The sequence below is a fragment of the Ahaetulla prasina genome, chromosome 2 (assembly GCF_028640845.1).
Source record: "Ahaetulla prasina isolate Xishuangbanna chromosome 2, ASM2864084v1, whole genome shotgun sequence".
NCBI classification, from domain to species: Eukaryota; Metazoa; Chordata; class Lepidosauria; order Squamata; family Colubridae; genus Ahaetulla; species Ahaetulla prasina.
Genome location: NC_080540.1, coordinates 259,964,653 through 260,106,149, shown reverse-complemented (window position 1 = coordinate 260,106,149; position 141,497 = coordinate 259,964,653). Strand labels below are relative to the sequence as shown.

Sequence of the window (141,497 nt, the reverse complement as noted above, 5' to 3'; positions counted from 1 at the left end):
GCTGCTGGCCGTGCCTGACTCCAGCAGTTCTACCCTCGCCTTCCTCGGGCCGCCTGGCAAGGCTCCTCGTGCCTCCACCCCATGGGCAGGGAATAATGAAGGGAGGGGGCGGACACGCGTGTTGGCAGTGACAGCCATCGAGAAACAGGTGAGGGCGGCGAGGGGCCGAACAGCGTTGGTGGGGGGAAGTGTGCAGAATGTCTCCAGACAAAAACTATATCGCAAACATAGTTTCAAGTTCATACCAAATACAAAACAAAAGCCAAGATCAGGGGTGTCCAAACTTGGTCTCTTTAAGACTTGTGGACTTCAAATCCCAGAGTTCCTCATCCAGCTTTGCTGGCTGAGGGACTCTGGGAGTTGAAGTCCACAAGTCTTAAAGGGACCAAGTTTGGACACCCCTGGCCAAGATGAATGAATATGAAACATTTTCCCCCCTTAAATGAAGATGATATCCACATATTGTTGCTTTTTAGTAGACTGACTGTATCCATCTGTATTGTAATGTCCCAGCAGGTAGTCACGCCCACCAGTCACATGACCACCAAGCCACACCCCAAAATAAGCCATGCCCACAGAACTGGTACGAAAAAATTTTAGACCCCCCTCCCCCCGTTCAATGGTATGGCCCGGGCCTTTGCTTATTTTTCTGTATTTGGCCCTCACCAAAAAAACTTTGGACACCCCTGATCTAAGTGATTCATAAGTAAGTCTTCCAAGATAAAGTACTTAACACTGTAGCAGGTTGCATGAAAACATTTGGCCACCCACTGAGCAATGATAGCTTGTAAAAAACTGCTTCCCAGACATGTTTAGAACTATCAAAACGTTGGCTAAAATTATTAAAGAGCAATTCCTTCTATGATTTTTGTCATTTTCAAGGCGGGGAAAATCATTCCATTAGGAACAACCATGCAGGACCTGGTCAGAAGCCTTTTTAGTGCATTAGCACTACCCTCATACTAATCAGATGTTCAACAAGATCCCACAAATGGGACATGAGAACAAACTATTCTCCAGCAGCACTTTATTTGGAGGCATATTGGAGCTTGGTATGAGGCATGACCAGAAGCCACAGATAGTATTATTGTCCACTACAGCAATGCTATATTATCAGCACTCAGTTAATATTGCTTATAAATATATAAAAGTACATTGACTTAGTAATGATCAACTTGTCTCATTGATTTCATTTAGTCCACAATCCAAATATTGTGCTGGATTTTATTGTATATTTAACATTTTGGGCATATGGGACATATGAACAAGGTGTACATCAGTCATTACAGTATGAACACTCAGAAAATGGAAACATAAAATTTCACTCACCCAACATATGTACATATTTGGATGTGTACAAAGGTTTCTTCTTTCTAGGTAGCAAAAGCCTTTCCATTAAGGTCTCAGAAGAAGGCAGCCCCTGGTCTGTGGTCAAAGGTTAGACAATGTAGGCCTTGATTAACACTTTGATGGGAGGCCATCAAGAAATCATAAGGCTAGCTTCAGAGTAAAAAAAACTAACAATTACTATCATCAAGAAAAATACATGGCTGTATCTATCTAGTCAGCATGAATTCTGTGAGTTGAAATCTATGCATTTTAAGAGTTTCCAAGGTTGAGAAACACTGGGTAAGTTAGAGTAATGAAAAGATGGACATCTTTGAACAACAAGAAAAAAAAAGAATGCCCCTCCCTTTCTTTTCTCTGGTGAATTTCTGTCTCCCACTTTGTCATAATAAAGTGCTCATATTCAGAACCTTTTGTCTTCTTTTAAGCCATAGTCAATGAGAGAGGTTTCAGTGGCTTTCAATGTTTATCGCGTTGGTTTTTCCCATCTTGATATTTTGTTTCTGCAAATTATATATCACACAAATTTTAGTATTTGATTTTTTTTATGGCCTGAACAACAGTATTTATTTATTTGTTTGTTTGTTTGTTTGTTTGTTTATTTGTTTGTTTATATTTCTATACCGCCCTTCTCCCGAAGGACTCAGGGTGGTTATTTCTCCTTTAGTCCATAAATTTCATCGGGGGTGGGAGTTGGGTGAGGTTCTCTGTAAGACAAATTGTCCACCTTTTGGTCCCCTGGTGGAGACTTTTGAAATTTAGAATGCATTTTATGCACATTTCGCATAACAACTGCTGTAAGGGAAATAGCCAACCAAGAAGTATTCATTTATAGCACGCAAATGGGTGGGAATGCTTCCTACCCTTCTTTCCTTTCTGAATAATATCTACCAGCAGTGAAATCCAAATTTTTTTACTACCGGTTCTGTGGGTGTGGCTTGGTGGGCATGGCAGGGGAAGGATACTACAAAATCCCCATTTCCACTCCACTCCAGGGAAAGGATACTGCAAAATCCCCATTCCCATCCCACTACTCAAAATTCCCGCTACCAGTTCTCCGAACTGCTCAAAATTTCCTCTACCGGTTCTCTAAAAGCTGTTGGATTTCACCCCTGATATCTAACCTGTTATGTATCTTTAAATATTTAGGCGGGAAACAAGCACGTTGCTGATTGGTTGAAGCCGCCGGTTAAACAGTATATAAAGGGTTGTTTTTCCCCAGCCAGGTTGCTGGGTTCACCATATATTAAAGAGCTGTTGTCACTATCCTGGTCTCCAGCCTCGTTACTTCCCGAACTTAACACTGGCGACGAGGGTGGGATCTCGAGGCTAAGGAGCACCAGAACCGAGCTGAAGCACGAAAGAACCGAACCCAGCAAACACAGGGCAGAAAAGCGGAGATGGCCAGTTACACTCCGCCCGCACCGTTTGACCCGGCTAGAGAGAAATGGGGAACGTATATGACCCGTTTCGAAAGCTTTCTAGAAGCCAACGAACTGCAAGGAGTTCCAGACAACCGCAAAAGGGCTTACTTCTTGAGCCACTGCGGTCCCGAGGTCATCGACATCGCGGAAGCCCTGGCAGAGCCAACGCCGATACAATCGGTATCGTGGCAAACTCTGCAAACCCTGTTAAAAAACCATTTCGCGCCAACGCCGTCCAAATCGTCGGCGTTTTGAATTTGGAGCGCCGACAGCTGAGGCGAATCCATCGGCGACTACATGGCCGCCCTGTGGAAAGCCTCCAAAGACTGTGGGTACCGAGACCTGGGCGAGGTGCTGCTGGAGCAACTCATCAGGGGTCCGAGACATGCGTTTGCGGGCGGCTGCTATCGAAAAGCAATCTGGCGCTGGCAAACGCCTGGACGAAGCCAGAGCGCATGAAATGTCCACCCAAGCGGCGGAGACACTGCAAAAGCCTCTCACACCGGCGAGCACAAAGTCAACCCGGTGCACCAAGAAGAGGTCCAAACCGAATCTGGCGGTGAGGATGAGGAAGGGTCTGCCGAACTGAGAAAGCAGGAAGAGGACCGGGACGAATCACGGAAGTTGCGGAGGTCAACACCAGCGCCAACGCTGCAAGTTCAAGGACGCAACATGTCGGCGGTGCGAGAAGAAAGGGCACCTAGCTCAAGTCTGTCGAGCTCCCCAACCTTCCCGCCGAAAATTCAAATCGGCCAATCAGAGCGCTGGATCGGCAAGGCGACCCGCGATTGGCTCAAACAAAAAGGCGGATTCAAACCAAACGACGGTGGTCATAGGCGCGCCTCAACCCGGTGGAGAAGAAGATCTTCACCAAACCCAAAATAGAAGGAGTACGGTGCCGACTGGAAGTGGACACGGGTCAGCGATCACCATCATGTCCTGGGACACTTTGGCGAAGTCACTGCCATCAGTCGCGGCGCCACCTGCAAACACAACGGCTACGAGTCCACGACTACCAGGGAATCGCATCCCTGTTCGAGGGACCACCTCCGTCCGAGTCGAGCACGGACCACACAAGAAGACCCTGCCCATCACGATCGTCAAGGGACCCTGCCTAGTTTGTTGGGACTAGACTGGTTTCGTGCACTGGGCATGGGAGTGACTGGCATCTACAGAAGTGACTGTAACCTGAAAGACATACTCATGAACGAGTTCAAGATGTCTTCAAGGACTGCCTGGGCAAGTACAAGGGGACCCCTATTTCCTTCAACTTAGACCCCAGGTAGCTCCCATTAGGTTAAAGGCAAGGAGAGTCCTTTGCCCTTAAACCTAAAATTGACAAGGAGCTAGATAAGCTCATAAATCAGGGATTTTGGTGCCCGTCGATCACGCAAAGTGGGAGACGCCAATCGTCACCCCAGTAAAACCAGATGGGTCAATTAGAATCTGCGCTGACTACAAGGCGACGCTAAACAAAGCCTTACAGAAAAGCGCTTACCCGGTTCCGTGGTGCAACACTTGCTGCACTCTTTGGGGCAAGGGCAAGTCTTTGCAAAGTTAGACTTGGCTCAAGCCTACCAACAACTGCCCGTGAGCGCCAACACAGCCGAAGCCCAAACGATTGTAACTCACAGGGGGGCCTTCAAGTGTACCCGATTACAATTTGGGGTGAGTGTGGCACCAGGGCTGTTCCAAAATTTGATGGAACGACTTCTGCAAGGGCTCCCAGGGGTAGTTCCCTACTTCGATGATGTATTGATATCAGCCGGAAACGTAGAGGAATTGGGGAGCGTTGAGAAAGTTCTGGGCATTTTCCGTCAGCCGGACTAAAGGTTAAAGTGAACAAATGCCAGATAGGGGTAGAATCCGTCGAATTCTTGGGCTACCGAATAGACAAGAAAGGAATTCACCCCACTGAGAGCAAGGTCAAGGCAATCAGAAAGGCTCCAGCGCCCAAAAACAAAACAGAGCTACAGGCATTCCTGGGGCTAGTGAATTTTTACGCGGTTTTTTTAAAAAACAAAGCGACCGTTGCTGAACCGCTGCATAAGCTTCTAGGGAAAAATACTGCTTGGTCTTGGGGAAAGTCGGAAAGTAGGGCTTTCGAAGCAGTAAAAAACCTGCTCTCGAGCGACAGCCTGCTCATCCAGTATCATAGCTCATTGCCATTAGTGCTGGTTTGCGATGCCTCCCCTTACGGGGTGGGGGCTGTGCTCAGCCACAGACTGCCAAACGGCACAGAAGCCCCTATAGCCTTCTACTCCAGAACGATGTCCTCCCCAGAGAGGAACTATAGCCAGTTAGATAAGGAAGCGCTAGCAATTGTGTCAGGGGTAAAAAAATTTCACGAATATGTTTTTGGGCGAGACTTTGAAATTGTGACTGACCACAGACTGCTGTTGGGAATACTGGCTGGCGACCGCCCAACGCCTGTGGCACTTTCGCCACGATTGACTCGATGGACTATTTTCTTAGCCGCTTATTCTTACAAGCTGCAGCATCGACCAGGAAAAGAAGTGGGGCATGCGGACGCGTTAAGCAGATGCCCACTACCAGGGGCGATCGAAGATCCCACTCCGGGGACGCCCATCCTGCTTATTGACTCTTTGGACTCTGGCCCAGTCACATCTAAGGAAGTGGCTCGGGCATCATACCGGGACATTATGTTAAGGACTGTACTCGGTTGGGTACAAAGAGGGTGGCCCGCTGCGCCGGGCGAACGGTTTAAGGAATTTGTAAAAAAACGTGATGAGCTCTCGGCTCAAGGGGGGTGCCTGTTATGGGGTGATCGTGTGGTAATCCCGGATAAATTAAGGGGAAAGGTATTGGACCTCCTCCACGAGGGTCACCCAGGGATCGTAAGGATGAAGGGGCTAGCAAGAAGCTATGTGTGGTGGCCACTCATGGACTCAGAGATTGCTGAGAGGGTAGGAAATGCCAGGCTTGCCAAGAGTCCAGACCTCTACCCCAACGGCCCCAGTCAGGGAATGGGAAAAACCCCAAGGGCCCTGGTCAAGAATCCACATTGATTTTGCTGGCCCTTTCCACGGCCAAACCTTCCTAGTGGTTGTCGACGCTTTCTCTAAATGGTTGGAGATCATACTCATGAAATCCATGACAGCCGAGGCAGTAATCGCAGCCCTGCGCCACCTATTCGCAACCCACGGGTTGCCTGACACGCTGGTATCCGACAACGGCCCGCAATTCACGGCAGCCCAGTTTGAGGAATACTTGGCAGAGGAGGGCATCCGACATGCCCTCTCTGCGCCTTTCCACCCTGCGTCGAATGGCCTTGCAGAGCGTTCCGTCCGGAGCGCTAAGGAGGCATTGTCCAGGCTCAAGCCAGGTGACTGGCAAACAAAGATAGATTTCTTTCTGGCCGTTCAGCATAGAACCCCAAGCACTGCTACAGGCAGAAGCCCAGCCGAATTATTGATGGGACGGAAACTCCGGTGCCCGCTTGACCGTTTGAATCCCCATTACACACCAGAGGGTTACAAGGGGGAACTAGAAAAAACGAGAGAAATGGGCATAGGCGACCGAGTGTGGGCCCGCAACTATGGGGACGGCCCAAGTTGGCTCGCAGGGCAAATCATAAAAGCAACCGTCGAAAGTCATACTTGGTCGAGTTACAAGACAACCGAGTATGGAGGCGCCACATAGATCAGATAAGGAAACGAATAGCTGAACAACCCGAGCTAAATGAGACAGATCATGACCACTCCTTATTTGAACCCACAGCTGACCATAACCCGGGGGAGGCGCAAGACTTAGCTGAGGTCCCGGAGGTCCAGCGACGCCATCAGGTTCCCGATGGAAACAGCAGGGAAAACTCCAAAAGTAATCCAAGGCCGGAGGGCCAAGAGAAAGAGACTGCCAGTAATCCAGGGCCCGATGGCCTAGAGAAAGAGCTGGGAGGAGAAAAAAGCCCCTCCGACCAGCTCAAAACACCACCCAGGACTGAACCGCGCAGGTCCGAAAGAATTAGGAGACGCCCAGGTTATTTGCGTGACTACGTCGAAAAATAACATGTAAATAATATGTAAATAGTGGTAAAGTGTTTTCTGGGAGGGGAGGAGTGTTATGTATCTTTAAATATTTAGGCGGGAAACAAGCACGTTGCTGATTGGTTGAAGCCGCCGGTTAAACAGTATATAAAGGGTTGTTTTTCCCCAGCCAGGTTGCTGGGTTCACCATATATTAAAGAGCTGTTGTCACTACCCTGGTCTCCAGCCTCGTTACTTCCCGAACTTAACATAACCCACTCCACAACTTATTTTTATCCCATTTAATGGGTGGAAGAAAAATGCTTCCAAGCCACACACTGAACTGCAGTCAGGTGCAGTGTTTTATGTTCTAGAAATATTTATCAGCTCATGTAGCACCTAATGGGATTCTTGGAAAGGAAATATTGGAAAACAGCACTTTGATTCATAGCAAAATACAGCTACTTTTTATTTCTTAAAAAAAATAATTATTTTAATATTTATGAGGAGTTGGGATCATGGTAGGCCCCAAAGGAGAGATCTACAAGTCCACAGATACTCATGATACCATCTTAGGGATTCTAAGGCTAGTTGGGTAGGAAAATCTGAATTCACGTTCTAGCTTACATGGCCATGATATTGGGTCTAATAATTATTTGAACATGGGGAATAAAATCATTGATCAAATGAGTCTTCTCTTTCAAAAAGAAAGGAAAGTGAATAGGAAAGCCACTCCAAAAAAATTCATTGCTTCTGTTATGAGAAAAATATTTTCTGATCCTTCTGAGTTGCCATCATCCTTTCTCTACTTCCCAAAATTTTAACTTATAGTTAAATGTGTAATTTTGCCTCTGAAAGGAACAATTGCATAAGTAGTTGACATTGATTTCAACAGTAATAAGCTGGATTTTGTCCTGATCAGTACTTAACATAATAACAGAGTTGAAAGGGACCTTGGAGGTCTTCTAGTCCAATCCCCTGCCCAGGCAGGAAACCCTACACCATTTCAGACAAATGGCTATCCAACATTTTCTTAAAAATTTCCAGTGTTGGAGCATTCACAACTTCTGCAGGCAAGTTGTTCCACTTATTGATTGTTCTGTCAGGAAATTTATCCTTAGTTCTAAGTTGCTTCTCTCCTTGATTAGTTTCCACCCATTGCTTCTTGTTCTACCCTCAGGTGCTTTGGAGAATAGTTTGACTGCCTCTTCTTTGTGGCAAACCCCTGAGATATTGGAACACTGCTATCATGTCTCCCCTAGTCCTTCTTTTCATTAAACTAGGCATACCGAGTTCCTGCAACCGTTCTTCATGTTTTAGCCTCCAGTCCCCTAATCATCTTTGTTGCTCTTCTCTGCACTCTTTCTAGAGTCTCAACATCTTTTTTACATCATGGCGACCAAAACTGAATGCAATATTCCAAGTGTGGCCTTACCAAGGCAATATAAAGTGGTATCAACACTTCACGTGATCTTGACTCTATCCCTCTGTTTATGCAGCCCAGAACTGTGTTGGCTTTTTTGGCAGCTGCTGCACACTGCTTGCTCATATCTAAATGATTGTCCACTAGGACTCCAAGATCCCTCTCACAGTTACTACTATTGAGCAAGGTACCACATATATGGTACCTGTGCATTTTGGGTTTTTTGCCTAAATGTAGAACCTTACTTTTTTCACTGTTGAATTTCATTTTGTTAGTAATGAAATTTACTTGTTATCAATGATTCATTTTAATGTCTATGGAGATTCTCAATCATTCAGGTCATGGTTGTCCAAAAGGTGCTTTTCAAAAGGCAATTGGACTGTCTTAGTTTTTCCCCCTAAAATGTTCCGCCTCTCATGAATCTTCTCTGAAAAAGAACTAAGTGAAACATCTTCAAGGGAAAGAAACAAGAAAATCCAGTTGCCTTTTGAAAAGCACCTTTGGGATTGATTTCAATCAACCTTAGTAACCCTTCTTGGGTACATTTCCAGTACAAATATGTTTCCAGATCTTGGATTTGATTTTACTGTATTTTTCTGTTTTTAATGTACCATTGCAGCCATTCTAATGCCATTTGATTTAGAGTGGTTAAAACAGAAAGGATAGAGAACTAGTCTGGTTAAGTGCACCTGCACAAAAGTTTGTCATACTGTACCTCTTACGGATAACTTTGGGGTAGGACCGTAGGGGGTATATACCGCAAGTAGAATATTAACTTGCCATATTAGGCAAAATTAATTTGCTTAATTAAGAAGCAAATTGTTTTTATAAATGACTAGGATGAACTCCTTTTGATACTGCTTTATAGTCATATAGAGGACTGTAAGTCTAAGCTAAAACCTATTTCCAAGAAAGTTGCTTAAATCTTATAACCTTTCTTCAACCTTAGATTTCAGAAGTAAAAATACTGTTACACTATCTGCAATTGCCAATGTTGGTGGTTCTAAACAAGTCATACCTTAATAGCTAAAGTAACACTACTAATATTTAATTGCAAGGGAGATGAATTTCTATAAAACATTATTGAAAGTGTTCAGTTTCTGCAGTTTATTTTATATCTGTTGATTTTTGTCATTGTTTACATATGCACACATATCAATAATGCAACCTTTACTGGAATTCATAATACATACTAGGTCAATATCTAAGTAAAGCTCTTTACAATGAACAGAAAGGACTCTTATTATAACAAACTATCTCATTTTATATTGGACATTTATTTGCAATTAATATGTAGAATATGACAAAATGACGGAAGGTATTAATAATACAATCTTTTTGCATAGCAACAGAAGTAACCCTCTTGCTTCTCTGTGTCTGGAAATATTAAAAAATAAAACTAGTATATGCTGTATTGATGGTCTATGCCTAGATTGGCATAAGTTTGCTTAGTCAGAGCATGGACTGGATTTCTGTGTGTTTGATTTGAACACAAACCCAGAATACCCTTTGGGGCAGAAACATTCTGGGTTGGGAGATAGCAAGGAAAATGCCAGGTAATTGGAAACAGCTAAGTGAAAAAAACAATGAAATGATCAGGGGAGGGCCAGGGGACTGACTGACAGAAGTACAACAGCATAGCTGGGGGGGGGGATAGGTTTCAGGGACATTAGTGGATGGGCTGGCCCACAAATTGTGTAGAGAAAGGGAGACAAGGCCAAGATGCAGCAACCTTTTGTTCTTGCCAGTAAGATGCTTCCATAGTTTTGGACAAAAAGCCTAACAACTCAAGTCCTACAAGTATTCTGTACCGCTGCTCTATTACCTACCTAGAATAGTCTGACTAACCTTCCAAGTATTTGCTTTGTGCACAAAACAAGCAAACACAGTTTCTGGTTTGTGTACGTCCATAAATATTACCAAGTACAAGGAAAAATGTCTGAATTTAGTGAAAACCACAGATTAAACAGTTTACATTGACGTGTTATACTCCTTTGTGTATAAACAAAAAAAATTGTTGTATCCAACAGATTTTGGATGCAAATTACTGAAAGTGCAAACAGTCCCATTTGCTTTGAACATTGACAATATAGTAAAATGAACAAAACCTCAGACAGGCTAAAAATAACCAGTTGAGATATTCCAATATTCCACATCAGCCCTTATGATAAGAGCCAGATCAGTAAAAATAGAATTCATTTACAATGGTAATGTAGTTTTATATGGACTTAAATTCTTACAACTAGATAGGCAATTGGAAAGAACTACAGAGCTCAAAGTGAGCTCTTGAGCAGGTGCAGAGTTGTCTTTTCCTTTCTCCATGTTTTCTGGTAAAGCCTTTGAACACATGACCTGCAGGCAAGTAAACACCCTGGAATCTTTTATTTTACTTTTAAGTTAGTGGAGCGCATTGTGTCGAAAGCCCAAACAGACTTAAGGCCATCCTAATTGTCCAAAGCTCCCTTCTCCTTCCTTTGAGACCTGCTCTCCGAGGACCGTAACTCAGTCTTCTTCAAAATCGGCCCTCGGCCTTAGAATCTGCTCTCGCCAACAGCCCGGCTCTCCTCCTTCTCTAGCTGGATGGCTGTTGCGATGACAGGCGTCTTAGTCTGGCAAGGGCAGAGCCAAAGTTCAGCACGATCCGCGGCCGCCCGTGGCGACAGTCGCTGCCGATGGCGAGCTTGCCGTCTGGGTTGTCCATCGGGGCACCGGCAGAGGCTGCGCTGGAGCCGCCGCGCCCAGGGCCGGTAGCTATGGAACAAGAGGCACACGTAGGGATTGACGGCGCTGTTGGTGGCTGCCATCATGTTGCTCAGGGTCGCCCGGGCTTCGTGGGTGGCGGCCTCGGGAGAGGCAAAAGCTAAGCCCAGCTCCAAAATAAAACGCGGGAAACCGCAGAGGGCAAAGAGCGCGGCGAGCGCCAAAGTCAGCTGCAGCGCCCTGACTCGGGCGCGGGGCAGGCTTCGGGGCTCCGAGGGCGAGCGGGAAGCGCACTTGGAGATCGGCAGAAGCCGCAGAAGAAGCGGCGGGCTGGGGCCGGCGACGCCAGGCAGCTCAAGGCGACAGGGTCCGGCGCCGCCTCCGGGGCCCTCCTGCGACGTCGCCTCCTCCTCCTCAGCTCCAGACGTGCCGAGGGTGGCGACGATGCGACTGCACGTCCTGACCAAGAGGCAGGCGGGAGCTACGAAGCCCGTGACGGCTTCGTACACGGCGTAGACCTGTCCGTGCCATCGGGGCAGCTGAGGGAAGACGCTGAGGCAGCGGCCTCCGGCTTGCGACGGGGCCAACCTGTAAACGAAGGCTTGAGGCAGGGCGAGCAGCAACGCCAAGAGCCAGCCCAGCGCAGCCAGGGCGCTCCGGGCGAGCACGAAAGGCGGCAGCGATTCCTGAGGGGGCGGAGGGCCCGCGGCTAAGCGCTGTCGCTCCAACGCGATAAGAACCAGCATGTGCGACGGCGCCAGCAGCCCCGAGCCTTGCAGAAAACGGAGCAAGCGGCAGGTGGCGTCTCCGGCCGGCCACCCCGCGTCTCCGGCTTCTGCAACGCGCTTGTCCTCTGCTGGAGGCAGCTGGGAGAGCAACGCCAGCCCGCAGCCGTAGAGATCGGCGATGGCCAAGTGAGCCAGGAGGAAATCCATCTTCCGCCGCCTCCTGAACCGACCTCCGCAGCAACACCCTCCGCAGCGGAGTCGGTACAACAACAAGCAGTTGCCCACCAACGCCAGCAGCATGATCGCGCCCGCCCCGATGGTCTGCGCAGGCTGTCCGGGCAAAGCCCAACCAGAGGGCAAAGAAAGATTCAAGTTCGCGGCGGGATGCTGAAGGCTGGATAAGTTGGCTCCCGGAGCTTGGCTGTCTGGCTCGAGCGCATCAGCCATGGCCGCCAAAACTGGGAACAAACTTTACTCTTGGAAAGCAGCCGCACGGATTGTGTGTGGATGGACGTGCCTCGGCAGCATATATAGGGGCTCTGCCTGTCACCTGGCACTCACCGTGGGTGGGCACTCCACGAGAGAGCGAGCCTTCGCGCCTGTGCTCTGCCCACCCCTCAGCCTCCCCCCTCCACCTCCAGTCGCAGTGTTTCACACCCACCTGAACTGAGCCCAGGTTTCTCCGCACACTTTGTGAAGCTGCCTTTCACATCTGAATGAAATCATCGCCTTAACCCTCCCTCCCTCTTTCCTCCACAGACTCCACGATGCTTGTTTGCTTGCTCGGTAGTGTATCTGCCAAAATATGGCCGTGCATCTGAAACCTGTTGAAGAGGATCTCTTTTTTTTTATTATTAGTGATTTGATTTGTATTAGAATCTGTTGAAGGTTTGCAAATGCCTTCACTAGAAACAGAATCACATATGTTTTCATAAGCTTACCAGTGGGGGGGGGGGAGCACCAATTGAGTAAAAAACAACAACCCATAGCTGTCTGGGATACAATTTGATTTTAAAAATTAGCAAGTTAAGTTTTTTTTCAATAGCACACACACATACATTGACCAGGTCCTAAGCTTTTGGATGAAAATGTTGAAAATCTATCCTGTCAAAATAAGCCCAGCTGAACTGAATGGAATTTACTTCTGAACAGCCATATATAAGAGTAAGCTGCTAATGTAACTTGAGCTTTGTAAAAGTAAAATCTATTGACACATTTCAAGATGTTGGCTCAAGTAGCACAAATCCTTGCTCACCGTTGGTTTTAATGTATATACCCTGGTCTGGCTTGAATGCAGGATGTCTGTCAAGCTGCTTTAGACTGGCTAGGCAAGAAATTGGTACAATAAGTTCCAAGGCTGTGAACGCTCTGATAATGAAGCTGTTACAAAAGAGTTCCAGTGGTTGCTATGTATCAAACACAAATCCAAATTATGGTAAAGTCAAGGCTGAAAATCTTGAATTTCTTTCTTCTGTTTATAGTGCAGCCATTCTTGGGTAGGAGGACAGTTTCTAACTATCTTACCTTGATAACAAGACTGGTTTGGTTCAGGTTGTGCTTGGAGTGGAGTGTAACCTTCTAAGAATTGGGTCTCATGTTTGTGATTCCATCCTCCCAGTAAAATTGACTCTTCTCAAGAGAAGAAACTTATGATTTCCCTTTTCTGAGGATTTAAGAAAATGGCTGAGTGCCATGGCCTCATTTCTTTACCATGGTTTTCCACGAAAGGTTCAAACCCTGCCAATGGTTTGGCTTTTAAGAAGTATATATTTTATTTTATAGGAACCTCAATGGTTGATAGTTGCTCATAATATTTTGACACCATTTTATGATTATTTATTGCTTGTGGGTTAGAATTTTGATTGCATTTTGTATTTTATTTGTTAATTGCCCAGAAGCATTTGGAATGCAGTGATACTTTTACTGTGAGAAGTATTTTTTATTAAAATAGTATGAACTCCTTTTTTTATTTCTCCAGATTCCATCTCATTTTTGTCTTTCAGCTTTGTAGAAAAAAGAAAACTCAGGCACACCAAAACTATAAAGCATTTTCATGAGGCAATAAACATGTCTGGCTTCAAATGTGTCACATTTTACATGTGTTCTCATGAAATGCATTTTGTGTGTTTAAATTTTGCTATTTCTTTGATGTCTTTTAAAAGACGTCTGAAAACCAATGATATTTAAAGGAAGTTCATTGTTTCTGGTGATAGCTGAACATGGCAATTTTTATGTATAATGTTAGAAAAGTTTACTAGCAATATTGACTCCCAGTTTTGTAGGTCTATTACATTACTATTATCTCCATTGACCATTTGCATATCTGGAAACAGTCCTCGCCAGCAATTGCCAGAAAAGGGAAGTAAAAAGATGGTTGCTGCTACTTCTTTCTCTTGTTCAGTTTTTAGAAGAGACTGAAATAGAGCATTAGTAAGGGTGACTGATCTACTGGGCCTTTAATTGGGGTACATAGTGGTGCATGGTTGTGATGCCAGTCTGGAATCAGTGAGTAGAACAAAAGCACAGAAAGGTAAGTTGGTTGTCCTAGTATTCCATTTAATAAAAATGACAAGATTAAAGAATTCTATGGCCCTTTTATGTCAGTCAAAGCTATCTTTCTATCCATAATTGATAAAGAACCTGTTTCCAAGTTTCAATCAATTCATAATGGCCCTATTGTCTTTGTAATATGAAATAAAAATTGTATCCCATTGAAAACATGTGTGTATTTTAATGACAAGTATGTATTTTAATAGCAAAGAATTGGTAGCAGTTTTCTCTTGGCAAACACTATTCACTGTTTTCTCTTGGCAAACACTATTCTCTTGGCAAACACTATTCACTTAAAAGCTGGAATAGAACCAGGGTAATGTTTTCTAGCTCTTCAGAATACGACTGTATCTGCTAGTCCACATTCTCCCAGTGGGATTAGCCTGGATGGTTCAATGTAACCAGAAATCTAATAGCAGGATACTATTTCAGAATGTTGGGTGGGACAGAATGACAAGGTTTGCTAGTACTGCTTTTCCAGTCCTTGCAAAAGCTGCTGAAAAATTTATGGGATGCCATTTTTGCCATAATTCTGCCTTGGCTTGATTATTATTTATTGTTTAGTTACAGTAATTTAATTGTAGGCTTTCATTATTTATTTATTTATTTATTTATTTATTTATTAGATTTCTAGACCGCCCTTCTCCTGAAGGACTCAGGGCGGTGTACAGCCTTATTATGAATGACTACAGACCAGTTGCTCTAACATCTGTAGTCATGAAAACCTTTGAAAGGCTAGTGCTTTCCTACCTGAAAACCATCACGAATCCGCTCTTAGACCCCTTGCAATTTGCATACCGAGCAAATAGATCAACAGATGATGCTGTTAATATGGCTCTGCACTACATCCTACAACATCTTGAGTCTCCAAAGACCTATGCAAGGGTCCTTTTTGTAGACTTTAGTTCAGCATTCAATACCATCATTCCAGACATTCTTCTAACTAAGCTAAACCTAATACAGGTACCGGAACAGACTTGTAAGTGGATCACAAGCTTCCTAACAAACAGGAAGCAGCAGGTGAAGCTAAGCAAGATCACATCAAATACCTGTACAATTAGCACAGGGGCCCCCCAAGGCTGTGTGCTCTCCCCACTTCTCTTCTCTCTGTATACCAATGACTGCATCTCCAATGATCCATCTGTTAAGCTACTGAAGTTCGCAGATGACACAACAGTGATTGGTCTCATTCGAGACAATGACGAATCCGCATATAGACGAGAGGTCGAATGACTAGCCTTGTGGTGCAACCAAAACAATCTGGAACTGAACACACTCAAAACCGTAGAAATGGTGGTAGACTTTAGGAAAAACCCTTCCATACTTCCACCTCTCACAATACTTGACAACACAGTATCAACAGTAGAAACCTTCAAATTTCTGGGTTCTATCATATCGCAAGATCTCAAATGGACAGCTAACATCAATAACATCATTAAAAAAGGACAACAAAGAATGTTCTTTCTGCGCCAACTCAGAAAGCTCAAACTGCCCAAGGAGCTGCTGATCCAATTCTACAGAGGAATTATTGAGTCTGTCATTTGCACCTCTATAACTGTCTGGTTCGGTTCTGCAACCCAACAAGAAAAACACAGACTTCAGAGGATAATTAGAACTGCAGAAAAAATAATTGCTACCAACTTGCCTTCCATTGAGGACCTGTATACTGCACGAATCAAGAAGAGGGCCGTGAAAATATTTGCAGATCCCTCGCATCCTGGACATAAACTGTTTCAACTCCTACCCTCAAAACGACGCTATAGAGCACTGCACACCAGAACAACTAGACACAAGAACAGTTTTTTCCCGAAGGCCATCACTCTGCTAAACAAATAATTCCCTCAACACTGTCAGACTATTTACTGAATCTGCACTACTACTAATCGTTTCATAGTTCCCATCACCAATCTCTTTCCACTTATGACTGTATGACTATAACTTGTTGCTGGCAATCCTTATGATTTATATTGATATATTGATCATCAATTGTGTTGTAAATGTTGTACCTTGATGAACGTATCTTTTCTTTTATGTACACTGAGAGCATATGCACCAAGACAAATTCCTTGTGTGTCCAATCACACTTGGCCAATAAAATTCTATTCTATTCTATTCTATTCTATTCTATTAAAACACATAGGTACACAATAAATTAAAATACATTTAAAATGAAATATTTAACCGGCCAATTTAAAACTAAAAACGGTCAAACGACCGATATAAAACCCTAAACTATAAAATTATAAATAGATTAAAACAGTTTAAAATTCAATTAAAACTAAGTTAAACTAAAATATCAAATTAAAATAATATTTAGGCTAGTCCCGCCCGATTGAATATCAGAGTCTTCAGTTCCCGCTTGAAGGTACGGAGATCGGGAAGTTGGTGTAACCCAGGAGGTAACTCATTCCATAGGGTCGGTGCTGCCACAGAGAAGGCTCTCCCCCTGGGAGTCACCAGCCGGCACTGTTTGGCTGATGGCACCCGGAGCAGGCCTGCTCTGTGGGAGCGCACAGGTCGTTGGGAGGCTATCAGTGGCAGAAGGCGGTCTCGTAAATAGCCCGGTCCTAAGCCATGGAGCGCTTTAAAGGTGAGCACTAACACCTTGAATTGCACCAGGAAGGCTACCGGCAGCCAGTGCAGGCCGCGCAGGATAGGTGTTATATGGGAGCAACATGATGCTCCCACAATTACCCGCGCAGCCGCATTCTGGACTAGCTGGAGCCTCCCGGTGCTCTTCAAGGGGAGCCCCATGTAGAGAGCATTGCAATAGTCCAGGCGAGAGGTAACGAGGGCGTGAGTGACCATGCGTAAGGAGTCCCGGTCAAGAAAGAGGTGCAACTGGCGCATCAGGCGAACCTGATAAAATGCTCCCCTGGCGACGGCCGTCAAATGTTCTTCTAAAGACAGCCGATCGTCCAGGAGAACGCCCAAGTTGCGCACCCTTCCCCTGGGGGTCAGAACTTCCCCCCCCCAGCGAAGGCGTAAGCTGACTGTACCGGGACGCCGGAACCCACAGCCACTCTGTCTTGGTAGGGTTGAGTTGGAGCCTGTTCCTCCCCATCCAGACCCGCACGGCCTCAAGACACCGGTCCATCACCTCGACAGCTTTGTTGGGGTGGTTCGGGGTGGAAATGTACAGCTGAGTATCATCAGCGTACAGATGATAATCCACCCCGAAACCACGGATAACCTCACCCAGCGGCTTCATATAGATGTTGAACAGGAGAGGCGAGAGAACCGATTCGTCTCTGCATCTCTTACTTTTCTCCTTGGTTTATTATGTATGTATTGTTTCTTATGTGTCTTTTTTGTAAAGCATCAAGAGTTTTTGGGATAATTATATAATGACACAGAGAGAAAGAAGGTAAGCTATAGAATAATACTGCAATATTAATTCACTTATATTTTCATTCCAAATCAAAGATTTCCTATACTTTTAACTTTCCTACAAGTATGCCCTCATTAAATGAAAGAAAATAAGCAGAAAATATTTTAAAAGTGATCCCAGGTTTTATTATATTAAGAAACCTAATCCAATAATAAATCAGTTTAGAAATTTAGGAAGTTTTGTTTAAATGAAATATTCCTTGGATTTAGAGCATTTTAGCTCATTGTTATATGTTTTGGTGGGGGTAGAGCAAAATAAATAATATAGGGACAAAACACTGATTAAGCATTCAATCCTTAAATCACTGAGTTAGATTCAAACTTAAAAATGAAATCAAATAGGACTTGCTAGATAATTGAACAAATTAAATAGAGCTATATTTAGTAACTATATTTTGAATCAACTTATTGTATATTTTTTGATGTAGAGGAAGTATCAGATAAAGTGAATAGGCTTGAATGTTTTGCATAATATGGGGTGGAAGATTGGCTGCTGAATGTGGTAAGAACAATATATGATGGAAGAAAAGTATGTTTGAGGAATAAATGGAATGCTTAGTAAATGATGATTCAACATTGAGTGTATATGTATTGCCCTTTATTTGACTTCATAAATATAATGCATAATGACTGGACCAGTCTCTTTCAGCCCAACCCACCTCACAGGGTTGTTGTGGGGAAAATAGGAGGCAGGAGGTGCATTGGCTATTTTGGCTGCCTTGAGTTATTTGTAAGAGTAATAAAAGGCGAAATACAAATAAAAATAATGAAAATTATGGTGACTTTAGAATACAGTTTGTGGTGGCCTGAATGTGATTATGATTTGCTAAGAATCCAAATGATTTATTAAATAAAATGTATGATGCAAAAACAAGAATGAAGAGGAAAACAAACATTAAAGATAAAAGTAGCTGTGTTTGACAGGATAAAAGGGAAAAATAGCAAGAAGTTTTAAGATATGCAAATGATGGTAGGAATTATATGCTTGTTAGAAAAAACGAAGAACAATTTTCTGCTAAATCATTTGTTGACTTTTCTATACGGTGTGACTGTTAAGTATGTCAACAAAAGCAAAATAAATGGAACGGGAATATGGTATTTAAGTATGTGTGGTAAAACCAGAAGAAATGGTTTTCGTGGCCAAGAACGAATGGGTGATTAATGAACATGACTGAATGCAATAGTGAGTGACTGATTCAGAAGAAGTGCTTAGAGGTGGTTTGACAATAAAGAATTACTGAATCAGAAAACTAGTATACAGAATGTGGTTAGATTGAAAAACCAAAAGTTGTAATAAGATGGAATTGATGAGATCATCAATAAGTGATAAGTTTAAAGAACAAAACAATTCAGAAGTGGTATAGGGAAGTGAGTATGGTTTGTAAGGACAGCAATGTATGGAGGGAAACAATGTACTAAATATGTAGATGTAAACTAGCTTGTGCTGCATTTCTTTTTCTTCTTTTTCTTTCATTTTTAACCCTTAATTTTTTAGGCTTTTTTACACTTTGCATTGTAACTACATATCCCAAACAGAATAAAGTAATGGGTATGTTGATGAGTAAATCTGACATATTGATATACTACATTATAAAATCTGATATACTGAAGCTCTACAAGCATTGCTTAATTTGGGCTTGCTGACAAGAATGCTTATTTGAAAATGAACCTTCTCTGCATTTTCCAGTGAATTGGAAACAAAAGCTGCATTTGTATAATCAACTCTTACTGCTCCCTAAAGAAACATACATTACTTTTTATACTTATACTATATTGCTTATCGCATTATGCTGCTGTTTCTATTTTAAATTAAATAACATATAATTATAGAATTACAAATGTGACAAGTTTGTTTATATATTAGTCTCAGACATTATAGAATACATGGTATAGCAAGTTGGTATATCAAGTATGCCAACTTGATATTGAGAAAGAACATAAGGTTCAGAATAGGAGATTAAAGCCAAATGCTGCAATAAACTGTTTCATGTTCTTCAAAAATGCTAGAAGTTCTAAGAGAGAATATTTTATTTCAACTAAGTCTCACAATGCACTAACACACAACAAGCTTTGGCCAATATAAAGATCGCAGTATTTTTCCATGTTTTAAAAAACCTGCGTATCCTTCAACCTCTTCGGGATCTGATGAGGCTGACCTGCCTCCCAAACTTCTCTTGTTCTAACTTTTATAAATGGGGTTTCAGGGTCCCTTTTTCGTACCAGGCTGTTCCTAACCATTTCTCCCTCTTATTCCTCCCGATCTGGCCAACCCCAGACCTTTGTGGCATTTTCCAAAAAAACTACCATTTTGCTTCTGGTTTTGCTTCTTTAATAAACCAGGCTAGGAAGAAAAAAAGTTATTAGGGGATTTGCAAACAAGAAAGATTCGGGTAAATTTCCTCCAAAGCAAAACAGGACAGAAAGAAACACTAATCAGCAGGCGAGGTTTTATCACATGATGCTTAAAGCGTCAGTAACATTCAGATGTGACGCACCAGCGGTGGGGGGAAACAACCCAACTCAGGGTCATCAACTTGCAGCGCCGGACTCGCAGCCAGATTTGAATGGCATCCCTTTCGACAGGCAAAATGGAACAGGTTGGTTTTCCTTTAAGTAAAAATCTTTTCTCTCTCTTTCTCTCTCCCCCTCCCCGTAAGAAGAACACGTGAAAGAGAAGAATGAATAGAAGGAAAGGGCTGAACGCAGCGCCTGCAGGGAGTTGTGGTCTTCTGGAGCGCGAAGGCTGCTGGGCGTTGTGGTTTTGCAACTATGGCTAATCTCAGGCTGGATGCGGCAAGAATATCCGCAGCGATCGCCACCTTGCGGGTGGTGACCGATCGTGTGATGGGAGTAAGCAGGATGTGGCGAGGCAGACCGAGGTAGGGGGATAAAACAAAAATATCCTGCTATTGTTTGGCCCCGTCACAGGAATTTTAAGTAATAGCTCTGTGTGACATCTTACTATCAGCCTTCCTTAGACTACTATTCTCCAAATCTTGGGATACTTCTCTATTGTCTTTGCTTGTCAGAGAGTCACAAAAGTTGATCACATGACCCCAAGGACACTGCAAATGTCATAATTATGAGTCGGTTGCCAAGCTTCTGAATTTTGATCACATGACCATGAGGATGGTCTAATGGTCATAAGTGTGAAAAATAGTTATAACTCACTTTTTAAAGTGCCGTTGTAACTTTGAACAGGCACTAAATGAATTGTTGTAAATTGAGGATTACCTTTATCCATTATCTAAAGCAAGGAATACTTTCAGGATAAATATACAGGTAGTTCTGAACATAATTTTGCTCATAAGTTCTGTTAATAAATTGCTGCAGTCATAAGTAAAGACCAGACCTGGTTTTTCAAGCATTTTTATGGCAGTCATTAAGCAAATTATGAGGACCTACTGTGAATCTATTTTCCTAAATGAAAAGAAATCTGAAAATCGGCAAAAAAACATTGCAGATCACAATCACTTAACTGTGAGATGCTGCAACTGGTTGTAAATGCGGGCCAGTTGCCAAGTGCCCAAAATGCAGTCATTTGACCACAGTGGGGGCAGTGCAATGTTTTACAACAGCCAGACATGATTTAAGGACCCTAAAGTACCCTTTCTGACGCATCATGATTTAAACAGTCATTAAATGACCAGTCATAAGTCAAGGACTACCTGTCTATCAAGAAGATATGTATAAGGATTGATTGTTTTATTTATTTATTTATTTATTTATTTTCTGTTTTAAAGCAGGATAGATTTTTTTAAAGTATTAAGTAGCAGATTCATTAAAAACTGCAGATACATACGAAAGTGTAAGTGAGCAATGTGCCAAGGTTCCAAGTAATGAACCCAAACCATTCAGCACTCTGAGACTTTCACCTTTCTCAAAGGTCGGTTTTATTGAGTACGTTATTTCGACACGAATGAAAATAAAACCAGCTCGAAATATTTCCCACGGTTTTAGCATAATTCAAGAAAAGATAATCCCCCATTGTCCAATTAGGTGTTCTGGCATCTTCTTGGTAACTCCCCTCAATCTTTGGCCAGCACCTGTTGAGATGACCTTGGTTCCCACAAGGTGGTCGGTTGGCGTCTGGGCTGACATTCCAGACTCCACACACACACACAGTGTGGCAATCTGGGAAATGAAGAGATGGCTGCATCAGGCCTGAACCGTTTCGAAATGGACACAATGCCCATTGCCTATTTGATGGAGAGAGTTAATAACGCTCCATAACCACAACCATAATCATTGGGAAAGTTCATAACTCTCCATAACCATAGCAGCGTGGTCAGAGCTAGTTTGGAACAACACTGGATCATAAAAGAGCCTGAAGGCCCCAGCAGAGAAGCTGCCAGCCATTAAAGATTCCTTTTTTCTCCCCCACTTCCTCCCCTTAGATTTCACATCTTTGTATTCTGAGCCTGCTGCAGCTGTTAATGCTGTGCCAGTAGCTTTACTTTCAGCCAGTTCCTTCATAGTACATCACATACCATTTTGCTTGTTTCTTGTTTTAAGAGGCTGTTTGGCAGTAGGAAGGCTGACTCACAGGAAGATTGAGGATTGGTAAATGCAAGCTAAATATCAAACAGGATTTTTTTTTTAGCCATTGGCAGTGGCTGATTGCTGCTCCCTGTAGTTGCAATCCTCTCAGTTATCTATAATGTGATTTATTGGTCTGTTTACCAACTATCATGGATAATCCTGCTTCTTTTTAGTTTCTTCTTTGCCAGATAAGGCATAGCTTCCCCCTTCTTCTGTTTGCCAATAAAATGTAAACCCTTTCATGTGTTTGTCCATAGGTATTTCTACTGCATCCAATTTATAATTGTAATTTTAGTTTGGAAAAAAATAGCAGTCCTTTTCAACTTTGAAGTTTTTTTCTGCAGGATGTGTTTTGTGAAGAACAAGGTTTACACTCATGTATAACAAAGCCATAATGCAGTTTGGCTTTGTTAAATTGACTCAGGTAACATCATTTGCAAACCATCACCTCTTTTATTACACAACACTATTAGTAATGATTTAACGTAGATTGACTGAAATAGAGGAGTATTTAAGAGGACAATCAGGCACCTACAAATTTATCTTTTTCAGTTTGGAATACAGTTTTTAGGATTATCTGCAAGAAAGCAGGACAAGTTATGGCAAACTCCACTCCAGTGGTGAAATCTGAACTGGTTTACTACCGGTTCAGTGGCTGTGCATGCGGTCTGCGCGCCAAACCCATGCTGTGCGTGCGCATGCACAGTGCACACCTTGCACCAAATGCGAGGTGTGTGTGCGCGCGCATGCAGTGCACGCCAAAAGGGAGGCATGGGAAGGCAGGTAAGTAGAACCGCATGTGCAAGGGGTGTGTGTGATCAGCAGTGGCATGCGATTGTCGGAGCCTTTTTTTATCTTTTAAAATATCTTTTATCTTTTTTATCTTTTACAACCTATTCAGCCAAAAGGTTGTAAAAAAAATGCTTTTAAAAGTTAAAAAAAGGCTCTGACGATCACGCGGCTCAGCTGTGATTGTCAGAGCCTTTTTTTTACCTTTTAAAAGCGAACAAGGTGGAAAGAAGAGGCGACCGGGCAACCGGGAGATTGAGTGGGCATGGCGGGGGTGGGGGGCAGGGATTTTTGCTACTGGTTCTCCGAACCACCCGCCGCCATCGCTACCGGATCTACTGATCCGGTCCGAACCGGGAACATTTCACCCCTGCTCCACTCCATAATAACAGTGTTGCACAGGGCCCCTTCCTTTACTTACTTGGGTTGTGATATTATTATACAATGGAGGTTGAGTAGATAGGCATTACACTTATCCAGATGCCACAAAAGCAATTCTTTTCTTGCTGGCAAAAAAAAAAGGTCAGATAGTCCAGCAGGTTTCTTTTTTGCCGGTAACTCAATTACCATCTAAGAACAGACTTGATCTGGCTAACTTGAGTTTCTGTACTAAAAGACAAAGAGAACTACATACCCTCTATGTCTATTTCCCTCTCTTGAACATGTAATTTAGACAAGTGAGGCTTTATCGTGATATATTTCTTAATAAACCTATTTTTTGCTTCAAATGCCACAACCGTTGATTAGCATTTATTGATAGTTGGACTAAGCCCATTCCTGAATTACAGAAAAAAGTGTTTTCAACAATTTATTTTTAATGGGGCCTGTTTTATTTATTTATTGTTTATATTTATATACCGCCCTATCTCCCAAAGGACTCAGGGCGGTTTACAGGCATTTAAAAAACAAAAAATACAATAAATACAATTCTAAAAACAATTAAAAAACTTATTCAAAAGCCTTAATTAAAAATATAAAAATTAAAATTAAAACCCAAGATAAAAACCACAAACTAAAATCTAACTCAGTCCTGCGCAGTTAAATAGATATGTTTTAAGCTCATGGAAGGTCCAAGGTCCAAAGCTGACGAAGTCCTGGGGCAGTTCATTCCAGAGGGTGGGAGCCCCACAGAGAAGGCCCTTCCCCTGGGCGTCGCCAGACGGCATTGCCCCACTGACGGCACCCTGAGGAGTGCCTCTGTGCGAGAGCGCACGGGTCGGTGAGAGGTATTCGGTAGCAGCAGGCGGTCCCGTAGATAACCCGGCCCTATGCCATGGAGCGCTTTAAAGGTGGTCACCAAAACCTTGAAGCGCACCCGGAAGGCCACAGGCAGCCAGTGCAGTCTGCGCAGGATGGGTGTTATACGGGAGCCACGAGGGGCTCCATCTATCACCCGCGCAGCCGCATTCTGGACTAACTGCAGCCTCCGGATGCCCTTCAAGGGGAGCCCCATGTAGAGAGCATTGCAGTAATCCAGGCGAGACGTCACGAGTGCGTGTGTGACCGTGCATAGGGCATCCCGGTCCAGAAAGGCGCAACTGGCGCATCAGGCGAACCTGGTAGAACGCTCTCCTGGAGACGGCCGTCAAATGATCTTCTAGAGACAGCCGCTCATCCAGGAGGACGCCTGTTGTGAACCCTCTCCATCGGGGCCACTGACTCGCCACCGATGGTCAGCCGCGGATTTAGCTGACTGTACCGGGATGCCGCATCCACAGCCACTCTGTCTTGGCGGGATTGAGCTTGAGCCTGTTTCTCCCCATCCAGACCCGCACGGCCTCCAGACACCGGGACAGCACTCGATAGCTTCGCTGGGGTGGTCCGTGTAGAAAAGTACAGCTGGGTGTCATCCGCATACAGCTGGTACTTCACACGAAACCACTGATGATCTCACCCAGCGGCTTCATGTAGATAAAGAACAGTAGGGCGAGAGGATCGACCCCGCGGCACCCCACAAGTGAGGCGCCCGGGCCGACCTCTGCCCCTGTCAACACCGATTGCGCATCGTCGGAGAGATAGGAGGAGAACCACCGATAAACGGTGCCTCCCACTCCCAATCCTCCAACCGCGCAGCAGGATACCATGGTCGATGGTATCGAAAGCCGCTGAGAGGTCTAATAGGACCAGGGCAGAGGAACAACCTCATCCCTGGCCCTCCAGAGATCATCCACCAACGCGACCAAAGCCGTCTCCGTGCTGTAACCGGGCCGGAAACCGGACTGGAACGGGTCTAGATAGACAGTTTCATCCAGGTGTAAGGGAAACTGATATGCCACCATACTCTCTACAACCTTCGCCGCGAAGCGAAGGTTGGAGACCGGACGATAATTACCTAAAACAGACGGGTCCAGGGTAGGCTTCTTAAGGAGGGCCTCACCACCGCCTCTTTCAAGGCGGCCGGAAGACGCCCACCAAAGAAGCGATCGAATCGCCTGAGCCAGCCTCGTGTCACCTCCCGAGTGGCCAGCACCAGCCAGGAGGGGCACGGGTCCAGTAAACACGTGGTGGCATTCAGCCTACCCAACAACCTGTCCATGTCCTCGGGAGCCACAGGGTCAAACTCATCCCAAACAATATCGCCAAGACCACCCTCGAGCATCTCTGTTGTAATTCTTTCAGTATCCTCTTAACAATGCTTGTGATTAGGAGCGTATCTTCTAACAAAACTTAAAGCTTATGATAAATAATACATTGTTAGGGCATTGAATTACTCTCAAATGGAGAACTTTATGCGGTAAGCTATCAATACCCTGTTCTTTCTGAGTTGATGGCCATTATATTTGGTCTGGTTCCACAGCCATCTGGCTACATTGAGCCTGTCTTTCTCTAGCATTCTTCCTTGCAAGCACTTTGGTTTCTCTCTGCCTTTTGATATACACCCTAGCAGCACTGTTTCATAGAAATTGTGTTATATGTGCTGGTGAGTGTTTGTTAAAGTTTCTTGCAGGAGATTTTTGGTTAGTGGGGACTGAATCCAGGTGGATTCCAGGTGCATATGCACCAAGACAAATTCCTTGTGTGTCCAATCACACTTGGCCAATAAAAAATTCTATTCTATTCTATTCTATTCTATTCTATTCTATTCTATTCTATTCTATTCTATTCTATTCTATTCTAACTTTGCTCACTTGGCGCAAAGGGGACATTTGAGAATTCTTCTTTAAATGACTGCATGTTGGCACTGAACTGGTTCAATAAGTTAATTACATTCAGGGATTCACCAGATGGATCAGAATGAGATACCTTAAAAAGATTTTATTTCATTAACCACCACCACTCTTGGATGAATAATGCTTATCTTATTTTCTTTCAATTCTGTTTCATGATAGATTTATGGACATATAAATCTTATCTGCAGAATTTGTGGCCATCTTTGCTTTTCAGCTAAAGACAGCTGACCAGTGTGACTGACTGCCAAAGACTCGATTCCTTTGTTTTTTGCAGATTTCACATGAGAAGGAAATTTGGGCCACCCTTGTGATTCCATCTTAAAGGACTGGTGGATGCTTTAAAGCGAATTCACTGATGATGGCATCCAATCCAATTTACTTTCCAATTTACTTGGAATTTACGTTCCAAGGGAACATCTCAATAGATAGGAAAGTTCTTCACTGCTTCCCTCTAGCCCAAAACGTTTTCTCAAAACCTGCTACAATATGTCGGGACACCCTCCAAGAAGATTTTCAGCAAGAACTGGAAGACTTTACGAGGAAAAAAAAGAGCAGATTTCTTATGGTGCACTGTTGGATTTTCCCCTTAGGTCAATTGTTTTTATTTTCGTGTTAATTTTTAATGTAATTCTTTTCTTGCCGTAGATAACCCGGCCCTATGCCATGGGCGCTTTAAAGGTGGTCACCAAAACCTTGAAGCGCACCCGAAGGCCACAGGCAGCCAGTGCAGTCTGCGCAGGATGGGTGTTATACGGGAGCCACGAGGGCTCCATCTATCACCCGCAGCCGCATTCTGACTAACTGCAGCCTCCGGATGCCCTTCAAGGGAGCCCCATGTAGAGAGCATTGCAGTAATCCAGGCGAGACGTCACGAGTGCGTGTGTGACCGTGCATAGGGCATCCCGTCCAGAAAGGCGCAACTGGCGTACCAGGCGAACCTGGTAGAACGCTCTCCTGGAGACGGCCGTCAAATGATCTTCTAGAGACAGCCGCTCATCCAGGAGGACGCCTGTTGTGAACCCTCTCCATCGGGGCCACTGACTCGCCACCGATGGTCAGCCGCGGATTTAGCTGACTGTACCGGGATGCCGCATCCACAGCCACTCTGTCTTGGCGGGATTGAGCTTGAGCCTGTTTCTCCCCATCCAGACCCGTCGGCCTCCAGACACCGGGACAGCACTCGATAGCTTCGTTGGGGTGGTCCGTGTAGAAAAGTACAGCTGGGTGTCATCCGCATACAGCTGGTACTTCACACGAAACCACTGATGATCTCACCCAGCGGCTTCATGTAGATGTTAAACAGTAGGGCGAGAGGATCGACCCCGCGGCACCCCACAAGTGAGGCGCCTCGGGGCCGACCTCTGCCCGACTGCGATCGGTCGGAGAGATAGGAGGAGAACCACCGATAAACGGTGCCTCCCACTCCCAATCCCTCCAACCGGCGCAGCAGGATACCATGGTCGATGGTATCGAAAGCCGCTGAGAGGTCTAATAGGACCAGGGCAGAGGAACAACCTCATCCCTGGCCCTCCAGAGATCATCCACCAACGCGACCAAAGCCGCTCCGTTGTAACCGGGCCGGAAACCGGACTGGAACGGGTCTAGATAGACAGTTTCATCCAGGTGTAAGGAAACTGATATGCCACCATATTTCTACAACCTTCGCCTTAAGGTTGGAGACCGGACGATAATTACCTAAAACAGCCGGGTCCAGGAAGGCTTCTTAAGGAGGGCCTCACCACCGCCTCTTTCAAGGCGGCCGGAAGACGCCCACCAAAGAAGCGATCGAATCGCCTGAGCCAGCCTCGTGTCACCTCCCGAGTGGCCAGCACCAGCCAGGAGGGGCACGGGTCCAGTAAACACGTGGTGGCATTCAGCCTACCCAACAACCTGTCCATGTCCTCGGGAGCCACAGGGCCTAACTCATCCCAAACAATATCGCCAAGACCACCCTCGAGCATCTCTGTTGTAATTCTTTCAGTATCCTCTTAACAATGCTTGTGATTAGGAGCGTATCTTCTAACAAAACTTAAAGCTTATGATAAATAATACATTGTTAGGGCATTGAATTACTCTCAAATGGAGAACTTTATGCGGTAAGCTATCAATACCCTGTTCTTTCTGAGTTGATGCCCATTATATTTGGTCTGGTTCCACAGCCATCTGGCTACATTGAGCCTGTCTTTCTCTAGCATTCTTCCTTGCGAGCACTTTGGTTTCTCTCTGCCTTTTGATATACACCCTAGCAGCACTGTTTCATAGAAATTGTGTTATATGTGTTGGTGAGTGTAGGTTAAAGTTTCTTGCAGGAGATTTTTGGTTAGTGGGGACTGAATCCAGGTGGATTCCAGGTGCATATGCACCAAGACAAATTCCTTTGTGTCCAATCACACTTGGCCAATAAAAAATTCTATTCTATTCTATTCTATTCTATTCTATTCTATTCTATTCTATTCTATTCTATTCTATTCTATTCTAACTTTGCTCACTTGGCGCAAAGGGGACATTTGAGAATTCTTCTTTAAATGACTGCATGTTGGCACTGAACTGGTTCAATAAGTTAATTACATTCAGGGATTCACCAGATGGATCAGAATGAGATACCTTAAAAAGATTTTATTTCATTAACCACCACCACTCTTGGATGAATAATGCTTATCTTATTTTCTTTCGGTTCTGTTTCGTGATAGATTTATGGACATATAAATCTTATCTGCAGAATTTGTGGCCATCTCTGCTTTTCAGCTAAAGACAGCTGACCAGTGTGACTGACTGCCAAAGACTCGATTCCTTTGTTTTTTGCAGATTTCACATGAGAAGGAAACTTGGGCCACCCTTGTGATTCCATCTTAAAGGACTGGTGGATCACATGTTTACAGGTCTACTTTAAAGCGAATTCACTGATGATGGCATCCAATCCACTTTCCAATTTACTTGGAATTTACGTTCCAAGGGAACATCTCAATAGATAGGAAAGTTCTTCACTGCTTCCCTCTAGCCCAAAACGTTTTCTCAAAACCTGCTACAATATGTCGGGACACCCTCCAAGAAGATTTTCAGCAAGAACTGGAAGACTTTACGAGGAAAAAAAAGAGCAGATTTCTTATGGTGCACTGTTGGATTTTCCCCTTAGGTCAATTGTTTTTATTTTCGTGTTAATTTTTAATGTAATTCTTTTTCTTGCAGAATATTAATGAAAACAATATGGTCAAACCATCTAAAATGAAGGAAGTGTCTGGTCCAATTTATGTTGGTAGAGAAGATGATATTAAAAAGCTCCAGAGAACAACAGCCACGGTCCACGAGAGACAAATTGTTATTTTCTACCATGGTGGACACTTTTATGCTCTGGATTGCCGCTGTTACCGTAAGAACTTTAAAATGATGTGCATTGAGGCATATAGAGGCTATATTTTAATATATCTATTAAAGTAGCTACATTCAGTGAGAACAAAGCAAGTCCCTTGCTGGGTTAATGCACATATTCTTTAGTCCTGTATTCTTCTTGGATAGCAAGATGCAGTTGGGAAGCTCATAAGCAGGGAATGCATGCTGTATCCCACACCTGTTTATGTTCCCCAGCCATTTGTACTCAGACCTATAGTAGCTCTGAAACTAGAAGTAGGGTACAACCACCATAACTAATAGCTCGGGTCTAATATATTTTTATCTTTTAATAGATGCAGGAGGTCCCTTACATCTTGGTGAAATAGAGGTAGGTAAACACAATACCCACTTAATATGATAGGTAATGCAGTAACAAATGCTTTCATATAAATGGAAGCATCAAAGAGTGGGGACATTGCAAATACAATTGACTAAATGATCAGAGACCATTTGTAGGTAGACAATATATGTGTCTATTTCTAATGTTTATAAGGTAATGAAAAATGTTTTTGTTTTTCCCTTGCGTCTGTAGGACATCAATGGACAACCATGCATTATTTGTCCTTGGCATAAGTATAAAATAACTTTGAATACAGGTGAAGGATTGTATCAAGCAATAAATCCCAAAGAACCATCTGCAGTACCCAAGTGGAAATCAAAAGGAGTAAAACAAAGGACTCACAAAATTACCGTGGACAACGGAAATGTTTATGTGACTCTTTCAGATTTACTGGAGTATAAAGAGTCCGACTACTATGCTGAAAAATACAAAGCAGAAAAAATTGCAGAAAAATAACATTTTTAAATAACATTTTACTTCATAGGAACTTGGATGAAAAAACTCTTGAATATAGGTAGACCTCTTACAATTACAATGGAGCTCAACATTTCTGGTGCTAAGTGAGACATTTGTTAAGTGAGTTTTGCCCCATTTTACAACCTTTCTTGTCACAGTTGTTAAGTGAATCACTGCAGTTGTGAGCTTAGTAACAGTTGTTAAGTGAATCTGGCTTCCCCATTGACTTTGCTTGTTAGAAGGTCGCAAAAAGTGATCTTATGACCCCGGGACACTGCAACCGTAAAAAATATGAACCAGTTGCCAAACATCTGTATGTATGTAAAACACGTGACCATGGGGATGTTGCTATGATCAACTGTTTGAAAAACAGTCATAAATCACTTTTTTCAGTGCTGTAACTTTGAAAGTCACTAAAGGAACTATGGCAAGTCAAGGACTACCTGTATAAATTCTAGTCTTATTATTGAAAAGTTTTTTTGTGATAAATTTGCTTAGTAACACTCCCTTAGTGATGGAGGTTTTTGTCCAATATCTGCAGGATCTTGGGAGAATTATTTCCAGAATATTTTCAAAACAAAATAATCCAGCTGGGACATCTTTTCAAATGTCCATACTCAAATCAAGGATCTCATTTCACAATTAAAATCCAGAATAGACCTGGAAGGAGATGTTATACACCCCCCCACCCCAAGATTCATTAAGGGGAACAAGGACTGGTGAGTTAGGGTTGGTTGTCCTATTTACTCCAATAAACATCTCAGCATGCTTTCTTTCTGAATGGAGCTATGTCATTGTTATCCAATCCTATGGAAACAAGAAACTAGTTTATGCTACCATTTTTGACCCATCAGCCAGCAAACTAAATAATAAATGTACTTACAACTATTGAACCAGGCTGCAAGTGAAGGCATCTTAGTTGAGGAGAAGGGACAGTTTAGAGTGGATTAATCAATTCTTAATCACCATATGGTCATCCACTTTTTAACTAAGAAATACTCTTTCCAGCCCAAAGCCTTTGGGCTAATTCCTAGGGAGAGGGTGTGAGAAAACCGAAGAAAATTTTAATAGATTTAAATTTTCTGAACCTATTTTACAAGTTTTTACTCTAAGCAGAAAGTGAAAAAGCCCTCAGTTCTCTTCTCACTACTGAGAGATGACACGATAATGATCTCCTCTGCACATAAAAAAGGTAGGACCAACTAATAAGGGGAGGTGATGAATGAGAGAAGACCTTTGCTTATTAACATGTAAATCAAAAAATAATTTCTGCCTCACCCTCTCTGACCAGGTACTGTCCCCAGATCATTGTCTTCAGCCATTCTATGGATCAGCACTCTTCATGCTCCTCTGTCTCACACACAGATCCGCCATGGTCATTTCAGCCCAAGAAGGAGGATCTAATTCTCAAAGTAATGTTGGAGTGCAGGAATTAAATGAAAAGAAGCAACATTTCTTCACAGTATTTGTGTGACACTATCATAATATATAATAATATAATAAGAAAATTAAGGAGAATGCTATCAAGTAGGTATACCCTTGCAAATACCTTGGGGCGGGGTTCCCCCCCCCCAGATTTTAGTATCCTGAGAACTTTTTGATAATTGGTAAGTGCTGTTCAGTGTAGCTCCTCAATTATTCTGAGTTTTGTTTTCCATTTAGAGAGAGCTCACTATATCCCCGAAAGGGATATTCAAGGTTGCTCCCAGCTTTTCTACAATGGCCAGATCTGTACTTTTAGAAAGCTTTGCATCCTTGAAACCATTCAATTTAAGCTTATTAGAAGTACTCTTCCAGTCCCATGATGTATTACAAATGCTGCTTTTTGTTTAGATATAGGCTTGGTCTTTGTGGGTACTAGAGCCTGGTACTATCATTTTAAACAATTGCAAATGCTAGCGTGTTTCCCAGTTAATTTGATGCCTGCCATTGATTCTTCAACCTGGTTTAAAAGGTTGAAAACTTTACTCTCTAACTCTTTTGTGTGGAAGTGTTTTTGAAAACAGAAGCATTTCTAAGTAGTGTATCTGAGACACTGATCTTCAAATTATTCTCTATATGGTTCCCAGTTTTGCAAGACTTGGGGTCTTTTCAAATGGATATGAGCTACCCTGGTACCTCTCTTCCATCACAGTCCTGAAATTTTGTTGACTCTTCATTCTGGCCAGGCTGGATGCATTGCCTTCTGCTTTTTTTTGAGGTTACAGAAATACTCCTAACACACTTAAGAGGGCATCAGGATGACAATACTAGCTCACCTGAAGCTTAAAAATTACAATGTATATTTTCCTCAAAACAGACTTTCCTTGCAATGGAATTCTTGTTTAACCCTTGTATGAAAAATGTATTTAAAAGCATTATCAGTGTAAATAAATGGAGATACCGTTTTTCCATGTTGTGTATTATGGATCTTTAAATAAAGAAATATTTTTATTGTGAGACTCTCATCCTTTATCTCGTACGCATGGTACTTATTGACTCTTGCTGTAATGGCTTGTAATACGTCAATTATTTTGCAGTATAGTTCCTCTTAGTAAGGGAGGTAGGCCACAAAAGTCTGCTTAATGCAAGTCAAACAGATTATTTGCATTAACCAGGAACTCTTTACAGGCCCTTCTAGGAAAATGAGCTTTTGAGGGATTAGAACACATGCACACAGTAGATCTGTAGGCTTTAGTAATCCTTTCTATCACTAGTATGGTAAACCTATGCAGATCAGTAGCTGAATTCCTGGGCAAACACATTTCCCTGCTGCTTGAAGCCGACATTTTGGAGACTTTTCTTGTTTTGAATCTCAGCTGTCTGGGAGGAAGTTATGAGAAGAAATCTTCCAGTATCCAGGACAGAATATATTTAATTTAATTATTTATTTATTTATTTATTTTGTCACAACAGTATATATAAGCATCACATAAAAAGATTATATAGTATATAGACATACATATGAGGTAATATAAGGAAGTATAAGCATATATATATATAAGAAGAGAAAAACAAAAACAAGCAAACAATAGGACAGGAACGGTAGGCACGTTTGTGCTCTTATGCACGCCCCTTGTAGTCCTCTTAGGAATGGGGTGAGGTCAATAGTAGAAAGTTTTTGGTTTTTGATATCCTAATCCAGACTTGCCCCTGCATTTGTTCAAGCTGACTCTCTTGAATCCTACTTCTTTTTCTCCAAAATACCTGTGTATGTGTTTTGTTGCTGTGTGTTTTTAACTGTAAATACCATTTTAAACAGACATTTTAGTGCTAATTTATATTTTGGTGGGTAGTAATTTGCTACTATGCCTCAGGTCTTTTAATGACTACCAAAATTAACTAGTTATTTCATAGTTATTTACGTACACCAAAGTAAACAGATGCTTTACTTTGAGCTTCGGTGCTAGATTTGTAACAAACTATTTACAGTACAAACTTTCCACTAAACAGTTCCCTGGGAGCACATTGGAGCCTTTTTGTAAGGATTTTCTGGTTGGTGTATGTACCATGCCCTATTTGCTGTCTAACCAACCAGTTGTTTACATGTGTTAAAACCCAGGCCAGGCTGGTTAGAGGAATCGACTGTGGCGCCAGCACTAAACATCTGGTGGATTTGGGAACAGACCCTGTAGGAAATGGAGTTCATGGGCCTGGTTAAAGGAGCTGTCACATGGTATCTGTAACGCTTAATCAGGACTGGGATTTTTGCAAACAAGACTTCTCTTTCTCCTCTTGCTGCAAACAGAGCCCTTTTCTTCTAATGGTCGGAATTTGTCTATTAGAAAGGTTGTGAGTAACAAAGACCTCTTTACACAGTAGCTTTGGCACAACTTGGCACTCACTGTTGCGTAGGAGGGGCTTTTTCAGAGGAACATGCCTTCCACACAGTATGTTGTTAGTTGTCTGGCAAATAAGATTTCTGAAGGGAGAGAATCCAAACCGAACCAAATGCCTGCTCTTTGGAATGGTAAGTTATGGAATTCTTTTTTTTAAAAAAAGTATAGTTGTTTTTTAAAATGAGCCTGTGAGGAAAATATATATGCATAGTAGAAGAGTTAAGAGGCAAAGAAAACTGAAATTGCGAACTTTCTGGACAAGAGTCAACTAAAAGAAACATCAGCATTTCCCAAATGGTTTTCCAATGATCAACTTGTTATAAATACTCCTCCTTCACCTTTTAACTTCAACTTGGTTTTTGTTTTCTGACCAATCCATAGATGTTATAAAAACATTTTAAAATCAATTTTCTTTGCCCAAGTAATGTGATTGTTTTTTTCAAGTTTTAATGTACCTTTTTATTTAATGATAATAATTTTCTCTCTTTTGAGATGAAATTTTTATGTGCGATGTGACGGGTCATTTATCCATAAATCAGGGTTGTTTTTTTTCCTCCATCAGGAAGCTTCTAAAGCAGTCGTGCCAGGGCTTACACAAGTTGCATTGACTTTATTATCAGCTTGGAAAAAGATGCTTCATTTGGACGTCTGCCTTTGCAAAATGTATCTTCCATATGCTTTGCACAGCTTCAAAGCATATAAAAACCTGGCATTTCGTGAATGGGAAATGAGAATCATGTTCATATATTTGTGTATTTAATAAAACAATGTGGATATAGGCTGAAAAGTCAAAGCTGGGCCTATTCTATGTAAAAAGAACTGTTATTGTTCGCTTTCTTGATCCACTGCTGCAAGTAGAGTATGGATGCTTCCACTATTTTGGGGTGCTTTAATAGGAAGTATTGAAGGGTCTTGTTGAAGATGGGAAGTTGCTTCAGGGGCTTTGTGAAATCCATTTTCATCCACATCTTCACTGCTGCTTTCCCTAGAAGTGTCTTCTGTTTCAGTGATGCCTTTTACTTTTGCCAGCAATTTGTTAATGGAGACTGCCTGTTCACATAGAAAGAGATACTTTTGTTTAATTAACTTTAGAGAATCTGACATAGTACATTTTTTTCCTAATTTAAGTAGAATGTGTTGCCCTATAGTTTTAGTACTGGCTGGACTGTATTAATTTTATTTATTAAATTTATATGCTGCTCATCTCCCCCATAAGGTGAATCTAGGCAAAATAATAAATCGCTGGAAAGGTAAAGCTATGACGGAAATAAGTAGGGGAGGTTGACATCTATATCTAGCTTGGTGGGGTGCCAGAGAACTGAAAACTGAACTGAAACTGTTCCCTCTTTTTTTTACTTATACCAGATTACCATCATCTGTGGTGACCATTTGGCTGTCACTTCCTTCTTTTTTCATTCACAGCTCAAAAAATGCATTTAAAAAATGCAGTAGCTTGATCAAGTTTAGAGGCATTATTGATGAGGATAATGGTGGTTTCACTTCCCCCATCCTCTTTTTTCTTCTTCAAGCCTACAAGGAGGAGGAATGAAAAAGTTGAATAGATGGAACAACTCTATTTTTGTGGTTGTTATAGCCTCCGCTTCTTTGTAGAATCAACAAGGAAATTTAGATACTAGGGGATTAGTCAAACCCAGGACTAGCTGAAATTCTGGATCAGATAAACCAATTTAGTTTAGGCTGTAATGCTGTTGTGTGAACATATTTTTTTGTTTTGTTCTGATGTTAGCTACCTTCAGTGTAATTGTTGAAAGACAGTTGATATAGGGTGCCGTCCGCCAAGCAATGTCGGCTGGCGGCCCCCAGGGGAAGGGCCTTCTCTGTTGGAGCTCCTACGCTCTGGAATGAACTTCCCCCCGGTTTACGTCAATTGCCTGATCTTCGGACCTTTCGGCGTGAACTGAAAACGCACCTATTTATTCAAGCGGGACTGGATTGAAATTTTATTGGGGTATTTATGTTTTAAGATTTTAAATGGTTTTAAAATTTCGGCCACATTATAATATTTCTTTTTAACTTCTTTTTAATGTTTATATATTGAATTTTTACTTGGCTGTACACCGCCCTGAGTCCTCCGGGAGAAGGGCGGTATAAAAATCGAAATAAATAAATAAATAAATAAATATATTATACAAATCAAATTAATGTTCTCTGCCGTTTTAATGACTGTAATATAAGTTGGTAATAATAATCTGCAAACAGTTCTATTCTTGGTCAGTTCTAGTGTTAAATCAATGAAATTTTTTCACCTAAGTTTTAACTCTTGATTTTAATTGACAGAGTTAAACAAGTTATCAGTATAAAGTTGTTACCTTCTTACAAAGGTCTAAATCCAATGCCTCTTGAATCCGTTGACCCTCATCTGGTGCCAATTTAGTGTTGAACTATAATTTTGACTAGTCTCATTTATAGGTTTGAGAAATAAATCATTTGTACTGCAACTTAACGTATGGCCCTGATTTTTTGCTCTTGACATTTCCTTCATCAAGCTAAGTCATTTGTAATCATGGTTTGTAGTATAATCATAACCTATAGATGGTTGTATTTGCCAAACACATTAGTCATAAAGCAAGGCTTACTATTCACAGTTCACTAAACACACCTGTTATAACCAAACCATTTTGTGGCTTAATGTGATGTTTGAACTTATTTTTTTTCTCATTGGTAAATGAGATATGAGGTCTATTGCTAAGATTCTATAATTATTGATTATAAGTTTACTTGTTAAGAATAAGATTTTATATGATTTTATATGAGAAAAGCTGGAGTAACGCTTGCTTATTAACCTACCAGAAAAATTAGTGCTGCATAAGAAGCACACATTAAGCTGGTAAGGGCAGCCTTTGCTGGGTAGGAAATGATATCATAAAAGAAGACTTTCTTGTCCTGAAGAGAGAAAACAGAAAAAAAAATCATTCATCCATTTTATTATATAGTGGGTGTGATCATTTCAATTTTAAATCTCAGAGTTTTCAGTAGAAGAATTAAGCTATTGTTCCTTAATAGTGTAAGAAACTGTTAGACAACATATGAAGCTGTTTTTTATACCAAGGGGGCTTCCATATTGAATTCCTGGTATTACTAATTAAAGGACATGGTACAGCTCTTTCATCTATTTTTTTTTCTTTCTAATAGAGAAAAAAGGATGGATAGAGCTAGGAGAAAATAGACTTGGACATAAGACAATGCAGTTAACTGATTCACTGGGAATCACTTTTTAGTGATTTAGCAAGTTGTTCAGCTTATATACCAAGTGAATTCAACCATTCAGTAGGCCATTAATTAGCAATCAGGGGTTTAGCATGCCACAGTCCTTGCTTAACAACTGTCCTGTTTAGTGACTCTTCTAAATTACGACCGCTCTGAAACTTGCACTTATGATTATTGCAGCACATCATTTCTGCAGTTCACAGCTGATTTCTGAGAAACAGAGTTAATTCTGTTTCATTTCTGCACTTCACAGTTGATTTCTAAAGAAACAGTTAATGGAGAAGCTGGTGATAAAATCACAAGTCACAGTTATCTGACGTCTTCCCTAATGACATAGATTATTTGCTTAATGATGTTAATTGCAGCATGGTATTTCATGGAACCAATATCTCACTTAACAATGGTGGTTGCTGGTCCCAATTGTCATTAAGCAAGGATTACCTGCATTGTGTGAATGTAGTGATCAGGTAACTAAGTTGGGGCAACATATCTGTCCCCCATATAATTTTGAGATGAAAGCAGAGTCTGTCATGGCAATCTAGGTCATAAAAGATGGTTTATAAATTGTATGGGTTGGGTTGACGCATGCTAACTTAAATCTATAGGGCTAAACTGTTGCTTAGCACTTTCAGAACAGAACTTATTTAAGAAGTTGTGATTCGATCAACGTCCAGGCGCCATTCCAGGGCCCGGCCACTCCTCCGCCTGCCGTGGCTGGAGTGCGTGGCGCTTCCCGGCTCAAGTTCTTCGCCTGCGGCCATGTGAGCTGGCCGGTTGGTTACGTGGTCCTCTGAAATCAAGCGCGTCGCTCGACTCCGCGGTGTTACTGCCAGCTCGGGCAGGAATCTCAGGCGGCAAGTGACCAATGTTGCATCTGTCATGATGTCTAGCAACATAAAAGACAGTCTTGAGCTTCAAGTGGCAGAATTGGAAATGCTTTTGTCTATGTTTCCTAATAAAGGAGAAATAACTCTTCAAGATGAAAATATTTTCCAGAATATTCAGAGGTACCTGAACAATACAACTGAAAATGTCCCGCCTAAAATTGAGTATTCAGTTGCTGTTCCTATAAATGAAATCAAGGCCATTGTAAATTTGCAGGTGGAATTGCCTCACAGTTACCCCTATGCGACACCACAGCTTTTTGCGAGATCAAATACACTAGACAGGCAACAACAGTTGCAGCTCAATAAAGACCTTAGGTCTTATATTGCTACTTTAGAGTCTGAAGAACTTTGTATATGTGCAGCTGTTCGGTGGTTACAGGATAACAGTACCTTCAGAGTACAAAATAGTGAAGTTTGTGAAAGAACGACAAGGAAAGAAATAGTCAAAGCACCATTTAAACGCATGTGGATTTACAGCCATCACATATACCGACAAGAACTGAGGAAAAAGATCTTTGAATATGCAAAGAAATTAAATCTGACTGCCTAGCTGGGAAGCCTGGGGTGATTTGTGTGGAGGGCACGAAAGAAAACTGTGAAGAGTTTTGGCATATTATTAGATATCCCAATTGGAAACACATTTCCTGCAAGCATCTTGAGACTGGAGAAGCAGAAGGAAATGGGGAAAGTTTCCGTCTCTTTCAGACCTTTGAAGATTTACAGTTTCAAGCTCATGGTGATTATGGATTAAGGAATGACTATCACATGGACCTTGGTCAATTCCTAGAATTTCTTAAGGTTCACCAAAGTGAACACATATTTCAGATCTTGTTTGGCATCGAAGGAAAAAGTCCTGACACTTAGCACAAGTTCACTCCCTCTCTGGTTCTTGACAAGGTTTTGAAATCTTCAAGCACCAAACAAGAACAAATGTGCTAGGACGACGGTTCTGGGTTATGTTTGTATGAAATCAAGAGGGAGGATTGGTGTGGTATTATAATGTATGATATAATAAAATAAAATCCAGTATTTAAAAAAAAAAAAAAGTTGTGAGGGATAGCTGAATTTACCTACTTTCATCCTATACAAAGGCTGTTTGGGAGTATTTGATGTTCTCAAAAGGCGTCGTGATAAGATATTTAGCTCTGTTAATTTTCTAGCAAGCTGTGGTTGTATGACTTTTGCAATTGAGTTTGAAGATTGTGATAGTGTAGTTAGCCCATTCATAATGATCGTTCCATGAGCTGAATAGAATGCCCTGGTGATAACTGACTCAGATTTCTGCATCCTACGATCTGTTTCCTGAAACAGAAATAAAAAAGCTTTTAGATGTAGAACAAAAATAGTCAATTTGTTGTATGAAAGATAGTTAACATTCATAGCCTATGTGTTGACTATATTTGCATACACACACACACACACACACACACACACACACACACCCTAATAGGGAGGATAAAGCTATAATAATAATAATAATAATAATAATAATAATAATAATAATAATAATAATAATAATAATAATAATAATAATAATAATTCCATTCAGAACAATAAAATTTGGTACTAAAATAGTCTGCTTATAAAGAAGTACTTTATATTTCTAATATTACATTCTAATTATTATATTCTAATATTACAACTCCAAAAAGCTTTATTCTATTTATAACGTCAGTTATTATTTCAATTGAATAGGATCACTATTTCTAGTAATCTTGTTGCCCTTTTTATGTAGCATTGCCACTGAAAAGCAGAATAAACTGTATTAAATAAGAGGATACAGACTAAGCATGAATTTATTTATTGTTCATCCACTAAATGCTGTCAAGATTATTAGTGCAGTTCACAACTGTATCCCATGTTCATCCACTGAAAACCAGGAGGGAAATGTCAGCACATTTTAGAAAAACAGATACACCAAATCTTGTTGCTTGGGAGGGAGTGGTCAATGCTAAAAAATTAAAAAACAAGCAGAAACCATCCATGGCAAATAGTTGGCAATAGAGTAGAGAGGGAAAAATGGAACTGGAAATGGATACAGTATGTGTGAAAAGGGCCATATTTGCGTGGAGCACACAGTGGCTTAAACTTTTACAACTAATTACCTGTTAACATTTTATTTCCCTTCTATACATAAATAATACACAGTTGGAAGCCTGGGGACAAATCTACACTTCCTGTTGTGCTAGTGCAGGGGTCGGCAACCTTAAACACTCAAAGAGCCACAAAGGTCCTAACCGGAAGCCCCCATTCAATTCTGGAGCTGACCAGAAATCCGGTTTCCCCACCATAGAGTCTCCTAGCGTGGCATCCTTTTCCTCTGCTGACCGGAAGTCCGGTACTCCCACCATAGAATAGAATAGAATAGAATAGAATTTTTTATTGGCCAAGTGTGATTGGACACACAAGGAATTTGTCTTGGTGCATATGCTCTCAGTGTACATAAAAGAAAAGATACGTTCATCAAGGTACAACATTTACAACACAATTGATGATCAATATATCAATATAAATCATAAGGATTGCCAGCAACAAGTTATAGTCATACAGTCATAAGTGGAAAGAGTCTCCTCCTAGCACAGCATCCTTTTTCCTCTGCCAACTGGAAGTTGGTTTCCCCACCTCCTCCTAGCGCGGCATCCTTTTTCCTCTACCTGTCCTAAGCGAAAGCCCTATCAACAACAGGGAGCCGCAGCAGAGGGATGACAGAGCCACCTGCGGCTCCAGAGCTGCAGGTTGCTGACCCCTGTGCTAGTGCAAACATGAGCCACTCATCTTTCTAGAGGACTGTAATATAGAACCTCTTCCTAAACTCACCCCTAGCCTGCATTGTGTCAAACGGTATCTTTTCCACTTCCTGACAGAAGAAGGGATAACAATTGGTTTATCCACTGCACTTGGCAGCATTGAAAGCAGAAGCCTCCACTCTCTGATAGGGTAATATATATTGTGGTAGGAACACCCCCCTTCCTGTTGGTCTTTGTCTTCCACAGCCATTTCATCTTGGGCCGCTGAACCTGGCTCAGAAGGAACCTTCTTAGGGTTTATTACACCAAACTGCTGAACCATTGACTTCTCTAAAGAGGACACGTTCACATAACCTGGCTCCATGTGTCATATCAGATCTAATTACGAATATAGCCTCTCACTTATGCTTTAAGGTTATACTTTGTCAGAGAAAAAACCTTTGCCTGGGTTTATTACTTATACTTGATTTTTAGAAACAGATAAGGGTCATGTGCACTCAGGACAACCTGATTTAAAGTAAAACTTCTTTTCTTGTCCTTTTCCAGGAGAGTGTCTTGACTCTGCTGCCTATATTGCTATACTTCTGCTTCAACAGCATAGTGGTTAGCCTGCTTGCATGTCTTGTCCTGCATGTGGGACTGATCTAGCTAGGTTTAGGCAGAGGAACTTGAGTTTGTTAAAAAAAAAACACCATCCAAAAGTTTTCATTTTGCTCATTTCTGCCCTCTTTGGGCCTCTTATCACAGGCTTGCCCTAAAATTCCTGGAAGACTACGTGATACCCTTATCATGATATTTGTACGAAGCCAGCAACTGAGTCAGAGTTAACTTCCCTTATCCTGGCTGTCACATATAAATTAGTTTGCATACTTAATTACCAGCCTTATCAGTTAGGGACAGAAGGACAAGGGCTATAATATTTTAGCAATGAATTCACTTCTGGGAGGGCCATACTCTAGCAGGGCTATGAATACTTTGTCCCTCATTGCCTATTGCTTGCTAACGATCATGGGCCTTTGTTTTCCAAAGGTGCATAAAGGCTATGCTAAATTGTGATTTAATCCTAAGAGCACAACTCTTTGCGCTGTACAGAATAAAAAGGTTGAAATTTACCACCTTGTGTTATAAATTGGCTACTTACCACCAGGGAAAAACAAATTCAGCATTTTTTTGAGGGGGAGAGGGCAGTTCATGACTTGGCCAACAGACTTGTGCAAGTCCCAGATTTGAAACTTGTCAACTTAACTTCCCCTCTCCAACTACCCACTTTTTTCACAGGACCTTTTTTTAAAAAGATTAGATTGCTAGTGGAATGTTGAAACCCTTATGTATTTAGTAATATGATTTATTTGATCTATTGTTTAAACCAGTGGTAAAATCCAAATTTTTTACCACCGGTTCTGTGGGTGTGGCTTGGTGGGCATGGTGTGGCTTGGTGAGCATGGCAGGGAAGGATACTGCAAAATCCCCATTCCCTCCCCACTCCTGGGGAAAGGATATTACAAAATCTCCATTCCCACCCCACTCTGGGGCCAGCCAGAGGTGGTATTTGCTGGTTCTCCGAACTACTTCAAATTTCTGCTACTGGTTCTCTGAACTGCTCAAAATTTCCACTACCGGTTCTCCAGAACCTGCTGGATTTTACCCCTGGTTTAAACTCAGGTATCAGTGTGGTGTTTATCCATTTGGGCTACTTGGGAGCTGAGGTGAATCCCTGCTCAGTGGTGGGTTGCCCCCAGTTCGCTCCGGTTCTGTAGAGCCAGTAGTAAAACTCTGCTGGCATTCGGAGAACCGGTAGTAATGGCTGGCTGGCCACGCCCCCGAACCGGTACTCCGATCATCAGAGGTTTGTGGTTTTTTTACTTTTAAAAGCCTCTTTTCTTCAGCCAAAAAAAGGCTTTTAAAAGGGAAAAAAATGCTCTGATGATCGCGTGGCTGAGCAGGGATCCTCAGAGGAGCCTGTTAAAAACTTTTTTTCTCTGGCCCACCCAATCCCCCCTCCTCACTTACTAATTAAGTAAGTTCCTTTCAGGCTCACTTTCCTTCCGCGTCTTTAATCAGTTACATTAGCTGCAACTGATTATGCCTTCCTGCAATCCATGTCTTCAGAGCCTTTGCTGGCTGAGGAACTCTGGGAGTTGAAGTCCACAAACCTGCTTGGAATCCATCTCCTCAGTCAGCAACTGCTTTGCTGGCTGAGGAACTCTGGGAGTTAAAGTCCACAAACCTTAAAGTTACTAAGGTTGGAGACCCCTGATCTAAAAAATATAAATAAAATAATAAAATATTTGTGCAGCTTTCTGAGATTTGGTGTGTTTCTGTAGTGTTTCACTCTAACTACACAAACACACAGAATCTCACAAAGCTGTATGTGGCATTTTGTATGTGTGAGTCGTGTTGTGTTGTGTTGTGTTGTGTGTGTAAAGTGTGAAAGTTGGTTTTTGAGCTTTTTATGGCTTTGTGAGGTTCCTGCTTGTTGCAGGGGCCCTTTTGGGTGAAGTGCAGTTGCTTTTACATTGTGTGTGAGTCAGTTGTGTTGTGTTGTTTGTGTGTGTGTAAAGTGTGAAAGTTGGTTTTTGAGCTTTTTGTGGCTTTGTGAGGTTCCTGCTTGTTGCAGGGGCCCTTTTGGGTGAAGTGCAGCTGCTTTTACATTGTGTGTGAGGTTTTTTTTAAAATTTGCATTTATATCCCGCCCTTCTCCGAAGACTCAGGGCGGCTTACACTGTGTTAAGCAATAGTCTTCATCCATTTGTATATTATATACAAAGTGAACTTATTGCCCCCAACAATCTGGGTTCTCATTTTACCTACCTTATAAAGGATGGAAGGCTGAGTCAACCTTGGGCCTGGTGGGACTTGAACCTGCAGTAATTGCAAGCAGCTGTGTTAATAACAGACAGACTTAGCAGTCTGAGCCACCAGACTGCTAACACCAGACTGCTAACACCAACACAGAGTTAGTTATGTTGTGTTGTGTTGTGTGGTGTGGTGTGTGTGTAAAGTGTGAAAGTTGGTTTTTGGTACCCCTTATTGTTTTGTATTCTTTGTTTATTATTTTTATTATTTATTGTTATTGGCCACGCCCACCCAGTCACATGACCGCCAAGCCACTCTCACCCAGTCACATGACCGCCAAGCCATGCCCCGTGTCACATGACCATCAAGCCACGCCCACAAAATAAGCCACGGCCACAGAACCAGTAGTAAAAAAATTTAGAACCCACCCCTGCTGCTGCTTCTGGTGGCAGCAAGTATGATGAAACCGGTCACCATTGAACTAATTAAAAAACAAAACAGAAGGGGGATACAGATGGTAGCTCAGGGGAAGAAAAATAATTAAGAAAAAAATTGTTCTGGCCCACTTTGAAATTGAGGATCTAATTAAATTATACCAAGTTGTATATCCAGTTGTCCAGAAAGGTGAGTGGCTCCTCAGATTGTGAATCTCGTAATGCATGTGAAACTGTTCAAAACGATTTGAAAGTACAGATACAAATCATATATTCACAAAAGTATAAATCATTTTGTCTCTAAATAAAAATATAATATAAACCATTAAAAAATTAAAGCAGCATATGCAAGCCAAGCATGTCTATTGAAATAATATTAATAATTCATATTCTAGTGATTTATAAATCAGTTCCACCTTTCAATAAATTTGATGAATGCACTGCCTGGAAGGTTTTCTTTTAAAAAAATCGGGAATATTTTTTAAAATAATTTTTGATTATTTTTTTAATACAGAATAAAATCTAACCAGAACTAATATTTAGAACGAAAAAGGGAAAAAATGAAAGAAAGAAAAAGAGCAAAGACAAAGGTGCAGAAATTTTTAAAAGGGAAAAAAATGCTCTGATGATCGCGTGGCTGAGCAGGGATCCTCAGAGGAGCCTGTTAAAAACTTTTTTTCTCTGGCCCACCCAATCCCCCCTCCTCACTTACTAATTTTGGGTGAAGTGCAGCTGCTTTTACATTGTGTGTGAGGTTTTTTTTTAAATTTGCATTTATATCCCGCCCTTCTCTGAAGACTCAGGGCGGCTTACACTGTGTTAAGCAATAGTCTTCATCCATTTGTATATTATATACAAAGTGAACTTATTGCCCCCAACAATCTGGGTTCTCATTTTACCTACCTTATAAAGGATGGAAGGCTGAGTCAACCTTGGGCCTGGTGGGACTTGAACCTGCAGTAATTGCAAGCAGCTGTGTTAATAACAGACAGACTTAGCAGTCTGAGCCACCAGACTGCTAACACCAGACTGCTAACACCAACACAGAGTTAGTTATGTTGTGTTGTGTTGTGTTGTGTGGTGTGGTGTGGTGTGTGTGTGTAAAGTGTGAAAGTTGGTTTTTGGTACCCCTTATTGTTTTGTATTCTTTGTTTATTATTTTTATTATTTATTGTTATTGGCCACGCCCACCCAGTCACATGACCGCCAAGCCACTCTCACCCAGTCACATGACCGCCAAGCCATGCCCCGTGTCACATGACCATCAAGCCACGCCCACAAAATAAGCCACGCCCACAGAACCAGTAGTAAAAAAATTTAGAACCCACCCCTGCTGCTGCTTCTGGTGGCAGCAAGTATGATGAAACCGGTCACCATTGAACTAATTAAAAAACAAAACAGAAGGGGGATACAGATGGTAGCTCAGGGGAAGAAAAATAATTAAGAAAAAAATTGTTCTGGCCCACTTTGAAATTGAGGATCTAATTAAATTATACCAAGTTGTATATCCAGTTGTCCAGAAAGGTGAGTGGCTCCTCAGATTGTGAATCTCGTAATGCATGTGAAACTGTTCAAAACGATTTGAAAGTACAGATACAAATCATATATTCATAAAAGTATAAATCATTTTGTCTCTAAATAAAAATATAATATAAACCATTAAAAAATTAAAGCAGCATATGCAAGCCAAGCATGTCTATTGAAATAATATTAATAATTCATATTCTAGTGATTTATAAATCAGTTCCACCTTTCAATAAATTTGATGAATGCACTGCCTGGAAGGTTTTCTTTTAAAAAAATCGGGAATATTTTTTAAAATAATTTTTGATTATTTTTTTAATACAGAATAAAATCTAACCAGAACTAATATTTAGAACAAAAAAGGGAAAAAATGAAAGAAAGAAAAAGAGCAAAGACAAAGGTGCAGAAATTTTTAAAAATGAAAAAAAATTATAAAGAAGTGACTTCCAATTTTCTTTTATAGCAATTATAAGCGTAATGCATAAACCTTTCACAAATATTTCGACTCAACCTTGCTTCGTATATGAGAGCTTGGGGAGCGGGGATTTTAATGATGTGTTGGCTACAATCCCAGCATTTTTGTGGATATGTGATAATACAGTCTCCCCCTGAGAAGTATGAGAAAGGGTTCTCGATCTGAAACTTAGAAATCTTGGATTGTGCTTCCCATCTTCTTGCCAATCTATGGGACTGATTATTTTCAAAATCCAACATTAGAAAGCTCCAAATAGTGGGATATTCCAACATGTAGAAAAATTGAGACCAGACTTTCCTTGTTAGTTAAGTTAAACCTTCTCCTTTCATTCAAAATGAGGGCCTTTAAAAAGGTAAAATATTAGAAAATGCTACTCTTCATCTTCCAAATTTCAGTCTATTGCTAGAGAATGTTTCAACACCAATGTGCTGTAAGTGGGCTATAGGAGTTTGTTGTAAAATAGTTAGTAATTTTTGTCTTCCAAAGGCTGTTCAAAGATCAAATATTGTTGCATAGAAAGGAATCTTTTATCCAATAATATCATTTGTTATTACAATATTTTCCTGTTTGATACTTTTTTAAAATAAAAGCAGGAATGAGATGCATGCTATTTAAAATGTATTTGGAAACTTTATTTATTTATGCCTTCAAGTCTTGGGCAAATTGCATGAAGTTTCAGAAATAGTTTGATTTGCCATATTCAGAAGTTGTTTCATTTGCCTTTAACATATATAAATGGTGGAATCAAGGCTATGTCAGGCCCCCACAAAATAAAGTCATCTTAGCAGTTTCCTCTATAAATCACTGAGAAGTTCTAAGGAGGAGCAATCTTCAGCCTCTTTCTCCCAATCAAACTATCTAAATTTTGTTGTCTCTTGATCCTCTGGAATGTAGCCTCTCTTTCATTGGAATCCAGGCTACATTCCAGCATAGGCTGACTATTCTATGACCAGAAGGGCTTGTTCAGTGACAGGAGGAGGAAGAGATGGTTTTTGTATAATCCCCCTCGCAGCACACTGCTTCTGAGGCTCACCCTAGTTTTGCAGACAGATGTCTGAGGAATCAAAGGAATCTGTAAGAGGAAGTTTTTGCAAAAGTCATATGTATATGGTATATCCAAAACAAAAGATTTGTAGTCTTCAGTTGAATCTCCTATTTTCAAGAAAACTAACACAATCTTTCTTCAAATGTTGACATGTTTATCTGATTGCATTACTTCAATTTTATTTTAGAAGTCATTGGGTAGGTATACCAGACAGGACTGGAGGTGCGAAAAGGTAGATAGCAGCAGAAGGTTATGAGTTTGTGCAATTCCTGATACTATCTAAGCTTGGTTGTTTGCTTGCAGACATTTCATTACCCACCTAAACAACTTTATTTTTATTGACATTTAGTGATCCTGTGGATCTTTGCAGCCCAGATCTGGTAGCTCCAAATTTACAAGGTCTCCTGCATTTGGGTTTTGGCAATGCTTTTATGATGGATAAACATTGTTATGATATTCTTTATATGGGAATAAATAGATCTATGTCCTTCCATTGTATGACTAACATCAACATTAGATAAACTTTACAAGTTAAAATAGATATTTTGACTAAAATGTTATCTACTTGTAACAATAGCTGTCACCCTTGCAATTGAGCAACTCCCTTCTTGTTACCTGCCTAACTATAGCTAACTGTGGGTTGTCCAAGTCAGTTTCTTGGTTTGAACAACATACTGAACCATAAATTGATCACAGAATTTGCAGAAGTTTAAGTCTAAAGTCAGGTTGGCTAGCTGGTGGCCCAATGTTGGTGGATCAATACAATATGCCTGTTATACTCACTATTGTATGCTGATCAAACATTATCATATTGTTTTATGAAAATGAAAGCAATTTCACAACTGTGTTGCACACTAAGAATAAATACTGTCATTTGCTAAAACATCATTCTCCAACTTGATTCCCTGCCACATACTTTTGCATAGATCTTCTCATCTTGAGCCAGCATGATCATTGCTTAGTGAAAATTGGTCAACAATTGCCAAGACTCATAATAAAAGGTTCACAATAAAAAACCCCACATCTATTCTGTTCTGTTAAAACAAAATAGTTGCAGCAACCATCCAAACCAACATGACTGATAAAAAATGTTGCAAGGAGATAGGGGAGAGTAAGGAGACAATTATCTACTTCCTTCCTTTCTATCTTTTCTGCAAGCTATTGCAATAAATTCAAGAACACCTTTATTCTAGTATAAATTAGTATATGTACATTTTTAGTATGACATAAAGGTACAACATAAATACCTGCATCACTGAATAATTAAAATATTCTTTTTGTTGCTTTTAATCATACTTATTTCTTATATGATACTGTAACTTATGGTTACTCATACTAAAGAAAATTAAACTAAATATGTCATACATAAGTATGCAGTATTGTAAATGTATTTAGTGAACTGAATATCTTTACTGTCATATGGTCAATTTTTCATTATAATGTAAGCTGAGACTTTGCAAAATGGAAAGTATATACAATGTAACAAAGCACCTTATGGAAATTTTTGAACATTCAGATAGTGAGGAAACGCAGTAATTAAGAAATATTACCTGGTTTGAACGTGTCAGCCTCAATAGATTTGGAAATTCGTCCCTAATCTCATCTACAATTTCCAAGATGGCTCTCTGTATAACCCCAGCTGAATTGAAATACAATAATTAAAATAAAATCCTGATCTTCAAAATTAGATTTCAGATATGAAGTGTTGCATGTTTGTGTTAAAAATGGGTTAAATAACGTATAATAGCAGGCTAAGGACTAAGTTGGAATCAATCAGTATTTGACTACTATAGTGGGGAACCCATGTTATTTTGCTACACTAGCATTGGAAACTAACATGCCCTTCATATTTTTAGTCCCCATTCATGAACACAGGACCCTACCAAATTTGAACCATATTCTGAACACTATGTGGTGACTATGCCCAGTGTCAATATTCCTTCCCTTTTTTTCTGCATTGTACAGTGGCTCAGTTACAGGAAAATCTATTCCCATGTTGTGGGGTTGGATTAGAAGGACCCCTCCAACTTTATGATTCTATGATTCTCTAGATCTCTCTTAAGAATCTTGACTAGCAGTAATTTGGAGAAATCAAAAACCTGTTGCCATCAAGAATAAGCTAAATGATGGTATGCCTTAAGGCTTAAGGGCAACTGCTTATATGTATAAACTTTATTTATAGTCAATTTTTAGCCAGCTTGATCAGATCTGCCTCGTTTCCAAAAGGTTAATAATTTGGCAGGACTATGGACCTTCATTACTAGCTTCCTTTACTATTAACTGAAATTGCGGGGGCAACTGGAGATTTCAGAAATTTCTGTGAGGAAAAATATGGGAACTTAGCCCATCTCTCACATATTTCGAAATGCATAGGCAGTTTACTGAAACTTCTCGTTCAATGACATTTCTCTTCAAGTTTGGTTATCTTAGCCAAATTCAACAAAGTTATGTATATGTGAATGCGTGTATTTGGTAGAAGCTGGATTTCTTTTAAATGTTTGAAAATTTAAGATGAAAATATTCTTAGACTTCATACCTTGTCCAGCAAATTTCCTGACAATCTCCCCACATATCCAGCCAATTGGCCTAAGAGCCATTTTTTTGATGCTTGCTACCACTACTTAAGTTAAAGGATGGTGTCTTCCAATCAAACGGATGGTTGAAGCCACAAATGACAGCATCCCATACATATGCATATCTCTACCTTCAAGGCAGGAGACCTTTATGAGAACATAATGTACCTCTCAAACATATACAGCCTGGGGCAATCAGTGTGTCTCATGTATACCAAAATAGCCTCATTTTAACAGATAGGACTTTCAAATAGTTCCAATATACTGGAATGAAGGAATGTACGAGATAAGCTGAAAACTGGGACAATCTCAGCAGATTTATAATCATTAGCAGACTCAAACCCAAAATTTAAAACCAATGGGGATGGGGTGGGCCCCACAAGATTTCTGGGTTATACATAATTCAGAACAAATAAAATGTTCCACATTTCATATTCTTGAATTTTAAAATGCAAGCCTCCATTTCTCAAGATTTCTCAAGATCAGGACTCAAGATTTCCTGATTTCCATCTCATTTCGTATAAAAGTATTTCGATTTTAAAATCCCCCAAAATATTTTTCATAATTAATTCTCTTTCCTAAATTTCTCCCTTGTATCCTCTAATTGTGATTGTCTTCACATGAGATTACAGACTCTCAAGTATTACATTATGTGCAGATTAGTTATTGTAATAAGTAATAATATTGTAATAAAAGTTTGAAATATATGTTAGTTTCAGAGAAATATATAGTTGAAAAGCTCATGATTCAGAGTTATAGACTAAACATCTTACATCTGAAGGGCAAATAAAAAAAGCAATATCTATGGAGATTCTCAATGTTACAAAAATAAAAACACTCATTATTAATGACTGGTATAGCACACTGCATTATACAATACACCAATACTATATCTGATTATTCTCATTTAGATGAAGTAATTTCAGCAAGCAAATAAAAGGGAAAAATCACTTTATTTTAATAATATCATCTTTTCACATGACAAAATATATTTGTACAGCTTTCCATGTCATGAAATACCACCTCAACATTTTATTTTTTAAAATCCATTGTGCATTGGCTTTATCAAATAAAAATACATCTAATAAATAATTTACATAGCAGTTTACTTTTGCCAGTTTTGGAATTTCAACATTTTATACTCTTCAGCAAATGTTGATTTATTAGGCACGTAGCGCTCCAGAAAATCAATAAAATTAATTGAAAATATTGGTATATTTTTAATTTTTTTAAAAAAGAGAGAAGTTACAGAATATAATGGAGAACAAAGATTTAAGTATTATTATGTCATTAAAACTGCTTTAAGATTTAAAGTATACATTTTGAACAGCTTAGTTGTGCTACTTAATCTACTATTACCCTTCATAGTAATATATGCATTATTTAAATATAAGCTGTTTTTGAATCGTTATGTAGTCAATTCAAAATATTTTAATACTATTTAAGTTGTCTTTCTTCTAAGACTTCAAATATATCATCTAATGTGCACCGAAGACATGTCAGATGGTCATCTAATTCCTGTTCCAAATAGCTAGTAATGAGGCATCCTATCCAGGTATCAAACACATTATATCCAATCCCAAAACCATCTGGCACTACTGGTCCAAATCCACCATGATTAACTGCTGGAGTGCTTAGTGTACTGGTTGAAATGTTAATGTGGTTTATGGTTTTATAGGCTGGATCTTTATAAATATCAGGAATAGTTCCACCTCTGCGCTGGACAAGGTACTTCAAAGCAAACAAGTGGCGATCAAATCCTTGACCTGGATAAAAAAAGAGGCAGATTCATTGAATATAAAGAGTGAGTAGGATATTTATACTATGAACACATTATAGGTATATTCAGATCATGATAAAATCAAGCACCATCTAACCATATATATATTCACTCTAAAAACTCATCAATACCAACAAACTCTGGACAGAACCAACATTTCTTGCATTAAAGTCAGAGTGTTTCATGTTTATTTGACTGTGGAATCTGATTAAGTTTTCTCCTTTCTGTAATTTCTGATTTCCAGTAGTTGTGCAAAAAACAACTCCTAATTTATAATATTAAAATATAAATATTATAACTCTCCAAAAAAAGATTGAATAGTTTGTATGCTTTTGTTTAAATTGTTGCATGAATTCCATCCATTGAACTTTATATAATTTGGGGTATGATTTAATGCGTGGTATATAAATCCAAATATTTGTAGCTTATACAATAAATTGCAGTTAAGCACTATATCATCAGTACAGCGACTCTTTCTGTTTTTAGCATCTTATGTTATTATTTTATCTATTTTTTCTCCCAAACTTCTTCCTCATTCTGTTCTCTATTTACTTTTTCATCTTCCCTGTTATATATTATTTTCATATATTTAAAATATTAAATAACTATTTTATAAATGACAATAAAAACAATCTGAAAACTTCATAATTTTTCATGGGATCCTAACTAGCAGTGACACACACACAGACACATATACAAACACTAGTGTGAATTTTGGCAAAAGGAATACAGGATGCTTATGCAAATATCTTTTTGTCCATTTTTGACCAAACATTCAAAAACCAACTATAAAAACGAATGGCAACATGAATTTTAGCTGCTTACCTGTAACTATGGTTCTTTGAGTGATCATCTGTCCAACAAATAAATGGGTTCTGTGCCTGCACCAAGCTCAACCAGAAATCTTCTGTAGGTGGGATTTCTGGCAGAAAGTGTATCCCTATTGTGCATGCTCCTAGAAGAAACTCCTGCATTCCCCTCAGTTCTCAAGAGATTGTCATTTCAGTTCAGAAATCAGGAATACCTACCAAGGCAGGTACCTGTAGCAAGGAAAATTGTGGCTCAGTAAATTGTGGCATGGATGACAAGACAAAGAACTATAGTTACAGTTAAGCAATCTATTCTTCATTATGGTCTCCGGGCACCACATATATGGATAATAAGTAAGAGAATCTTGAAGGCTGTGGGTCAAGTTCTAAGTTAAGAAAGTACAGAGGATAATGCTGCTCTGCCACAACTAGCATTTACTCTTGCCAAAAGCCTACTTGGTAGCATCTTACAAATGTCAACTGGTTGGACCAAATAATCTCTTTATAGAGGTCCAACCAAATCCCACAAAAAAGAACTCTATAAATTGATATTGGCATTTCTCATACCATAGAGAACCAGCAGATGGGATGAGATAAGCCAACCAATAATATAAAGCGATGATGGGTTTATACCAGATTGCATAATATTGTAAAGAAAAATTTAAAGGCAGAAAAGAATGGAACTCCTTGATGTTGCCTAAACAAAATGTCACAGATCACTGCACATCCTGTGAAAGAAGAATGGTCTTGGGATGGAGAGAAGATTGCAATAAGAGTGCATTAATAGCTTATTTAAAAGGTAATTCCAACTCACCTTTGGAAAAGAAAATTCAGTCCATTTGTAGTATCATCTGATCAAGATGTAATTACAGAAATGGAAGGAATCTGCTTTAAGAACATACAACTCATGAGTAAGCTACCATAAGCATTACAAAAAAACCTAATTTAAGGATATATGGATTTATGGTGGCCAATGGCTGAACGGCTTCCTTGTGAGTTAGGAGTGCATGATGAAAAGATTCCATCATGACACTGACTGTCAGGAAGGCATAAGATGAAATATTAGGCTGTTTCAGACATGTAAGAAGTGTTTAAAAAGTCATAATATGTTTACAAGAAATTCCATCACATCCTTTTAAGAAATCTTGTTTACGGAAGACTCTCAAAAATAAGATAACACAGGGATCATGCATCTTCCTATATTCAAAATTAAGAGAATATGCAACTGTAGGAGTTGAAGATAGAGACCCTGAAATAAATTCAATCAAGAAAGAAACAAAAGCCAGAGTATCTTTTTGTTGCTAGAATCTGAAAGCATTTTGGTGAAGTACATCAAAAGATAACAGTGATGATATTTAGAATTCAATAAGGGTAGGATTTCATTCCATCTCTAGAAAAAGACATTTTCTCTTGACTACAACAGCAATCACAGTGAACATTCAGAGCTATTGTAAATAATTTTATTGCAGATGTTTCCTTATCAACTGAACTTTGTGCACTGGAGTAGGATGGAGGCAGTTGGCTGAAAACTAATGACATTTGGGAGGGGGCTTTCATCACTATAGAAGAGATACTTCGCTTTAAAAAACAATGCACAAACCTTCTCAATGTTTGCTTCCAAAGACTAGTATGCTATACAACCAATATGGTTGATACCATGAATCAAAGTAAGCACTGAATGGCAGAAGCCAAATCTGAGAATGTTGACTATGGGTGAAAGATAAAAGAAAAATGGCTTAGTGATAAGTCTAGAGAGTTTATACTACCTGAAAATCCAACTGGATGCCAATATACAGTCAAATTGAATACGGGATCAGAAAAGCTTTGCTGTTTAAACCATGAGTCGCAGTCTATTTTCACTGAGTACATTGGACCTGTTTGTTTGTTTAACAATAGATGAGATGATGAAGCTATAAGCCAGAGATCAATGTAAATTTGAATTCCCAAGAGGTGTGCCATCAATCTGCATTTGCTGGAGAGCATCTGAAATTGGAGAGATGTGCTCTGCAGTGTAAAGCAAATACTTCTAGCAGTATGAGTGAAAGACTAGATGGAAGCAAACATCCTTATTATATCCATGATCTACAATGCAAATTAAGAATTGACAGGAAAGGAGAAAGTTGTTTTACAAACTCATTTGCCTAAATTTCAAACCTTGCATTTATCTGGATACAATAAAGATGTAGTATTAATTGTTTCTCTCTGGTTTTGCTATTCAGTAATAAAAATTAGTCTTAGATGGGATGGTAGAACAGGCTTGATTGGAACTGGAGTTTTTCCTACAAGAGAACAATCAGCATCGTTGTACTGGCAGGAAAGTGTGACAGACATCTTTGTGTGGTCCCTGCTGTTGGATAATTACAGTCACTCTAGTCAATAGTGAAATATCCAATGTAATATCCTGTAAGGCTTTAGAAAGTGAGGGAGCCTGAAATGAAAGAGAGGGTCATCTGATATAATCATTGTGTTAAAAGATACATCTTGGGGCACCCCAGTGCTTCTATATTGCTCTCACAATATGCCACCAAAGTCTGAGTGACCCTACTTTGTAGCACAGAGTACCAAGTGTGAAACTGAGAAATGGATGAAGAGTTAATTGGATCTATACCTATCCACTAGCAATTTTAAAAAATCCTTTGTAATCTGCTAACTGTCTGTGTCCTGGCAGAGTAGGCCTTCTAGTCAGTTTTGAACCTCCTGTGAAAATTCTGCGATAGCCAAGTACAGGTTCAAAGTTGAATGATCTTTATCAGGAATGTAGCGGTGCAGTCAAGACGTGCAGTACTTATCAATACTTCTTTGTTGTTCGGAAAGCTGCAAAGCCTCTTAGAGTAAAACGATACCTAGCTCCTTTTTGTGATATGCATTTTAAATAAGAGAGAAAAGAAGCTATTTTCTCCGAGAAAACTCAACATGCTTGATTGCTTGGAATCCAATTCTATTTCTTTGGAAGCTGGATTTGCTGCAAATCCTTAGCTAAATAGAAAAAGTCTGATAGAACTGGTATTGTCCTATGTACAGTATGTCAGCTTCAGATGAACAAACATTTCAGAGTGTCAGCCTGAAAATCTGGCTGTGTGACCAAGGGCTTTGAGCATAGGCAACATACCAAAGTAATAATCAATGGAGATTCTATGAAATAAATTTAATTCAGCTGGTACCACAAAATAAGACAGATGGGATTCTGGGGATTAGGCTCTCTGAATGCAACTGATAGCTATCTTGAACAGATGGCTGTGTTAGGGCAAAGATTGTTAGGTTTATACTGGGTGATTTGTTCAGATGACCACATCAGTTTATCCAAAAGGGCTACTTCAATCCTAGCGAGGTTCTGTACCGTTGGAATGATCTACAGTGGCAAGTGGAACTGGTAAAAAGGATCAGCCAATACTGAGGTACTTGGGCCTGTTTTATCCCTTAGCAAAGGTATTTTTTGTCAGCTTAGACACTAGCAGTTGGATTGATTTACTTATGTCAAGATAGAAAGGAAAAAGCACAGAAACAGTAACATTTGATTTGCTTCTCTCTGAAAAGAAATGGTTTGTATCAGTACAGCTTATTACTTCATTTAAATAATGATGTTCTTTCCATTTGCTCTTTTTCCCCCCAAATTCCAAAAGGGAAGGTGAGGAGGCAAAATTTCTTAGTTCTGGTTATGTTTACCCAATTAAGAATGCTTTGGGCCCCCAAAAGGGTATTGGTGGACCAATTTTTATTTACCTTTGGCCTAGGAGCATGAACTGTATGGATTCACTTCTTGCTAAAATCTCAGTTAAAGAAGGTTCCAGATGGAGTTTCAGTGCAAACGCAGAACACCTATGCCTTTTGCAGAGACCACAATAATGAAGAATTAGTATTATTGTGACATGATATATACAGGACAGAAAAGATATAAATGAAAAAGGAATATTGAATTAGGTTTTCAAGTTTAATTAATTAGTCAGTAAATAATATATTGTTTAAGAATTAGAGGTATTTCTGGTTCAACAATGGTAATTGGAACTGGAATTTCTGTCACTAAATAACTGTAAAGTGTTATGTTACAATTTTGGGGAATGTCAAATTTGTCAACTTTCAATTTCCAAACATTAGGGGTGCTCAAAATTGTGACATGCCTTGGGGATTGTAAAGATATTTTAGTTACTTTAATATAATTTGGAGGTGCTTGGTAAGTAACTACATAAGTATCATAACTTTTTAACATTTTGTTTCATTTGTTACATGACTATGCTGCTTAGTTATGGTAGTTCCAGGAATCCCTAGTTGCCCTTATTAAGTGAATCACTGTGGGTCATTTAAGTGAGGATCTCATGTGATTGCAACTTCAATTTCCTGTCCACTTTCCCATTAACTTTGCTGCAAATTGCAATTGTGTGATTCTGGGAAGCTACAATAGTCGGAATTGTAGACTACTTACCAAGTATCTGAATTGTGATCATGTGACATTGTAATAATAATAATAATAATAATAATAATAATAATAATAATAATAATAATAATAATAATAATAATAATAATAATAATATCAGAGTTGGAAGGGACCTTGGAGGTCTTCTAGTCCAACCCCCTGCCCAGGCATTTATAACTTCTGCAGGCAAGTTGTTCCACTGATTAATTGTTCTAACTGTCAGGAAATTTCTCCTTAGTTTTAGGTTGCTTCTCTTCTTGATTAGTTTCCACCCATTGCTTCTTGTTCTACCCTTAGGTGCTTTGGAGAATAGTTTGACTCCCTCTTCTTTGTGGCAACCCCTGAGATATTGGAACACTATCATGTCTCCCCTAGTCCTTCTTTTCATTAAACTAGGCATACCGAGTTCCTGCAACCGTTCTTCATATGTTTTAGCCTCCAGTCCCCTAATCATCTTTGTTGCTCTTCTCTGCACTCTTTCTAGAGTCTCATTGTGTGTCATCATTGTGTAGGGATGCCATAATGGCTGGAATTGTTAGGATCTTGTAAGTGCCACTTGTTCTGCACTGTCGTAAGTTTGAACGATCACTAAATGGGTGGTTAAGGTCTCTGTAAAACTGAATTACTATTGTGCATGTCAGATGTAATGTATAAAATAGTCACAAATCTTTTCCAAACTAAAATACCAATGGATCTTACAGATTTAGCATTGAATGTTACAGCAGAGTGACTTCATTTACTCTATTAGTAACATGCAGAAGGCTTTAACAATGCTGAGAATACATTATGTCTGGATACTGCTATTGCATGATAGAAAATAGAATGAAAAAATAAATATAATAATTGCCAAGGCAAGGTTTTTTCCAACCCAAATTTGTTTTGTTAAATTTGAAATCCTACTAAAATATAGTTTGTGAAAATGGACTTCATTAAGCAATGGCTTATAATTTACTCCCCAAAGTGAAGACATTTCTCATTCACACTGTTTAGGAGCTTGAATTTTGTGGTATATTTGATCACATTATATATATTTGTCTTCAATAATATTTATACTGAACTTTCATGGCTAGTCCTAATAACTAAGCTGAACCCAAGAAAAATTTCTGTACAGTTGATTAAAAACTGGTTCTCAAATAATTCTCCTTCAGTTTAAAAAAATACATTTTAAAAATCCAAGTCTGTTTTTCTAAGATGATGTTAATTAGAAATACCTGCTTGTAAAAAAAATAAATTATAACAATCATAAGCCAAAATTTCACAGAATTTTGGAAGATAAAGAATGTATATAAATATATAATTCTGGAGAATTTGGGATCATCTAGATATTACTGAGCTTATATGGTGCTTGTAAGTGACTTCCTTCCTTCTATTGTAGAATTCCCAGATAGAACTGTAATCCAGTGATTGCTTATTGCTGTTTTCCCCCCACAAAGTCTTTCTCTAATATAAACAATTTTTAATAAAAAATAATAATCACACATCCCTTTTCAAAATATTTTGTGCCCTAACTATCCTCCACTTGGACAGATGATATTCTCTCATTTAAATAGATGCTATTGGTAGTCTCAGTTTAACAACCACTCGATTGTTAAGTGAAGCAGCTGTTAAGTGATACCATAACTGTACTTATTATTTTATTTTGGCTTTTACTTTACAGACCTTTGAAGGTTGTAAATGCAAGAACTGGTTGTAAAGTCATTTCTTCATCACTGTTGTAGCTACAAAGAGTTGCTAAACAAGAACTATCTTTAGTAGATATTAGTTAATACAATTAAAAAGCAAAATAGCCCTCAAGTCAAGCTCAATTTTTGATGACACTATGGCAGTTTCTTGACTGATATGGAAAAAATATTCACAGTCATATTTAATTAGTGCTTGGATTAGGATCACCAGGAAATCCCAGCATGGTAGAAGTTGAAAAAAAAACTGAATAAGGCAATATCTAGCAATCCATTTTCATAGTGCCCAGAAGGAAACAAAAATATGTATCCTTTAACAGCTTGCAAAAATAGCATTTTTCTTCCAATAATTAAAAAACCCTATATAGTGTAGCAGTGGTATTGGATTAGAGATGGGGAGAGTAGGATTCAAATCCCCATTTAAATAGACTTGAGTTACTTAGAAGACAGACAGATATAAATGAAAGAATTAAAGTTTAAAAATGTTGCTACATTCTATATTTCTCTATAACTTCATACCAAAGCTATAATTATAACAAAGAACTAGTAAAATTATGTGAAAATTTCTAACTATCCTTTCCATAAAACCCCATTCTTTTCATATTCTATAAAGTTAAATGACACATGTTATTTGACAGTCTACATAAGCATCATTCCTAGACTTTATCACAAGACTTAGCTAAAATAAAATAGCAAAGTATTGAAAAGACCTAACCTAATGTAGCTTCCAACTGCAAGCGTCTATGGTACGTCGAACATTCTTCAATCATATGTCTCATATCTTGAATGCTATGCTTTCCTCTTTCAGCAATAAATGCATCTGTACACTTTTTAGTGTACACAGATGTTGGTCGAATTGTTTCAGTGCGACCATGTTTAAAAGCTGCAGTACTACATGCTTCATAAGAAGGAAGAAACTTTCCATACTGATGATAGACAGCCATTTGACAAGCAAGTTGAAACACAGCATCTGGACTCAAGTTTTTATTCATTATATACTCTTTCCCATATTTTTCATACCTAAATGATTTTACGTTAAACTTTTTCAATGCTTCATCAAATTTCGTACGTGCAGCATTTATTGCAGTTGTTATTGAATGATTCAGGTTAAATTCAAGCTTGTCAGAAGATGTAACAAATAAAGCTGGACTGGATTCTGGCAGAAGAGCTGGATGCTCTGTACTGTCTCTATAGACTTCATTAATGAAACGCAGAACTGCAACACCATCTCCCCAAGAGTGTTCAAAATTTATTCCCGCATTTCCATCACTAGTGACAATCAGACTAAAGGATTTGTCAAACCAGCGATTAAAACCATATCCATGAAGAAAACAATGAGTGAGTTCAATTTCATCTTGTGGGGAAGCATTATCTAAACAAAGACAGAAGACCGAACTGTCAATCTTCTTCAAGTTTTCTTCATTACCGGTTTGGACAAGTTGCTGCCTTACATTTGCCCAAGTATTTCTTTCTTCAGTTGTGAGGCATGGAAGTTCAAATCTAGGCAAGCGATCAGCATCAAATATTATTTGTGCTAAATTAGCTTGAATTTCAGATGGATGTAGAATGTTACCAAAAGGATCCAGTACTTCAAAAACGTAAAGATGACCATTTCTCATCACCAACAAATGTCTTGCAAATTCACTGGTAAATAATGTATCCTTACTTAAATTAGGTATCCTGGTACTATTGAAGAGAGATTTATACTGTGACATATCTAAAGGATAAGCATTCACTAAATATGCTCCATACCAGGATAGAGTAGATGGAAGAGCACGGATGAAGTGTTTGAATATTTTGCTTTGACCCCATTTGCGGTTTACATAATATATATCTGGTCGTAAATAGTCATTCTTCAAGGTGTTAAGAAACTTTAACGCTGAAACAACAAGATTGGTTGCTCTAACTACTTGATTATTGTATCCAGGTTTGGGATCAGGATTTAAAGAAATGAAAGGGTTGTAGTTGAAAACAACTGACTCTCTCGAAGAAAGATACATGTCATACCAGGGTCCTACAAAAATAAAAATAATTCAGTTAACAAAATACATTTAAATGTTAAATATATAAACTTGAAAGACTGCAGTTTGTATAGATGTATTCTGGAAAATCAAACAGGTCCCTTCAAATCTGCTTCGTTCTACATTTTCTTTAAATACCAGAAAAGCTGCATTTATTTTTGTAACTTTCTGTAAAATGTACTTCCTTTTTTAATATACAATTTAAAAAAAATCTCCAATATATGTGTCTGAATATGCTCTTAGTTATGATCTGTGAAATCAGAAATAAAGAAGTTAGGAATCTAGTGAATATATAATATTTAGGTTTTTTGTTGAGCCCTTCAGTTTGATTTTTTATAGCATTTAATTGATGTATAGCATATGACCCTCCAGCATCTCCTGAATATACATAACATAGCTTGTTAATCATAGTGCCAATACAGCACTCTATTTCCATTACTTTCACTGGATTAAATAAGTTCATTTATTCTTATAAACAATTAATATTCTAACGTCCTCGATTTCTCTGACATAACTGCATAAGAACTCTCCACACTGGAAACACCTTCGATTAAATTGATATATTATTTTTCTTTAATTGTATTTAAACATCTTGTAAAAAATGGATTAATTTCAAAGTAATGTCACTTTTAATCAATTAAATAAAAATGGCACAACTTCATATTTGTACAAGTTTCCTTAATCTGGCATTTAAATTAACATAATTTGTTACTCTAGTTAGTTCTACCCAAACAGTTCTACATGTCTCTATCACAATCTTCTAGCTTTGCACAATGGTGCTGGGCTGGCCGGCCACAGTATGAATGCTTGAGGCAATATTTCTCAGGGACAGGGCAGTGCTGGAGCTGAAGTAACCCCTGGGGGTGGTAACAGCTGGCTGAGCCCAATGGAGGTTATGGGCCTCTACTTCAGTCCTGATGCTGCCATTGCCAACTGGCACTAGTTGACCTTTGCCAGTTTACTCCTGCTGTTAACCTCGGTGTGCTTGGCCTGACTATATTGTTTGCAAGTAGCTGCTGGCCATGCCAGACCTTCTTCTCAAGGTTGTCTGCACCATTCTTTCTCCAAACTGCATGCCCTATTTTCACAATTTTTCAGAAATCTTCTAGTCTTCCCCAGGTCTCACAAAATCAAGTGCACTATTTGGAAAAGAAATGGGACCCATGATTTGGAGAATGAAGTCTTCCAAAGCCCTGTGAGAATGGGGTTTGTGCTGGTCTCCAAATAGGATGCCTGTTCTTGAAAGTCCTGGTGAAGGTTTCCAAAAGATAGTTAAGTATGGGTCATGGGAAGAAGGCCTGGTATGATCAGCAGTTGCCTCACATATAGTACAGTCAGACATCATTAACGAAGGTTAGCTGGGTGTAAGTGAGTTTGTGAAATGCAGGGTTGTGGGGGAACTATGGATTTGCACAATGGTGGTGGGGTGGCTGACTGTGATGTGGAGCTTGAAGCACCATTTCTCACTGGCAGTGGCAGCACTTGGGCTAAGAGGGTAGGGGGGAGGGACAGCTGGTTGATTCTGGTGAAGCCCGGTCTACACTTCAATCCCAGCTCCAATGCTGCCGTCAAGAAGTGCTGATGTGCAGGTTGCCCAAAGGAGCATAGATGGGCAGCTGATAGGTAGGTGGAAGGAACTACAGTGTCCCTGGAGTCACAAATACTGGTGTGCTGTCAAACACCCAAAATTTGATAAGATGACTGTAGGGCATTGCAATGGTTATAACTTCAGGCATGGATCTTAAATCCATTTTTAGATGTTGTAATTTTAAAGTGTCACTGAATGAACGGTCATATTTTGAGGCCTACCTGTTATGTGTTAGAGAATTACTTATTAAAACCGTGGTGGCGCATTGGTTAGAATGCAGTATTGCAGGCTAATTCACTTCACTTGCAGGAGTTTGATCCTCACTGGCTCAAGGTTGACTCAGTCTTCCATCTTTCCGAGGTCTGTAAAATGAGGATCTGGAGTGTTGGGGGCAATATGCTGACTCTGTAAACTGCTTAGAGAGGGCTATAAAGCACCACGAAGCAGTATATAAGTCTTATTGCTATTACTATGTGATGAAACCTTAAATATATTAACTATATTATTTTTAAAAAGTCAATTTGATATAGTGGTTAAGGCACCAGGTTAGAAATTGTGTGAATCTGACATCTACACCTGTTCTAGGCAGTAAACCAGGTGGGTGATCTTGGGCTAATAATTTCTCTCTCAGTTCTAGGAAGAAGGCAGTGGCAAACCTTTTCTGAAATCTCATCAAGATAACTGCGGGAACTAATCCAAACAATTACAGGGATCAAAACAGATACACACAGATAGATACACACACACACACACATACACACACAATCTCAAATATACCATTTCACACAAGTGTTGATTTATGGTCAGATATTCCATGGAATATCAAAGCAATGCACTGCCAACCCCAATGTACCTTATTTTATAGGATTTTATTGTGCAAACCAAACATACAACAATGCAGTTTAACTGAACTTAATTTGTTCTCCACAATTAAAAAATACTAATTAAAAATAATACAAAAATAAAAACAAATCCTAAACATGATTTCCTTCTCCAATACCCAGTTGAATGGGACAAATTATTTCATAGGGATATGGCAATTGTACTCTCTGCTAGTCTCATCCAAATATTAACCACCCCAGTCCTGTTTAACTTCTGATCCCAGAAAAGGCTAGTTAAGTATTACTACTTGCTGAGATACTTTAAGTAAAAACAATTGATTAAAATTTTTATGTTTTAACCATTTTAATTTTTATTCATTTCATATCTTTGTATTTGATTTTTGTTTTGCAAATTTTTCAAACTAATTAAATGAGATTTCTAAACAACACTGCACCCAGGTATTAGCCTAGAAATTCTTATAAGGTAAACAGTAAATAATTTAATTTGCTTTTGTAAAACAACAATTTGAAAATTAGGGATTTTCAGCTGTTTTTCATTTCTATAAAATTTCATACATGATTCTTCTTAGTTTGTAAATGAGATATAGAAAATAAGATGAACATCATAGCTTATGAACAGAACTTCAAAAGTAGTCTACCTCATATAACATATTAACAGAGGCATATTTTTATCATGTTATTTCATATTTGTTTGAATAAGAACTTAAATTTCCTGAGTTCATACATGAAAACATGTATGATTTCAGTGAATCCCCAATTCAGATGTGATTATATCCCATTCAAGATAATATTTTTCAGAGATAGTCTGTAGGAATTGCCTCCTTAGTACTGTAGTAGGTAGGATAATGATAAAAAATAGTCCATTCTTTTTCTGTGATCTCTTTCTCATGATCATCGAGGTTAATTAAATCATTTAGGAGCCCAATCAAGGTCCAAATTACTTGATTGGAGATGACCTTTAAATTACTCTAGGAAACAATCAAATTAGTGTGGGCCATGGAACTCCAATGAAACTGATTACCATCTTGTTTCCTTCATCATGAATGAACATGCCATTGCATAACTTACTTTTTAAGCTTTGGATAAAAAACTAGTTTCAAAACAGATACTATTCTTATAAAGCCAGATCATCAAAAACAAAATATATTTGCTCAATAAAAATAAATAGCAAATAAAACAAGCTTAAATAATGTTAAGTCTGACTCAAGAATAATCAAGAATATTAAAAACAAACCTGATATATAACTTGTATGACTATTAATCCGATCATGTTCAAGAAGATCATGATGTATGAGCTTCCCCTCTCCTTTTCCAAACTCTGTAGCAATTTTTACAGTATGTCTAGAAATTGCAAATGAATTAATTATGGTATTATTGCACTTCATTAGTCATTTATATTATAACTGATATTATTAGAACTACATTTATAATTTATTATTTAATTATAATAAAATATTCTTGATACATATATGTTAGTGGTGAGGAACTTTTCCAGATGCTGTGCACAATCATGTAGGAACAAACATATACCATGAAATTGCCCAGTTTTGTGAGATTTCAGTGTTTCTAGCTAACCTCAGAAGATTTTGGAAAAATTGTCTTCCACAAAACCAGTCCCTGGTGCCAAAAAAAGATTGGGGACCACTGTTTAAAGGCATCAGGCTAGAAATTGGGAGGCTTTGAATTGTAGCCCTGTCTTAGGCACAAAGCCAGCCGCTTAACCTTGGGCCTGTCAGTCACTCTCTGACCTAAGAAAGAGACAATGGCAAACCACTGCTAAAAAAAACTTCATGAATTTGTCCAGGCAGCTTCCAAGAATTAGATACAATTAAATAGAAGAAGGAAAAAACCACATTTACACACTTTAGGATATATGGTATTGCTGTGGATTAATATACATACACTCATGACAAAGATTTCACTGAAAGGGTAGCTTATAAAATTAAAAAAGTGGCACAGTGGAAAAATTAACTAATACTGCCTGTATTTTATATGTAACAATGTAATAATAGCTCAAAGGAACTTGGTTTATGTTCATGTGCAGAGTGTTACCTGATCACTTTGATTGGCTCCCCCCCCATTAGTCAAAGAAGCTAAAGTAAACAGGGCTAAAAAGAAAGAAAGGCTGTAAATTGGAATTTCTGGTCTTCCACTCTCCCTAGAAACTAGAATATAGAAACAGTATCAACAGTTAGTTGCTAAGATTGCTGAGGAGACCAATTAGTTTATCATTATGTTGTCTCTCCTGCTAGCTAGTGAAAAAAACCAAGTCGGAGCAATTGGGAAAGATGCAACAATACATTCTTGTTGATCATAAATGATAAGTCAGAGTTCTATAGAACTTTGACCTAGTGCTAAGTATGTATGAATATGGCTATTTAGTCCACTGATCTAATCAACAATTTTCTAGAATTCCAGACAATAACTTTGATCAATAAATCAGATATTGAAGGCTGAATCTGGGATTTTTGGGGGGAGGTGTATGGTGGGTGCAAAACAATAATTCAGCATTGCCCTATAATTCTTCCTCCGGGCATAATCAGCAAGAAAAAATTCACTAACAAAACAACGAGTTGACTATTTAGAGTACCAAATACAATCATTCACAGAGAAACAAGTATTTTGTATATTTTGATCTATTTATATTTTTAAAAATATAATTGTTATATCTGTTCTTTTATTTTATAATGTCTTTTCTTATACCTGTATTGTTTATCATTCAATAGTGGCTTCTGAGCAGCTAAGTATCTATTGATAGTGTCCTCCAGTTTAGGAATAGGCAATCTGAAAATAGATATCATTAACAAATTATAAATTGGCATTTTATTTCAGTTCTCTCATTCCATATATGAATTTAGCTGTTAGTTATTTACAGTTTTTTTTTCAAGGGCATAATATTATTTCCATCAAGGAGAATGGCAGCAATCCCTCACTCACAGATGATTACCTTAACCTAGCCTCCTGTCACCTATCTAGATGTTTTCACTAACTAGGATAGAGAGATATAGACTAGATGTAGCAGAGTAATCCATTCAGTACAACCATATGAAAGAGTAGCTGTTTTTTTCTACCAATGATTCCAAAACTGAAGCAGTATTTAATAACATGAGTCTTACAATTAACTTAATATTTGTGTTGTAATAGATCTTTGAAACAGTACAGAATTGTTATTTCATAAAATCTAACTTAATAAATGTTAGTATAAAATCAATATCCAGGTTTATATTTAAACAGAATAGATCTTAGATAAAATTACCTATGGAATCCTTACTGCACTTTGATCTTAGTTGTTTGCTTATAGATATTTTATTACCCAACTAGGTAACATCATTGGTGAAAGTAAGCAGGAGGTTTATTCCCTGTTTATATACTGTTTATATACAAAACTAGCCTGCCATTTTTAGGTGTGTGTTTTTCCCCCTTTGGTAGTTCCTTGACTAGGATATTTTTTTCTGCTTGATGTTTGTCTGGTGTTAATCCCTGCTTATCTGAATGTGGACTGCTGGAGACTTGTGTTCTGGTCTTTTTGTTTCCTTCTTAGCTTTAATTATCTTGTTTGAATACTGTGAAAATATGGTTGTCTCTATGTGTCTACTGATAACTTAATTCATTAGCATTTTTTAAATTTGGCTTGATCTAAGATGCTAACAGTTTCTCAGTTCAAACAGTGGTTGAATCTCTCCATGTGTTGTGAGACTGAAGAGTTTTCACTGTGTCTTCTGTCATTCATGAATGCAGTCTGCTAGTCTGCCCATTCATCTTACATAGTGGCTGTTCTTACATTGTATAATGTAGACGTCTCCTGTTGTTTATTTTCCCCTTGGGCAACTGGATCTTTTGGTTTGCTTAAGATATTTTGGAGGGCTTTAGTTGGTTTGTGTGCTGTGGGTATGCTGTGTAATTATAATAATCTGTTGGATGTTTCTGAGATCTTTTTGATCTTGTGCTAGTTGTGCTGTAGTGGGTTGAGTGGTCAGGCACTTTTTGATAAAGTTCCATAGGTATCCATTTTGTTGATAGATGTGGCCTGTTTCCTTTTTTTTGATATTCTAGGTTGCTGCAGTGTACTTATGCTCATCTGAAAAATGTTCTTACACAGCTCTCAGCAGACAAAGGATGAACCATGGTTATCATGGACAGAACACAATACGTACAGATAGCCAAAGAATTACTGGAGGACAAAGAAACCTACATCCCCATAAAAACTATGTTGCAGAAACTGGACAACCATTTAAATATGTGCCAGCAGTGTGCAGCAGCTGCCAAAAAAGCCAACACAATTCTAGGCTGCATAAACGATAGAATCAAGATCATCAAAGTGTTAATGCCACTTTATAATGCGTTGGTAAGGCCACACTTGGAATACTGTATCCAGTTTTGGTTGCCACGATTTAAAAAAGATGTGGAAACTATAAGAAAGAGTGCAGAGAAGAGCAGCAAAGATGATTAGGGGACTGGAGGCTAAAACATATGAAGAACGGTTGCAGGAACTGGGTATGTCTAATTTAACGAAAAGAAGGACTAGGGGTGATGTGATAGCAGTGTTCCAATATCTCAGGGGTTGCCACAAGAAGAGGGAGTCAAGCTACTCTCCAAAGCACGTGAGGGCAGGACAAGAAGCAATGGGTGGAAACTAATGAAGGACAGAAGCAACCTAGAACTAAGGAGAAATTTCCTGATAATTAGAACAATTAATCATCAGAACAACTTGCCTCCAGAAATTGTAAATGCTCCAACACTGGAAGTTTTAAGAAGATATTGGATAACCATTTGTCTGAAGTCGTGCAGGGTTTCCTGCCTAAGCAGGGGGTTGGACTAGAAGACCTCCACAGTCCCTTCCAACTTATTCTGTTTTCTGACCTAACCAAGAAGGGTCAAATCACAAAAGAACAATGATAGATGAAAAACAGGAAACAATACCCTAATCGAGGAACTAAGGAGAAAAGCATACCCCTACAAAACTGGCAAGGCAAACTACTCTATAACAGCAAGCAAATTCTATACTTAATCACACTGATGATATTGCCTATTTGAGTAATGAAATGTCTGTAAGCAAACAGCAAGGCTCAGAGAGTACAAGAACTTCATAGTTCAACCCTGCACTACATATGTTCTCTTCTATTAAATTAAAAATTTCCATATTTAATAATTTGTTCTTAAATGACTGTCTTCTAAAACTGTTTCAAACATTTATAAAAATTATTTCAGAAGTAACTTTTAATGATTTGAAGAATTTTCTATATAAATTCAACTTTTTATAATTAAAAAATCAAGCAAAAAGATCAAGCTTTCCTAACATTTATTATTTTGATCCCTTTCAGATAATTCATGTTTGAACCCACTTGGACTATTCCACTTTTATAGGATGGAATTTAACTATTCTACTTTTAGGAAAAATAGGAAGTTCTTCATAGAAAATATGAAAAATTTTAAATGTTTAAAATATTTAATTCCATAAAATAAATAATAGCAGATTAACTATTTTACCAAAGTATTCTGATTTTTTAATGTGTTTAAATTTTGCTTGATATTATTAGGTTAATCAGGTATCAATTTTTTTTATTACTAATTTTTAACTTGATTTTGCATTTTGTTATTAATTAGTCATTTTTGTCACTTTAAAAAAATGACATTTTAAAAAATGTCACTTTATAAAAAAACTTATTTTAAATGTAAATAGTAAATAAAATCTACTGTCACTCCCCACTTTCCCAGTGTTTTCTCGGTAATTTCTTATTTAGAGATGAACAAAAGAAATTCTGCCCATATAATCACATATATATTGCAATTTGCATACCGAGCAAATAGATCAACAGATGATGCTGTTAATATGGCTCTGCACTACATCTTACAACATCTTGAATCTCCAAAGACCTATGTAAGGGTGCTCTTTATAGACTTTAGTTCAGCATTCAATACCATCATTCCAGACACTCTTCTAACTAAGCTAAACCAACTACAAGTACCTGAACAGACTTGTAAGTGGATCACAAGCTTCCTAACAAACAGGAAGCAGCAGGTAAAGCTAAGCGGGATCACTTCAGATACCTGTACAATTAGCACAAGGGCCCTCCAAGGCTATGTGCTCTCCCCACTTCTCTTCTCTCTGTATACCAATGACTGCATCTCCAACGATCCATCTGTTAAACTACTGAAGTTCGCAGATGACACAACAGTGATCGGTTTCATTTGAGACAATGACGAATCCGCATATAGACGTGAGGTCGAACGACTAGCCCTGTGGTGTGACCATAACAATCTGGAACTGAACACACTAAAAACTGTAGAAATGGTGGTAGACTTTAGGAGAAACCCTTCCATACTTCCACCTCTCACGATACTTGACAATACAGTATCAACAGTAGAAACCTTCAAATTTCTAGGTTCTATCATATTGCAAGATCTAAAATGGACAGTTAACATCAAAAACATAATCAAAAAAGGACAACAAAGACTGTTCTTTCTGCGCCAACTCAGAAAGCTCAAACTACCCAAGGAGCTACTGATCCAGTTCTACAGAGGAATTATTGGGTCTGTCATTTGCACCTCTATAACGGTCTGGTTCGGTTCTGCAACCCAACAAGAAAGACACAGACTTCAGAGGATAATTAGAACTGCAGAAAAAATAATTACTACCAACCTGCCTTCCATTGAGGACCTATATACTGTCCGAATCAAGAAGAGAGCCGTGAAAATATTTACAGATCCCTCACATCCTGGACATAAAATGTTTCAACTCCTACCCTCAAAACGACACTACAGAGCATTGCACACCAGAACAACTAGACACAAGAACAATTTTTTCCAAAGGCCATCACTCTGCTAAACAAATAATTCCCTCAACACTGTCAAACTATTTACTAAATCTACACTACTATTAATCTTCTCATCGTTTTCAGCACCAATTTCTTTCCCCTTATGACTGTATGACTGTAACTTTTTGTTGCTATCATTAAGGGTTAAATTGCAACCTATGACCATCATTTGTGTTGTAAATATTGTATCTTTGATGTATTTTTTTCCTTTTCTTTTTTCTTTTTATGTACACTGAGAGCATATGCACCAAAACAAATTCCTTGTGCGTCCAATCACACTTGGCCAATAAAATTCAATTCAATTCAATTCAATTCAAATCTAATCTAATCTAATCTAATCTAATCTAATCTAATCTAATGGCTGTTTTCTTCTGAGTTCTTTATGGACAATGCTTTTGGGCTAAATCTGAGCTTCCTTTTCCTGTATTTGTAATTTTTCCAACTCAGCATGCAGTCATGGGTTGCAAGTATGCAGTCTCAAACCTAAAACCATTTTCAGCAGCCTTTTCCTAGGTCCTGTATTCTTTGTGGGTAAAAGCATATTCACTGCTACTTCCATCCCTATCAGTGAAATGGTGACAAGCAAAGCAAACCATCACATTTTCCAGCAGTCTGTATTTCACCAGGCATACAATATGTAACAGGCTGCATTGAAATTAATTGGTAAAATAGAACTTTCTTGCTTGGTCACTACAATGCCTATTAGCTCAGGTAACCTATCTGCATAGGTAGGTACACACACCTCAGGCAACATATCAGCACCTGGCATTCTCAGGTCATTTTTCTCACCCTGTTTCTCCTCAAAAAACAGCAGACCAAGTAGTACTGAGTAATTCCTCCTCCCAATAAATGCTTGCCTCATTGGACTCTTCAGGGAACTTCCTTGAAGAATATTTTTGTCTGGATTTATGAAAGATTTGACGAGGGCACCTGAACATGGGCATTTTTGCTTCAACAATATGACAGGGCAGAAAGAGATTGGGCTTTGTATGGGGATCTTCATAGGAGAGCTACATTAGAAAAAGGAGAAGCTATGGCAGGCCTCTGTCAAACCCCGAGCTCAGCTGCTCTGCTCCAACGGCAACCGGACGCTGTTTTTGAAAGAGGCCCAACGGCTTAAATAGTACTGTTTGGGTTACATTCACAAAGAGTGTGTGAGAAATGCGGCATCCAAGTGGTTTCCCCTATAACCGAGTGATCCAGCTAGACTGCAAGAATGGCGGGAAAGGGAGAAGGAAGGATGTTTTCGATGTACTCGAAGTCCGCTTACACCACACCACCCCCACGCAATTTCCATGAAAGCTGGTGAACGGCAGAGGAACCTGGGCAAGCTGGGCTGGAAATGCATAGTAGGAATGGTGCTTCGATGCACGAAATGATGGTCCTTGTCCTGCTCCGACACGATCCCCTCCGGCTGGCCCACGGTCCTCCAGTACTGGCGGCAGCTAACCGCGTACCGCAGCACCGAGGCGCCCCACGGGGCCTTCGCTCGGCGCATGTCAGGGCTACTCGGGCCGGAGGGGGAAGAGAAAGGGCGAAATGCTACCCCGACGCAACCGGCCTTCGGCGGCACGCGTTCCTCCGAATGGCGGCAAACGGCCGAAGGCTGCAGAGAAAGAAGGCCTCCGCCTGGTATCCAAGGCAACCGGAGAACGCGAGGAGCCGTTTTCGTTTCTGAGGGGGCAGCGCAGGCGACGAGCGAGGCTGCGGTGTCTGCCTTTCTAGCTGACCGCCGCGTTTGACCCCTGCACCTCATGCCTTTGAAGAAACGCTGGCTGGCCGAGCTTTATTGCTAAATTATTTATAGGGTACCTGACTGACGTGGGAAGAAGCATCGGACGTTTTTCCCTCCTCTCCGTGTCGTGGGAATAGCTGAGAATCCACATTGTCGCCGTCCCATTTACTGAGACAGCCAGCATCTTCCTATCTCTCCCCTAAAAGGGAACATGTATGGGATGGAGTTTTAAATATATTAAAACACGATCTGTAAATTAAAAATAACAAGAAAATAAAGTTTTGCATATGTATTCTTTTTTTAAAAAAAAATCCCGATAGAATTTCCTAAGGCTGTTTTTCTCTTTTCGGTAGACTACCGGTATCAATTTATTTTAAGACTTATCTTCTTAAATACACATGAATCTAAACACTACAGAAATATGCTGTATTTGGAAAAAAATCCAATTCAATTTTTCTTCCTTTTGAAACAATGGAAGTGGGACAGTGACTCTTTTCTATCTAAAGTATTTCACCTGCCATGAAGAAAAATGTTGCTGGAAGTCAGGCACCATGAATTATTATTATTACTATTAATAATAATCAGGCAGATTTTTAATGCTTCATCTTCCTAAGTAAAGTCACAGCAAAAAGTTGTTTCTATTATTCTAATTTATCTGATGGGATTACTGTGTAGTGTAGTCAATCTTAAAAGCCACTGGCACTGTGATTATTTTCTGGTGTGGAGGGATAGAGCCTAGCAATCACTTTCCCATTAAAATCTAATTAATGAAAAGCATCTTGCCCAATATAACTTCCCTAGCTTTCCATCAGTAATATTCATTTATACAAGTCATTCTTCAGGTCATCTGCAACAAATTATGTACACCATTCTGCAATAAGTAATTGCATTGTCAGAGGTATCAGATTTTGAATGAGATTTAAAATAAAATGAAGCAGCAGTGCCTGTGATTCAAACTTTGATATTTTGTGCCTTTCCATGATATTTTATGTTTCAAAATGATTTTTCTTTATTTCATAGTTAATAAACATGCTGCTAGTAGATTTGTTTTAGAATTATGTACAACTCTGTTCTTTGTAAGAGCTCTCAAGTTATTTTTACATTCAAACAAAGAAAATAAAAGATTGCTATTTCCTCCATAAGTTTGATTTTTATCATATAAAATCTGAAATAAATTTCTTTTAAAAATGCTTTGTGGTCCTTAAAGTTCTGTCTACTAATTTTGCTGTGACGAGAGAAACCTTGAGTTCCATTTTAACATCTTGCTTTATCAATGTAATATGAAAGAGATCACAATGGTGTTTGTTTAGCTCATAAATCTATATTCCAGGCTGGAATATTATCTCAAATTTGTTATCAGGCTACAGTGGGTGGTTAAGGTAATAGGTATTGCTATGACACTTATTTTTATAACTGAATTATCAGAATAAAATTAATGTGCATGTTAGGCTTTCATTTTATGTGCTGTTTTTGACTATAGCTTGACTCCCTTATTCAAGAGATCTGGGAATAAGCTACAGTGGATGGTTAAACATTTATAATAAAGACTAAGCTATAGGTAGTCCATGTTTAGCAACTAATTCATTTAGCAACTGTTCACAGCTTAACAGTGATGAAAAAGTAACTTTACAACCAGTTCTTGCATTTACAACTTGGTTTGTAAAGCAAGCTTGAAATAAGATAAGTATCGTCACACTTTTACTTACCGACCACTTAGTTCAACATCTGGTTAATTATAGTTGTTAAACTACTTATACAACAATAAAGGATATCAGGTTAGACAGATATATAGCAGTTAATATACATTACTAAGAAAAAACAATTTAAATAATTTGCATTGATTTATATTAGAAATTCATATAGTTTTGAGGAGACATGCATATTAATATTTTAATAAAACATACTGGCTTGCAACAAAAAATCTTAATTTTATTGATTTTAATGTCTTTTAGAAGACTAATAAGAGTTTATAATATTTTGGGACACTATGCAGTGTGTTTTTTAGTGCTAAATTCTAACTGCATATCTTTGTTGGTTCTGTCTGTACAATACATACAAACAAGCATGAAGCTTAAGGCTGTGGGTTTTTTTTTTAACTTTGCGGAGCATTTTCTTGTCTAAGAAATTACAGATCCCATTATGGTGAACAAAGATGACCAAGTTTACTTATATAACATTCCCTGCCTGCAACATCAACTAGAACGGGCATGTCACATTGTTAGCAGGAGACCGTTGGGAGCCTAAGCCTCCTTAGAGCTTTGACAGTTGCCCAATAGCAGCTGACAAAATTTATCAGCCTGGAATTGGCACAGTTAATTCCCAACTCCAATTGGGTTAAACAGAAAGAAAAAATAAAAGGACCTAAATACTGAAATAGCAAATAAAGATATATTTCTTTGGCTGTCTTAATTGACAGGGGATATGAAGTATAATAATGATAGCTCTCCTGCAGGTTTTTGGCTCCATTTGAGGATATTTGTATGTGTGCCCAAATTTTCCAGAATTTGTTTTTACAAAATTGGGACAAAAAAATAAACTACTGTGGATCATCTTTAATGGGAGTTGTTTTATTATTAACATTTATTTTATTAGAATTCTAGGTCCTTTCATCAAAAATACAATTCCTCCCTTAATTCCTCATGTTATGTTTCTGCCCTGCAACAGTCAGTATACATTGCATATTCTTTGTACTTATTGGTCTGTTTTGAGTTATCAGATTTTCTCCTCTACATTTGTTTTTGTACTTTGCAACCCCAAGTTTGCCAGTATTTACCTCTTGGGCTAGAGAATGCCTCTTTGGTTGCACAATGACAGTAGGTTAAATAATATATTTGCTATGTATATTATTCTAAATTCATTAAATTAAGCAAGTTGTTTTCTGAATAACATTATATTTGAAATTTTGGAAAATAAATCAGTTGAAAAATACATTTTATTGTCTATTAAAGTTATTGTAAACCTAACTTGTTTTACAATTCAAGGCTGAATAACTGTACTTTAGCAATTTTGGAAAAATTAAAAAAATGTTGCATATTTTCCCTCCATTTTAGCAGTACAGATTTAACTACTATATTCAAAATATAGGAAAGGTCTTTTCCTCTGTATTTCATGTAAACACCAGAGTTTGTAATTGAAATATTCCCTCAGGAGTTTTATTGACAATAATATTTCTATAATATTATTAATTTATAGAAGTGCCCAGGTTAGGGCAAATGCTGAAATTAAAATGCTCATTTTTTCTTTTTCAAAATGACATTTATTTCATCTGAATATAGACAATGAGGAAATGAGAAAATCATTGCAAACTTTTTGAAAAATACATCCGAACAGATTATTTTAAGATTAAGTAAAAAAAATAATGTTAGCCTGCTAGCTGATAATAAACAGCACAATGTGAAATCTGAAAGGTTCTGTATTCCTGTGGTTTTAAAAACTGCTACTGTCTTGTGCAAGTGGAAGGTATTTTAAATTGGGGACATTTCTTTTCTATAATGTTGACATGTCTCTTAACTTGATCTGCCTGACTTCTTGCATATGGCAACTCTGGAAGTGGATTGGCTGCCAGTGAGCTCATGGATTTATTATGCATCTTTTTTCAGCAGCAGCAATATATCACGTAGTCTCCTTCTGTTCAGTGAGATGCTATCCTTCCCAAAGCTGTAGTATATGTGCGTGGGTTTCACCTGATTGTATCAGGCTTTGCAGAAATATACAGCGCTATTCCTCTTGCGGATGTTAATATTCTTTGTTGGTAGCGTATACTGACGTCACGAGGCAATGGCTGAGCTTGAGCCGTGTAGTTGCTGAGTTTATGTGCTAATTTCATCTTCACCACAGCAAGCAAGCAAGCAAGCAAGCTATTGTCACGGAGCTAACCCTCTTTCTGGTTTACAGAGACAAGATTGCTCCACAAGACATGAACGGAAACTCCCCAGAGCTACCGCGATTGCGACTAGGTGAATGAAAGAGCCTCAGGAAATGGAGGAAGAATAAATTCAAACGGCTTTGGATTTGTAATGCAAGCAGCTTTGTGGAGTTCCAAGGAAATTTGCTTTCGTGCTTCTGGATTTAAAATCATGTATGTTGATTATTGTTTGTTCCTTTAGCTTTAGGAATCCGCTAAAATCAAACATATCCGTCCGTCTGTGTTTATATCAGTGTACACCCGGTCTGTGTGTCTATTTTTTAAAACATATATAATTTGGTTTTCCTCTTTTCCCCGCCTATATTTTCTTAATTTTGTTTTAGTAAATGTTTAATTCAACACATTGAAATGTTATTTATTTGTAGGTCTGTTCACATTGTAGCCTTTGGGAATGAAAGAGATGGATTTTCCGAGGATGATCAGCAGAAAAGTTTGATCTGGACCTATCTTGGGAGAAGTGCTTTAGTTTCAGAGACTGACAGTAATTTGTTACTGAACTCTGCCAGTTACCTTAGAAATCCTGCATTCACCGAGTATCAAGCTTGTGTGTTTGGAAATGTCAGATTGGTGGTACATGACTGTCCTCTCTGGGTAAGAGAATGTAGTAAAAAAAGTTATAGATTAGTTTTAAACATGTCTATTCTGAAGTACCTAAATCGCAAAGTATTCCATTGGGCTTATTTCACTGCAATCACATGTAGAATTGTAGTTTTACTATAATCTGGGCCAAGTGCTAAAATAGTATTCACCCCTTAATATGTTGAATTGGATAAAAAAGAGAGTTGAATCTTTTACTGATTGCTCCCAATTGAATACATTTTGGGATATCTGATAAGCTTAAAATATAAAAAGTATTTTTATTCCTATATTGAAACAGTTTTTTTGTCATAGAATAAAACTCTTTTTACTGAAACCAATAGAATATAATATGGTTTTTCAATGTTAAATTTTAATTCGGATCTTTTTCTAAAAGCAAATTGTTTAACTTTCAGCTTAGAATATTATTTATACTGCATGAATGTAAACTTGTAAAAATTGACACTTATTTTTCTTAATCATGCAAAAAATAGCTTTTAGTTATGTTTCTGATGTTAGTATTAGAATTCTTATAAGCAACTACCTGGATTCATATCTTTATGTGAGATTTTGAGTGATTTATATGGATGTGAATAAATAGCTTGTAGTTTAAATTTTAAATACAAGAAATAAATCCCGTATCTGAAATAGCAGAGACCTACATTTCTATGAAAGTCTATCAATATTATCAGATGATATTGGTAATATAATGTTTACAAGTGAAATGCTGCTTATCTTAGCTATTGTTGATAGATAACATATTTTTAATAGGAACCATCCCCTGAAACTATCTAATAGTTGTGGACAATATTTCTAGAGTTTTAATTTTAAATGATAAAATAATCCTTTATAATGTAAATGATATGCTTCCAATCTGTGACATAAAGAGGTTAAGAGGAATATTAGGGTGAATGTATTTTTAGAATACCAGGACAGCACAGCAGAAGTAATCACTATCTGCAGGGTGGTCAGGAAAACTAAGAAAGTAAGTTAAACAAGAGGGATAGGTAATGAGACAGTTATTATTCTCACCACAGTGTTGTTTTTCACGCTGTTGTCACTGACATTATTGAATAGAATTATATAACACTACAGTATTATAACCACTGCAGCTATCTGAGCCAAAAGGATCTCTTTTATAGAAATTTCATTTAGGATTAGGATTTTCTGTCTGGAGATGGGACAGATTTAATAGCTAATTAATACAAAGAATTAGTTAAAATATTTTTGCTTGAAGAGTCATGCTCAAAGCCACTTTTTCCTAATTTATTCTGATGATGAGATCTAGGATCTATATTTACTGGATCGATACTCAGCTCCATGGAATGTGTTGTACATGAAATATGCATAGATAACTTTGGGGAAAAATCTATTTAGTGCTCAAGACTTCTAATGGGTCAGAAGAGTAATTGGGGCACATTTGAAGGTATTGTCGGGGCCAAGTAATTATGAAAACATGCCCTAAGTTTACATACTAACTTTAAATTCATACATTTACATGCAAACACAGATAATTGAAGATTATTGATCCTGGTGATCCTGTATTTTTGTCTCAAAAGTACATTTCAACCACTACTTACATATGTCTTACATAAGACTTCAGAAATAAACTGCATCTGAGATTAACTTTTTATGGAGGTCATTATTTTGCAGCAGTTTGTAAAGTGTTCTACATACATATAAAGCAGACATCGCTTGTGGTATTTACCATGTTAATTTGTACTCAGATGGAATGTTTGCTATTTTCTAATGATTCTCGTCCCACCCCACAATTTTTGCCTGTATGTGAATAAGGATCTCTGAATCTTTGAAATAGAGAGACAATATCTAGGAATATCTGTCACTGGTTGAGCAATATCTTGCATGTGTAAAAATCTAGGAATTTCAACACTAATATTTCATAATGGATAATTTGTTAGGTTCAGAATGTGTATTGAGAAGTGTATACTGTCCATGATATTCATGTTGTAAAACTTCTGAATATTCATTATGTCAAACTACATTATGTCTTTTCGTTATTCCCATGGTCTTTTCTGTGTCTTCTCTTAATATTGTTCCTGCATACCTTTTGTCTTTCTTTTCCATTCCATCCCCACTGGCAGGTACTCTTCATACCTCTGAACATTCTGAACTTAGCCCATGTTCTCTTTTTCTCAGTTACTTAAAATATTGGATAATCTAATTGAGTTTTCAAATTGTGTGATTTGTGAAGTCCTTTGAATTTTGATACTACAACCTAAAAAAAAAAAAGCAGAAAATTCACTCATAGTAGGCCTAAAGTTTTAATCAGCTGACAATAAGAGCATTGCACCGACCTTTCATTTCTAAAGTAGTGAGCTTCCCAGAATGTCATGGGAAAAACAGTTGAACTTCAAGTTCTTATAAGAATAATAATAATAAGAATAAATGTATCATGTTTCTAACCTGAACTTTAAAAGCATTATAAAGATTGTAATAAAAGGGTGGAGTGATCAAAGGGTACAATGGTATTCATAAATGCAGGAAAAATGTTGGAAAACTTAAGTTGGCGCATTCAGTATCTCAGAAAAAGTATCTAATTGTCCTTGTAATATGTTTTGTTTAGTTAGCTATTTGTTCTTCAATCATTAAAGAAGGTTGGAACAGCCTTAAAAAAAAAGAATACTGTTTCTAATAGCTGGTTTTACTGATCTTCAGAAATGAAGAACTAATGGCAGTTATTTATCCAGTAAATCCAAGTCAAGGTTTTCAGTTTTCAGTTATACCTTTTCTTTAATTTTCAGTAAGGATAACAGAAGTCAAATGCTTCTGCTTTCAAAATGTTCTGCACCAATAAACGGGTATCGCTATAATTAACTAAAACAAGTGGTAGTTTTGATGCATGTATTTTATCAATAATTGAATAGATAGTTTATTTTAAAATTTAGACAGCTGGATTGGAAATCCTTTACAGTCCTTAACTGTTAGTTTCACCTAGTTACCCTATGTATACAAACTCATAAGTGTAAAACGGACTTATTAACATAAAGTTTGCTGCAGGCAAGACATAGAAACCAAGATGCAGTTTGAACAAATTGATTCATTGCAGACACCGTTACACGTTTTTAATATCCCCAAAAGAAATGTATCCTAAGTTTTAGTAAACTTTCAGTTATTATACAGTTGTGTGCTCTGATCTCTTGATCAATAAAAAAAGGGAATTTAGCTCCATCTTTTTGTTTTGTATATAGGATATTTTTGAAAGTGACTGGTATACATCTCGGAACCTCATTGGAGAAGCAGATATCATTGTGATTAAATATTCTGTAAATGACAAGTCTTCATTTCAAGAAGTAAAAGATATTTATGCACCACTGATAAAGAAAACACTTAGTCACTGTTCAGTTCCAGTTATAATTTCTGCTGTTGGTGCAAGACAAAACGGTATGTGCTAGAAGTCATGTTATAAACAGCTGAGATATCAATATTATGCTAAGTGTTGGTTGAATCATGATGAGACAGCTTTTTTATTAGACCACTCATGATAAAGTTAATACTTCATAGAACTGAACTTAATATTCTACCAGAAAACATTTTACTTGGTTTGATTGGTTCCAGCTGAAAGAGAAAAAAATGAGAATAACCCGGAACAGTATCATAGTATACAAGTAATCCTTGACTTACAACAGTTCATTTAGTTACAACGGCACTGAAAAATGTGACCTATGACCATTTTTCACACTTATAACATTGCAGCATCCCCATGGTCACATGATCAAAATTCAGATGCTTGGCAATTGGTTCATATTTATGATGGTTGCAGTGTCCTTGGGTCACGTGATCCCCTTTTGCAACCTTTTGACAAGCAAAATCAATGGGGAAGCCACTTGACAACCATTTTACTAACAACTGCAGTGATTCACTTAACAATGGTGGCAAGAAAAGTTGTAAAATGGGGCAAAACTAACTTAACAAATGTTTCATTTAGCAACATTCATTAGCAACAAAATTTTGATCTCAACCATGATCGTAACTCAAGGACTACCTGTATGCTCATTTTAAAAAACATCTAAAAGCATTAGCAGTATTCTACTTAATAATTGAAGAATGTGATTCTTTGAAAATTTGGTTGGTAAACTATGAAGAGCAAATTTTCCCAGGAAGGTATCACTTTTCCATAGATGTATATGACTAATTACAATTAATGATGGAAAGGTGACAGAATGTCATTGATGCAAAGTCTTCTGTATCATACTTGATTATTTTCATTATATTTATGTCATAGGATTTGTGACATGATGTTTTGGCATTTCATATTTTCACTTGCCTCCTTGTGAGTACCTGTGTGCCTTTCTGAACTTGTATAGAAACAAAACTAGTATAACTTCAGTGATTCCTGAACTCGTAATAGATTAGGCATGCTAAAGAAACACATATTTTTTTAATTGTGAGAAAAGGTTTTCTAAGTAGTGTGTTATAAGTTGGACTTTACACACTTGCAATAAGCCATCCATTATATTATATCCGTAACAAAGCCTTTTCTTAGGGTAGGTATTATATTTGTATTTACCACAGCTGAGTATTAAGAATTCTGCAGCAGAAATTCTTAATCTAAACTTTTAATGCCAAAAGACCATAGTAGAATACTGATTAATGTAGAGACTTATTAGCAGTCTTTGTTTGGTAAGAAAATTAATTTTAATAATTTCTATGATATATTAACAGTTTGTGTGGTGCATTGAGTATTTGATCATAAAACATATTTGGCAGTTGATCTTCTTCATAATATTACTTAATGATTTTAGACAATATTTATGTGAAGTTATACAAATTGTCCTTGACTTACAATTGCAATTTGGTCGCTAAGCAGTGCGCTTTTAAGCACGACTGCATCACTTAGAGATGGCAATTCCTGCAGTCTGAGTTGTTATTGTTAATCAAATTTTATGACCATTAAGCAAGACAACTTCCTTGGCTTAAGTCAGTGAGAAAACTGACTGGAAGTTGCAAGTCCCAGGCAGGCAGGTAAGTGGCTAATGCTGGGTTTGAGAGAAAGCTAGATGGCACATGGGGGTGTGAGGAAGAAATTGTGAGGGTTAGGGAGAGTTTGCAAGAGGGCATGTGAAAGGTGTCATGAGGGTTGAAGAGTGAGTTGATGTGTGAGACATGGATTAGGGAGGATGCATGAGGGTATAGCAGGGATTTGGGGAGGATGTGAGAGAATCCTTGAGAGGTGCAGCATGGGTTGGAAGAATGCACAAGAGTGTGGCAAGGGCCCAAGTCAGGGAGGGTGTAAAGCACGGGTGTCAAAATCACATCACTGTGGCGTCACGTGACGTATAGCAACTTTTCCCCCTTCGCTAACTGAGCATGGGTGTGGCCACTGTGTGACACATCTGGCCCAAGGGCCATGAGTTTGATAGCCCTAGTGTAAAGGAATGTGCAAGAGGTGAGATGTGAGTTGGAGGGGTGCAAGAGAGTACATGAAAGGTTTGGTTTGGGGAGGGGAGGGGAGGGTGCGCAACAGTGTGAGTTGGGGAAGTTGAAAGATGTGTGTCAGAGGCATGAGTAAGAGATTGGGGTATGGGTTGGGCAGGATGCACAAGGCATGCGAGTGCCAGTACGGTAGAGCACAGAGAGGCTGGGGGGCGGGGGGGGCATTGTGTGAGTGAGGAAGATTTACCCCAGCAACTTGTGGCCTTTCCTGCTGTTTTCCCTACTGACTTTCTGGGGAAGCTGGCAAGGAAGGTTGCAGATGATAATCATGTGATTTCAGGGTGCTACAACTGATGTATCAACTGATTGCCAAGCACCTAGATTGGGATCATATGACCATGGGGGTGCTGGGATGCCAGACTTAATCTTACCTCATTTCCTTAATAGATTATGGAAATGCTGTAGTCATTATGTATCTTAACTTTCAACAGAGCAATTCAGAACAAGCCATTTAGCAATGTAGTTACATATGGCTATACAGTAGGTTCGAAATTTTACTCAGAGAATGGTCATTGGTGTTACTACTGAATACTGAAGTGAGATATTGAGCAGGTGCTATATGGATCAATCCTAGGTCTGGTATCTTCAATATTTTTCTAAGTAACTTAGCTTAAGAGACAGAAGGAATTCCTATCAGATTTATAGATGCCACAAAATTAGCTAGGATAGCTAAAACATTAGCAACAACATTGAAAGTGATCAAAATGGGTTAGAAAACTAGGCTAGAAGTAACAAAATGAACTTTAGTACCAAGTTCTTAGGAAGGAAATGTCAAATGTGCAGTACAGCATGAGGCATGTATGTACTGTATTTATGAGAAAGCAGTGTAATATGGATGCAAAGAAAATAAGTAAAATTTTAGACTGTATCAGCAGAAGTATAATATCCAAATAATGCAATATTTCCATTTTATTTTGCTTTAATCTGACCCACCTTAAGAGAATGATATTGGGGATGATCAGGGGACTATGAAGTACTACGGTATGAAGACAGTTGGGTATGCTAAGCTGGGTATGCTTAGTCTTAAAAATGATGATAGGGAAGATACAATTGCCAAATATATGAAATTCAGGGCAGAAAGATACATTCTGACTTAATTAGAAAAGGTTTTCTAACAGAACAGTTTAACAGTAGAACCAATTCCTCAGAGAAGTGATAGTCTCTCCTTTGTTGTGTGTGTTAGTGGAGGCTAGTTAACTAATTTCTTGGGGTGTTTTCATCGGATTACAGGACTGAATTTGACTGCTTAAATAGTACAGTCCAATTTTGTAATTTGGGATTTCAAATTTCAAGTGGAAATGTTTCTCCAAAAGTTTTTTTGTTTCATAATCATATGCAAGGCATACTTTTTTATTATATTGCTGTATGTTGTAACTAGAGTATTGTAATACATGAATTCTTAAATTTGATTGGCTTCTATGTTTTGCAGAGCATTTTTAGGTGGGAAAGAAAAAAAAAAACAAAGAACTTTCAGATTTGGAAGAAAAAACGGCTTTGCACTGTGATGAAGTTGTATTGACAGTGCAATGAAAAATAACGAACAGTACCAGAGTCACATAAAAATAAAAAGACTTCACTTATTTAATACCTAATTTAACATGAAAATTTACTATGAAGTAAATCTTAATCATTATTCATGGTACACTAGTACTTCTGAAGAATAACAATGTGGATGTGCTAATAGGTGTATTTATAGAGATACAGTAGAACCTCTGGTCACGACCATAATTCATTCTATAACTTTGGTCGCAAGCCGATTTGGTTGTGACCTGAACCTAATTTTGGAAAAATGGTGCAGAAGGGGAAATCGGCCGCGAAAAAATATTTTTGGGGTGAATTTTTTGATTGGAACCCAATTTGGTCGTGGTCAGAAGTGTTCGTGACCAGAGATTCTACTGTAACTATAAATATTATTTACATTGTGTTGCTGTTGTTCTACATGGACACAATTTCTTTAGAATGGTTGATAAGATGATTGAAATAATTAGTTCTTTATAATGTGATTTACCACTGTTAATAGATGAGAATTTTTTCCTTTTGTTTGAAGGATTATCAAGTGGAATTCACTTGCAGTTTATTAGAATTAATGGATACTGAACTAATTTTGAGTGTACTGTGAAGAGGTGTGTACAATTATACATTTCAAAAAGCATTTAAGTTAATCTTAAATCTTAGTAATTTTATGGATACACACACAAACACACACACACACACACACACACACACAAACACACGTATGAATAATTGCTTGTTCGCTTGTAAGAATATCTTTTTTCCAGAGATTATTTATTCAGTCTGCAAGGCTTATTGACTGCCTAGCAATAAATATTGAATACTCTTGTAATATTATATTAACCACAATACCTTCGCTGAATGATAGCTTTCAGTTCCGAATTCACCTTACTGTGTTCAATAGCCTATTCACTTAGGACTATGATTCATATTTGAAAGTTTGCATTAGCTGAAAATTTAAATGAAAAAGGATGCTTATTTCTGTGTGATACAGATAATCTTTCAGTAAAATGAATTGTATTTTTTTTAAAAAAAGAAGCAAAGACTGTCAATAAACCAGTGGAATATCTGTTGTGTGCATTGATACATAGGAATTTTTATTTTGTTATTCTTTAGGTTATAATCCTGTTTGAGAGTGAATTTAATTGAACAAGAAGGGTTTACTTCTGAAAAGTCTGTCTGTATCTATCTGTCTGTCTGTCTGTCTGTCTGTCTGTCTGTCTGTCTGTCTAATTTATATGGCTGCCCATCCCACAAAAATGACTCTGGGATATGTATAATTAGTTAAAACAAATACATAAAAACAATCATTATTTAAAGTATAAAGCAGTCATCATTAAAAAACACACTGCACAGGAGAAAGTGACTCACCCTCAGTGATAGAGCTATCATAAGATTTCACTGGTTTTCTGAGACCCCAGTCCTTTTGACAAAGGTGCCATGCTAGAGAAGGCTCACCAAGCATAAGTCCCTTGTGGATTGAACCTGCAGTATGCCTTCTATCAGACCCGATAGGTAGGGGAGGTATAAATTTAAAGAGGCAGTCCATCAGATAACCCAAACTCTGCCATGAAGGGCTTTAAAGGTTAAAACCAACAATGTGAATTGGACTGGAAGCAAACTGGCAACCAGTGTAGCTCACAGAACATAAGAGTGTACTTTTCAAATAACATACACAACTGCCTACACCACTGCATTTTGCATTAGCTGAAACTTCTAGATATTCTTCAAGGGAAGCCCCATTCATAGGATCATATTCATAGGCTTGGATCTAGAAAGAACCTTGTATAAGCAATAAAGTGTTTTCATGCACACAAAGTCTCATTGAGTCAGATTTCCAGTACTTCCTATAGCTTTTGTGTTTCTTCAGCCAATTGGAGAGTGGGGAGAGAACCAGCTAAAAGCAAGATTCAGATGTCTTTTGCCATCAAGTAACTTAATGGATAAATGCTCACTAGCTTGACTTGTTTCCAGTAATAATTTCCAAAGACATCCTTGTAATTTCTTTAATCCCATCCATAAACCTTTTCGGATATCTCTTCCTTCCCCTTATGTCAGCCTGGCCAAGCATAATAATTTTTTTAGCAATTATCCACTCACATCGCATGTTAAAGTATGTGGTTTTCACTTATTGCTTATCAACTCAACAGAACAATCTATAGCATTTGATCTGGGATTGAGTACTTCTTTCTCGCAGTTTATCAGTATGTTTCTCCAGAATTATAATTCAAAGGTGCCTCATTTTTTTTTTCATTCTTTCTCAAAGACCAGCTTTTAATAATCTGAAAGTAGTCCTTTGGGAAAAGATAATAAATAGATATTTCTTTGGTTTTAATTTCTGTCTTCCTTGTTTTTTAAAAAAAATATTGTAATTTTGTGGTTTGGACCTTAAAAGAACATGACTGGGGGGTCATTGGTGCTCTCTGGACTTGGTGTTTTCTTATACGTTTCATTACCAAACCAGCTAACATCATCTGTGCTAGTAAGGAATCGTCTCACTCCTTATTGGCAACTGATGATGTTATCTAGTTTGAAAACAACTAAAGTTGGAGAATACCAAGAACCCCTCATTTCAACCCTAGTTAGATTAATGAAATGTCTACAAGAAAACAACCAAGTCCAAAGAGCACCAATGACCCCTCATTTCAACCCCAAGTTACAAATATTCTCTGTTTCAACAGTACGACTCTGAGAAGCGTGAGTGCTCCATCCCACATTATTCCAAAAAATCAGACCCAGTTTGGGGAATTACAGAAGTGAAATTTTATTTAGCATATTCTAAATATATCTCTTAAAATAGACTTAATTTATTATAACAATATATAGTTAAATAATAGCCATGATAGTTTTTCATTAATTGTTTATTTTTTAAATTGTTGCCAAATACAAGTAACTATTATATTCAGCTTGAAGCAGTGGTAAAATCCAATCTTTTTTACTACCAGTTCTGTGGGCATGGCTTGGTGGGCATGGTGTGGCTTGGTGGGCTGGCAGGGGAAGGATACTGCAAAATCTCCATTCCCTCCACATTCTGGGGCCAGCCAGGGGTGGTATTTGCCGGTTCTCCAAACTGCTGAAAATTTCTGCTACCGGTTCTCCAGAACCTGTCAGAACCCACTGTTTTGAAGTAATCGAAAAAGGAGACCAAGGAATGAGATTTCAGTGTCTTACAAAAAAAAATTTTTTTTCCTACAGTACAAGAACAGTAATTTTGGTATAGTAAATCATATTTGTATTCAGGCAGGAAGCAATTCAGCATCATAGAAAAGTTTGATGCAATTGTTTTTCAGATAAATCTAAGTAATCTAAGTAGCATGAAGAATTTTAAAGATATATAGAGAAAAATAATATTTAACAATAACATTTCAAGTTAAAATAATTGTGTAATTCTTGTCCAAGTCTGGTCCTTAGGAATATAATACTCCATGGTTTAATGCATAACTAACATGGTAGAGTTTAGAATCATTGAATAAGAACCAGTGTATTTAAACTATTTTGCATGAATTGTTTGTTTTCACAGAAGTTCCCTGCACTTGTCCTTTGTGTATCTCAGACAGAGGTAGCTGTGTTACAGCTTCTGAAGGAATTCAACTTGCTAAAGACCTAGGAGCCACTTACTTGGAACTCCATAGCCTCAATGATTTTTACATAGGAAAATATTTTGGGGGTGTGGTAAGTATAATATGTCTTTGACTTTTTTTCTTTTGAGTTTGCAAAATTCAGATCAGATGTTAGTGGGAACACTTGTGAAACTATGTGACACAGAGTCAGGGCCCATGCTTTAATAAGTCAGTTTTCTGCAAACTGACATCCTCCAGATAAATTTGGATTGAAACTTTCAATTCTCAGCCAACATTTTTGCTGAAAAGTGCAATCCTACTACCTCAGAAGGTCGAGGTAGATAATTTGGGGAGAACTGATTTAAAATTTTATTACCTTAGTAGATGTAGTCCAAACTATTTTTATAGCTATAAATTGTATAATGGAAATATCATTAGTATTTTTTTCTTAGTACACTGTAGTATCTTATAGAAAGAGCGAGTGATAGTCATCTGACAGAAATCAGTGTAGACATTCTAGCCATGATTGTTATATTTAATATTCTAAAATACATTTTTAAAAGAATAGCATGAGGTACTTAAGAATCTAATGACCTGAAGTTACTATTCTAGATCAGTGCCATTACATCATGTGGGGTCTACAGGGAAGACAGCTAATTCATTTATATTAATAAATCCAGTTGATCATTGGTTAAATCAATATTAGACATTATAATTTAATCACCATTAAATTAATTTGACTTAGAAGAGATATACTCAGTCATGGAATAAATAACATTTACAAATGAATTAGTGTCTTAAAAACATAAACAATAGTTTTCAAATTATTTCTGAGAAATAATATGTGCTGCTAATAGTAGAATCACCAATCTTAATTTGGAAGTAAGTTGATTTTCTCTAATTAAAATGTTTTCAAATATAAGCCATTATAGCAGTAGCAATATCGCTTAGACTTATATAGTTCTCCATAGTGCTGTACAGCGCTCTCTAATCAGTTTATGTCAGCACATTGCCCTCAACAGTCTGGGTTCTCATTTTACCAACCATGGAAGGCTGAGTCAAGTTGAGCTGATCTAACTCCAGACTGTTGGCACTACATTCTAACCACTATGCCACCAACTGTTGATTCAGCTACTTTAAAAAGGGGCTTCAATGGGTATGATGTTTTTCACATCAAAAATAGGATAATCAATAAACTGGAATAATAAAGTTTCCGGCCCGGTTACAGCACTGAGACGGCTTTGGTCGCGTTGGTGGATGATCTCTGGAGGGCCAGGGATAGGGGTTGCTCCTCTGCCCTGGTCCTATTAGACCTCTCAGCGGCTTTCGATACCATCGACCATGGTATCCTGCTGCGCCGGTTGGGGGGATTGGGAGTGGGAGGCACCGTTTATCGGTGGTTCTCCTCCTATCTCTCCGATCGGTCGCAGACGGTGTTGACAGGGGGGCAGAGGTCGGCTCCGAGGCGCCTCACTTGTGGGGTGCCGCAGGGGTCGATCCTCTCGCCCCTTCTGTTCAACATCTATATGAAGCCGCTGGGTGAGATCATCAGTGGCTTCGGTGTGAGGTACCAGCTGTACGCTGATGACACCCAGCTGTACTTTTCCACACCGGGCCACCCCAACGAAGCTATCGAAGTGCTGTCCCGGTGCTTGGAAGCCGTACGGGTCTGGATGGGGAGAACCAGGCTCAAGCTCAATCCCTCCAAGACAGAGTGGCTGTGGATGCCGGCATCCCGGTACAGTCAGCTGAGTCCACGGCTGACTGTTGGGGGCGAGTCATTGGCCCCGATGGAGAGGGTGCGCAACTTGGGCGTCCTCCTGGATGAACGGCTGTCTTTTGAAGATCATTTGACGGCCGTCTCCAGGAGAGCTTTCTACCAGGTTCGCCCCTTTCTAGACCAGGATGCCCTATGCATGGTCACTCACGCCCTCGTGATGTCTCGTCTGGATTACTGCAATGCTCTCTACATGGGGCTCCCCTTGAAGGGCATCCGGAGGCTGCAGTTAGTCCAGAATGCGGCTGCGCGGGTGATAGAGGAGCCCTCGTGGTTCCCGTATGACACTTATCCTGCGCAGACTGCACTGGCTACCTGTGGCCTTCCGGGTGCGCTTCAAGGTTTTGGTAACCACCTTTAAAGCGCTCCATGGCATAGGGCCGGGTTACTTACGGGACCGCCTACTGCTACCGAATACCTCTCACCGACCCGTGCGCTCTCACAGAGAGGGACTCCTCAGGGTGCCGTCAGCTAGGCAGTGTCGTCTGGCGACGCCCAGGGGAAGGGCCTTCTCTGTGGGGGCTCTCACCCTCTGGAATGAACTCCCCCCAGGACTCCGTCAACTTCCGGACCTCCGAACCTTCCGTCGCGAGCTTAAAACACATTTATTCATCTGCGCAGGACTGGACTAGATTTTAAATTTATAGTGGTTTTAATTGGTTTTAATATTTATATTATTTTTTAATAATTTGGCTTTTAGAATAAGTTTCTTAATGGTTATCTTACTTTGTACATATATGTTTTTACTTGCCTGTGAACTGCCCTGAGTCCTTCGGGAGATAGGGCGGTATACAAATACGAATAAATAAATAAATAAATAATAAATTCTAGATATATTCCTCACACTATTTTTTTAAAAGTGTGAGGGATTATCTCTTGTAAAGTGTGCTAATTATATTTTTCTGTAAACACATGGTATCTCTCATTTATAAAAAAAAATAATTGTAACATTTTTAAGTGCTGGTAAAATAAAAATGAAATGGTTTTTATTGCCACTTTTTAAACACATATCTCTTATATAATGTCATATAACTATTATTACATTTATATCTCACACAAAAATTATGTGAAGTAGTAAATATTATTTATGAAAACTTGTACTTTGAGGATAAGCATATTAACACCCCACTTGTACTAATTTTGGTATTATCTTTCTTTACAAATCACAATACCATAATTATTCCTAGTTCTGTCACAAGGCTAAATCAATACTAAATATAACTTTCATGACACATGTGACTTTGGATCATTAGCTTATACAAAATTTTTATATATCTTTTATAAAATTATAATTTTATAAATTATATAAATTTCTTATTTTGTTATGATGAGTGTTTACTATTTTATTATGGTGGTCTTCGAAAGTTCTGTTATTAAATCTGGAAGGAAACTGTAGATCTTATACCATACAGTATGTCATTCTGCCTACCTGTCATCTCAGGTTAACTGTGATCATTTGCTGTTTGTCTCTTGCTCTCTTAGTGGCAATTCTAACTGGGCATTTATGTGATTTCACAGAAAATAGTCCAGGAAGCAGGATGTTTACACTATAAAAAAAGTAGTTTCTAACACTTCTAGTACTCTACAGTCAGCTGCATTTTTGTTACAAATATATAATCTCATTAGATTACTTTCTGCTGGTTTTAGTGAGAATTAAATAGTTTTTAAGCAGGATTGCAAACTATTTATATCCAGAGTATTTAGGAAAGCTTAGATTAACAACAACAGTAGTAATTAGAAATACTTGGGTGACCCTGATCAATTGCATCTTCTTAAATAAGTTTGATTACAAAATTTAGTGATACATGTTTTGTTTGATTTTAGCTGGAATATTTTATGATACAAAGCTTGAATCAGAAATCATCTGAAAAAATGAAGAAAAGGAAGAGAAGCCATAAATGTCATGGAGTTAAGCCACCTCAGCTTGATCAGCCAGGTACCTTCCAATATCTGTTGCAGTGGATTGTATAACGTTGTAACTTGCAGAGCTCATGAAATTAGAATTTAAAAGTATATTTCCTAATGGAATCTACAACCTATCTGGGGCAGAGAGAACATTTGGAAATTTGATAGGGTGTTATGGACAATGCAACATTACGAAATGACTTTCATCAGAGGAGCTCATTCTTAACATAATTGCCGCCATGAATATAATTTCCCATAAAATATCACATTCACAGAAACAACAAATTGCAAATTGAGGACTACCTATAGGGTTTGTCCTTTCGTTCTTTTTTTCTTGAAGATGGGCAGGAGTGCTTTAAAACAAAATGCTTGTCTCTAGTCATTTGCCTTATCTTTATTCTATGGTTTATAATTCCAGAAGCATTCAGAAGAATAAAATTGTAACAGGATGGAAACTAGAACATCCACTTGAATGTTTTTTTCTCTTTAAAATAAATAGTATTGTCCAGAGTCTTGATCAGTGTGTGGATACTTCTATCTGGATATGGGCATGCTTCCCATTAATTACAAAGGGCATAATGTTCTCTGATTATATAAAATATAGGAAGACATTGATGTAGAATTTTTAATGGTGACCTTTCAGGTCTAGATAATGCTGACAGAAATTTAGTATGATATAAAGCATTGGTGAATTATGAGCAGATAATTATTATTTTATGTAACATTTTGCAATATGAATTGGAAATCTAAAAATGCCCTTTATTTTTTTAGAATAAGCATAGAGTGTCTGATTACAAAATTGCAAAAACAATAAGTTGGTATCGTGATATATATGCCATTTTCTGTCTCAATTTTAAAGAATCTAGTACAGGCAGTTGCCAGGACTGATTTGAAAGTCTATGGAGATTCTCAGTCACCCAGGTCATGGTTGTCCCAAAGGTGCTTTTTCAAAAAACAGCTGGACTTTGTTTTTCCTTGAAGATGTTTCGCTTCTCCTCCAGAAAGAAGTTTCCTTCTTGGATGAGAAGCGAAATGTCTTCAAGGAAAAACAAAGTCCGGTTGCCTTTTGAAAAAGCACCTTTGGGACGACTGACTTGAAGGCATCAAAAAAAGAGGAGATATTATCTGATTTTTATGTCCAAAGTCTTATCTAGAATGTGATTGGTGCAACGAAGTGGTCTTAGATCTTTCTTTTCATACAGGATTGAGCAATCCTTTTGTGCCTAGTAGTAGCATAGATTATAATGGGTGAAATAATGAGGCAAACTGAGTAGAGTCCGTCTTTATTATAATAAACCATTAATTCAGATATTATGAAATAATACATAATTCTTCCATGTTTGAAATTATGAAATTCGTTGAAATAACATTTCATATTATGAAATACTATTTCAACAAATCATATAGTTCTATATATTTTTGTAGCCTGGATATTCCAAGCCTTCTATTTAGGAGGAGAATTGTCTTACTAAAAATCCTCATAAAACTTTTTTTTATGGGACAAACTAAGTTGTGAAACAGACAGTCACATTTTAACTTAGTGTTTATACTGTATGAAAGCAGCCAGTCTGGTGCGCTGCAAATATGTAAAATGGGGAGGTAGACAAATGATAAAAGCAGTCACCCTGTTCCAAGACAGAACAATCCATGTGGCTTATCATATTTTATGTGGGAAAGAGCAGAGTTTCAACTGTGATAATTTTATGAACAATGATTTTATGAACAGTTTATTCATGAATTCTTTTTTAATATATGTTCTCTCTCTTTTTTTTTTTTTAGAAAAAATGCCTATCTTAAAAGGCGAAGCCTCACATTATGATTCTGATTTACATAACTTGTTGTTCTGCTGCCAGTGTGTTGATGTGATATTTTACTCTGAAGACTTGAAGGAGGTAGCAAAAGCACACAGGATTGTTTTATGCTCTATTAGCCATGTCTTCCTGTTGCTTTTTAATGTGAAGAGCCCAACTGACATTCAGGATTCTTCTATCATTAGAACTGCTCAGTCTCTCTTTGCAGCCACTCAGGAAACTCTGTTTCCCATATTAAAACATGGCACATCATGTGGTTCACCAGTAAGAGTCATTGTTAAAGACTCATTCTTCTGCTCTTGTTTGACAGATATTCTCCACTTCATTTATTCAGGTATCCTCTCACAATAGTTCCAGCTGTTTATTGTCTGTTAACAAAGAAGAGGTTACTTACTGTGAGGAGAGTCATATTATTTTATTAATATGGAAGCCTATGCATTTTGAGTTAGCTTATATTTTGGCAGAAACCCTTCAGAGTACAAGGGGAGACCTGTACATAGTCCACCAAACTATTCCAGAGAAGTCCAATTAAAAAAGGAAATAATAGGTATGCTGTGCCCTGATATTCTTAAAAAAAGTCTCTTTACCATAGGGTTGTTTCTTTAAGCACATAGATCTCCCACCAACTTCCACTTACCATGCTTATTAGATTTATTCCCTAAGTTGGGAGCTCATGTTTTCCAAGAGGTTTGTGTATGCATCAGAAGAAGAGTATGGAAATACAAAAGACTATGATACTGAAGATATCTGGATGAACACGTGAGGATAGGTTTTTTTCCAATGTAAGCTGCTATAAAACAAAAATGATTTCTCTCTACTGCCATATCCAGAAAAGAGGTTTATAACCATGTGGGACCACAGCCATCTGAATCAGAGTGGGTTCTACTTACATTTACTACCGGTTCACAATGGGAGCACGCTTCTGCACATGCGCAGATTGTCCATGATGATGTCCGGGCGGGTGAGTGGAGCCTCCTGCCACTTTTACTAACCGGAAGCAACCCACCACTGATCTGAATGCCGGTCATATTATAGAGGACTTTCAGCAGACTTTGAAGAATATCAATAGTGTGTTCTATTTTCTTTGATCATTTAAAGTCAGTAGGCAATCCATAACCCATTGGGCCATCGTAGAGATATTTCCTTACCAGATTCCTTAATGCCTTCAACAATGGCTGATGTTCTAAGATACTGAAGAGTTCTTAAAAATTCAGGAAGCTATTCAGAGATGTATCTGCCTTGAAAGTATTTCATGTGGAATTGTATAGCACAATGAAACACAAGAAGTTGACAACAGGAAATATTTTGTGACATTTTGTGTTATGTCATCAAATATTTTTTTCTTATTTTATGTCAAAGTGTTTTATAAAATTTGTGGGTGAGTCAAGGGTTCTGGAAGTTATCCCATTTGAGGTACTTTGGTTAAAAGAATGTTGCTCATTGGTCATTGTTTCAGAGATATTTCTTTATCTGAACAAAGAAACAGAATGATGAAGGATAAAATCCTAGTATAGCGAAAGTAGTCAGTTGAAGCAGGGGTGAAATGCTCCCGGATCGGAGGGGATCGCGCGATCTGGTAGCGATAACGGCTGCTGGTTCGGAGGACCAGTAGCAAAAATCCCTGGCCCCGCCCCCTGCCTCTGCTGAGCCGCACCATCTGCAGAGGTTTTTTTTTTAACTTTTAAAAGCCGGTTTTCCTCAGCAGAAACAGGCCTTTAAAAGTAAAAAACAGCAGAACCTTACTTGTACTCTTACTTGTAGAAAACATGTTTTCTACAAGTAAAAGTAGAGATTCTAACTTTAAGGCACTTACCTGATTACTGAGGAACGCATGGCTCTCTTTCCAGCCGGAAAGCAGTTTCAATTTCAGCCCAGACAGAATCAATCTATTCTGCTAATCTATTTCCTCGGTGATCAACTGGCTGGCTTTGCTGACTGAGGAACTCTGGGATTTGAAGTCCACAATAAAATAATAAAATAAAATAAAATAAATAAAATATAATATAATATAATATAAAATAAAATAAAATAAAATAAAATATTTGTGCAGCTTTCTGAGATTTGGTGTGTTTCTGTAGTGTTTCACTCTAACTACACAAATACACAAAATCTCAGAAAGCTGTATGTGGCATATTGTGTGTGTGTGTGTGTGTGAGGTGTGTGTGTGTAAAGTGTGAAAGTTGGTTTTTGAGCTTTTTGTGGCTGTGTGAAGTGCAGCTGCTTTTACACTAGGTGTGAGTCAGTTGTGTTGTGTTGTGTGTGTGTAAAGTGTGAAAGTTGGTTTTTGAGCTTTTTATGGCTATGTGAAGTGTGAAGTGCAGCTGCTTTTACATTGTGTGTGAGTCAGTTGTGTTGTGTGTGTGTAAAGTGTGAAAATTGGTTTTTGAGCTTTTTGTGGCTATGTGAAGTGTGAAGTGCAGCTGCTTTTACATTGTGTGTGAGTCAGTTGTGTTGTGTGTGTAAAGTGTGAAAGTTGGTTTTTGGTACCTCTTATTGTTTTTTATACTTTGTTTATTATTTTATTTATTGTTATTGGCCACGCCCACCCAGCCATCTGACCACCAAGCCATGCCCACCAATTAAGCCACGCCCACAGAACCAGTAGGGAAAATTTTTAGATTTCACCCCTGAGTTGAAGGAACTTCTGTGGCAGGATTCTGTCTGTCTGGAAAACAAGTTTTGACTTATTTCCGGCTTAGCTGCAATATAAGAAAGTGATAGGAAACTCATTTGGGGCTGGGGTTTAGAAAAATTATAGTTCTGTGTTCCAATTGGAAACAACCTGTATCACCCCTTTTTCTGGACCCTGAGCTATATTTTCAGTTATTTAATGTACAGTCCTGGTAGAAAAAGAATTAAAATAGAAAACATTGAGCACAGAAATCCTATTCACAGCAGAAACTAAGTATAACTAGATTACATTTAGATCCTTCAGTTGAAGACTGTATTACTAAAGCACAGAATGTTCTAAAAACGTAGTCCTTGCCCAGTTTTCTACTTCTCTGAGGCTTGGGAAGATTCTATGGCAGCTGGAAAAGTTCCTATATAGAGATAGACCCCATTTATGCACCATTCAAAAGAAACAACGAAAAAGAGAAGAAGCAAACAAAAGGATCAGCATACATCTTCTCTAGCAACCACCATACAGATAACCCGGGATTAACCCCAGACAAGCAGAAAACAATCAAGGAACTATTAACAAAAATACAGGTAGTTCTTGACTAATGTTCATTTAGTGACCCTTTTAAGTTATAGTGGCACTGAAAAAGTGACACTGTTTTTTCACACAACTGTTGCAGCATTCCCATGGTCATGTGGTCAACATTCAGAGGCTTGCCAGTTGACTCATATTTATGACAACTGTAATATTCTGGGATCATGTGATTATCTTTTGTGATCTTCTGACAAGCAAAGTCAATAGCAAAGCCAGATTCACTTAGCAACCATGTTAGTAACTTAACAATTTCTGTGAGTCATTTAACAATTGAGGCAAGAATGGTCACTTAGCAAAATAAATTTTGGTCTCAATAGTTGTCATAAATCGAAGACTACCTGCATCCCATCCCCACAAATACTGGCAAGGTCACTTAGTGTATATAAACAGGCAGCAAACCTCCCATTCATAACACTGATGATGTTACCTAGTTGGATGATGAAACTTAGAGGTTAGAGAAGCTTAGAGAGCACCAAGCACTCCACAGATCTTATGCTATATGTACACTATTAGTCTGTTGGTTTATTTCTCTTCTCTACTTTTTGTGCAGAATAGAGGTAAAGGCTTTTGCAAAGATTTGCAAACAGTCAAGGGAAAGAAATGATGTTTTCCTCCTATTATGAGTATATGAATTGGCAGAAAAGAAGATAATTTCTGCTTCTGAATAAAATGATGGCAGGGTGGCAGTGCCCTCAGTCACAATATCAGTGAAATTTCTATGGGTGAATGGGTAAAATTTGCCTTTTATTAGATTCAGTGAAAGACAATGCAGTGGAATCTATAAAAATTAAATACTGTTTGCAACAGAGCTGCAATAATTAAGGGAGATCATACACACATCAGATTGGTAATAAAGATACCTTGTGCTAAAAGTGATGTCCTGTATGCCATTTTAAAAGTACTTGTTTCATATCTCTAGGTGCTTTCCAATGGGACCTATTGGAAGAGCACATTAAAAAGAAACTGAAGAATCTTGGGGATGTTCAGCTTGTTCTTGAGAGAGTAAAATGTATCTTGAAAATTCCAGGAAAGGCAAGTTGATATCTTATTTTTATTATAAGAAAAGATATAAAGAGATTTTTATTCTTCAAAAGTGAGGCTTATATTTATTTTAAAAAGTATTAATATTTTTTAATGAGAGCACTGTTAACATTTTTAAAAGCAAATTAAATGTTTTCAGATTTGCATAGCTAATGGTAAACAGGTAGTTTTTAATGGGGAGAAGTATTCCATAAGGATCCTTTATTCTGTTTACTGAATACTAGAAATAGAAGTATAAATCCATAGAGCTTTTGCAACTTCATTCATGTTACCTTAATGTGAATTGGAAAGAATATGAATTTTTGAAATAAATGTAAGTACAGAGCTGACTGAAGGTATTGGTATCACTCCACTTTTTCTCAAATAATTCCAATTTGCTGTGAAGTAAGTTGAGACTAATACAAATGGCATCCTCCTTTCTTTATCCTACAGTCAGTAGAACCGACACTTTTGATGTATAAGTTAATATATTCTTGTAAATAATAAAACCAATTAAAATAGTTTGGATAGAACTATTGAGACATTTAACCTAATAGTTTGTGGCATACTCTTTTGAGGAAATCTGATGTTATTAATATTAATATATTATATTAGTCACAATATGTTAATACATCCAAACTGTTCTATGGACTATGGAATACAGGATAATATGAGAAAAAAAATTCTGAAAAATGAAATATAAATTTGGTTGCATAAAATACTGAACAAAGTAAAGTGGGATGAGATTGTACACGCGTTTGTCATTGTTACTAAAAAATTATAACTGGGTTTGAGAGAAAAAGGGAGAATAATGTTGATTGAAAGAGTGGAAAACTCCAATTAAAACATGGGTATTATAACATTATTAACTAAATTCTTTCCTATAAGCCAAATTCCTCTGTTTTTCATTTTTCAAGGGATATAGGTTTTTGGAAGAATAACTACACTTTATAGAAATAATACTACCATAATAAAGACTTTTTTCACAACTGCCTTCCTACAAGTTCCCTTGTATTATCTTTTTAGGACTTGGGCTCTGCTTGATTGTGTGTATTAAAGCTTCCTACTATTAGTAATGAATTACACTTTTTTCTTCTCTTGCCTTTGTATTTCTCAGCATTAACTATACCCTTCACCAATTGGTCTCAAGCCTGCTTGAAAATTTCATCACTTCAGTTCATGCCCTTTTGTATTACATCCCAGCTCTGTGCTCAGTTTATTGGCAGCGTTCCTTTGAATTCATAGGGTTCATTGAGTCAGTTTCATTAGCTAAGAGTCCAGCATTCAATCATTGTTTTCAGGGACACCTTTTTATGGTTAGATTTCCAATTCCCTGGATTTTTATTTAGGGATACGTACAAACACCTTGCCTGGTAAGATTCTGTCTATAGCACTCTTTGTCCTTGGAAGGTTGATTCTTGCAATAGATATTGTATCGTAATTGTCCGCTGAGGGTGTTCCTCCCATAGTTTACAGACAAAAATATGATAGTAGAAAAGTTATTAAGAAAGTTCTAGAGATCAAGTGCTATAGAGCTGATATTTATAAAACAGTGAAGTGGAAGGACCAAAGATAGATTTGATTTCATTTGGTATAAAAGCAGTAGCATAGGTAGATTTTTTTTTTAAAAAAAGCTTAAGTTAAAAAACTCTATGTATTTAACCATCTTTTTATTCTGCAGGTTATCGGTTCACAAAATTATAGAACTTATTTGTCAAGAAGACCACTACAGTTATGTAACAGCTCTCTCAGACTTTTCTTTAACACAACAGTATTAGCTGATGTCATGTTCAAAATACAAGGTATGATATAAACTATCATTGTTTTTTTCATATTTTCTTTAAATAATGCAAAATAATGTTAATAAATCTCCTGAACTTTTAAAGGAACATTTTATTGACTTAATTAGAAAACAATGTTAACATAAAAATGAGAAAATAATCCTTTCCTTTCACTAAAGGAGCAACTGGGCAATCTTGAGCAAGTCAGTTTCTTTCAGTCCTGAGAAGGAAGCAATGGGGGGAAAAAAACCCTTGTCAAGGAAACTGGATACGTGTCCAAAGGAATTATTTTCTAGATATCCCTTTATTATGAAAAGAATCCCTAATCTAAACTGAAAACAAACAGGTCTTTGAAATGCAGCAACATAACTTGGCAATTTAGACAGCTTGCTTTTAAATGTTAATCTTCAACCATTTTGTGGAGGAACAATGGGTATCATTGCTTGTTTCAAAATTCCAAAGAGAAATAAAGTGATATGAACCAGAGTGCCATGGTTCACAAAAACAATGAAAACAATTATTCATTTGTATGTTAAAGAAATTCCTCTTTGAAGAAATTAAAAAGGACTCTCTCTTTTGATATATCTTAAGAATGTGTAGAGAGCAAGGAAGATGATCTTGACAGAAATAGGTAAGAACTGCTATCTAGGCAAATGAGTGTGAAACATTTTTAAGCCTTGAGAAACATGATAAAGAGTGATTCAAGCAGACACCTCCCTGGTTCACTGGAGTATAAAAAGTAGGGAGGGGCAATGAGGGAAGAGTCAGCACAATCAGACTTAAAATATTCTGTTATTCAATAAATGTAATTTAGTTTTTCTATATAGTTGATGCCCTGCTTTGTTCTACCTTGTGGGGCTGAGAGAATGTAGTGCACAAATGAATGAAAACTGCATATTATTTATGATGAGTGAATTGTTGGCAGGAAATATATGTGTTACCCCGCTACCCCTTCCATGTATGGCAAGAGTTCTACAAGTATTCAACCCCCTCCCCAAACAGGTTATCAGAAAGCACCCCAATTGTGCATGTCCAAATTCCAAGCTCAGAACAGCAAGAGTCACTGGGCAACCAAATTCAATGGGCACACACAAAGTCCAGGAAAGCAGTCCATGAGTCAAACAGGTCAGGATACACCGCACGAGCACACAAGGCACAGAACTGGGCACATTGCTGCAGCAACAACACTCAAGTTCTCAAGGCGGAATTAAGTAGGCAATGCCAGTGCAGCTCTTCGTGAGAGGCGAAGTTGCCTTCTCATGAAGAGTCTAGCTGACTGACATTGTGCCTGTCTCCTCTCTGCTCTACATGCCCTTGGAACAGGAGATGTGGACTCCACCTCCCTCTCATGGCTAATGAGCAACAACTGCTCCCAGTCCTGCTTGGAGCTTCCTGGCCAACTTGCTGCAGCTGTGGCTTGCCTTTCTCAGCCTCAGACTGTTGCTGGTCCAATCAGCCCAGCTGAGGCTGCTCCCTCAGGCTAGAATGCTCTGAGCCCCAATCCTGACCAATACTCGGTTCCAGGCCTTTTTCTGCAGACTCAAACTTACCCTCCTCCTCTGAACTGGCATCTGGAGAGGAGTCCGGGGGCGGATTCATGACAATATATTAATTCCAAAACCATTATAATGATAAGGTTCAGCTGAATATGTGAGATGATAATTAGGAGTACTTTTATATGATATGCAAAATGTTGTTCTGTCCTTGATGAATAAATGATGATGGCACTTAAGTAGTCATTAGTGAATACCATGCATGAATGTGCTTATAGATAAATACCTTGCCAGAATATATTGCTGCAGAATAATGCATTAAAAAATAGGAAATGTTGAAAGGGTTTTTTTCCCGTTAACAGTAGATCAAATGTCAAAATGCTTTTTGGCAACTTGTAAATTGCTTTTTGGCAATTTTATTTTCAAAGAAATAGTCTGCTTAATTGGAGCTTTCCATTGCACCTGCAAGATAAATATCTTTCAGTCTATTCTTTATTTTGTTTTAAAGAAAGAGGTAGAATTTGTGTTGGGCACTGCTGTATTAATTAATGGGAATAGACATCTCCACAGCCAATTAATTTATGCAATACAGTACAAATCTTGAACAGGAGTAGTATTATTTAGGAATGGATTTTCAACCCATAGTATGATTTATTTTTAAGTCTATTTACTAAAATAAATCCCACCAAATTGAATAAGAATCACTCAATTAACATGTAGAAATTATTGATTTCATATATATTAAAGGCAGTTGGAATAGATTCACAAATCAGAATATTTTATGCTAAAGAGATTGTGGATACAGATTCCATTAAATCTTGTATTCCTATATATGTTTACCTAGGATAAATTTACATTGAAATTTACAGTATATGATTGCAGTGTTAATAAAACAATTCAAAATATCTCGTCAAGATGTTTTAGAAATGTAATACCTAGATTTCCCAGTCAGCATAGCATGGGACCTGCTGGCTGGAAATTTGCAGTCCCAAAATAGCTGCAGTCTATGATTTTTGGGAAGGCAATTGTATAATATAATGAATGAAGTTTAGCATTTATTTTCATTCTGAATTGAAATGCGATGCTTTCTTGAAATGTTGATCCTTGAACAATCTTTCCATTTATAAATATTTTGCAGCAGATACATTTATAATTATTAGTTAATAATTGTAAATAATACATTATTTCTTATCATGTCTGCCTCACATGGTACTGTTTTCATCCAACCTCTTTCCTTACAGGTGCTACAGTACCAGCTCACAAAGCAGTCCTGGTGGCTCGCTGTGAAGTAATGGCTGCTATGTTTAATGGCAACTATATTGAATCAAATAGTTTTTTGGTTCCAGTTTATGGAATTTCCAAAGATACATTTCTATCTTTTTTAGAGTATCTGTATACAGACTCCTGTTGTCCAGGTATGCAAATATTAAATTGTAGTGGCTTTAGTTTTGAATAGCATTAAATACTGTGATAGCTCCAAAAGGAATTCTTGGACTGAAAGTCTTGGCTTTTCAGAGAGCTGTGAATATATTGATTTTTGCATTTGGATATAAATAAATGTCAACATGTTACTTATTATTGAATGATGGTAAAATATCTCAGCAACATATTGACAACAGTAGTCAAAACAGGTGCTTCTTAAAGCTTGATTCTGTTTATTCTAAAATGAGATTCCTAGAAGTTTGAATCATTATTAATTGAAATAAAATTAATGGGTTTAAATTTGGTTCATTCACACAGATTCCAATAGACATAAGGAGGCTGAAAGGCCTCTTTGTTGAATAAAATAGTTTTTATACAACCTGTTTTTATATCAGGAATGATACTTTGTGTTTATTAATTTGCAAGTGACTTTGATGTATGTTTTTGGTTGTGAATATTTAAACATGCATTGCATTTATTTATTTATTTATTTATTTATTAATCACATTTATATACCGCCCTATCTCCCGAGGGACTCAGGGCGGTTCACAGGCAAGTAAAAGACATATAAATACACACTAAAACCACATTTAAAAAACTTATTCTACAAAGCCGAATTAAAAAGCAATATAAATAATAAAAACCCATTTAAAACCAATATAAATTTAAAAACTAATCCAGTCCTGCGCAAATGAATAAGTGTGTTTTAAGCTCGCGACGAAAGGTTCGGAGGTCCGGAAGTTGACGGAGTCCTGGGGGAAGTTCGTTCCAGAGGGTGGGAGCCCCCACAGAGAAGGCCCTTCCTTGGGGTAGCCACTTTGAAGAGATGCGATGAAAGTCTATTTCACAGATATTAAATCTCAAGTGTTCTTACAATAGACTATATTTAGTGGCAGAGTGTTTTTTAAAAAAACTAATTCTGAATCAGTAGTATAGGAATTACAAAATAATTTGATGTTTAAACCGTATATAATTATTACATCAGTTTTAATCTGGGTTTGATATTTTAATCAGCCAGCATTCTGCAAGCCATGTCACTTTTAATATGTGCTGAGATGTACCAGGTTTCAAGGCTCCAGCACATCTGTGAACTTTATATAATTACACAACTCCAGAGCATGCCTAGTAGAGAATTAACATCTACAAGCCTGAGTGTGGTCAGCTTGCTTCAAAAAGCAAAAGTAAGTACCCCCTGTTGATATATTGTTTATCTGTATCTTTTCTGTAGTTAACAAAGGCTGACTCATTTTGAAAGTAAAGATCGTATTTTATATAATGGAATACACACCACTTGCAGATTGCTCAATATTAAACTGCAGTTTTCCTTATTAAAAAACTGATGTGTGGAAAGACATCAATTCTAAAATTAATTTGAAGTTCTTTTCATAATGCTACATTATTTCTCATGCAAATTACTGTCTTGTATGGTTTCTTCTATCACACTTACTGTGTAAACTGCTAATGCCAGCAATTAGTGATATAAAATTTCAAGCAACCAAAAACACGTTATCTGAAAAAATTGTAATCTGAAAAAATTGAAATGTATAAAGCATTTATTTTTAAATCAGATATAAGCAGATACAGTGTTACCTTGTAACTTTACAGAATGCATTATGCATATAGTGGTTTGGTCATAAAAACATCTTTAACATACTGTATAAAGTTGAAAAGTATAAACATTTAAATATAATTAAACATGTCTTAATTGAGTTTAATTGAAATATTTTACATTTCTAGTACAATAGAGTTACATGCTACTAAATTCTAAGAAATATGGCATGCCTTCATTTCTGTCTGTTTAGGATTAGCAGACAGAGAAAACACTGAAAATGGAAGAAACCAAAAAAATTGCAATAAAGTTATATATTCTGTATTTTATCCCGACTGTAGGAAATATAGAAAGCTTTAATTCAAAAGCTTTCTAATTTAATTTGATGAAAGGTAAAGAGAAACAAAAGCTTAAAATGCAAATGTGGCTATATGAAACACTGTCTAAATAGTCCCATTTTTTTTAAAAAAACAGATCTACTCACATTTGTATGTTTTCAAACTGCTAGGTGGGCAGGAGCTGGGGCAAGAATGGGAGATCATCCCATCGGCGTCACATGGTACTTGGATATCAAACTGCATATATTCCAGTCAACAGCCCAGTATCTTAACCGTTAGACCACCACTATCTTTCTACAAATTACATACTTATTCTAGTTACTGTATTTGACCCAAACTCCTTGCTGTAGTACCAATACTCTTTTATTTTTAATTCTTTTTTCCAGTTTCATAACTCGGATTGCCTTTCAAATTGGCTGCTTCATTTTATTGCTTCTAATTACTTAATCTTCAGTCAGAAACCTGAGTTTGAAGATCTTTCAGGTAACTGACAACTTGTTATTTAAAGAGACAAATTATGTTGTTTTCCATATAAATTGTATATTTATATATAAATTGATATTCTTTAGCAAGAGGGTAGGATTCTGTCTTGTCACCAGTTTTAAATCAAGTGTCTTTCTACATTTAGTTAAATGTACAAAGGGGGCTTGCTCTGCAAATACTGCATGAAACAATTTCTTGGATACTTAAGATTTACAGATCTTTCCAAAATCGTCAAAGGTTGCAGGGGTGACTTCAAAAAGCTTTTAAGGGTGAGAATAACTTTGAGGGATTAAAGAAACTCAGGCCTAAAACAATGGTCACTTATGCCCTAGTCATCTCACGATTGGACTATTGCAATACATTCTGCATGGAGCTCCCCTTGGTAATAATCTGGAAGCTACAGCTTGTTCAAGAGGCAGGGCACAAGCAATATTGAACACTAATAGTAATAATTTATTAAATATGTATGCTGTCTACCTCTCATGCCCATGTCTTATAGCTGGTACATGAGCTGCATTGGTTACCAGTCAGCTTCTGGGTGCAGTTCAAGGTGTTAGTCATTACCTATAAAATCCTTCATGGTACAGGGCCTTGATTATTTGCAGTATCACCTGTCACAATTACTTTTACTTATCCCAATACCGTCAGGCTGAGTAGGTGCACTCCAGGTCCCTTCAGTTAAATGTTGTCATCTTGTCAGACTGAGGAAGTATCAGTCATACTTTGATAAGGTAAACCACACCGATTTCTGGCTTATAAAAAAATGACTTAGACTTTCAAACTTATTAGGCTGAATAATCAGCCTTCTAGTATTAAAAAGATATACAATACTTTGCCTTTTTTTCTTCAGTGGAAGAACGCAATTTCATAGAGATGCACAGATGGCCTTCTAGTATGTACCTGAGACAGCTTGCGGAGTACAGGAACTACATTCATTCTCGGAAATGTCATTGTCTAATAATGTAAAATAAAAAAATGATCTTATTTATGAATGATTGAAAGCTGTGCTTCAGAAATCTACAACTGCAATTTGATATTTAGCTGAAATGTTGCACTTGCTAATGAATAACCATGGTACTGTTTAAAAGCATGTGAAACATACTGTAACATATGTATTTACTAAGATGAATTTCAGTTGTATTGTTATGTTTGATTCTATACTATTCTAAATTTTTTAGAGGTGTATGTACTAATTTGAAATATTTGATAGCCTATTATGTATCTAGGATTCCAGGAGCTTGAAGGAGAGATTCTGCATTCTTTATTCACTTTTTTTAGCTATTTCCTTTGAAGATTTTAGTAAGTTATTTATGAGCTTTTAGAAATTTTATATTTTGTAAAAACACAGAGCTTGTAAAAAGAAGAATTTATTTTGGAATTAAAAATGTACCTCATCCCAATCTGCATCAAATTTCTGAAAAAAATCTCCTCAGAAAATTATTTAAACTTTCCCCTCACTGAGGAATCTTGTATAGTAAAAGAGTCCAAATATGGTTTTTCTAGGTATGTAAAACAAAATTAGGTTTGAAAAATATTTTGGTGTTGTTTCTTGTATAATTGCATATATATATAAGTCTTTTCTTAAGTTTCTGTTTTGTGTAAAAATAACCCATTTACAGTATTCTGACAATAACAGTTTTAAATTCTTCCCACGAGGTAGATAATAATTTAACAATCATTTCACAATTTTAAAAAGAACATTTTTCCTAAAAAAGGTTTGTGTAAATTCAAGCAGTGGCCTGTGTGTGTTTGTATATATTTAATTCATCCCTGAAAGCTGTGCTATAGTTTGTTTCTTATATTTAGTATGTGAGAGGCCAAGAGAAAAAGAAGGAAATACTAAATTTATATACTGGATCATACGGAACTAGACCTTTTATGCTCTTGGGGCATAAGCATACTAATCCACTGAGTCCTTTCTATAATTCCCTTCTCATTTCACTGAAGAATTTAATAAACTCAATTAGGGGCTGTGCTGCATGTCCATTTTTCCCAGACATATTTTATCCATTAAGGCATTCTTGTCAATTTTCCCAGATAGGTCTGCACTGTATTTAGACAATGGGACTGATCTGGCCAAGTTTCTGAGGATTTGGTACTTCCCATTTTTGCGTAGGTGCACATTATCACTAAGATTGTAGTATTTTCTATCTTTATATGTGGTTAAGTGTATGTTTTACAACCCACATAGACCTGCAATTACCTCCACATTGTATCCTCCATATGTACAAGGTGGCATTAGTATGTCCCAATGGTTAATTGAAGCAACATTTGAATCAGGAACTATCTCACCTGTAGCACATACTTTCAGAGACAATGCACTGCTTCACCCACATATATTACAATGGCTCTTATAAATAATGTTTTATATAATGTTTTATATTCTTTTTTAAATTCCAAGTAAAATATTACAACTAATTTATTTCTATTAGTGTATTTTTTATTAAGAAAACTTAAAAACATTTTCAGCATTTTTGTACGACTGTAAATTCCATGGATATAGATATATTAATATCAATTTATAACCCTTTCTTAAATTTAAAAATGGTAATATATTTTAAAAAACTAGTATGATAACAATGAAAATTTCCATATAACAATGCCTATTTGTTAAGTAAGCAGCCACAAAGATTCTGTATACTAAAACAACAATAAATCACACTGATTTGACATTTAATTAGTGATTTTATCTATAAATCTAGGCATAATTTTTCAAACGACTCAAATGTTTTAAGATTATGATTTAGTGTAAAAGTTCCTTTTATCTGAAAATTGATAAGCATAATTATGAACCATTTCATCCTCAAAATATTAATATTCCAATGCAGCAGTAGTAGACAAAGGTAATTATAGATGACAGTATGAAGCAGAAATATTAATTTTTCTGCAACTTAGAAAAAATGAGACTTAAAGAATGCTGTTACAAGCCTGATTAGGGACAGAATGGGAAGCCACATATGGAGTACTTCATGTTCATGAATTCTTACATAGATAGGAATACTGTGTTGTTGAACATCTTTGAATTCACCTGCAGATATGCATACCTAGTAACTAGTAACCTGCAAATCCTTGGATGGCAATGGCATGTTTTGCAAGTAGCTCATAAAATGACAGAGTGTTCATAGTTTCTTTGGGCTGCACATGCACTGCACTATAATCTCTTCTCAGATTATGACAGCTATTCATAGTCCTTCAAATACATAGGATTAAGTTGTAATTTATTATATTTCTTAAAGATTTTAATGGACAGTTATGTCTACTGTGAAAGATGATCTGCAGCAACTTCTACATTTCTGATAGCATTATATTTATTAATACCCAAGAATTAATAAGTAGTAATCTATAGACATCACATATTGAATGCATTCCGTTAAAATCTATTTTTATAAGAAAAGCATTTCTATTTGCACACTGTTACTGTTTTTTTAATGAATAAATGTCAATATCAAGCCAGCATGGAAGTTTACAGAGATACAACCTTAAAATTGCAGTTAAAATGTTTGTTGAAATTTATCACATGAATGATTGTGGCTTTGCTGCAAAAAAAGCCCCTTTATTTTGGCATGTGCTGGGTATGTAATAATTTTACAGGTTAACAGGTTCTTAAATTCACAATATTTAATTATGCTATTTAATTCCTTGTAATATGACATTTTTATTAAGTGCTTATTTCATGTGACTATCCATTAAATAGCTGCAGTCCAGACACTTTGTAAGCTGTCTGTATTTGATTTGATCTTAGCATTTAAAGTAGAAAATTATCACAGGTATATGCTTAATTGTAAGTATTTTGATTGGCAATGCAAAGCTGCAGATTTTGACTAGGAAGATGTATGTCATAATGTGCAGAAAAGTTAATGCAGCATCTGGCTGGAAACAGACACAGCAATCTTTCTGAGTTGGAGACTCAGGGCTTCATTTGTTCATAGCCACATCTGAAGCACAGCCTTATATTTCCTTTTTTTAATGCCTTGAAGCCACTGTTGATCACTGCCTGGGCAAGTCCCTGCAGTATTCTTCAGTATGAGTTCAGAAGCAGCTTGCCATTGCTTCCTACCTTGGGCTAAGAGAGAGTGAAAGCTGTGTTTTTCTGTGTTTATTTAAAAAATAACATTCTTTTCAGCCAACTTGACATTGCTGTCAGTTAAAATGAGTTTAGAGATGTCTTTAAAGGAAGATGACAGATACCCTATTGATACAAATTCCTTTGCATGGATTGAATGGTAGCCTATAAAATTGCATATTTTGTGAACTGTTCTGTCCAGTGATATTAAAAGACCTCAAAACTTAATCATAAAGACAAAGTTTCATTCAGTCAAAGAAATAAGTGGTAAAAAGGCTAACTAACCCGTAAGGTGTAGAGGTAATTCTTGACTTGTGACTGGTTGCCTAGCAACCATTTAAAGTTCTGAAGGACAGCCCTGGGGTATATGTGACCTGGATTCAAAGTTCTGACCTCCACTTCTCCCAAGGGTCATATGACTACACTTCAGCTTGCATTTATTGCAGTGTCCTGTAATCATGTGGTGGTTTCCCCAAAACCAGCATTTATTTGCAATTTTCTGCAAAACCAGCCCATAGAAAACCTTGGCAGGCTTCATTACAGTTGTAACTGAATGACTGACTGCACCTGTATAGGAAAGATAAATAGACCCTTTGTTACAATGTCTCTCTTTCCTCCCTCCCTCCCTCCCTCCCTCCCTCCCTCTGTCTCATATCAGGGGTGAAAAAGTCCAGGATGTTAGGCTCCTCTGTTATGCTTGTAAACAGGAGATTCTCCTCTCTTATTTTTACTTCTCCTACCACGGGTATTTGAAAATATCCTGCCTCCAATCCAGAATAGTTATGAATTGACCTAGGTGAATTTATCTTAGTCCCTTTGAAAGCGATACAAGTGAGTGGCCATCATCCTTGCAATAATAAATATGGTACATGTCACTGTACCATACATTATTTTATGTACCTCAGTCATATCCTTACCCAAGTTCTGTGCCATTTATCCAGAGGAAAAATGCTCAGACATTCTAAACTTTTCTCATAGGGGAAAGTAATTAATTCTTCTGATCATTTTGTTTCCCCTTTTCCAGCACTTGTATCCTTTTTCGAATGGTGTTTGAAAATCTATGTTGTTTTTTGACCGTAAGAATAAGGCAACAATGGTAACCTTTTAAGATTATAACTTGGTATATTCCAGTGATAAAATATAAAATTTTTTACTACCAGTTCTGTGGGCGTAGCTTGGTGGTGGGGTAATGTGACTGGGTGGGCGTGGCCAACTTTTTTTTTTTACTTTTAAAAGCATTTTTTCTACAACCTCTTCGGCCGAAGAGGTTGTAGAAAAAATGCTTTTAAAGGGTTCTGATGATCCCAGCTGAGTTACCTGATCGTCAGAACCTTTTAAAAGCATTTTTTTACCATATCATCAGAGGCTTTTTAAAAAACTTTTAAAAGCATTTTTTCGGCCAAAGAAAAAATGCTTTTAAAAGTAAAAAAAAACAACCGTCTGATGATCACTTGACTTAGCTGGGCATGGCGGGGGTGGGGACGGGTCAGGGATTTTTGCTACCGGTTCTCCGAACCATCTGCCGCCATCACTACCGGATAAGGCGATCCGTTCTGAACCGGGAGCATTTCACTCCTGATATATTCACATGAGCAGTAAATAAATATGCTCTATCAGTTTATGTTTAAATCATGCATTTACTTGTAAGGACAGAACAGAGCTGAGCTCAGCTTTTTAGCTGAGAAGGAGCTAAAAAGCATGCATAGGTTTATGTTGTTTAAAAATCCATTATTTTCTACAGCAATTACATGTATCTAATGACAACAGCTTCAAAAAGGAATCTGCTATTATACTGCTCAGCAACACTTAAAGTAATGGCCTCTTCCTTTCAAAATAACATTAAAAAAAAATAAGCTTCATAAATGCCTGAACTGTGACAAGCAAATATGCTTATCAAATAATAAAATACCTTTCAACACTCATTTGATATTAATGCTTATCGTTACTGTACTGAGAAATCCAAGTGGTCTGTGTCACTTTATGGTTTAATTCTGTGCAGAAATATAGGAAACAATCTTCAAAATATGCCAGATTTTTTTTTGGTAGCAGAGCAGGTATCTCAATAGATCGGAAACCCTACACAATTGTATGCAAAAGCAGGATCAGATTGTGTGTTTGATGAACCCCTAGGACCATGATGGTGAAACTATGGCACACATACCAGAGGTGGCACACAATGCCCTCTCTCTGGGCATGTGAGCCATCGCCCCTGTTCAGCTCCACCACACACACCTGTCCGCCTCCCACCAGCCAGCTGGTCTTCAGGTCTGTGCCACACATGCATGTGTGGGGGCGCGGTGCATGTGGGGGGGGCTGTGTATGCAGGCATGGGGGCAGGGAGCATGCGGGATCCATACCCGCATTGCAGTTTGGGCGCGCGCTTTGGGCACTCAGTCCGGAAAAGGTTAGCCATCACTGCCCTAGGAGATCAGAAATTGACATCATCTCTATATGCACAATCATGTTGCAAATTTGAATGTATACATTCTTCACTGTAGTTATTGAATTTCACTTCTAAATATGTAAGGATGTGAGAATTTGTTACATACAGTAACAAATGAAATGAAGTTTGAGAAGGACTGTCTTCATCTTTTTTTCAACTTGGTTTGTTCATTTTCTGTAACACAGAAATGTAATGCCTGTTTAAAAGCAACCCTTTAAACAAATGTATTGTTTATACATATTTAAACATACTTTTAAAAAAAGCACTAATGGTTATTTTGCTATGGAAAATCACTTTAAATCTTAAATCCTGAAATTATTTAATTATTTAAATTATGCTTAGTCTCTACAGCAGGAGGCAGCACTGGTTCTTCCATCATTCAAGATGGTTGCTTTCCTAATGAACTCTTTTTATGGTTAACAAAAGTACAAAATTCTATTAAAAATAAGATTTGTTAGATGTATGGATGAAAGAAAAAGACAGCCAGGATATTAAAAGAATTGTGAGAACTGAAATGCAATCTCTCTGAATTGCACCCATCTGGAGAAGCTATAAGAAGATGCCTACCTATTTTAAAATGGATGAAGACTCATCAATTCTACCGCTAAAGACACATGAAGAACTCTACCACAACAGAAACAAATGTCTAATTTTGACATCTTGCAGTTAAACTTCGTTTTTTTAAAAAGCAGAAGTTAATACTGAAGCTTAGCTCTGTTCCTTTAGATTGTAAATATAAGAAAGCAGGATGTGTCTGGGGGCACAGGAAGCAGAATAATTCTTGTGTAGAAAATGATTTCAAATGTTTTCATTGTCAGTTTAAGTTGTTGTTTTTAACCATTTAGTCAGACCTGACTCTTGGTGACTTATAGACAAATGCTCTCCAGGCTTCCCTATAAAAAGCACAGCTTCTTTTAATTGTTGAATGTTCAACTTTGCATCAGATTTAATGTTATCAAACCAGCGTGCTCGTTTGTCCTCCTTTGTCCACTAATCATTCCTAGCATCACTGACTTCTCCAATGAATTTGCACGCATAATATGGCCAAAGTAAATCAGATAGTCTTTTATGACTATAGCTTCCAATAATGTTTCTGGCTATATACAATTTAAAACCTGTTACTCTGGCTGTCCATAATATACACAGTAATTTATCTCAGCACTACAGTTCAAAGGTCAGTTTAAGTAGTAACTGGCTTATCATTGCATTTAATGGTTCTTGGATTATAATTTTATAATCTACTTAGATTCTTGGGATGGGTGCAAATCTAGTAATACATCTGAATGCACCTTTTTTTTCAAAATTAGCTTTTCAGAATTGAAGTCACCCCTATTAAAATATAGATGTACCTCTTGATATACCACAGCCTTAGTAAACAAAAGTTATATCATAGGATTTATATGTTATTTACTAGGGCTGGACAAAAAAAAATCTGCTCCTTCTCAACCTGACCAAAAGTAATTTGCTTTAAAAATTCTTTGAAAGGAGACAAAAATCAGAAATTCTCGTGACTGGAATGGTTTGTTTTCACACTTCCTTAGGTAAGAGCTGCATGCTAGGCAATTTGCAATAATTGTTCCAGGATCTCCCCTTTTTCTGGCTTCCTGGTTTTTATTACATTCTATAGAATGAAATCATAAGGCCTTCCATTGTATGTTTCCTGTAATTGTGCTGCTGTCATTTTTCTGCCCTTGGAAAATAACTGGAGAATTTCTTCTTAATTACTTCTTGTTAAGCATTTCGTCTTAATTACTTCTTTCTGAGTAATGACCCCAAATTTGCTCAAAGAATGTCAAAAATGCATTTTTGTCTTAATTTTTATTGATTGCTGTATCATCTCAGGTGTCCCTTGGCATTATAAGAAGGAACAGGAGAATAACTACCAGATGCTCAACCATTAGCTTTTATTACTGAGTCTTCAAAAATTCTACCAGAGGACCATCAATCTAGGACATACTTATTTCTATGCTCAACGTGTGTTTTTTGCTCGTTGTTGACTTCTTAGAATGTGCCCAACTATCATAAGTGATCATAAAATAGTTCTAGGGATCAAAAGACAAACTCATTGTCCCTTATGTGCCACACATAGTGGTTGAATCAAAGAGAGATAGTCTGGACCATAACCTGAAGAATTATATGGGACCCGATTTACAAGAGGAACTCTCAAACTCTGGAATAAGGTCAAGAAGCCTTTTAAATATGGGATAAAAAGGGGAGAGAGATGGGGAAAAAATTGCAAAGATTCAAAGAAAGCTATAAAGGACAGAAGTAATTAAAAAAAGAGAAAGCACAAAGTTATGTGTGGACAGCCACATAAATTGAAATGATAAACAGAAAGATGAACTCTCCCAGAACGTAGAGGTCAACCAATCGCTCAAATGACAATAAAAGAAACAAATATTCTTTTTTGATTCGTTCCGGTCATGTGTACTTTATTAGCAGAGAGACAGTCATACTAACAGGGTATCAAAGGAGGATAAAGCTGTGTCTTAGAAGCCAGAGAGTAAGCAAAACTATTTTTTTGTATTGCCTCCCTTCAGAAATACAAAATGGGTGAAGACGAGGGGACAGCCAGTTAATCTAATCCCAAATCCTGTAGGTGCAGCTTCTGGCTAATTCCATCCTGTAGTTATTGTTGCTCTGAAAGTTAAAAAAAAAAAGGTTAAAGAGTTTCCACACAAAGAAAATGAGCAAGTTTAAAAAAATGAGCTGAATGTTAAAAGACATCTTTGTTTTAAGAACCACTGATACACACTCAGCTGTTATTAAAGTATTTGTTTAGTCTGCTCTTGAGTTAAAGATTGCCAAAGCAGTTCATAGGTTAATGAAAATAAAGTAATAATTGCTTTCTAGTTTGCAGTTGGAAAAGTCACTACATAAAAAGGAAAAAGAATGGAGAGGGAAAGGGAGAAAAGGCAAGTGCTTAATATTGCAGTATACTTACAGTATGTTAAACTGAGATACATTGGGTAACTCATAGATCAAAATTTTCCTTAATTTCTAATGTACCATCTGTTATGTTTTGTGAACTGAACTTGATAATTTTGTATGCACATGATGTGTGTGTATATCTATATCTAGATATAATTTGTTTGCAATGTTGCCTAATGTCCTTATTTGCCAGCAACTTTTCTTTATATTACAGATGTTTAACCAAATAATATGAGAAGAGTATCCACAAATATTTTTAATTGACAAAGTACTTGTGAAATGTGGAAAATGGAGATTACCTGATTTTACTATTTATTAGAAAATGCAAAATTAGGCACTTCTCATATTCTGCACTGAAATGTAAACAATAGCTTAATCCTAATTCAGAAATTCTTGTTTGGTTTCAAGAAACAGTCTGGCAGTATGATTGTTCTTCCTGCTTTAACTCTCCTTCCAGATGTACATGATTTTTGTCTGCTTCTTGTAACTCTCACTAGAAATTATTAAACTGGGAGGAAGGAATAACTCAAAGGTGGAGTAAAGGCCCGCCAATGTTCATCTCAGGGGTTAGAAAGTTGCTTGACTTAGTGTAAGCCGCCCTGAGTCTTCGGAGAAGGGCGGGATATAAATGCAAAAAAAAAAAAAAAGTTGCAAATAGTTCAAACATATTTAATATTTTAAAAGCTTGGGCACATTCACTGCACAGTTTAAAATTAGTGAACTATTCTAATTGCTTTAGTGATTTAGGAAACAAAATAGATGCCTCAATCTCTGCAAGACTTAGAGCTCCCATGTTGCCAGCTTAACATCCAAAGCTCTTCCAAATGAAGAGAGAGAATGAGAGACAGAAGCAACTGAAAAGGTCAACCTTTGCCAGTTCAGTGATGTCATGACATCTAACATAGCTTCTGCAAAGGTGCTTTTTCAAGAGGCAACTGGATTTTCTGGTTTTTCTTCGAAGATGTTTTGCTTTTCATCCAAGAGGAAAAGCAAAACATCCTTAAAGAAAAACCAGAAAGCCCAGTTGCCTCTTGAAAAAGCACCTTCAGGACAACCATGACCTGGATGACTGAAAATCTCCATAGATATATGACTTTTAAAAGATGTAAGAAGGAACACTGGCCACTTTATTGAAAAAGTTGCATAACCCTGATCTAAAGGATGCCAGGAACTACATGCTTCTGCAGAATACTCAAAGTTAGTACAGTTAGCCTACTGCCATCTTTATACAATGGAATGGGAGTAATGGAATGATCAGGCTAATATCTGGAGGGTATTGCATTGAAGCCAATTGAAGAATCCAGATGCACGTTTGGCGAAGGGAAACAAAGTTGCGATATGTCATGTGATGGCACCGTGACGACGCGAGTTTGACACCCCTGTTTTATAGTAAGATGCTAATGCGTTAAGCATCAAAGCAACTCAGCCATCATAAAACTCCTTGGGTGTAGTTCTGTGCATTAAGCGATCTGCTAAAGCAGCCACTAACATGCTGCTTATTTGCATATGGGGACTTTGCAAGTTCTTACAGGTTAAAAAGCCTCTCTCCGATGATAATTTTCTCAAAGGGAATCTTGATTTCCTCTATCCCATTATATTAATTGGAACCACACCTAGATGCTTACCTTCACAGAGCCCCAATCTTCTTTAGCATGACAGAAAGTTCTCCACTATCATTTAGAGCATCTAGATCTGTAAAACCACCAATACATGTTTCCCCAATAAAAACTCGAGGAACCTACAAAGCAAGCATAACATATTACTCAGTAGACAAAATCTCTTTAGAGTTCTGTCATCATGAAACACAAACTTCGAATATTGCTGTTAGAGTAACAAATGATATGGTAAGGAAAAGGAGCAGGCTAAAAACTACAACATTAACTATGACTAAAAATCATGCCAATAAGATAAGCCTGGAGATTTTATCCAGATTTATCATTTAAATGTGTTAGGGCTGCCCACTCCAATAGACTCTGGGCGGCTTATAAAATCTAAAAAAATAAATAAACAGTAAAAACATTAAGAACATAAAGACAACAAACAAACAAACCAAAAACAACCACCATAATAATAAATAAATTGCTCATCACTTTGGGCTAGACAGATTAGTAGCTGGTTTCCTGCCTCTGATATATGCCAGGAAGCATTCATTGTAATGATGGAAGGAAATGGGGTATGGAGAATCCAAGGCAGCTTAACTTGCTTGCTCAGAACTCTTAAAATTACATATAGCTGTGTCTGCATCAACTTCATATTTTTCAATTTAGTAATTCTCTAAAAATGCCAGACAATTCCTATAATCCCCAGTCAATTTGACATTGTTGAGATTATAGGGGCTGCAATTCAACATAGATTTAGAAGGGCTTCAAGCAAAAGTATATATATATTGTTTTGCTAATATATTTTAGGTTGGGTTGAAAAAAACTAAATATTTTGCAATGAAGATAAAAAGTAGACAAACTGAGCTATCACTACAAAGTCGGTCTGTCATAAGATTCATTATTCAAATTTTATTTATTTATAGATTTTCATCCCACCTTCATTACTTTAAAAGTAACTCAGCAAACATACCTAATACTCCTTACTTCTCCTATTTTTCCTCACAACAACCACCCTGTGAGATGAGATGAGTTGAGCTGAGAGAGAGTGATTGAGCCAAAATCATCCAGTCAGCTTTCCTGTGAAGTCAGGATTGGAACTCACAATCTCCTGATTTCTAGGCTACCACCTTAGCCAGTATACCAAACTGATTCTCAAATTTAGTGCCAAAGAAGAAATACCTGCCTGCTGTGAAACATCTTTGTTGCCCTATTTGAATAATTACGCAAGAGGTCAAAATATTTTGAAATCAGCTTACAAAAGCTAAGCAACAGAATGGGAAGGAAGTGAGCCATGCTTTTGAAAGGCATTGATTTTGGAACTCTGCTCCATTTAACTAGCATCAGTTTTTTTTACATCCATGGCATTCCATTTTGTAACACAAATTGTTGATTTATATAAATTTGGTTCCCTACAATAAATGCAAAACAGAATAAAGTTCAGAATTACCATAGTTTGCCAAAGCTTGCACAGGAGATGCTTGGTGGATTCATTTTCACTCACATTGTGTTTATGCCTTTTAAATGCAGTAATTTATTAAGTCAAATTAGCTTTTTTCACTCTACAGTGCCTCTTTTTTTTGGGACACGCAAAGGGAAGGGAACCATTAACCAAGAGAGTAAAAAGGTATCAAGTGGGTTTCACATTAGTTCCTTGGGGCTATTCTCTGGAGGGGCCAAAATGCCCCAGACCTATTTGTCATGTATTGTTCTGAAGGCTGAGAAATCTATTTGGCTCTTGCTTTGCATATAAAGAAACATTGTAGATACATAGCTGTAAACAGGAAGTAGGAATCTGGCTTTCTGTTTTCTCTGCTGCTGAAATAAATTTATATGGAACTTCAGCCTTACATAATACAGCACTTATTATATGCAATGCAGCTGGTTCAGAACACGTATGTGGTATTTTCCTATTAAGTAAGTCTGCTGTGTGGGAATATTTCTAATTCTCTATTTTGCTGCATATTAGTCATGGTTAAGTTGTAGAACTTCCAAGATTATGGAGTGAACAAACTATATTTTCCACAAAGAAAAAAACCCTATTTTGTAGATTTTTCAACAAAAAGCAACACGATTTCCCCTCACCAAATGATACTTCCAATTTCTCAGTAATATGTGAATGTACCTCAACCTTTATCAGTGTAGCATCCACTAGACCCATGATGGCGAACCTATGGCACATGTGCCCTAGGTGGCATGCAGCACCTTCCCTGTGGGCATGCGAGCTGCCGCCCGGTTCAGTCCTGCCGCGCATGCGTGCACGCATCCCACCAGCCAGCTGGTCGTTGGGTCTCTGCCGTGCATGCGCAGGAGGGTGGGGCATGTGTGGGTGGGCCTCATGCGCATGCACTGGCGGGGCAAAGCGCATGTAGGGAGCTCTGTAGGCCCCCCAAGTGTGCATATGCAGGGGGTGGGGAACATAAGTGGGGCTGTGCACATACTGCATTTTTGGGATTCAGTCCAGAAACGATTCGCCATCCTAGACAATTCCCAGAATAATCACTGAGAAAGTTGTCTTGCAAAAGTATGTCTTGCAAAAATTAAAAATAATATATTGGTTTATATACTACTAAAACTCTGTGTCTGTAACCTTCAACTAGACAAATAGGTACATCACAGTGCAACAATTTTTGAATCAACATACCATAAATGGGCTGAATTAAAGAATGCATCTAAAATCCAGGACCCACTACTATCATGGGACTGAAATTTGGCAAAGTTGCTGCTGCTTCACCACAGCTGCTTCTTCCAACTACATTTGGGGTTACATTTCCCCAAAAATCATAGATACACAGTGTAAGAGAAGATGGGAGGGGTATATTCCTGCCCTCTTTTCTGCTCCCCTCTGGCTGCTGTGGAATTGGTTGGTGGTAAGACCCAACAGGCAAGAGTGATTGAATTCTTTGGAATTGAGACCTAGATTTGATAGGTCTCTTAATAGCGAGGGCAGTGAGGGAAGGACAAGGCAGAGATTTGGATGCCTGCTGGCAAAGTAGGGCTGACAGGGGGATGCTATCAGTCAATGGGTGAGCCCTCTTCTTCCCTGGAAGGGTGGGAAGTGGGAATGCAGTTGTCCTCATAGTCCTTTTCTCTCCCCCCCACAAAAAAAGCGGCAGGAAATTCCACAAGTTAACTAAGGAGGAGGAGGAATGATTTCTTACATTTTCTGCCAGCTTCCCACAAGCAATCTTAATCAGTCAGTTGAAAGTTACTCCCTTTCCCATTGTCATCCCCCATCCCAGCCCCCTGTGGTTATTCAGTTTATCTCTGAAAGAATGACTCAATGCATCATAGGTTGTCTCTAGTCATTTATATTCCTGTAACTTCAAACAGACATTGCATTCTGGTCTCTAAATAGTGCTGTTTCCAAAGATAGATCCAGGATTCAAATTTTATTTCAAACATTTCAAATTTATTTCAAATAAAAGGGATGCGGTGGTTCAGGGGCTAGGACGTTGAGCTTGTCGATCGAAAGGTCGGCACCTCAGCGGTTCGAATCCCTAGTGCTGCCGTGTAACGGGGTGAGCTCCCGTTACTTGTCCCAGCTTCTGCCAACCTAGCAGTTTTGAAAGCACATAAAAATGCAAGTAGAAAAAATAGGGACCACCTTTGGTGGGAAGGTAACAGCGTTTCGTGCGCCTTTGGCGTTGAGTCGTGCCGGCCACATGATCACGGAGACGTCTTCAGACAGCGCTGGCTCTTCGGCTTTGAAACAGAGATGAACATTGCCCCCTAGAGTCGGGAGTGACTAGCACATATGTGCGAGGGGAACCTTTACCTTTAGTCTAAGATACCAGGTAAGGATTTTACAAAGACCGAAGGGAGCACTGCTCTGAGCACTTTACATTCTGAGGAGCCAGATGAAGAAACAAGCTATATTTAGACGCAAAGAGCACATAACTCACTCCATCCATTTTTCTGTGCTTTGTCAGGCTAAAAGATTATAAACAAACCATATTACTGCTTAACAGCTCTAAGAGCTCAGTATTGCTTCCCTTTGCAATCTCAAAGTTTATTAACATTTATCACATCTCACTAAACCCAAACCAGAGTTTACAAATTACAGAAGCTGGGTTGATAAAATAGTTCCAAATAAACCCTATTTATATGTGGGAATGCAGCCCAAAATCCATTGTATCCACCTACATAAAGTGATCCAGACACAAATCCTATAGCTGGTGACTTTGTTGCAGATAATTACTCAGCTATTTCTTCACCCACATTTCAGCTTGTTGGAAAAGCAATATTGTACCAACAGTTCAACTGTTAAAAGAGCATATTATGTGGGTTATATTACTGGAAAGCAGCCACATGAAAACAGAGATCTTTTCCTTATATACTGAGAAGACAAAACACATGATCTCACTCTTAGATATAACAATCCTCTTTCACTCTGTTTTTAAAGGAAACTCACCGTTCGGGCACCCGTTAACTGCATAAGATAGTCTTGAATGGCATCCATATTCTTTTGGCTTGTGAGCTCAATATATTCCAAGTGGCCAGGCTTGATATTAATTTTTTTCAGAAGATCTAGCGCATTCCGACAGAAAGGACAATTGTTCTTTCCAAATACAACCACTTTATCAGATGCAATATGACTAGCTACAAATTGCTGGGCCATCCTAAAATTCTTAGTAGCTCCCAGCAACAAGAGCCCAGTTCTGAGGCTGAGAGAAGTAAAAACAGAAAGCAAAAGCTCAATTGCACTACAGAAGTTAGGTTATATGAGTTCCAAGCCTCCTTCTTCCTTTGGAAGCCTACATCCTGTAGGAGGAGTTACTTCTTCTCTGTTCCCACTTGTTAAAGAGATACGCACAATGATTGCTTACTCTTTGAACTATTGCTTAATAGAAGTATGTAGGTGCTTCCCACTCAGGGTGTAAAATGATTTGGTCACGGGTTGTAAACAGATTCCGCAATTAACTACTGCTGGCTGTGTTGTGTTTGGATTTGCCTGCTTTATTGTTGTTAAGAGAGACTCTGTTATAGCAACTAACAGTTGCTCATCAGGATGAAGGTTTAAAAGGGTGATCTAATTGTAGAAAACCAGGAATAGATGCACAGGCAATTTACTGGAAGGGTGGAATAACAGTTTGTCCAATAAATACAGTTGAAGATATACCATGAAACCAGTAATCCCTGCCTCTTTACCTTAATGCATTTGCACACTGTTTATTTTATCAACTGCAATATTTCTGGACATGTTGATAGAATTAAGAGCCACTGGTTTGGAACCAACACCTGTCTTTCTAGAATGCCCACTTTTCAGAAGAAGTCTGGTACTATCTTTCCTGACGAAGGATTTTTTTTTTTGAAAGGCATACGCTTTCACGAGTTGTGTGACTTTTAATAAAATCCATTGTTTGGGAAAGGGGCCACCAGTCTTTTTCTGATATTTTGTTTTTGCTATTACAAACTCATACAGTTCTCCTACAACACACATTTGTAATACTCAATGGATTACACTAGGAGTGTCAAACTCAATTCCATGGAGGGCCACATCAGGGTTGTGTTTGACCTCGGGGAGCCAGGGGTGTGTGGCCAGGGTAGGCATGGCCAGCTCAATGACACTCATCAAGGCTCCATTTTTGGCTGTGACAGCCTCCTGCAACCCTCTGCCAGCAAAAATGGAGCTTGGGGAGGCTGTTCACGGCCTGCCTCGGCTCCATTTTCATTGGCAGAGGGTTGCAGGAGGCTGTCGTGGCCAAAAACAGAGCTCAGGTGGGCTGCGCTGACCCTCCCAAGCTCCGTTTTCTCTAACAGAGGCAACATGAGCTGGTGCTTCGCTGTTTCCAGGGTGGATCCACAGGCCAGATCTAAGCACCCCATGGGCCGGATCCGGCCCCCAGGCCTTGAATTTGACAGCCCTGGGTAAAGTAAAGCAGGGGTGAAAAATTTTGATGACCAGCATCTACCTTAATATTTGAGGAAGGGAGTAATGATCGCAGTGGGCAGGGCACTAATGATAAATGAATGGGGCCAAACAGGATGATGTACTTAGAGGATAGAATTTTTGTTTTTAATCTGTGTGAAGATTTACATTGCAGAAAGTCTAGATCCTGGGTGTCAAACTCAATTGCGTCATGTGACGTATTCTGGCATTTTTTTTGCCTTTGTGGAGCTGGGGTGGGTGTGGCCTGCACGTGATGCATCTGGCCCACAGGCCACCATTTGACACCCCTGGTCTAGATGAAGTGGTAGTTTTCACAGTTTTTACCTATTACACCTGAGAGGTGCAGTCAGAGAAGTTGCAGAGTTGTGTGGGAAAAAGTCCCTAAGGCTTTTACCAAACCCTATTTAAAACACATGCTCTGAGCAATCAATCACATTGACTATACTGTAGTTCATCTGTTGAATAAGCATGGGGTAGTTTGCTAGATTGTTTAAAGCTCAATCAATCTCATTCTACATATAATGTGCACTGACAATAAAGATTTTGAATTTGAATTTGAATTTGAAAGTACACATTTTGTGAGATGTTGCAGCTTGATTCCTGGAAAGAGATACAGCCTATCTGCCCATATGGATACAGATTTATGACATTTGTGGAAGAATACAGTGGATTGTTTGACTAAAGTTCCACAGTAACCTTTGTATTGGCACAAAATGCTGAACCATAAACAACCAGTTACATTTAGCCTAGAATGTTGTGTAAAGTCAGGAATTGTGGAATTGTGCTTATGACTGAATATATTGTCTAAGCTGTGGTACCATTGAGGTAATTGAGAAAAACATGATTAATTTAAAGTTATGCAAACACAATAGCAGAAAAATACATAAGCATTGAGCCTCTTCTACTGATCAGATAAATTACAATAGGCAACCCAAGTTAATTCAGGAGCAATACATGATCACAGGATTATTTCTAACAGGAAAAACCAATAGAAAATACGGCGCACTATAATTGTAATTTTAAAGCGGGGACTCATTATTTTTATTCCAGTCTTTGTATATTGCAAAAGTCTAGAAATACTTGGCAATTCACAGCTACACAAACATGAGAATAACTACTTGATAATCACAATAAAAATAAGATAAAAGGCAAATTAAAAGGCAATACCCCACAATACTAAAGTGAAATGGGAAATATTAGATTAGTTTGAGAATAGTGACAGATCCAGATGTATGGTGTAATATCACCCATAAAATACATTCCCCATCAATAAGCAATTTAGAAGTAGAGATAAAAATAGAGCTTAGTAAATGAAATTTTATTTCATTTTATCAGAATTGATAGTAGAATCAACCTGCAATACATTTGTTTTTAAATTGAATATGGCTGATTTGAATCTTTTTGTGAGCAAAACTAGTAGCCTGATTTAGAAAATATATGCATCTATGACTATGACTAATTAGATTATAAATTAAAGAGGTTCTAATTTATTGTACACCCAAATGTACAATTGCAATTTACTACATTTGCAGGCGGCTACCTGTTTACCCGGTCCTTTTTGAGCAGAAGAGAGGCTATTAGATTGTTACAAAGAATATGCTCCAGATCTGGAGAATCAAATCTTTTGCATTCATTCAGAAGGAAAGGCTAGCTGCTAGCTGCTACTGGAAATTTCTTCCCAAGCTGATTCAAGTGTGAGAGGAAAAGGGATACTGTCCCTTGGTAGGCAAAGGTTATTTTGCATATTTGGCTGTCGGTCAGAAATTATTTAAGGCAAATGTCACGGTTTCAGTTTTCAGTGCTGGACGTCCCCATTTTCCTTTTTGAGACTTCTGTTGTTCCTCTGTCTCAGGATCAGAATCAAATGAGGCTGAGAATAACAGAGAATCTCTTGGGCCAACCTCCTTCTGTTGACAGCTGCAGAGCTTTGCTTGTAATAGACAGATATTTTCTGCAGTGGAAATGATTTATTCATGGAGTTTCTCCACTTAATTTAGATCTGAAAAATCAAGCTTCATCTGCAACTGAAATGCAACCTTAGCCAATTTGGACAATAAGTCCAGGAGAGCAAGTAGTTTTCAAAAGTCTGATGCAACTTCCAGAGACTTCCAAAAGTTGTAATATTGTACAGGTAGTCCGCAACTGAACTCAAAATTTCTGTTGCTAAACAAACATTCGTTAAGTGAATTTTGCTCCACTTTATGACCTTTCTTGCCACAGTTGCTAAGTGAATCCCTGCAGTTGTTAAGTTAATGACACAGTTGTTAAGTGAATTGCTCTTCCCTATTGACTTTGCTTGTAAGAAGGTTGTAAATATGGGTCATGCAACCGAGATAAATATGAGTCTGTTACCAAGCCTTTGGAATTTGATCACATGACCATGGTGCAATGATTGTAAGTGTGAAAAATGGTCATGTCACTTTTTTTTTAGTGCCGCTGTAACTTTGAACGGCCACTAAATGTAAGTCGAGGACTACCTGTAACGTGCACATATTGTAATATGTAATTTCCAAATTCTATTTTGTTATATGACAGAAAAGGGAAATGATGAAATGCATATAATTGTGCATTAGCATATTTAATTTGGTTAAATAGAAATGAGAATGCAATTGTCATTAATTTTTCTCCTTGCCCTACTTTTTGAGTGTGGCTTGAGACATTCAGTTCTTACACTAATGTAGATATCAATCAGGCACTGCCTCGCCTTTTGAGAAAGAAGGATGCATGATGACGAGGCCGAACTGGTGGATCTATGGTAAAATAATATCTTTCAACTTGGGTGATCCTATCCTCAAGTCTCAGGAGGAGCCAGAATCAGAAGGAAGGTCATGTTTGCTGTTGGTTTACCTATCTACAATTGAAAGAAAGATTTAAATTAAACAAAAAGAATTATGGGTTTAACTGTTAAAAATGAATGGGAAATCTTAATGTGCGGTAATGCTGAACATACTTTTGCTAAACTCTATCAATTGTTATTGAATTTAAATTTGGAAAATGAACAAGTAAAGCATTGCATGATTCAGTGGGCAAGGAACTTTGGATATAATGTAATGCTTGAACAATGGGAGAATATGTGGAAGAAAGCTTTAAAATGTACATTAAATTGTAACTTAAAAGAAAACTTCTATAAGATGATATATCATTGGTATTTAACTCCAGACAAGTTGTCAAGAATGTATAATGGTATTTCAAATGGGAATGTAAAAGTGAAGAAGGGACTTTTAATCATTTATGGTGGACATAAATAGATAAAGCAAAGAAAGCAAATGAATATTGGATTCATATCTTAATACAGAAAATAGAAGACCAGAGACTTTTCTTTTAATGAAAAAGAACGGGGGGGAGGGGGAATGGAACTTTGGTGTTATATATGTTGACGGCAGCAAGACTACTCTACAAACAGAAATGGAAGACCACTATTGTTAATTTTGGGCAATGAAGAGGTAGGAGACGATACGAGTGACAACAGCTCTTTGGTTTATTGTGGTCCCAGCAAAAGCCAACAGGCAAAAATCCCTATTTAAATAGTATTTTGGCTGAGGCATCAGCGAATCAGCAGCATGCATTTTCCCGCCCAAATTTCCCTCCTAAAATTCAAATACATTACAACTATGATCCCCACAATGGACAAATAGCTACAAAAACTGATGGAGTTAACAGAAATGGCTAAATTGAGTGCTTTGGTCAAAGAAAAAAACAGTAAATACTTTTATTTCTACTTGGAAATCACTTCTAGATTTTATGCTTGAGGTGGGAAAAAAAATGAAACATTGACTTTGGGTTTTACTGATTAGAAAGATTTGTTGTTATAGAAATGGATAGTTTAAACTATTATGTAAAAGTAAAAAGCTGAGGTTGATGTTAATATCTTATTTTACTGCATCGAAGGGAGTCGTAAGTTAATGTCTCTTCTTTCTTTTCCCCTCTCTTTACCTCACTTTTTTCCTTCCTTTTTCTCCTATTTACTTTTGCGTTTTGTTCGTATGCTACATTATAAACTAATAAAAACTGATAATATAAAAAAGAGAAAGAAGCATGCAAAGTTAAAACAATATGTATATTATGTTTTAGGCCATATAGCAGTTTTCTAAAATTTTAATAATTGATAGGCGAGTAAATCCCTTAGGTAATATAATATAAATAAAGGAAGGTTGATGTTGTGGTCCATCAGCAGCCTACGGAGCTGGCAACGGAGTCGGACAGCGATGAGGCTGAGGTGAGGCTAGGGCCATCGGGAAGTGAGGTGCGGACTACAGAGCCTCCAGAGACTGATAGTAGTGAGGCAGAAGAACAGGAGGAGCCTGTTCTTAATGCATGCATGAGAAGAGCTGCCAAAAGGCAAGAGCAGCTCAAACAGAGAGGACAGCTCGGGAGTAGGGCCAAGAGATGATTGGCCCCTCCCATAAAGCTTAAAACAGATCTGCACCAGTGTTTCAGCTTGCCGGAAAACAACGCTGTAGCTGCGTCCTCTGCTTCGTGAATATCTTTGTTTTTGTGACTTCTGGACATTTATCAAGAAGGGCCTTTGGCAGTTTGCCTAATTGGACTTTGTGAGATAACTGAAGAATTTGTGTTGGGGAGGAATTTGTTTTACTTTGAGTTGAATGACTCTGGGAATGAAGTAATTCCCAGCTGTTCGAATAAAGTTTATTTTTCTACGGACTAATTTTGTTGCTACCTACTTGGGCCTGTGTCCCAACAGTTGAGCTGCGAAAGCATACATAAGTATTTATTCTGCAACTGAAAGTTTGCAAAAGGTGACAAAATTCCCCCATCACAGTATCTGGCCTTGTTCCTTATAGAAGCTCACTCCTACAAAATAAGGCAGTATCAATCAATACAAAGAAGCATCTCATACAAAGCATATTCATCCTCATCCTAGGTTACCAGTTTCAAAATGAACACTTACAATAAAACATAAGTGAAAGTGAGTCACCATGGAAATGAGATGTCTGAGGCAGAAGTGGGTTTCAGCAGGTTCTGACTCGTTCTGAAGAACTGGTAGCGGAAATTTTGAGTAGTTTGGAGAACCGGTAGTAAAACCTCTGACTGGCCCCACCCCCATCTATTCTATGCCTCCCAAGTCCCAGCTGATTGGGAAGAAATGGGGATTTTGCAGTAACCTTCCCTTGTCACGCCCACCAAGCCACATCCACAGAACCGGTAATAAAAAAAATTGAAACCCACCACTGGTCTGAGGAAAGCTGCTGGAATGAGCAGAAGAGATAAAATCAAAAATGAGATCATAGAAATAATTTTAAACTACATACAAAACCAGCAAATAAAGTGGTTTGCTCACCTGGAGAGAATGCAGTGGGATTCCATACTGTACAAGGCATATACAAAAAGAGGAGAATGTCAAAGAACACGAGGCAGACCCAGAAGAAGACGGAGAGACAAAGTGATGTCTACACTACAACAGCACCAAATAACAATGGTTGAAGCCGCCAGAAGAGCAAGAGCCAGAACTTGGTGTCTCCCTCAACACCTGAAGTGGTAAAAGTGGAAGGAAAGAAGAAGTTCTTTACAGGAATTATAGCCTGTATTAGAAAGTTATAATATTGTGGTTCAATATTATTTTTATGGGTAAAAATAATTAATTTTCAGACTTTATTAATAATTAGGACAATGTTGCTTTTTACTACCTTTCCCGCTGATTAAAAATAAACTTTGGACTTTTTTAGTAATCTATTAATTTCTTTGGAAGTTAATGAGAATTCATGATCGGTTAAACTGGAGATGTTGCAAAACATGCTGGTCTTGCTCAGTGAGAACATGAATAAACATAAAAACATCAGGATTTGATTGAACATGAGTAAAATCTTCATGATTGCAGAATCCTGAGGATGAGAATGTCTTGACTTATGTGCTAGAATTTTAATCTTTTCCTGAAGAGCCTTTTGAGGTAGAGATTTACACATGTCCAATGTTCAGGTTTCAAAAATGATTAAGGGAACTTGGCTTGTATGTGCCTTTTGGAAAAAAAACATTTTCTTAGCCTTTAGTCCTGTTTGCCTTAAATTGACATTTTTTCTTTTTAATGTATCAATAAAGCAAATATATTCCAGGAGGGGAGAAATGTATTATGTGCCACTTTCTTTTTCCCTCAAAAAGCTCTGGGTAAGGTTAAATACTTCTGACAATTGAAGGAGGCTTGTGAAAATATAAAATCACAGTGTGTGTTCCACCCAGTTTTTCAACCTGAACATAATAATTACATTTCGGTTTCTCTTACTTAAATAAAAAATAACATTTAAAACATGTTTGAATCAGAAGCTAACCCAAATATTTAAAAGACATCCCATCCTGTATTTTTTGTGTGAGATCAGAAAATATGAGCTGGTGGAAGGAAAAGACCTGCTTGTGGCATGTGAAACCTTTTGGGCTTTAGTATCATCACCACACAGATGATACCAACTACACATCTCAATCCTGGGCTACACAGATGAGTTGTTAATATATTGACCAGTGCCTGGAGATTAGGTCTGAATGGGGAGGAATGGACTGTAGTTCAATCCTGCCAAGACTGCCTGGTTGTTGGACCTTCTAGGTTGTGTATATTATAATTATTGATCTTGGATGTGGTTGTACTTTCCTACTTGGGATTGAGGAAAAGTTTAATGCATTCTATTTTAAAGTATTTTTAGCCAACTAATCTACTAATTCGAATTTCAAAATAACTGCGTGAAATATTAACAAACCCTGATGTCTTTATTTAAATGGAGATAATTATACTTGAGATTATTTTATTACACAATCATGACAAAAACATTACCTTAGATAAATATGAATGCCTGTTATTTTTTTTTTTATTTGAATTTATATCCCGCCCTTCTCTGAAGACTCAGGGCGGCTTACATTGTGTTAAGCAATAGTCTTCATCCATTTGTATATTATATACAAAGTCAATTTTTATTGCCCCCAACAATCTGGGTCCTCATTTTACCTACCTTATAAAGGATGGAAGCTGAGTCAACCTTAGGCCTGGTGGGACTTGAACTTGCAGTAATTGCAAGCAGCTGTGTTAATAACAGACTGCTTAGTCTGTTGAGCCACCAGAGGCCCTTGTTTACAGCCAGAATATCTGAAGGATTGCTTACATCCATGTTTACTTCCCTAAACCTAGGGCTGTCCTCAAGGGGATTTAAAACATTCCTTTTTCTCCTTTAGTTTTTCATGTGCAATGGATCTTTCAATTTGCTTATTCATTTTAGTACAATATTACAAATTACAATGTAGTACAAACTTATTGATTGATAATGCTTATAATTTCGAAGGCCATCAATAAACCACCCTCTTTTTGTTATATATTTTAAAAAACACATTAAAATATTTTTCATTTATTTTTAAAATTCTTTTTGGAATTATGTAACATTGTATATACTTTTAGTATATGAGCTAACAGGCTTTTGGAGAATGAACTGCTATGCTTAGCTATCTTTTCCAAGTATGTTTCTAAAGCTGGGAGTTATTCTTTATATATCATTAAGATATAATCAGAGGTGGGTTTCAGCAATTTCTGACCAGTTTTGGAGAACCAGTAGTGGAAATTTTGAGTAGTTCAGAGAACCGATAGTAAAAATTCTGACTGGCCCGCCTCCATCTATTTTCTGCCCCCCCCCCAGTCCAAGCTGATCGGGAGGAACAGGGGATTTTGCAGTAACCTTCCCCTGGAGTGGGGTGGGAATGGAGATTTTATAATATCCTTCCCCTGCCACGCCCACCAAGCCATGCCCACCAAGCCATGCCACGCCCACCAAGCCACACCCACAGAACCAGTAGTAAAAAAAATTGAAACCCACCACTGGATATAATGTATAAGTGACAACCATTCTTTAGTGTACTCACTAATATTTAATATAGTTTAACATTTTCCCTTTCCATGGTATTGTTATTTTTTGCCACTCATTTTGCAAGTTCTTCCCTGAACGGGTAGAAATCTTTTAAATAAATAAATAAAAATTCACGGTGTTCAGGCCACAAGGAAGGCTTTTCAAATAATTTTAAAATAAAAAAAGCATAATACGCATCAACTGTTATTAACAATTAGTTAGACCACAGCTGATAGAAAAACAATCCTTTTCCCCAACACAACTGGCTTGCTGTTGAGTATTATTCTGGAGGAATGAATATTCTGTAGGCCTAATGGGAATGGTGGAGTATCTCAGAGAATGTGGACAATGGATTAAGACGCCAATCTATCAATGGAGCAATTTAGTTCTCATAATTCTCATGATTAAAATGCTGCAAGGACTTGCCACAGTTATAAATAATTTATTGTTGCATGTCAGTGTAGCTATTGCAACTACTTATTGTTGAAACAAAATGCATAATAAGTATATTCAGTTCTCACTCCAGTTCTTTCGGTGTTTGACTTTCCAGTTCGCTTTCTGTGGATTTGGTTCCCTAAGTGTGTTTTGTGGTTTTGCAATCCTCAAGGGATCTATGCTGAGACCTTCCTCTGTTTTCTCAGTTGCCTTGTTGCGGTTTCAGTCCAGCTTGCATTGATCAAGTTAGTCTGGTATTACAGTGAGTGACAATGGATAGAACAGAAAAAAATTGATATGTAACATAACAGTTATTCTATGCATTTTTGATGGAACTAGAAAATAGGTAGAAGAGATGGGAGAAGCTTAACCCAAAACCAAATTGCATGTTTTACATCAATAATCTTTTTCTAAATATTTTTTTTTTCCTATAGCCGTTGATAAAATTAATTTAGATGACATGCAGAAATTTCTCTTTGCCTTAAAGAGATGAGCAATTATAGCAAGGAATAAAAAAGAGGAAAGGATTTTAGACAAGTTGGGTTCCTCTACAAAAGGAATCCCCCTTTTTTAAATTTATACTTTTATTAGTGCTCTAGAAGATTCCTTTATGCCTGAAATCCAAAGCCTATCAAATGGTCATCAGACCAATATCAATGTATAGAATGGCAAGCCAGCAATGGAAAAACATGAACAGGCTCTCCAAACTTTGTAGCACAGGGGTGTCAAACACATATCATCACGGCAATGTCACATGATGCTTCCCCCCCCTTTGCCGGATCCCATTGCGAACCGGTAGTAAAGGTAAGTAGAACCCACCCCTGCTACTTAGGTTTATATTCCTCCACCTGGTGATTAGAGGGCATGTCAAATGGAAAGAAGCAGATGGTAGTGTGGTGGAAAGAAACAGGATACCTGATTCTTCTAATGGAATCTTCTTGAGGAACAATCTACCTTGCTATGAATCAGTTAATCAGTAGGAAAGGACCACTTAAAAATATCTTAGGCTTCCTCCTTCTACAGCAGGGGTCACCAAACTTGGCAATGTTAAGACTTGTGGATTTCAACTCAAGCTGCTGGTTGAGGAATTCTGGGAGCTGAAGTCCACAAATCTTAAACTTGCCAAGTTTGGAGACCTCTCTTCTACAGGATGTATTCCTTTAGAACCTGTTCTAAGTTCCCATTTTTATGGCTTTAGGAAAAGTTTGGAGTGATTCTTCCTTTGCAGCTTATAGTAATGTGAGTTAATTTAGAGTACTTTAAATTTTTATATTTTGTGTGCTATATTTGCTGTTAACTTTTTAGGTATCTTATGGGTTGAAAGCAGTGGTGAAATTATTATTTTTTTACTACCGGTTCTGTGGGCATGGCTTGGTGGGCTTGGTGTGGCTTTGTGGGAGTGGCTTGGTGGGCATAGCAGGGAAAGGATACTGCAAAATCTCCATTCCCACCCCACTCCAGAAGAAGGATACTGCAAAATCTCCATTCCCACCCCACTCTGGGGCCAGCCAGAGGTGGTATTTGCTAGTTCTCTGAACTATTCAAAATTTCCGCTACTGGTTCTCCGAACTACTCAAAATGTCCACTACTGGTTCTCCAGAACCTGTAAGAACCTGCTGGATTTCACCCCTGGGTGAAAGGCATTATATGAACTACAACCACCACCACCACAACAACAATAATAATAGCTTCAGTAGTTACAGTTTGACCACAAAGGGTTCAAACCAGTGGTGGGATTCAGCCAGTTCGCACCACTTCAGGAGAACCGGTTTTTAACTCTGTGAGCAGTTTGGCAAACTGGTTGTTGGAAAAAATCATTTAGGCAGAGAACCGGTTGTTAAATTACTTAAATCCCACCACTGGTTAAAAGGGTTAAAAATGTATGGTTTTCATTGATTTTCCTTTTGGATCTAAATTTAAAGAAAGTAAAGACACTGGAGGTGAAACAAATATTTCTTTAGAATTAAGCAGAATTGAAGAAATTTGCATATTTTAAGATAATATATAAAATGCAGCCAAGATACGCAAATTTGCCCAGAACCTATGAAAAGCTTAGAGGAATGTTGGTGCATTCCAAATCATCAACAAGGTAATATAACCAACGGTGGGATTCAAATAATTTGACAACCGGTTCTCTGCCGTAATAATTTCTTCCAACAACCAGTTTGCCAAACTGCTCACAAAGTTAACAACCGGTTCTCCTGAAGTGATGCGAACTGGCTGAATCCCACCACTGCTTATAACCCAAAGTTGGGTGTATATATAGATTAGGAAATTGGAAGAATTTCCTCTCTTTATACATGGTCTCCATAAGGCAGGATGAATAAATAGATTATTCTTATGCCTAAAGAATAGTTAATGAAATTTTATGAGGATTTAGTTCATCCATTTATGTTATTATAATGCCATCCTGCCCTGTAGATGGCAGCATTGTTCCATTGTGTTACATTTTCTAATTTCATCAACAGAAAAATACTGCAATTGATCAAAGTTGCACCATTGCACAGTTTAATGAAGAGATTTAGTTTGACCAATTTCCACCCAGTTTTACCAAGCAGAATATTTAGATAGAAATCAAATAGAAATAAAACAAATAAAATGAACACATTTCATAATTCAGAAAATAGTAATCCATTTTGCAATCACGTTTCATATAATCTAATACTTTGGGCTCCTGATCTAACACTGGTAATGCTTGGTATGTTCCATTAATGGCCCTGGACAGACATTCACATCTATTAGTATCCACTGATCTCAGGGAAACCTATGAGTATTGTAAGCATTTGCAAGCACATTCACATGAAATGCTTGCACAATGTTCCACTATCATATATATCATAGACACAGGCTGATTGATTGATTTTTGGGGGAAATAATAGAAGAAAAAGTATCCAGTAGATTCCAGTCAAATTAAACAGGGATTAAGAGTTTATGTGGCATTTATAATCCATGGGCTCTATTTACTGTAATTATGGGGCTGAGCAATGTGTAGCCTTTGAGTTGTAGTTAGCCACCAGCACCTGGGAGCTAAAGCCAGTTTATCAAAGAAAAGATGGGTTCTGCTGAATCATAGTTGGAGAGCCATAGGGCTTCTACTCTTCATTTAACTGATAGTTACATAGCTGTTTTCTGTGTAACATCTGAACATTTCCTAAAAGCACTGCAATGAATATATCTATCAAAAGGATGTATATCACAAGTTAACAACACAGAGTTTGTAGGCCCCGGAGCTTGTGTCATCCTTCCAAAATGAATGTGCCTTCCCCAAAATTAATTGTTTTATTTTTAAGAACAAACTGCAGAATCCCTGAGTGATATGCCAAGGCTGTTTTTTCTACACCCAGGCTAGGATTATTTGTCTGCTCCTGGCAGGAGAAAACAAAACACTGTTACACTTCTGGGTAGGCTCTCATCTAGCATTTCAGCCTGGTTCGGTCAGTTAACCTTTTGCAATGCTCATGCTTGGAAGGTTAGTCAAATTTAACTGGTTCTTTTTCTTCTTTTCCAACCCAACAAAGGAGGAGGAGATGTCTTTTCATCGAGCAGAAGAAAACTGAATAGAATATGACCAGATTTGATGGTTGTATCTTGGTGGGCAGAACAATAAAAGAAAGATCAAGTTTTCAAAATGGGCTGAGTCAGATTGGGCCATGAGGCAATTTCCCCTTCAAATTCCTTTAGTGTTTATCTATGGGAAAGGCAGATGGCAAGAGACTTACAATATTATTGCCTCATCCAGTCTAAGCCCCTTCCACCTGGTCAAGTCCCTCCCTCCAGTCTAAACCCCTTCTACCTGGCAGGAGAACCTGGCAGCCTCCCCTCAGCTTCACGGGGACCCAATACACAAATGTCTGGTCAATGTTGATAAAAGCCTTGGGGAAAGTGTCAGAAGTCATGCTTTAAGTGCTTTTCCTGTCTTATTTTATCTCTCTGTTTTATCCAAAGGTACTTTGGGTACTTTTGGGTACTTTGATGAGAAGCGAAACGATGTCAAAGAAAAACCAGAAAGTCCAGTTGCCTCTAAAAAAAGCACTTTTGGGACAACCATGACCTGGATGACTGAGAAGGTCCATAGACATCTCCCTGTTTTACTTTTTACAGTAGTTCTGTCAGATTAAGTACAATACGTTGAGAGAGTTTGGCCCCAGGCAACACTTAATAATCTTTATGGTTGAATTACTGAGATACTTAAATATCATTTGTTGCATAGTTTTCGCTGTCTTTCTCCTCCCCTCCTTCTATTTCCTGAGATTTTAGTTTCCATATGTCCCAGAAAACATGAAGTTATCTCACATCTACAAAGTTAAAATCCTCAGGATAAAGAACTTAATATTAACCAGCATCCATCTGTAGTGTCAATCATTACTGCATGCATGGAAATGTATACCCAGCAAACTGAAATATTAATTTACAAATTATATTTGACTAAAACAAGAACAGACTAGCATTCTGAAAAAAGACACTTCCTTAAATCTGCTGGCTGAGGAACTCTGGGAGTTGAAGTCCACAAGTCTTAAAGGGACCAAGGTTGGAGACCCCTGCCTTAGATTATCAGTCCAGCATCATAGCTCACTTTAGCCAGGTACTCTTCAACCATCATGTTTCTGTATTCCCCATTGGACCAGGAAATTACAGTTTTCTTCACGGGTGAAAGCCTATGTAGTTTTTTAAATAGCACAGACTACATTTTTCTGCATGGAACATAGCTCTACCCCACAACCCCCATGCCCCAGTAGCTGACATGGCCATCAAAGAGCTCAGTAAAACCATTAAGTCTAAAGTTTAAAATAATGCTGTGAATATTTTGTTTCATGAAATAAATAAATTAAATAATAAATGTCAAATAGAGGGGGGTGCGTTGCTAAAATCATGTTTTCTTTATGAGTCAGTAACCAAGAAAAGCTTAGCTACCTTCCTAGATTATTAACTGCTCTTTGAGGTACGCCCTCTAGTTAGGTATGAAACAAAATGCTATTACATGGAGGAAATTCCATGCCCCTAATTGACACTACAGCCCCAGGAGCAATACTATTTTTAATTAAAACAATTTGATATGTTTGCTTTAAATACTTACCGTATATACTCGAGTATAAGCCGAGTTTTTCAGCACATTTTTTGTGCTGAAAAACGTCCCCTCGGCTTATACTCGGGTCTATACGGCTTATACTCGAGTTTTTTTTTTTTAAAGCCCCTCGGCTTATACTCGAGTATATACGGCTTATACTCGAGTTTTTTTTTTTCTTTTTTTCACATTTTACCGGACGGAAGCCCTGCCGGTGCAGTGAGAGGGCGGGGCGGGGGAGCCGCCTTCTCAGCTGAGGAGGAAGGTTTCAACCGGTAGGTGCCTCATTTCCCACCCTCGGCTTATACTCGAGTCCCCAGTTTACCCCAGTTTTTGGGGTAAAATTGGGGACCTCGGCTTATACTCGGATCGGCTTATATTCGAGTATATACGGTACATGTTGAAGCTGAAATGATTATGTACTTCAAAATGTCTTTGCAGAATTCTGATTCATACACATGTACTGTAATTCTGTTGCCAGTCTATCAACAGCTTGGAGACAGGTCTGTCCATCAATAGAACGATCAATATACAATGAAGTATCCCAGTGCTAATGAACAATGACGATGCCATCAATGTAGGAAAGAAAAATCCTACCATTTTCTTCTGTTTATGTGCAATATATTGCACGTTATAAGTAAATCGAAACAGAATGCAGAGAGAAACATTGGAAAAAGCCACAAATCATTGAACATTAGGGTAACATTCAGTAAGTTATAAACAAATAATGTTTATTTTTGAGTTTTTGAGTTTTATACTAAGGTCAAACATTTTAGAGGTCCTCTGATATCCTAGTATGCCATCACTTGAAAATAAACTTTCAAACAAACTGTCATCCACTAAGCTTGCTTTCATAATTGATTCCTGAAGTATTGTATGTACCTTGACCAGACACAATCTTTCTGATCGATCTATCTATCTATCTATCTATCTATCTATCTATCTATCTATCTATCTATCTATCTATCTACCCACCCACCTCCCACACAGGTGCCACATTAACAAAGTGTCATTTGGTCTAAAGAAAAAAATAGTAGAAACCCCTCCCTCCCACTACAAAATTCTAGTATTCACATGGCAAAATGATAGTAGGAAAAAATGCTTCTATTCTACTATCATAATTCCTGATCTGCAAATTCCATATCCTGTTTTCTTTCTTCCTATTCCCTATGGATTTTTCTTTTAAAAGAACCCTAAAATTTATCCTAATTAGCCAAGTTACTCAATGCATATTTAAATAAAGGGAACCAGGTTGATTCATCTTCAAATCACTCAGGTGCCACTTGGTGACAATAAATGGCACATTATATCTATGAGTAGTTTACTCAGAATAGTTGGGAGAAAAAACAATGGGTAGAAGCCTACTAAATATAACTTTTGAATTGTTTGAAGAATGGAATAAAAAATAAAACCAAATTAAAAGATGTGTGAGTTTTTGTTTATTTATATGCACACATACAAACAAACAAACACAAACATATACATTAAATGTTATCTAATTTTTCTCTATAATTGTTAAGTATTATCACTGTATAGGAATTTGGGCTTCTTTGGCATCAAAATAAATGCTAGGTGATAATAAATAAAATGCAACTCAAATTAATTTAGTACATCCTTTAAGAGTACACACTTCCTGAATGACAGGAAGGTATTATTTTTCTCCACAACAATAATTTTATATGGCTTTGGATTTTAAGAAGCCCCATCACAAACCTTGACCTTGCTGTAGAAAAAAAAAATTCTACTGCTGGTCTTTTATATCATAAACAGAATGATTCTCTGGACCTTACAGCCTTCCAAATCCTAGTTTTGTGGTGTGTGTGGAATTCAGAGAGGAAGAAAAACAAAATTTGTAAAACACTTCAGTGTCAACCTCTGTTTCAGTCTTGAACAACAATTGCAAAATCTCTTTATGTTTAATTGCATCCACTGAACTTTTGCTTTTTATGATGTGTGCAATATTTGCTTTTGAAAGATAGCATTTTTTCAGAGAGTTTATTCATGATGATGCAATAGGATGCCTTTAGGGAACCAGCCAAATAGGGCAAAGAAGGTTGGAAAGGATTGGGGACAGTAGGACATGTATACATGGGATGTGTGTCGACAGAGCAATTGTGACTCCAAAGTATTTTTTCTGGTAGTGGGGATAGTTTTTTTTAACTGACTTCTTGAGAAACAATGAGTTCAATGCTAGTGAGTAACAGAAGACAGTTACAATATAGTTAATAGTTTCATTTTCACCTAATTGTAGGAGTCTGAGAAATCTTGCTAATAGTACCATAATTTATTTATTTCCATTGTAAGTCTGTGGATTCAGCGATGGCAGTCAACCATTGATCATTGATATTACTTTAACATTATGGTGGGTTTACTCTACTCTACTTTAAGAGTGTGGATCTTCAACTCCCAGAATTTCCCAGAAAGCATGGGGAATTATGATTAGTGCTTTTTAAAATTAAATATTTTTTCTATTTAAAAGGTTTTCTTTCTTCTCAGACACCGGTTCCTGATTTCACTTGATGTTTCACTTGAAAAGTTGCCTCCTACTACTACATGGGATGGAGTGAGCAAGGTGAAGTAAAGCTGTGCATTTTTCAAACCTTGCAAAGATTACAATCCATAGGACTGGAAACAATGACAAAAGATGCAGGAACACAATATTTGAGAGCAAGCACCATCTACTATGACAACACCATTAAAAAGGAATAATAATTGTGGCAATCTTGTGCATATCCCAGGATGATGTAGACTATATGCAAGACAGTAGCTAATTACAAACAGGCTTTGCAATCCTCGGTCCTCCTACTCATTCAGTGAAATTTCCTGATTTACCAAGTTTGAATACCAAGCTGAGGTTGGGCTTTCATAAATGGTGTGCTGTTTGTCATCAGCTTCCTTGCTTTTATAGCAATGCCCTGTTTTTAATGAGCTGACGCTTACTTCTAATGACTGGTCTCCTCCCCGGGAGGTGAGCAGCAGCAGAAGAAAATAAGATATGAGGTTAGGTTTGCTGAGGAAGGAAATTTACTCATCTGAACTAGGAATGATGCTCTTCTGGATTTCAAAGACATAGTTGAACCTTTGGAAATTGCTAAAGTTGCAAATTGGACTAGCAATAATGAGAATTTTAGTACAGCCACAATTTCTACATCTCCAGTCCATGTTTGTACAATTCATCACAATCACACCAGATATGACATTTGACTTAAAAACATATACAAACATTTATTCTATGGAGAACTATTAATGTTTAAAGAGTCAGTCTGGCATAGTGGTTAAGGCACCAGACTAGAAACTGGGAGACCATGAGACCTAGTCCCACCTTAGGCACAAAGTCAGCTGGGCAAGTCATTCTAGCCCAGCCTTAGAAAGAAGGTAAAGGCCATACCACTTCCCAAAATATCTATGGAGATGCTCAGTCATCCAGGTCAGGGGTCTCCAACCTTGGCAACTTTTAAGATTTGTGGATTTCAACTCCCAGAATTCTGGGAGGAATTCTGGGCGTTAAAGTCCACAAGTCTTAAAGTTGCCAAGGTTGGAGACCCCTAATCCAGGTCATAGTTGTCCCAGAGGTGCTTTTTCAAGAGGCAATTGGACTTTCTAGTTTTTCTATGAAGACGTTTTACTTCTCATCCAAGAAGCTTCTTCAGCTCAGAGAAAAACCAGAAAGTCCGGTTACCCTCTTGAAAAAGCACCTTTGGGCACTTCCAAAAACATTGCCAAAACAACAACAACCCTGCAGGGACTATGCAATCAATCAGCAGGACTTAACACTGACTAGATATAGATAGATTAGATTGACAGTCAGACAACAGCCAGAGACAGCCAGAGAGATAGATACCCCTTAATTAAGAATTAAGTGTGATGACTGCATGGTTGCCAACAGGTAATATGTTTAGTGTAGGTTTCTTTAAACTGATGGTCTTCAGTTGTATGGTGCTACAACTCTAATTTGACCCATAGAATGGCCAATGATTGAGAGAATGATGAGAATTTTAATCTAACTATTTAAGAGGATACCAGAATAGGAAGACTAGCTTAATGGAACAAACTGTATGTGACCTGAAGTCACTGCATTCCACAGGGATCCTTGGGGGAGAGATGGAACCAGTAAAGCAAGTGATATCAGATGAATCATGCTACAAATTATGCTGTTTGTATGTTGCATCTGCCTGTGACATCATTGCAGCTTATACTTATTATTTTCATGGCACTTAGAATTCCTGTGTCCACCACAAGCAGCAGTCAATGGTTTATTGAATAGGCCACTGCTGGCTAACTTCACACATTGTACTAGCCTATAAATCATGGCTAATATGATTTGCAAACTCAGCTGTGGTGTACATCGCATTACTTTTAAAAAAGAGAAATTAACATGGGAAGGATAAAGACCTGCTTTTTGTAGGTCTTGGCCAATAGACAAGCTTACATTCCCAATCCTCTACCACATTTTCTCTGATCCTAATACTTGTTTTGGCATTTGGGGGGGGACAGCTATGGCAGCTATGGGGAAACAGGTTCCATATGGTAATAGCATGCAGTATCAAGGATTGCTGCAGAAAACCTGTCTTCCTCTAAGGACCTCAGGTCAGTGTATCTTGATTTCCATCCATATCAAAGTTTGATAAAAGCCAGAAGCCCCTTAGTCATGGACTGGGCCTTTGTTGTATTCAGGTTATCTTCTAGTAAATGGGTTCTATAACAGCAGTAAATACAAGAAGGTTGTAAGGTTGTTGGGACCCTATTTTTTTAATTCCTTGTATTAGTTTGTGGAGTGTGGTATAACATAAATGACCAGTGAAAGCAGTGTATATATCAGTGATGGCTAACCTTTTCTGGACCGAGTCCTCAAAGCATGCATGCGCCCGAACCTCCAAAATGCAATGCGCGCACCTCCCTGCACGTGCCCCATCCCCCCACGTATGCGTGTGTGGCCCCCCACATGCACACCGCCCCCTGTGCATGTGCACGTGCCCCCATACACACCCCGCCCCCTGCGCATGCGCAGCAGAGACCTGGTGGGAGGCGCACGCATATGCGTGGCATAGCTGAATTTCGGTGACGGCTCACATGCCCACAGAGAGGGCACTGCATCCAACCTGTGGCACGTGTGCCATAGGCTCCCCATCACAGGTATATATCATAGCAATCCATATGTGTGATAAATAACAGATGCCCTGAAGTCAGAGGTGGGTTTCAGCAGGTTCTGACCAGTTCTGGAGAACTGGTAGTGGAAATTTTGAGTAGTTCAGAGAACCGGTAGTAAAAATTCTGACTGGCCCCACCCCCATCTATTCTCTGCCTCCCAAATCGCAGCTGATCAGGAGGAAATGGGATTTTGCAGTAACCTTCCCCTGGAGTGGGGTGGGAATGGAGATTTTACACTATCCTTCCCCTGCCATGCCCACCAAGCCACACCCACAGAACCGGTAGTAAAAAAAAATGAAACCCACCACTGCCTGAAGTTATGCTGATCCCATTCAGTAAGCAAAGATGCTTCTTTGTACTTCCTGTAATTCTCCAATTACTATGTTTAAATGGTCCTAAAATGTACAGCTGAATCTTCTAACGCTTCTAATACTTGGTTATTGCTAAAACACTTCCTATTGCCTACATCATGATCAGACTTGCTTGGCACCAGGGCTTTTCAAATGACTACTGGAACAGTTCATGAGTCAGCAGTCTTCAGGATTCCCTCCCACTTAAGAAGATGAACAACAACAACAAAAAGCTGGCTTATATGATCAGGATTTAGAACTACCTAATTAAAAGGGGTTATGATACTGCTACCTTGATTAATTTCTTATGTGTAGAAACATTATGCCAACCTGATTTTTATTTTATTTATTTATTTATTTATTTATTTATTTTGTCGCAACAATATATGTAGGAATCATACAAAAGATTATATAGTATATAAACATATATGGGTAAATATAAGGAGGTATAAGCATATATATAGAAAGAAGAAAAGAAAAACAATAGGACAGGAACGGTAGGCACGTTTGTGCGCTTATGCACGCCCCTTATGGTCCTCTTAGGAATGGGGTGAGGTCAATAGTAGAAGGTTTTCGGATAAAGCTTTTAGGATTATGGGAAGAGACCACAGAGTCAGGTAAAGTGTTCCAAGCACTGATGATTCTGTTACAGAAGTCATATTTTCTGCAATCTAGATTAAAGCGGTTGACATTAAGTTTAAATCTATTAGTTGCTCTAGTATTATTGCAATTAAAGCTGAAGTAGTCTTTAACCGGAAGGACATAACAATAGATGATTCTGTGAGTTAAGCTTAGGTCTTGTCGAAGGCGACGGAGTTCCAAGTTTTCTAAGCCTAGGATTTCAAGTCTGGTGGGATAGGGTATTCTATTGTTTTCAGAGGAATGGAGAACTCTTCCTGTAAAATATTTCTGGACACGTTCAATTGTATTGATGTCAGAGATGTGGTGAGGGTTCCAAACAGGCGAGCTGTTTATATACCTTTATATAGGTGACCCAGGAACACAGGAAAGCAGTAAAAGAGAATTAACGAAACATGTGGCTCTTGCCACAACTTGCCACAGTGCAAGGTGTGTACTATCTGCTTAATCAGTCCTGTTTTATTCCTGGAGACTTCTCCCATTTTGACCCCCTCAGTTTTAATTCCTTTTCAACCAGCATTGCTTATGTGCTAAGCATGGTGACTTGCTTTAAACAGGATGAATTCCTTAAGGAATTCCCCCTCCCCGCTTTTTTTTGCAAAAGGTGAACAGCTGTTAACCTCCCATCAGTTTGCCTTAGAAAGGCCACCTCCCCTTAAAGGTCCTGTCAATCACAGGACATCAAACTATAAATACATAATTTATTTGCGACTGTTTATTTGTGTTCTCTGTATGATTATTTTGTTATTTTGAGGGGTTCCCAGCTCCTTGCACTTATTTGGATCCCCACATTCTTCCAAACCTGCCACTACTTTCCTTTTGTATGGAAGGGACAGTTTCAAGTGCATAAGAATCCACAGTTGAAAAATGAACTTGATTTTATTTGTAACAGTCATGGAATTCACCAAGTGACTTTGAGCTAATCTCCAGTTAGAGTTTATTATGAAGAGAAGAGGTGGAGAACCAAGAAAGATGACTTTTCCTTCTGGAAGATGCAAATCTGATACAAAAATACAAATTGGTGTTGATAAGAAGTTAATGGGAGGGGGCACCTTCATAATCCTGGCCAGCAGATCAATTTACAGTTCTACTACACTGGTAAGCATTATTTTAGGATTGAAGTCATCTTGAACTGTTGTGTCCAGTCCTTTAAGTGTCATATCTTATGATTCTTGATGAATGTATCTTTTATTTTATGTACATTGAGAGCATACACACCAAGACAAATTCCTTATGTGTCCAATCACATTTGGCCAATAAAGAATTCTATTCTATTCTATTCTATTCTATTCTATTCTATTCTATTCTATTCTATTCTATTCTATTCTATTCTATTCTATTCTATTCATTTAGGGAAAGAGTTAGAATTATGGTTAGCAAACATGTTAGGATGTAGCATTTGGGGAAGAATTACCATGACAGCCAGCAGAACACATGGTAAACAGCAGTGTAGTGATACAAATACCTAGACAAGCAGGGATATCATATCTGACAAAATACTGGCATTTTTATTCTCCTGGGGCTCCAGAGAGGATCCAGGAAATAGTGGGTGCCAATGACACTGTCATAGACCCAGTGGTGGGATTCAAGTAATTTAACAACCGGTTCTCTGCCCTAATGATTTCTTCCAACAACCAGTTTGCCAAAGTGCTCAGAAAGTTAACAACGGTTCTCCCAAAGTGGTGCGAACTGGTTGAATCCCACCACTGCGTAGACCTAAGGATATTCAACAGAACTGAAAGCACAATTAGCTGTAGATGCAAAAGCACTGTATTTTATCCAATAAAACATGGTGGTGGTAATACCAGCTAAATGCCTTTACCAGCTTCAGTTATTAATTCAGCCAC

The 141,497-nt window shown here is 38.0% G+C and overlaps 7 protein-coding genes across 14 annotated transcripts; 3 read left to right on the top strand and 4 right to left on the bottom strand.

Annotated features, from left to right (window-relative positions):
* Window positions 1–9,278: 9,278 nt before the first annotated feature.
* On the bottom strand, window positions 9,279–14,299 carry GPR150 (G protein-coupled receptor 150). The gene has a single exon (XM_058169006.1). It carries the CDS (start codon window positions 12,053–12,055, stop codon window positions 10,712–10,714), a length of 1,344 nt encoding a protein of 447 aa, XP_058024989.1. The 5' UTR covers window positions 12,056–14,299; the 3' UTR covers window positions 9,279–10,711.
* A 5,741-nt stretch (window positions 14,300–20,040) lies between these two features.
* Window positions 20,041–32,663, top strand: RFESD (Rieske Fe-S domain containing). Of its 3 annotated transcripts, XR_009153817.1 has the most exons (5): window positions 20,041–20,145; window positions 29,236–29,416; window positions 29,730–29,764; window positions 29,969–31,424; window positions 31,524–32,663. XR_009153817.1 is itself a non-coding variant. In XM_058172616.1 (4 exons), the coding sequence occupies exons 1-4, from the start codon at window positions 20,113–20,115 to the stop codon at window positions 30,230–30,232; spliced, it is 513 nt and encodes a 170-aa protein (XP_058028599.1). In that variant the 5' UTR covers window positions 20,041–20,112; the 3' UTR covers window positions 30,233–32,662. The 3 variants fall into 3 exon arrangements, 2 of the variants coding, with proteins under 2 accessions (XP_058028599.1, XP_058028600.1); XM_058172616.1 differs by having other exon boundaries at window positions 29,969–32,662; XM_058172617.1 differs by lacking the exon at window positions 20,041–20,145 and adding an exon at window positions 20,152–20,427 and having other exon boundaries at window positions 29,969–32,662.
* A 1,408-nt stretch (window positions 32,664–34,071) lies between these two features.
* RHOBTB3 (Rho related BTB domain containing 3) lies at window positions 34,072–104,656 on the top strand. 6 transcript variants are annotated; one of them, XM_058168877.1, is made up of 14 exons: window positions 34,092–34,181; window positions 51,438–51,563; window positions 75,331–75,514; window positions 75,727–75,952; window positions 79,147–79,339; window positions 86,424–86,575; window positions 90,065–90,176; window positions 91,925–92,290; window positions 96,090–96,202; window positions 97,872–97,992; window positions 100,706–100,879; window positions 101,901–102,067; window positions 103,160–103,256; window positions 104,107–104,656. In XM_058168877.1, exons 3-14 carry the CDS (start codon window positions 75,453–75,455, stop codon window positions 104,220–104,222), a joined length of 1,899 nt encoding a protein of 632 aa, XP_058024860.1. In that variant the 5' UTR covers window positions 34,092–34,181; window positions 51,438–51,563; window positions 75,331–75,452; the 3' UTR covers window positions 104,223–104,656. The 6 variants fall into 6 exon arrangements, 5 of the variants coding, with proteins under 5 accessions (XP_058024861.1, XP_058024860.1, XP_058024862.1 ...); XM_058168878.1 differs by lacking the exon at window positions 51,438–51,563 and having other exon boundaries at window positions 34,072–34,181; XM_058168879.1 differs by lacking the exons at window positions 34,092–34,181; window positions 51,438–51,563 and adding an exon at window positions 75,006–75,104.
* LOC131191099 (RWD domain-containing protein 2A-like) lies at window positions 34,094–39,366 on the top strand. The gene is given in 3 exon segments (XM_058168881.1): window positions 34,094–34,181; window positions 37,902–38,704; window positions 38,707–39,366. Coding segments are annotated over 2 exon segments (870 nt in total). The 5' UTR covers window positions 34,094–34,181; window positions 37,902–38,157; the 3' UTR covers window positions 39,030–39,366.
* SPATA9 (spermatogenesis associated 9) lies at window positions 34,616–49,783 on the bottom strand. The gene is made up of 5 exons (XM_058168884.1): window positions 49,723–49,783; window positions 48,737–48,825; window positions 39,240–39,467; window positions 36,859–36,954; window positions 34,616–35,100 (listed from the first exon to the last, which is right to left on the bottom strand). Exons 1-5 carry the CDS (start codon window positions 49,781–49,783, stop codon window positions 34,873–34,875), a joined length of 702 nt encoding a protein of 233 aa, XP_058024867.1. The 3' UTR covers window positions 34,616–34,872.
* LOC131191097 (carnitine O-palmitoyltransferase 2, mitochondrial-like) lies at window positions 51,180–71,199 on the bottom strand. The gene is made up of 5 exons (XM_058168875.1): window positions 71,024–71,199; window positions 65,590–65,670; window positions 64,121–64,227; window positions 59,151–60,449; window positions 51,180–51,525 (listed from the first exon to the last, which is right to left on the bottom strand). The coding sequence occupies exons 1-5, from the start codon at window positions 71,197–71,199 to the stop codon at window positions 51,197–51,199; spliced, it is 1,992 nt and encodes a 663-aa protein (XP_058024858.1). The 3' UTR covers window positions 51,180–51,196.
* Window positions 104,657–112,162: 7,506 nt separating the features above from the next.
* On the bottom strand, window positions 112,163–119,062 carry GLRX (glutaredoxin). Its single transcript, XM_058168883.1, has 3 exons — window positions 118,706–119,062; window positions 114,319–114,431; window positions 112,163–112,402 (listed from the first exon to the last, which is right to left on the bottom strand). The coding sequence occupies exons 1-2, from the start codon at window positions 118,910–118,912 to the stop codon at window positions 114,321–114,323; spliced, it is 318 nt and encodes a 105-aa protein (XP_058024866.1). The 5' UTR covers window positions 118,913–119,062; the 3' UTR covers window positions 112,163–112,402; window positions 114,319–114,320.
* Window positions 119,063–141,497: the final 22,435 nt, after the last annotated feature.

Bases quoted from the DNA above. Each gene is read 5' to 3' on its own strand.
- GPR150 (XM_058169006.1), bottom strand. From the start codon at position 12,055: ATGGCTGATGCGCTCGAGCCAGACAGCCAAGCTCCGGGAGCCAACTTA.
- RFESD (XM_058172616.1), top strand. From the start codon at position 20,113: ATGGCATCCCTTTCGACAGGCAAAATGGAACAG. The intron at 29,417-29,729 runs GTAAGAACTTTA...ATCTTTTAATAG, and splicing joins TCTGGATTGCCGCTGTTACC to ATGCAGGAGGTCCCTTACAT. The intron at 29,765-29,968 runs GTAGGTAAACAC...TTGCGTCTGTAG, and splicing joins TACATCTTGGTGAAATAGAG to GACATCAATGGACAACCATG.
- SPATA9 (XM_058168884.1), bottom strand. From the start codon at position 49,783: ATGGCTCTTAGGCCAATTGGCTGGATATGTGGGGAGATTGTCAGGAAA. The intron at 48,826-49,722 runs GTATGAAGTCTA...ATTTCAATTCAG, and splicing joins CAGGAAATTTGCTGGACAAG to CTGGGGTTATACAGAGAGCC. The intron at 39,468-48,736 runs GTAATATTTCTT...TTTCTGTTTCAG, and splicing joins GGCTGACACGTTCAAACCAG to GAAACAGATCGTAGGATGCA.
- LOC131191097 (XM_058168875.1), bottom strand. From the start codon at position 71,199: ATGCGCCGAGCGAAGGCCCCGTGGGGCGCCTCGGTGCTGCGGTACGCG. The intron at 60,450-64,120 runs GTTTGTTTTTAA...TTATTTTTGTAG, and splicing joins TCATACAAGTTATATATCAG to GACCCTGGTATGACATGTAT. The intron at 51,526-59,150 runs GTTAGGTCTTTT...TTTTTTATCCAG, and splicing joins GCAGTTGGAAGCTACATTAG to GTCAAGGATTTGATCGCCAC.
- RHOBTB3 (XM_058168878.1), top strand. From the start codon at position 75,453: ATGCAAGCAGCTTTGTGGAGTTCCAAGGAAATTTGCTTTCGTGCTTCT. The intron at 90,177-91,924 runs GTACCTTCCAAT...TTTTTTTTTTAG, and splicing joins ACCTCAGCTTGATCAGCCAG to AAAAAATGCCTATCTTAAAA. The intron at 96,203-97,871 runs GCAAGTTGATAT...TTTATTCTGCAG, and splicing joins TCTTGAAAATTCCAGGAAAG to GTTATCGGTTCACAAAATTA.
- GLRX (XM_058168883.1), bottom strand. From the start codon at position 118,912: ATGGCCCAGCAATTTGTAGCTAGTCATATTGCATCTGATAAAGTGGTT. The intron at 114,432-118,705 runs GTGAGTTTCCTT...CTTGCTTTGTAG, and splicing joins AGTTAACGGGTGCCCGAACG to GTTCCTCGAGTTTTTATTGG.